This window comes from Mixophyes fleayi, chromosome 6 (genome assembly GCF_038048845.1).
Source record: "Mixophyes fleayi isolate aMixFle1 chromosome 6, aMixFle1.hap1, whole genome shotgun sequence".
Lineage (NCBI taxonomy): Eukaryota > Metazoa > Chordata > Amphibia > Anura > Limnodynastidae > Mixophyes > Mixophyes fleayi.
Genome location: NC_134407.1, coordinates 205,768,478 through 205,912,656, shown reverse-complemented (window position 1 = coordinate 205,912,656; position 144,179 = coordinate 205,768,478). Strand labels below are relative to the sequence as shown.

At 42.1% G+C, this 144,179-nt stretch overlaps 3 protein-coding genes and 1 long non-coding RNA gene across 9 annotated transcripts in view; 3 read left to right on the top strand and 1 right to left on the bottom strand.

Moving 5' to 3' along the window:
• Nucleotides 1-26,070, top strand: part of RAB40B (RAB40B, member RAS oncogene family) — an 80,242-nt gene extending 54,172 nt beyond the window's left edge. Inside the window, exons 4-7 of the mRNA XM_075178174.1 lie at nt 16,146-16,206; nt 21,235-21,312; nt 23,174-23,396; nt 24,846-26,070. Coding sequence (XP_075034275.1) covers nt 16,146-16,206; nt 21,235-21,312; nt 23,174-23,396; nt 24,846-25,117 — 634 coding nt within the window. The 3' untranslated portion in view covers nt 25,118-26,070. The remainder of the gene's footprint in view (nt 1-16,145; nt 16,207-21,234; nt 21,313-23,173; nt 23,397-24,845) is intronic.
• A 10,386-nt stretch (nt 26,071-36,456) lies between these two features.
• On the top strand, nt 36,457-64,759 carry WDR45B (WD repeat domain 45B). 2 transcript variants are annotated; one of them, XM_075178172.1, is made up of 11 exons: nt 36,457-36,661; nt 49,716-49,790; nt 56,610-56,675; nt 57,989-58,090; nt 58,892-58,979; nt 59,171-59,265; nt 60,290-60,480; nt 60,955-61,040; nt 61,283-61,384; nt 62,192-62,313; nt 63,575-64,759. In XM_075178172.1, exons 1-11 carry the CDS (start codon nt 36,595-36,597, stop codon nt 63,679-63,681), a joined length of 1,101 nt encoding a protein of 366 aa, XP_075034273.1. In that variant the 5' UTR covers nt 36,457-36,594; the 3' UTR covers nt 63,682-64,759. The 2 variants fall into 2 exon arrangements, with proteins under 2 accessions (XP_075034273.1, XP_075034274.1); XM_075178173.1 differs by lacking the exon at nt 56,610-56,675 and having other exon boundaries at nt 36,458-36,661.
• Nucleotides 64,760-73,151: 8,392 nt separating this feature from the next.
• Nucleotides 73,152-126,008, bottom strand: FOXK2 (forkhead box K2). 5 transcript variants are annotated; one of them, XM_075178167.1, is made up of 11 exons: nt 125,584-126,008; nt 85,920-86,114; nt 83,197-83,344; nt 82,970-83,116; nt 80,513-80,706; nt 79,187-79,362; nt 77,554-77,850; nt 77,210-77,419; nt 76,052-76,111; nt 74,990-75,118; nt 73,152-74,587 (listed from the first exon to the last, which is right to left on the bottom strand). In XM_075178167.1, exons 1-11 carry the CDS (start codon nt 125,877-125,879, stop codon nt 74,382-74,384), a joined length of 2,058 nt encoding a protein of 685 aa, XP_075034268.1. In that variant the 5' UTR covers nt 125,880-126,008; the 3' UTR covers nt 73,152-74,381. The 5 variants fall into 5 exon arrangements, with proteins under 5 accessions (XP_075034268.1, XP_075034269.1, XP_075034271.1 ...); XM_075178168.1 differs by having other exon boundaries at nt 74,990-75,115; XM_075178170.1 differs by lacking the exon at nt 74,990-75,118.
• LOC142160564 (uncharacterized) lies at nt 98,759-105,870 on the top strand. The gene is made up of 2 exons (XR_012693275.1): nt 98,759-98,996; nt 105,568-105,870. It is a non-coding gene; the product is annotated as an uncharacterized LOC142160564 (long non-coding RNA).
• Nucleotides 126,009-144,179: the final 18,171 nt, after the last annotated feature.

Genomic DNA, 144,179 nt, shown 5'->3' with positions numbered 1-144,179 from the left:
ATAAGAAAACCATCAACTTGTATGATTCGCACCAATAAATGTACCTGGACTGCGTAGAGGAGTGGGTCACCACAATATATATATTAAAAACCCCGAACTTGTATGATTCGCACCAATAAATGTACCTGGACTGCGTAGAGGAGTGGGTCACCACAATATATATTAAAAACCCTGAACTTTTATGATTCGCACCAATAAATGTATCTGGACTGCGTAGAGGAGTGGGTCACCACAATATATATAATAAGAAAACCATCAACTTGTATGATTCGCACCAATAAATGTACCTGGACTGCGTAGAGGAGTGGGTCACCACAATATATATAATAAGAAAACCATCAACTTGTATGATTCGCACCAATAAATGTACCTGGACTGCGTAGAGGAGTGGGTCACCACAATATATATAATAAGAAAACCCTGAACTTTTATGATTCGCACCAATAAATGTATCTGGACTGCGTAGAGGAGTGGGTCACCACAATATATATAATAAGAAAACCATCAACTTGTATGATTCGCACCAATAAATGTACCTGGACTGCGTAGAGGAGTGGGCACTGGGCACCACAATAAAATATATAAAAAACCTTCAACAGGTCTGCATTGCACTGCACATACGGCTGCTCCTCCATCCTCTCCATCATATACAGCACACAGCACCACTGGACTGATACTGCAGAACACAGCACAGAACTAAACAGCACAGCACAGAACTAAACAGCACAGCACGAGATCTACCAGGACAGAGGACCACCTAAAACACCCTCCCTCTACCCTGATCAATGCCCGAGTGAAGATGGCGGCGACTAGCGGGGAATTTATAGGATCCGAGTATCGCGAGATCCGACAACGGGATTATGAGTCAGAGCCTCAGTTTCAGATTTGAATTTGGCGCCAATACCCGGATCTGTCTCGGATCCGACTCGGATCGGCAACGTTCGGGTGGGCTCGGATTTCAGAAATCCGAGTGCGCTCATCTCTAATTAGAAGTGTTGATACTTAAATAAATCTGCCCAGCATAATTATTTGGCACATTGCATACTGTTGTTCTCTGTTGCAGTCAACTATGTAACTTAAATGCTCCCAATAAAGATCGGTAGATTCAAAAACAAGGGTATGACCAGTGATGTCACAGCAAGTTTAAAAGAGCTTTGTTGTTTTTTCTTTTTGACTCATTCAGCACCTTTTTAAGGGTCATTTAGAAAGCTCAAAATTGCGTGAACGCAGCACAAGTGACGTTTTGTCTAATAATGCACATATTTTTTTGCCTGAATGCATAATTATTATTTAATTGCACAGTGCAGGGATTGTGGCCCAAGACGGCAGCGTCCTTGGGGATGTAAAAATCTTGGTGGCGTATCAGACCTTTCATGGTGACTGTGGTCTGGGCACATGAATGCGGCTAGTTACTGACCCACATTTTTGTCCTTGCCAGAGGACTTCATTATTCCACATCCTAGGAGTTAAGAGTAGCCTGGCCTCTGTCTAGGTGCTATTTTTATATGGGAGAGTGTTTTGTCTAGGCCAGTGGATCCCAAACTTTTTCAGCTCAAGGCACCCTTAGGGTCTCCATCATTTTTTCAAGGCACCCCTAAGCCAAAATAATTACCAAGTATGGCAAATTGTGAATGATGAGTAAGCGACACTGTTTGAACTTCCAAGGAAAACAAATTGAAAGAGTCAATATTTTATCTCATTTATCTATAAAATAACCTAATACTACATGAGAAAAATCCCAAATGCATATTTATAGCAATTATATTGGAAGTCAGCCTGGCAGCAAAAGGGTTCAGGTCCTGAATTGTAACCAACAGCTGTTGCTTCAAAAAAAACCCAAACACCTGTATTGAATTAAAACTAGTGACTTTCAATGCAAAATGCTTTTTTTTTCCTGCCTGTAATTATACTGGTAAGCGTGTAATTACAGAGCCTTCAGCAGCGCTCCTGAATCTCATGCTCCGCACACACATATACAATTGCACACATTAGTGTATATTACCACAAAGAAAGTGAAATCAGATTGAGGTTCATAAAAAAACTTTGGTTGTTTATGTCTTTTAGGGCTGGAAAAAAAATAATTTAGTATAATTACCAACTCACTGAGGACTCTATTCCCTCTGTCTTCTACTGATTCCTTTACCAATACATAGGAAACCCATATAGGACTTGATTCATTAAGTAAAACGTAAAACGAATGTAAATTGCGTTTTTTGGGGGGAGGGTTTTGGGAGGGAGGGGGGGGGGGGGGGTTAATGCATGTAATTCAGGCTAGGTCCGCTCTGCTCTGATAGACACAATACACTGCAGGATACGTCCATTACATACAGTATGTGGAATATAAAGTGTCACGAACTAAGTAATTGGAAGGCCTTACCTGCTGGTATTAGCGCTGCTACGCAAGGAGGAGCGGAGTCTAACCACGCCCCAAGTCTTCACCAGGGAACCCCACAAGGAGTTTTGGGCTTAGCTGCTGAGACGTGTCGGTCGCGGTTCTCCCAGGTAGCCACCAGCGAGGTAACGTGAACAAACGTAGTGAACAGTCCGAGGTCAAATCCGTGCAGGCAACGAAGTACAGAAGGATGAGACCGAAGAAACCTCAGGAAGCCGAGGATCAGAACCAGGAGATCCAAACAGGAACCAGGGAGAATCCGAAGAGTAGTCAAACAGGCAAAGGTCAAATCCGGGGAATGCAGGCAGGAGAGATATGAAGAAACAAGGGAGCCTAGAGACAAGGTATGAGACTAGATACTCTGGCACCATAGTGATGCCAGAGTCTAGTTTAAATAGAAGCGCCAGTCTTGCCATTGGTAGAGTGGAGGTCGGCGGTCAGCTGATCTGACCGCCGACAGGAACTGCTGCTAAGCGTCTCCGTTGCCTAGCAACGGAACGCGATTTTTGGGCGTCTGTGCCCGAACTTCCTGTGGGGCCGGAAGTGACGTCCCGTAACGGGACGAGCGGGGATTGAGAAGGCGTCCGTCCTGGCACCAGGTAAGAGTGCGGGACGGCGCCTGACATAAAGTACCATCAGAAAGCACAGAATAAAGTATTCAATGACTGTCCTCTGTTAATAATGTGTAGTCACTATTATTATTATTTTTTTAAATATTTATTGTTACAATTATTTCCCCATGAAATACATTTATCATGTTGTCTACTGTACATGTGATGCACTTCTACAGTTGCTCCAAGCCCATGTTCTAGCATACATACGCCCCGTCTCTGTCCATGAAATCGTAGGCTGTAGTAAGGGTCCTTCGCACTCGTAAATGAATTGGACGTTGCTGCGTTTTCTGAGGTATATTCGTTTTCTCGCCATGCACAGATTTTTTTTTCGCAGAATACGGCTCGTATCTGCATTTACCTTCCTTAATGAATCGGGCCCATAATGTACAGGTCTCTATGTTCTAAGCAGGGTCTTCTGCCAGTGTTTGTATTATGTTGTGTATTGCTGACTGTACGGCGCTGTAGAGTCTGAGACACCTCATAAATCAAATTGTCCAAGTTTACAGTATATAAAGGTGTCCAGTTCACACGTTATTAATGTACTGGGCTCCCCACTTGATAGGGTACATTATGTGACTGCCCTGTCTGTCTGTGACCCGTATCTTGCGTGAAACAGCTCTTCGCATGCTCCGAAATGGACCTCCGTCAATGAACGCAGTTGTATGCAATTAAGGTCTTAATGCAGATGACAATTACTACACTCTATGGCTTGAATGGCGGTAAAGTTGAAGGAAGGGGCGGATAAACGTAGGTAATGTACAGTAAGGGTGTACAGCCAACACAGATGCAGCCAAGTCGGGTGTGTCTCTAAAGTACGGGTTGTTGTTAGCCGTATCAGGTGCACAGCTACAGGGCAGGTGTAAGTGCCGACTGATGGCAAAGGCTCTGCCATGTCAGTCACCACTATCTGTGGCGCGCATACGTGGAGCTTTTAATACAAAGGAAATGTGTATGCAAAGAAGATTGACTATATAAAAGCATTGTATGTACAGTACGCATTTAAAGCATCTTTATTTATGTAGTTAAGATAAAAGTAATATCCATATTCTTATTAAATTAATGATGTATACTGTAGTCTGTTCTGTCTACATACAGCGTGTGTAGCCCCATCCCCAGATTGAAATGGAAACGTATCATAAGATCCGCTTGGATTTGAATACGGTTGGACCTACATTCAAGTTCTGTGCTGCTCTTTTTTTCTTGTGTGCGTAGATGTCACTGGATTCAAGTAAATTGATTGGCTGCATTCTCATGAATATTGGTTGAGCAGTGAGTTTAGTCAGCCAATCAGTGATTAATGTTCCCTACACAAAGTAAAGAAGTGATTTATAGCGGTGAATCTTGTATCTGGTACGTGCACCATATAGCCTATCAAATGGATGATCTGCTAGTGTGCAATGTTCAAATTCTACATGATGCGGTACCTCGCTATGGAGAAATAAAGGCGTGTCTAACATGTTCGACCTCATGATCTGATATTTAATATATTTTTATAAGCATATAGCATTTGCAAAATACATGTAAATAGGTGTGACACTAGAAATCATTCTTTTGCCGTACCCATTAGTATTTTTATTATGTTTCTTGCTTGTTCTCCAGAAGGCTTCTTGTTCCATCTTTCCATCTCACAGAAGCACAGTATAGTGATGAAGAACTTTATTGGCCTTCCCAGAACCCTGACCTCGGCTCTATCGAACCCCTTTTGGGATGAATTGGAACGCAGACTGATCGCCGAATCTCGTTAATGCTCTTGTGGCTGAATGGATTTGACTCCTTGCAGCCATGTTCCAATATCTAGTGGGAAACCTTCCCATAAGAGTGAAGCTTGTTATAGCCGCAAAAATGCAACCCACTCCATATTAATGCCCATGGATTTGGAATGAGATGTTGAGCAATTATATGTGGTTGTGAGGTTCAGGTGTCCACATACTTTTGGCCATGTAGAATAGAACACTAGTGGGTATGTGGTCTTAGAGTTGTTTGTCTGCCTGTCTGCAAATGTGTATATCCTCCTTGTGTCTTAGTGACTATCTGTGCTGCCAATACACAATTGGCTATAGCAGTTTGTGTTTGGAATTCTGTACTGGACACATTTCTGCTTTCTTGATGTAGATGAATGGCTGAACTGTCTCCTTTTGTATCTCCTAGAGGAGCCCTTAATGGAGAATCTTGATCCACAAGTAAATATTTAGCTTTTGTTCAAGCAGAAAGAGTTTAAATGAAAGCGGAGTGCTTAATTGTCAGCGATACTTCATTTGTTAGATCTGCTGGCTTTCCAGTGTTTTTCTAGTAGAAATAAGCGGAGCAGTTGTCAATGCCCCTCCCTGGTGGACTTCACATTCAGTGGTTCTCGAGACACCTCGACAACCACTTGGCTTGTTTTAAACAGGCCAAATGGGAGGAGGAAACTGAAAAGCTGCCCAGGACTGTTAGACCCTTCAGACACATCAGTCCATCCAGTGAACAGATTGTAGCAAGTAACTAATCAGCTCTTGTTACCCTACCTAAAAGTAATAATTTTGGGTGCAGTTATCCTTTAAAGGAGTTGTCCACCCACAGTATATAGGGACTTGTGTACAGTTTGGAAGCATTTGCGCTCCGAATGTTAGTTTGAAAAGATGCACGCATGCAAAAGCGCATTTACATGCATGTGCTCATGATGCGTCCAACTCTACATCACTAACACATGTGCCAGGTTTGCGGCCGGAGTGTAGAGTAGAGAAAGCACAGAGCCGCTGCAAGAGGTTACGGCACCCTAGTAATAAGATTTAAGCATGTTTACAGGTTCACCAATTGCTGTTAAATGGGATCTCCGACCTTCTTTTTTTAATGTTCATCATATTAATAACTTTCAACATAATTTCATTGTCCTCGGCATATACTGAGCCCTCCTATAGATTATGGCATTAACGGGATGTAACTTGCACATAATTCATATTATTACTTGTATGAATAAAACACTCGTACATAAATGTGAAGATACCGGGTTTATCTGGCCCAGTGCTACCCAGTACCTTCTAGGATTCGTATGGTCACTCAGGCAAAATGCAGTTATAAAAATACAACAGTATATTTATTGTCATACAAATCACACTAGAATATTATGTACACACAGTAAATAAATGCCAGGCAGATTTACCACATCATCTGTCCCTTACCCCAATAACTTAAGGAGATATAGTCACCTGCTGTCCAGACTCCATGACCCATGGATCCCTCTCAGCTGCATATATAGACTCGAGTTAGAAAACGACAATTCAAAACTCCATCTTGCACCTTCCTGAATGAAATCCAAGCATGAACACCCCTCCCCCCTGGAGTTGTTCCTTATATATCACAGGTCTAATTTCCACAGTCTTTCCCCTCCCTGGGCAAACCCCTGCGTCTATTCTACTTAACCATTGGTCAGTGCTGGACTAAAGGGGGGGGGGGGGGGTTGGACAGGGGAGTGAAGATGAGCTGTCCTTTCAGAGAACCTCCCCTGTTAGATGGCCTGTCTTGACTAGCCTGGTGAGAACAATGGACACTAATTAGTTTTCCTACTCAGGCACATGGCAACCTGATCCCTACCCATAATCCCCCTGGCTTTACTTTAAATACAATGAATAGCAACCTTACTTCAAGTTATCAATATACAATAAACAATATACATATGTACACTGAACTACAATGTCCCCTTAGCCACATGTTATTGGACAATGCAGTTATAGTCTGGTGAGCTGGGGAAACAAAAGAAGGCTATAAAAAGTATTTGCTATAATTCACATATCACACTCGTTTTGTCACATTCCTCCCCTACTTTTTTTAGCCCTTGTTTCCCAGTGGCTCCCTAGCCCCAAGTAATCATTTCTTACAAGTCCAAAGTTTCTGGCCTGCTGTGGTTTCTCCTGGGTCTGATGGTAAGGTAGATAGCAGTACACAGTTCCTCTTTCTCCCACCAGGGTCCCATGGCTGCAGGCATATCTTCCCACCCAGCTGGAGTGGGGGTTTATGCTGTCCTGTGTCATAAGATGAGTCAACAATAAAACTGGGCCACTCCGGTGCACACATCCATGGTAGGAGAGTTGTAGTCCACCATCCCTTGGGTGCCTTGTCCACCCTTAATTGCCCAACTGAAAATAGTCCCTTGGCCTGTCCTTTGTTTCTGGAGGCCATGCTCCCCTCCCCCACATATCCGAGGGAAAACTGCCAAGTGGCAGGAAAACTTTCTGGCACCTTGTCCGTTTGTTTCTGGCAAAGATCCAATCCCCCCTCCCCCAAACACTCAAGAGACAACTGCCCAGTGGCAGGCAAGCGTGGGGGCTCCATTAATTCTTTGCTTATGGGGAATCCTCTGTCCCCCTCCCAAACCACATGTGGGTGCCCCTGTAAGTATGTTGGTGTGCATCTCCCCTCCCCTGCTACCACATCCAACTGTTGCACTACTTCCCTCTCCTCTGGCGCATCGGGGTAGTGTGAATCCTCATTGGACACAGACTTGTCCTCCTGGCAGCAAAACAAAGTGGATGGTCCAGTGCAGGCCTCTGGTATTGGGTCCTGGATTCCCAGATTTGGAGCTGGAGTGCGATGCATCAAAGCTGGTGGGGCTGGTGAATCTTGCTGTACTGGTGCCCTCTCAGACACCCACTCAGTCAACATCTCCTCATCTGCCAGTTCTGCATAGGGGAAGGCATAAGTGTAATTTTCCCAGGGCCCCATGGTAGTGGCCTCTGACATGACAATTCCTTTATCCTCTCCCATTAATTCTGTCCTACAGTCTGTAAACATGATTTCTGCTGAGATCATATGTTGTGCAAGTTTATGATTCTCTTCTGTCACAATTGGGTACAGCTGTACATCACTTGCCCCGGAGAGCACACATGCGGTATCCTGCGTTACTTCATTAAACAAATTCTTTTCAGGCACAACAGGGATGGATAACTGGTCTTTTCTGTAATTCTGTTCTAACTCAGACACAGTCTCAGGTTCCAATAACACTGGCAAATTATCAGAAGATGCTGCTACATGGTACTTACTTGGTAGCTCTTTTCGATCCAAGTCACCAAATGGGAGAATTTCTCCTAATCCTTTCTGAGTAGTCGGAGGTACAACATCCTCACCAAGCAGTTCTTCTCCAGTCTCCCCCAAGATAGTAGCTTGGGCAACTGTATTTAATCCACTGGGATGGACCTCCCCCTGATTAACAGACTGAGCAGCCATCTTTTTAGAGTGTGACAAAAGATATTCCAATTGGCATTTTTCAGTATTCACTCGATAACACTGATCCTGCCACATTTCAGTGTCTGTAAATCCTTGCCGCCATACCTCATCCTCTGCTTCTTCAAAACTCTGTTGCAGACATTGCATTTGTTCCCAGAGAGGTATGTGGGGACCTAAAGTGAGCATCCATTTTCTATAAACACTAAAGGCATTGATGGGATTCTCCTGATCTTTTAACAAACGTTTCAGGATATCCATGTGCGTGCAGTACAGGTAAGGTACACCCCGGATCTGGCATTCCACTATCAGCTCCTCCATACTCATTGTCTCTAGTGGATCTGTAGAATCTGCTAATGGGACAGATTCTATTAATACATTTGCAGGGGATTCATCAGGCATGTCCCTGTGCTGTAATAGTCCATTTACGTCTTGTTTGTACTGCTGATTATTGTTGTATCTGGATTCTCCCTTGGCCAGATTCTGCATAGTACAAATAACTTCATGTGTAAAATCATCCCATGCTGGTTCATCCCGAAAATTACAGGCACTTGCCTCCTCTTTCAACATTAGGAACACATCCAACAGGTTCTCCAATTTCTCCTGTAGACTGGCTCCTTCCCACATAATAATCTTTGGGCACTCCTCATCCCAATAATCCAAAATGTGCTTCATTGTGGTGGGGTGGTGCAACACATCCATATCCCCATCCTGCAGACACTCCCACAGTCCTTCATCCCAGTACGCCTTTCTCCTGGGTGTACTGGACTGCTTCATCCCTTCCTTTGGGAACTTTTGCAACACTGGGCTGTGATCTGCTCTCTTGTTCCTAGAGCTCACAGCCATTTTACTTCCAGGGATCACCTCACTGTGATTTCCTCTCTTTGAGACACGGTTCCATCTTCCGCTCTCCTCTGGCGGGGTGCGCTTCCCCTTATCAAATCGGCACTTAGACGGCATCTTCCCTCGCCTAAAGCCCACAACGCTTTTCGTGACACTTTCTACCTTAAAGCCTTTAGGAGTAAGTTCAGGATAATGTGGTAACTGGTTTCTAGTGCTAACTGCTTTGCAGAGCCCTGGAATGTATCACGATACAGTTCCCCTGCAGCTCTACCCCGAGAGAACCTGGGACTGAGTGACCCCACTGCTTGCCACCATAAATGTGAAGATACCGGGTTTATCTGGCCCAGTGCTACCCAGTACCTTCTAGGATTCGTATGGTCACTCAGGCAAAATGCAGTTATAAAAATACAACAGTATATTTATTGTCATACAAATCACACTAGAATATTATGTACACACAGTAAATAAATGCCAGGCAGATTTACCACATCATCTGTCCCTTACCCCAATAACTTAAGGAGATATAGTCACCTGCTGTCCAGACTCCATGACCCATGGATCCCTCTCAGCTGCATATATAGACTCGAGTTAGAAAACGACAATTCAAAACTCCATCTTGCACCTTCCTGAATGAAATCCAAGCATGAACACCCCTCCCCCCTGGAGTTGTTCCTTATATATCACAGGTCTAATTTCCACAGTCTTTCCCCTCCCTGGGCAAACCCCTGCGTCTATTCTACTTAACCATTGGTCAGTGCTGGACTAAAGGGGGGGGGGTTGGACAGGGGAGTGAAGATGAGCTGTCCTTTCAGAGAACCTCCCCTGTTAGATGGCCTGTCTTGACTAGCCTGGTGAGAACAATGGACACTAATTAGTTTTCCTACTCGGGCACATGGCAACCTGATCCCTACCCATAATCCCCCTGGCTTTACTTTAAATACAATGAATAGCAACCTTACTTCAAGTTATCAATATACAATAAACAATATACATATGTACACTGAACTACAATGTCCCCTTAGCCACATGTTATTGGACAATGCAGTTATAGTCTGGTGAGCTGGGGAAACAAAAGAAGGCTATAAAAAGTATTTGCTATAATTCACATATCACCCTCGTTTTGTCACAATGAAGTTCTAAAATAAGTTTGTTCATTATTTGAGATGAATTCCTGTGTTACAAGCCCATAAACTCTAAATAGTAGGTCGTTAAGCTGTGGCTGTGGATTCATAGCTTCCAGCATGCCTAGCTAGCCTCATGCTGAGCATTGTAGTTCCACAATCGCCAACGAGCCATTGTTTGCCAAAGCCTGCTTCTAAACCACGACCAGACGGTGTCTGTTCATTGATTATTTCATCCCGAGATCTCTTCCTGCACACATTGATTTAGCAGGAATATCACTTTACACACAGGGAAGCTGTACAGAGAGGAGAACAATCGTAATCCCGCTTTCTGGAGCTGGAGAGGGGCTGGTGGTCAGAGGTATTGGCAGAGAGTACAGCTCTCTCCATAACATGGATCTGTCTGGGGAGCTGGTCTGCGCCAACTGCACATCGGGAAATTACAATTCTGCTGATGTTTAAAACATGTGGCAAGGAACTTCTGCCTCTAAGAAGTCAGCGTAGAAAACTAAAGTCTTTACAAATTCCTGTCTAATAATTAGATGATTGAAAGTTAACGATGTACATTTGCTTATCTGCCTTAATTAGTTTTCTGTTATTCATGATTATCAAAATAAATCTGAAAAGAACTTTATGAAGTTTATACGCTGCATTGAGACACCCAGGGCGGTTGTTTAGGTCATCGGGTATTTTGTGGTCCCCCCCCATATTACCACCTGATTGGTTATTGAGTGCTGCCGGGCCTGTTTAGTAAACACACCCTAATTTGGTAGTGGTGCACTCTTCCTGTTCTTGCCCATCAATTTAACACCGCCTGTTCCATTATGTTGCAGGGGGAAAATAGGTGGCTGATAAAGATTGAGTACATAATTTTATTTATAGCTTTTTTTTTTTATTTTTTAAAACGAACATGAAATCCTTTCTACAAAGCCCCCAAAACAGCACATACACATATGAATGGTAATGTACATAAATTAGTCAAGGGAGCTGTATAAAATATTCATTTTATTATTTATATGGTGCCGCCATATTACGCAGCGCTGCACAGAGAATATTTGTTAAAAAGATCCTGCGATTAGCGCCTTAATTGCGCACGCGATCTGTCTTAGCCTGCATCTGGATACACTCATTACATCACCATACGCTTTCCCTTTATGACTCGCCTACTTCAGTCCTTTAAACCTAATTTACTGTATCACAGATTTCTATATATAATATCTCATGTTTTAAGATATTATAAATTCATAACCACAGTGCAGATATATATGTATGAAATAGAATTATTATTATTATCCTTTATTTGTTAGGTGCCAAAAGATTTCCGCAGTGCCGTACACAGTGCAAACAGTAGACTAAACAGGGTAAAACAGTACAAACCAATAAACAAAAATACCAATACTTCAGAAACTCCAGGCTGGCTGATGTAGTAAACAAGGAGCAGAAGAACAAGTAAGGAGACAGGAGGGAAGAGGGCCCTGCTCATGCGAGCTTACATCCTAAGGGATGGAAAACAGACTGGCACAGGGGGAGCCAGATATAAGGCAAGGGGAGAGCGAGTGGAGTATAGAGAAGGGGTTAAGTAGATGGTTGGTAGGCTTTGAGGAAAAGGTGGGTTTTCAGCGCACGTTTGAAGGAGCACAGAGTAGGAGAGAGGCGGATGGAACGAGGGAGGTCATTCCAGTGAAGGGGGGCAGCACGGGAAAAGTCTTGGATTCTGGAGTGGGAAGAGGTGATGAGAGTGGAGGAGAGGCGTCAGTCATTGGCTGAGCGCAGGGAGCGGGCAGGTGTGAATGGAAAGAAGGTTAGAGATGTAGGGGGCAGTAGAGTTGGAGAGAGCCTTGTAAGAATCTTGTAGAATCTTTACTTGTACAATAATGTAATATAATTTCAATAACATAATCTTACACATGGTACATATAATACGACATCTATCTGTTGGTACAATATCTTAATTATGTGTGTGTATGTATTTTGGGCCATTCCAAAGATAGCTGTATCTCTATCATAGTCAAAGTTGCACTATGTATCTCTCTCACTATTCCAGTACATATACTCTAGTACTCATAATGACAAATCTTGCCGGTACATCTTCGCTGCTTGCTGAGATTTCTCAGTCACTACTTAAAATGACCGATCTCCTACCATGCTTTGTTACAAGCACGTTAGCAGCATGTGGCTCAATGGTGGCTATTTTTCTAATAATGTAATCTTCATAGCCACTATAACAGATTTTAACTTATTAGACTGCACATCCTGTATTAGCAATATTATTTTAACCTCCGGTAATACAATATACCATACTTGTAAGACCACCACAAACCTTTCTTTATCTGGCATTGTCCACTAATTTCCCTTTGGTCTCCCAGGAGGAGGGGATGTCCACAAACATCCCAGCAACGTTCACTAATTTCAATCCACTGCAAACATAACAAGTTATATTTCCACTGTTACACAATGCAGTCTGTGTCTTTAACTATGAAATATTCACAAGCCACACTATAGGGGCAGTCAAATCCAACACTATTCATTCACTTACACCACGTGGCTTATGGCTCTGTCTGTCGGCCACGTTACACAATGCAGTCTGTTTCTTTAACTATCAGATATTCACAAAGCTTACAACACAGATATTCTCTTCCACAATAACCTCCTTGCTAACGTTGCTATTATCACTTAGCAATAATCACAAACAATATGAAGACATCTATTTCAAATCTCTACACACTACATGTATTCACTATAATGTATTTACAATGTTACAGTATCACAGCCATAGCACAACTAATATTTAAGTCTATTTCCTCACGTACCAGAGTCACATCAAAGGGCCATATATATACTTTACTGTTGTTCAGTGTAGGTAGAGAAAAATCTGTGTCTTTCTGTGTGCAGTCTTATCCAAAAAGAAAGCTTTTGTCTTCAGAAGTTAATTACAAAAACTTCTGTGGGGGTGGCTGATGTACCAGATTGGAAGCCAATTCTTTTCATATGTAAATGTACCTGGCCTCACAGCTCTGTATCTCGCCATACAAAGTGGGGGGAGGAGAGAAACCAACTCTCGTAAATTATTTTGTCTGAAATGGAAACTGTTGAATATTATATTCTTTCTCAATTTGTCATTCTATAGCTGGGTACACACTACACTGTTTTCGTCCAATGATCGGCTCAAACAGCCGACATACGACCGCTCGTTCAAAAGTCGGGTTAGTGTGCGCAGTGACACAATGGTCGAAAGTCTGCCCAAATGGACGATTGTCGCCTCATTTGGTTGGTCGTACCGTTTAATATTTTCGTTGCAATCTCGTTTCCGCTGTGTAGTGTGTATAAGTTTCTGACCGATCCACAACAGTGAGTACGAAATTACAGTCATTGCTCACGACAACACGGCTGTAAAAAGTCGTTAAAGGGATGTCCACTCTTCCCTTTATCGTCCTAAACAAGGCTAGTGTGTATGCAGTCCATGGACCGAGCGATCGGACCATTGGTCGCATGTAAAATCGCTTGGCATAAAAAGTTGGTCGAAATTTCTGTAGTGTGTACCCAGCTTTATCGGTCCCATTGGAGCTTACAGTCTACATTCCCTAACACACACACACACACACACACACACACACACACACACACACACACACACACACACACACACTAGGACCTGTTTTAGTCAACAGCCAATTAACCTACCTGGTATGATTTTTGGAGTATGGGAGGAAACCGGAGCACATGGAGAGAGCCCACGCAAACATGGGGAGAACATACAAATCTTGCCAGTACATCTTCGCTCCTTGCTGAGATTTCTCAGTCACTAATTAAAATGACCAATCTCATACCATGCTTTGTTACAAGCACGTTAGCAGCATGTGGCTCAATGGTGGCTATTTTCCTAATAATGTAATCTTCATAGCCACTGTAACAGATTTTAACTTATTAGACTGCACACCCTGTATTAGCAATATTATTTAAACCTCCGGTAATACAATATACCGTACTTGTAAGACCACCACAAACCTTTCTTTATCTGGCATTGTCCACTAATTTCCCTTTGGTCTCCCAGGAGGAGGGGATGTCCACAAACAACGTTCACTAATTTCAATCCACTGCAAACATAACAAGTTATATTTCCACTGTTACACTACCTACCTGGTATGATTTTTGGAGTGTGGGAGGAAACCAGAGCACATGGAGAAAGCCCACGCAAACATGGGGAGAACATACAAACTCCACACAGATAAGGCCATGGTTGGGAATGAAACTCATGTCCCCAGCACTGTGAGGCAGCAATAACCATCGTGCCACTGTGCTGCCTGATACAGAGTCTAATTGAGGTAAACCGGAAAAACTGTGACCAAAAATACCTCAGTGTTATACTCCATTGCACCAAAAAGGCATCACTTAAAATAAAAATATGTATTCCAATATGCCACCATTAAAAGAAAAAAATTTAAAAGAAATCATTAGAACTGCTCTTGTCTCAAGTAATCATCAGTAGATTCTGCCATATCCCTGACATTATCTGTTCCAAGTAACAGACTTGATTTGGATAAATAAGTCTATGTGAAATGGCTGTTTACTGCCTTCATTTCTGTAGACACTGTGACAGGATGGACCGCCTATGCCACCCTTTCTGTTGCTGCTGGGGACCGGCTGGGCTTACTTTGCCACCATTCCTTTTTGTTATCCCAATTGTGCCCTCTAACCGCAGTAGGAGGGGCTTACAAGGGCCTTACCGGCATCCAGAACCGTGTTCCTTCTGGGTAACTGTTGCTGCGAGTGTACCCCGTTACTGGTGTTCCTGGGCTGGTACCCCTGACCTCTTCCTATGGATCATGGTTGCTGTGGATGGATCCCCCCCTGGCCTATCACGCTGACCAGAGCTGCTGGGTAGCGGGCAGAGCGGTGTTACTGGATGTTGGGTCCAAACCTCAGAAACAGCTGGGAACAAATTAGACTTTGGGTCTTATCTGTAGATCACAGGATTTTCAGCATAAAATACATTTTCAAGCAGGTCTTTGAAGCAAGTGATGTTTATTTGCAGTCACACTGGTTGAAGTTACCAGTGATCAGGTCAGATACAACCAGAAAAACAACTTTCAATACAGGACAGTGCTTTTTATACAGATTTGAACACAGCCTCACAGTGTAAGCCAGCCCCCTTGAGGTCTGAGCTATTTATAGAATCTGGTTGCAATTTGTTTACCCAAACATGGATTTACATGCAATGCAAAGCTAACACTATTTACACTTATCTGTGATACTCTAAAACTTGCTGTGATTTTCTGCATCTTGTTTTTAGATGCAGGAAATCTAGTGGCAAGTCTTAAGGTGCTGGACCCTCATACATCAAAAGGTCTAATTAACATGGGTCCTTTCTTCAGAGAGCTGCAGAATACACATTCTCAAAGAAAGTTACAAAATCCCAAACAAGTAATTTCCCCACATCACGATACAAAAAAGGCTTCCTCCACAAAGGCTTATTGTATCGGATATATACCTCAGAAATCATGTATTTCCTCTAGCAAGGTTAAAACAAGACTTTCTTTCCTGGTCTCCGAAATAGCTTTCCCTTACCAAAATATACACAATATCAAAAATAAGTGCATTTGCAATTATATAAATAAGCTCCTTGCACTCTTTCCTTTAAATAAATTTATACTATAAGTTACTTATAAGTGATCCAGTCACAGACATGTTTTAAAATCTTCATTTGTTTAATCTGCCCCTAAAGTGTACCCATCGCCTATACACAGTAGAAGCACCATTTTGTTGGCTATATTCAGAAGATTCCATTAGAATCACTTAATTGGGAACTAGTGGAGCTTTGTTACATCAATACATCATGAATACATCATGAAGTGATGTCACAGATAATCTTTTTTTTTTAACAGTTGATTGGTTTGTTTCTGTTTACCCCTAGGCCCTGAATCATTAATATATTTACAGGGAAAGTTGTATCTTAATACTAATTGTATTTATCTCTTCTAGGGACACATCAGGACAAGGAAGATTTTGCACTATTTTTCGCTCATATTCCAGGGGAGCTCAGGTGAGTGGCTGACAGAATGATTCTGGCAGCAAATATACCATGTTGTGTAGACATGCACTTATTGTTCAGCGATGGGTCCTACGCATTAGGATGCCTACATTTACGGGAGTCTGTATTTCCACGTATTACGCCCCAAATACAAGAGAGATTTCATTTTGCAGGATGATCTATAAGGGGTGGAGGGTGCACTTATGTAGAGGGGAGCTTTTTCTTACCGTCAAAGAACCTTAAATTAATTTTTATTAATAGAATATATATATTTTTTTATTTTCCCTTTTAATCTCATCTGGACATATTTCCCCCATATAATAAAAATATTCAAACACACAAACCTGACACATGTCCCCTAACTCGTGAATAATTTTAGACATAAAGGAGTCTGGAGCAGCGTTTCAGGAGAAACATCGATGTCTAAATTAATGAATCAGGTGATGACAAAGTGGTACATTTTCATGTGCACTCACAATCCTGCAAAAAGCTGGCCCATTCCCCCATTCTCCCAGAGCACTTTCCAAAAGTGGCGCTCTCCTATCCATGTGCTAGGAGGACAATATGCGCTTATAGGCCCTGAGTCATTAAGGCAAGCAAAGGAGTAAATGTTCTCTGGGACAAACCATGTTACAATGTAAGGGGTGCAAATCAGTTTATTATTTTGTACATAAGTTAAATACTGGCTGTTTTTTAATCTAGCACACAAATACTTGCTAGCTTTATTATTACATTGAAATATAAAGTTGATCTACGACATGCCCTACCCAAACTATAAATCTGCCTCACATTTTAAATTTACCTCCCCCTCCAATACAACATGGTTTTGCCCAGGTGCAAATGTTACTCCTTTTTTTTATGCTTTACTCTCCTTAATGACTCAGGCCCATACTCATTAAGTAAGATGCAGTGTGCATCCATATCTTTGTACTCTTGTAACTGACTATTAATCAATTGTCTCAGAATGTGCAGCTCTCATTCCTGCTTCTCCAGCTGTATTATTGTGCCCCATCTCCAGTTTATTTAACATTGCAAAAAATAGCAATAATTGTGTGTACTTTTTTATTATTATTATTATTATTATGGATGCAATGAAAACATAAATGCATATTGTACCAAATGTCTATGTGCAGATTTTATAATGTATCAAAAGCTGGAAAAGAACTAATGTTTTGGTTCTTGTATGTACTTTGGTAACGTGAATGGCAAGAATAGACCATGGGCTAGATTTACTAAGCTGCGGGTTTGAAAAAGTGGGGATGTTGCCTATAGCAACCAATCAGATTCTAGCTGTCATTTATTTAGTACATTCTACAAAATGACAGCTAGAATCTGATTGGTTGCTATAGGCAACATCCCCATTTTTTCAAACCCACAGCTTAGTAAATCTAGCCCCAAATCTCTCTTCCAGAGTGATAAGTTAGACTGATATGGGAGGCAAGTCTAAAACCTGAGTTTTGTTAATCCTGGAAGTCTCATATGGAGTAGCACTAACCAATGGACTGGGGTCAAGTTCATTCTAAACAGTCGAGAACGTAGTGTGAAAATACTTTTCTCTTACCTAAAGAGCAGGCCAACAGCGTATGGATCGTTGTCCCATCTTCACAGTTAACTTGAAGTTTTATAGATGTCCTGGGCGTTCTTGTACAACCGGTACCAATATAATAGTGTTTTTTCAACCATTTTTGTTCTTGGTTCTACATATAGTACATTTGGCAATATTGTCCAAAGATTGGTGCCAATCGTCTTCAGAGAGTTCAGTTTGTAGCCAGGTTTCTCATTAAAGCATGTTTGGAATCCTTATGCCAAGCTTGAAGGGCAGTGTATATACCTGTTAATGACAGATATGTCCTCCCAAAGCGGGGTGTTTACAAAGAGTCTCTAGTATTGATGGTACTAGATTTGGTGAAACGCGTAGAGTCAAAATAAAGCAATTGGACAGAGTCTGAGAGATTGAACTTGGTTCTCTTTTCCTCAGAAGTGTATATTTTATTGAGGTTGTATAAATGATGAATTCTGTAGAATCCTTTTGAAGTTGACCAGTGAAATATAGTGGGAGGAAGCCTCTGTTGTAAAATAGAGGGGTATATTCATGTACCATTGTAGTAATTTTATGTTTTGTTGTAAAGTTCCAAATTTGAAGAGAGTTCAGTACTTTACCTACTGTGTTTTTAGTGCATGACACAGAATATACAAGACAGCCTGTTTAACCCTTGCTAGAGCTCCTAAGTACAGGACAGGGTTTTCTGCTCAGCACATGGAGTGATCTTGACACTGTACCACTGAAGTAATGAGGGGTTTCAGTGATACCTTTTGAAGTTCCTAGTCTAGAGGTAATATGTGAATAAGGCCTCCTATTCAGCAGAATAGACTTCTGAATAATGTCACTTACGGCAGCTCTTTCAGTCCACGTTTGCCCCTTGGGGGGGGGGGGGGGTTCGTGCACGACTAGGGCTTGTACTGGTACAGAATATCTACAGAATACTGACAGGCCTTTACCTAGCAATAGTATCTGAATGTCCTTTTAAAATCTGCATATCCCTGACATATTAGCAAGTGGGTGACCCCAGCTTAGCAGCCACATCCAATAACCGGTATTAACAGCGGGTATAGTGATTTGTTTAGTGCCCAGACTGTGTTTGGGGAGGTGACCGGACCCCATCCACGGCTGCCTGCACTGTGCTGATAAGCTCTGTACAGGAGACACAATGACTTACAGACCCTCTACAGGCAATTTCCTTTCTCCATTCCAACTAAATACAGGAATTTGGCATGGAAAATTAGCAAGACTGACTCACAAATATAATATATCCCTCTGCAGCACAAAGAAAACCCATAAATCCATATTAATGCGCATAGAGGACACCGTAAGAGCATTAGACTAAAAACTGCTATCTGGAAAACATTATGGGTCCTTTTGATCCTGACGTTTTGGGGACTCTTCTATAAAAACGTTGTAAAGAAAAAGTGCAAAAGGTGCAAGACCGTTTTTTTGTTTTTCACATTTATTCTAGAAAAGTAGTGTAAGTATAACGTTAAAATAGGTTAAGGTCATACATTAAAAAAAAAAAAAAAAAAAAAGTCTGGTTCTAATTTTACATAATTCCCTATATTTAAAAGCGGACCTTTTTGAAAGGCTTTTATACGAAGGAAGCTTAACATGTGGTAAAATCAGTCCACAGAAACCCATCGCCTCGATGTTGACTAATCTCGTTTTCCTTTGTGTCAGAGAAGAAAAATTAACAGAGATTCTTTGCCGTAATAGGCGGCAAAATGCTCATGTGAATATCAAGACCATGTCCGGCGACACCTCGCGCCCAATTGAATCTCGCCCTATGGTTTACAAAGTTAATGTTACAAAAAACATCCTTTCTCATGAGTTTATTTTTTTTGTTTGTATTTTATAACGTTTAAGGCACTTGTATGAAGTGGAATTATTTTACCGAAATTCCTTCCCCCACCCCCCATTATGTTAAGCAAAATAAGAGTACTCCTTTTTCTGGGATTCATTTTTTTTTTTAAGTTAATTTGCCCACTAGGTGGCACTGTTGTCCACTCGTAATAACATATCCACTAACTACAGATCAAGAAGGTCTATATTTATACTGGTGAAATGGTGCTAGGTCTTCACATGTGTGCAACACACCAGTGCTCTTTAGTTTGTAACATGTCCATCAATACACCCAATGACAGTTATGTAGTTGAGGTTAGTGTCCCTTTAAATAACGTTTACGAAGCCGTACTATCCACTGAAGATGACAGTTCCTGTTAAATGGCTTATTGAAATGTACCTGTGTGAAATATTCCTATTGTTTAATAATCTATTCAGCTATACCTCAAGCTGAGTGATTTCACAGAAACATGATATCCTGCCAAGAACATTGACGGTCTAAGAGAATCTCTCGCTGGCCGGTATAAGAGTCTGGGCTCCGTGTGCCAGAGAAAGTCTCTCTGCTGCGATGAAATGTTACACAATGCTGACGGTCTGTTATTGCAGAGATGTGTTTATGAGCTTTTGCTTATTGTATATGACCCAAGACTGGCCGGCCGTGCACTCTGCATACTTCTGTGGTTTGTGGATTGCAAAACTCTTGTATTTTAATTGTTAACATCTTTTAGTTGTTGTAGCAATGCTGAACTCTTGTGTGTTCAGTACGTGCCACAGAGCTGTGCTCCACTGGGACTCTCAGATGTAGATGGAAACAAACCCCAAACCATGACGGGAGTAAAAGGTGCGGACCATGCTGCGCCCTACCCAGTGTCGGATTAAGACCCCACGGGCCCCTAAGCAATATACTGATATGGGCCCCCATTTCCCCAAAAGCAGAACATAAAACACGTTAGGGTAATATGGGTCCATCAGTGCCTGCAAGGCCCTAGGCAGGAGCCCAGGTTGTCTGATTGATGATCTCGCCATGACCCCGTTCTCCAATGTCCATCCAGTCCTATTCAACGCTGCTAGATAGAAGTGAGTCATTCATCTCCATTGAACAAGACTGGGTGGATTGCTTTCTCCTGCGCGAAGGGCTAGTGCCTTGACGTGAGGGCGGGGTGGACAGTCATCTGTATATACATTTGTCAGTGTTACGAGGAACTCTTGGTTTTATATGTAAATGTTGAAGCCCTTACAAGTCTGTTCCTGCCATAGGGTAGCGTCAGACATGCGTTTTGTACTCCATCTCTTTCCCAGCTACAAAAGTGCTATCGTTTATATACTGGCACCAGGTATAGAGGTAGAGCAGTGTGGTGGCAGTGCATAGAGACAGAATATGCCTCACCGACAGTGCGGTAATAATACTGTGTGATAAGCTATAGCGAGTCTTTAGGAAACGTAGTACCAATGCCTTGACATTGATCTGCCATCTTGTACCCCAGAGATGTGGCGGCTCTTTATTGGTTTGTTATGCCCCAAGCAACAGGCATTTACCCCTCGGACACTAGAGGTTAAATGACCTATACAAAGTCTGTACAATAAGTATAAGGAATGTACAATATCTGGAGATATTTACTACAACTAACATATGTATCTTGTTCCCACAGGGCGTGATTCTCGTTTATGACATTGCAAACCGCTGGTCTTTTGACGGCATTGATCGGTGGATAAAGGAGATTGATGAAGTGAGATTTGTTTATTTTATATGCATCTCTTATTAAATTACTTGTATCTTTGTGGTCTCTGGCTACCGTAACTTTTACCAATCCCCAATAAATGGTCCTTTTATAGATGACCCTTTTACTCAGTTTAACATGAAAGTATACAGAGCAATATGGTTCTGGGCAGAATATATTTTATATTTTACTTAAAACTTTTATAGAAAAACTACAGTAAATAAACCATACTTGGAAATCTGTTACATTTTCACTTTACAATAAAGTATAACCAAAGCTACGGTAATTCATATTTGGCCCAATATTGTAATTCCCACACGTACATCCCTGTCACATTGATGAAGTGCTTATGTTGTACGTAGTAAGACGGGGTGTCATTGAATCCATTTACATAGAGGTTATCAAGGAACGTTCTATTCCCTAGAAAGCAGAAATTGCCTCAAACTTGCTCATTAATCCAGTTATACATTTATCACATCTGCTAATCTTTGCCTAAAACGTCGTCTAAACTGCTTCCAGCTTTGAAATTTCACCTATTTGTACATATGCTTTTTGTGTCCTTTCGAAGTACGCCTTTGGAGACATCAAGCTTTGTGAGCGGGACAAAATATTCGTGAAAATGCAGCCTATCAATGAAGTGCATTAAACATATCTCTGTTAAGCCACGGATTCCCAGGCTACAAAGAAAGATAATTTCCCTATAATTTTAAGCATTCAGTGTGTGAAGCTTACGTGTGCATTCTCAAGGGGACATTAATAGTGTGAACACTTATTTCAGATTTTCTGTGTTGAACTTTAATTTTTCCCCATTGCAGTGGAACCAGAACCAAAAAGCACTTATTTTTACCTGTACCTATGTACCCCTTCTTCCCTATAGCAGATAATTGAGCAGGTCCACAGACTGCCTTCAATGCTGCCTCTTCATTTGCATAGGGAGACATTTAAATGTGGTGTGGCTTGTTTGTGGGACAACAAGATTGGCTGTCGCATTTGTCCAATAGGACATGAGCATCTTATAGTATGGTCCCACCCCTAAACTTACGTTTTAGGAATCATTTTGTTTCAAAGGGAGGGATTGGATAAAGAGAGCACCTCCACCATATATATGATAGAATATACATTTTTACTTATCTTTCGTGCAGTGTGGTCCCACAATGCACTCCTCCCCCCCTCTCTCCTACTAAAGCAGGCCCCTTCCAAAAATGATGGTTGTGTGTTTCTACCCCCGTCTGTGAACTTACCATGAACATAAAATGGAAAGCTTACAGGGGAGATGCTTCACCACCATTGCTGCCGGTCTGAATCCCACCAGGCAGCAGGAGAGGGGGGAGTGCAGAAGGGGACATTTTGGACCCTTTAATTAAAGGATTGCCACACTAGAGGTAAAGAGAACTGTATTTTATCATGTTCTACTGAAATCCACCCGAAATTAAATTGTATGAGGAATTTATTTTATATATTGTAGATTTACATTTTGGAAATATAAATGGGTGATTCACAGGCAACCACACGAATCGTCTGTACAGGGTGACTCTGCAGCAGGAAGTGTTTTTATTAACTTTATCTAACCCTATAAATGAGTATATAGAGGTGTTTTCTCATTTAATGGTCTGCAAAACACATGCTCATTGTTCCATGACTTATCATAGACCAAGTTGGCAGTTCTACTTGTATGGCACTCTGCCACCCCCCAATGTGACTTCTTGTGATTACCATGGTTTAAGGGGATGTGTCTAGAATATGTTTAAAACATGTTTTTCTTTTACCTTCTCAAATCGGAAATTTAAAATTTTCTTGCATTCTGTGTTTTTCTGGTTTGCGCTTATTGAATTGGGAGATCATTCTTAATAATCCTATCGATCTTTCCCAGCATGCTCCAGGAGTGCCCAAGATTCTAGTGGGGAACCGGCTGCACTTAGCATTCAAGAGACAGGTGTCCACGGAACAAGCGCAGTGCTACGCCGAGCGCCTCGGAATGACCTTCTTTGAAGTCAGCCCTCTGTGCAACTTCAACATCACGGAGTCCTTCACCGAGCTGGCTAGGATAGTGTTAATGCGCCACGGAATGGACCGTCTCTGGAAGCCGAACAAAGGTGCGTTACGGGTCATCGGTGCTCATTTACAAACCATTCTCTCTGTGCCAGTCAATTTGAGCGAGTATTCTTGCCTGTATGAATCAGTTTTCACTTAACTAAGCAAAGAGAGTTCTAGTACAGTGGACACATTCATATTTGTTGATTTTAATGGTTAAGTTGATTCCGGAGGTGGGTACACAATTTTTAAGGCTTTATTTTATATATTGTTTTACTTTTACTTTTAATGTGTGCTCCCCTCATGTATTTTTCTATAATACAGCAGGGAATGATAAACTGCAGCTCTTGTCTGCCACCTCTTGGTCATATTCTGTAATAGCACTTCTCTGTAAATTCATAAATTATTCAATTAACCCAGTGAATAAAATACTCACATTTTGGGATCATTATCGGTTAATGCCTGGTACTCCTATTGATTGAGAATAACAACAGTGTTCCTGTAATTAAATATTGGCATTTTAAAGAATGGAGCTAATCCTTTTCACGATGCTTAGTTATAAGTGGGATGATTGCACCATTTCTAACACAAGGCCCATTAGTTAGATGTTTCATAAAATATCACTATATAGACTGGATGGAGTTGGTTATTTTGATTATGTATATATCCGTTAAACGACATTAGATGTTTTAGTCCATGTACCAACAATGCTTGCTGAAAAAAAACAAATGTCATTATGTAATTGGCTTAACCTGTAAGCATGACAGAAGGAGTGGTTTTAATAATTAGGAGTGCTTTCTTTTAGACTACTACACTGAAATCCAATGACAGCTCTTTTTTCACGGGTGATAAATATAATGTGCATATCGTGTGGTAAAAAAACGTAAAGGGGGAGGGGAATTCAGTTCTGAGGAACATCTCAGCTACGGTACATCTACAGAAATCATCACTGATTTTAAATGAGCCGAGATTTTACCGTAGTAGCGGTAAAAATGCGCAGCTGCGCTGTTCAGAGGAACCGCGCTGCTAATTGAATTCCCCTCAAAGAGTACATATACTTAAACCAATGAAAAGGTTTAGAGGCTAATGGCTTTGCTTGTGTATTCTTACTAAAGAACCCCCCCCCCCCCCCCAAATCCTCACCCCTATGTGTCACACTCCGTTTGTCTGCCTCCTTCTCTTTAGATTGTAAGCTCTTGCGAGCAGGGCCTTCTTATTTCCTATCCTTCTCCATGCCAGCTTTATTTTGCACCTCCTTCCTGCGCTCCTGACCTCGGTCTCCTCATCTTCTCACCTGAATCCCTGGCTCTGATCTTGTTAGTTGCGCCCACGCTTGCTCCGGTTCTGCCCCCCACCTCTCCTCCTTCCCTTGTCTAGTTTTATAGTGTTCTCTCATACCCTTGTACCTTATCTCCCTGTGTGAGCACCTAATCGCATACAAAAATGTGAAATAAGTTATTTTACAATAATACTGTTCTTTTAACATGATCTTTGTCTTGATCTCTTGACAGTACTGAGCCTGCAAGACCTCTGCTGCCGTGCTATTGTGTCCTGTACCCCTGTACACCTGGTGGACAAACTTCCCCTCCCAGTTGCCTTACGAAGCCATCTGAAGTCCTTCTCCATGGCCAACGGACTGAACGCCAGGATGATGCACGGACGATCTTACTCGCTCACTGCCAACAACTTAAACAAGAGGCACAGCCTCAAAAAAGCCAAGATTATCCGTCCGCCACAAAGCCCCCCCAAAAACTGTACCAGGAACAGCTGTAAGATCTCCTAGACCAGGCCGGGAACAATCCATCAGCGGAAGGTTGCCCACACTTTGCATCTCACCAGAGGTAGCTAAACATGCCATGGACAAGAAGACCTGACCTGTAAGATAACATTCCTGACATCCTGCTCGGTATAGGGAAATAAAAGGAAGATCCTGAGAATAATGCTGCTTTTGAAGTGTATTTAGGACTTTTTCCTACAGAGATCAGATTCAGACTTTGTAAGATATTGCTGTGCTGGCATTGCGATGTGAAAATGCATGGCCCTATTTTCTAAATCTCTTATCTTATTGTTTTTGTGTGCTTACACCGGGAATACTTTTTTTTCACCATCCTGAGCTTAGAATTATGTCAGTACTTGGCCATCCAGTTTACTGTGTGATTTGTGCTCTCTCTTTTTATTGAAGGTAATTGATCTGCAGAGTAGTTGTGTTACCTTCTGTAACGTGTTCAATGGGCTATGCACACCGATCAGCACCTAAAGGTATTAGGACTGCAGCTTGTACCCGCCGCTGCCTCAACAAAGGCTGTGGCGATGTACTTTGAAATGCACTCACTACGTGTCAGGTTGGTTTGTGTGTGAGGAAAAAAAAAGAATATTTGATAATTGTTTTTTTTTTTTATTGTTATTTAATACTTTTTTGGGATTAATCAGTGAATGAAATATATATATATATATATATATATATATATATATATATATATATATATATATATATATATATATATATATATATATATATATATATATATATATATATTCTCTTCTATTTCTGTAGACTAAATATTTTGTACCATAAGTGACAGATGCTGAGTTTTAAAGAGTCCCAAATGCCAAAGAAGTGTTTGGAGTGTGAAACTGTTTATTTGCGATGCATTTGTGACTAGAATGTGATTTGAAGAAATGTTTTATAAAGAGAGAACACTATTTAAGGAAAAAAAATAAATGTTTTAACAGCCACCTTTGTCTGCTTATTACGTCTCTGTGTAATATAATATAATTGCCCTTTTTTTTTTTTTTTTTTTCTTTGGCTTAGTATATACTACCCTGTATCTTAATCGTCTTTTTCTTCTGGATAAAATAAGGGTATTCTTACTGATAAAGGGAGGAGGTAGGCCATTTGTGAGCTGAATACCGGCTAGAAAGAGGCACGAGGCACAACGGACAATATGCCTCACTGATGTCCATGATTTTACCTCTGAGTATTGATCCGACCCACAAAATTGCTGCCTTCACTGTGTGTAGGTGACGGGTACAATGCAATGTAACCAGACCATGTTGGTTTTATTCGGTTAAACGGTTCAAACATCATGTAAATCCCATTTTAATACTTTGAAGCAAAACTTACTCCACAATAAAATATAGACTGCACACATGATAAATAAGGGAGGTCTGTCCTCTTCTGCCACATCCCAATCTGGCTGTTCAAGTTCACTTACAGAACATTGCTGCATTCTCAAGGGTAAAACAGGACCTCAGGTGGCAGCATATGGTATTACAGCAGTATAGGGTGGAACAAGACTTTAAACGGCAGTGTATGGTATAACAAGAGCGTATTGGATGGAAAAGTACCTCCCATGACTTTATATTGTATCCTAGTACAGTATGGGATGCAACTGGAAAACCAAAGGTTAGGAAGAGACAATGAAAGGGCTGCAAAGCTGCAGCTAAGTGTCACCATGATTGGCCAACTATAATGTGTAAAAATATGCCCCTTGAACGCCTCAATTAATATTTAAATCCGTGTGTGTGTGTATACTCTGTTTAATCAGCTGTCTGCTGAGTGACGTTTCCTTAGGCTTTTCTGCTGGATTTCCAGTAAATGTCATCACCTAATTGGCTGTTATTGAGCGGTGGGCTCATTTGGACTTAAGTGCAGTTGGGAAAAGGTCCATACAGCTAGCAAGTGGTATTCGTAAATACCAGTAGAGTAAAAGGGAAGCACAGTCCTGTTCAACCCTCATCTTGCATACAGTGCACATTTAAGATACATATAATAATAAGCAGTTCAATATAGATTATAGACTGGTAACATATTATTGTGTGATCTATCACTTCTCTGGTTTCGGTACCTAACACCAAAATGGGGAAGAAATGTGATCTAAGTGACTGACCGTGGAATGATTGTTGGTGTCAGATGGGGTGATTTGATATCCTGGGATTATCACGCACAATATCTCTAGAGCTTACAGAGAATGGTGCACAAAACCAGAAACATCCAGTGAGCTTCAGTTCTTTGGGTTAAAATGCCTTAATGAATGGCCAGGCTGGTTCAAGCTGATAGGAAGGTGACCATAATGTGAATAACCACGGGTGGTATGCAGACCCTTGAAGTAGATGGGCACCAGCAGCAGAAGACCGCACCGTGTTCCATTAGTGTCCGCTAAGAACAGGAGACTGAGGCTACAGTGGGCAGAAGCTCACGAAACCTGGACAGTGGTCTGATGAATTTTGATATCTACTGCTACATGCAGATGGTAGGGTCACAGTTTGTACTAAACATGGATCTTTCTGTCCTGTCAACATTGCATATTGGTGATTGTGTGGGGAATGTATTCCTGACACACATTAGGCCCCTTAATACCAATTGAGCATTGTGTAAATGCCACAGCCCACCTGAGTACTGTTGCTGACCATGGTCTTCCCTTTAAGGCCGCAGTCTACCTATCTAATGGCTACTTCCAGCAGGATAGGGCAAAATGTTACAAAGCACACATCTCAAGCTGGCTCCATGAACAGGACAATGAGTTTTGTGTACTCCAATGGCCTCCATAGTTAACAGATCTCAGCACCTTTTGCGATGTGGTAGAACAGGAGATCAAAGCATAAATGCGCAGCTGACAAATCTATAGCAATTACGTTATGCGATCATATCGTCGTGGAGCAGAATCTCTTCGGAATGTTCGTAACACCTTGTTGAATCCATAACATAAGTAATTCAGGCTGGATGGGGGGGGGTGGTCCTACCCAGTACTAGAGATGTGTACGTAAGACAGAAACTATTGATGGAACTAGGAGACAGGCTGGGGATAAAGTTGGAAACGAGCTAGGGTGGAGTTGAACTTTTGATGCAACTCATAAACTGGAGATAAAGTTGTGAAACCCAAGCGGAGGTTGGGGCTGAGAGACATGATCTTGCTGTGGACCTAGGAAACAGGGGCTATAGACAGAGACAGAATCTAGGAATAAAGATGGGGACAGGAGCTGTGAAAGTTACTGATTGACAAGAGCTGGGGCTGTAGCTAATATACAAGCCATGAAAGGAGTAGATGAACTAGGCAACAGGGACTGGAGATTAAGCTGTGGAATGAAGCCTGATGGTTGAGCAGGGTGACTTGGAGGTAGGTTTTGGAGATGAGACCAGAAACGTGGATAGAAATCTAAGCTGTGGAAAGAGCTGGAAGACGAGAGCTGTGGTTGGAGCAGGGATTCTAGAGTTAGGGGTAGAGATAGGAGCCTATCTTGAAACGAGGACACAATAGAGTTGCTCCCTCAATGAAAGCCCTAGAAGTGATTATTTATTGCAATGCACAAATAATGAACTGTTCAGTCAGTGGCAGAAGGATTGTATATCCTCAATGAAGTAACTAACTGTACATACTGTTTTGTTGTTCTTTTGCAAAAAGATTTTCTACAATAGACACAGCCTGTCCTAAATTTTCTCCTTTAAAGATTTTTCATCCATTTAATAACAAAATCAGTGTGCATAGATCCTCAATAGGATCACTCCACCTACTGGACTTTATATTCCTCAAATGGTACATAACATGTATCTCAAATGATTGATATTATTTTTCCGTTACATGATTATTTTTCCACCAGAATGTATCACTTGCTTCTAGCCTATCTACTTATGAGTTGGTCTTTTCAGCTAACAGTCACAGTTTCAAGAGATGCAGCTCAGGATCTCACATTACAGGAGGTGGTAAGGAAAAACTAACAGCTAAAACTCTTTTCGTTTACCAGGAATAATATAAATCAATTTGATTTTTCTCTACAGAATTTAGAAACCTCTTTAGGGGGTTTGCGGGTATAGAGTTCTCCTTGCACATGTCCTGCACATGTTCATTCACCCCCTGACCATATCAGAAGCGAACACCTCCCTGAGATGTGGAGTAGAAGGGCAACATGGTATTTACCTCCGGCTGCTCCGGTTTCCTCCCACACTCCAAAAGCATACTAGTAGGTTAATTGGCTGCTATTAAAATTGACCCTAGTATCCGTGGAGGGGTTGTGGGCAGCCTGCAGAGTATGTGACTTGTGTTTCACAATGGCATCTGAAACTGTGCATGCATAGTACAACACACAACACACAAATGCAGGGACATTTCTCTACCAGGGACAAGCCATGAAGAGCTCAGGAAGCGATAGCTTAGTACATAGTACTTGTAAGAAAGAATAGAGAAATCCCTGGATGATTACAGTTTGCCTAGCAACGAAAAAATAATTTGGAAATAAACACATATGATGAAACCAAAACGTCGCCTGTTGTCTGGACTCCTAAATTCTAACTCTTTTTAACAAAAAAAACCCAAAACATAACATTTTATTGAGTTTGCAAAAAAACAAAGTTCTGATAGGGAAGGCGGTACATAAGGAAAGGGTACATTGCAAGATTCATTCCAGGCTGCCCAAGTAGGTGTGAATTTATTAGGAGAATCTTGGATTATACTTGTGATTTGTTTCCAGTTACCTGCTCTTTGGCATTTGGACGTTTATAATATATGTCCTATAACCCTAAAGGAAAGTTTTGTGACCCCAAGTAATGTATGTGGTAGAATAGAATATAAGGAGCAAGAGGGTCATTGTACCTTCAGGATAGGTCTGTAGAATTTGGGTTAATTTAGTGTAAGTGTGACAGGGTAAGGTGTCATCTATAGAGAATTTTTCTTCACATAGTCAGATTGAGCTTTTATCAACGTTTTCGCTGACGGTCGACCACGATGGCTGGAAACGAGCCTATGGTAGTATAGAAGTGACGCAGTTTCAAGTATTGGAAGAAACAGGCATTGGGTTGACTGAATTTTGTTGAAAGTGTGAAAGCTTTGAAGCAGGACTATGTTTGATATTACATTAGGTCCAATTGGCAAAAGCTTTGGGGTTGAAACTTGGAGCAAATGCAGTATTATGTTAAAGCAGCGTCATATTGGTTGGATTGGACATCAAGTTGTTAGTGTGCAAGTAATAGTCCCAAATAAAATAATAAGAGTGTCCAGGGGGTTCAAGCAAAGGCTTTAATTCACATAAATGTATAAGTAGAAGACAGGTCCAGCCAAGTCCTTGCGGTGCTCGCAGTGCATGTCGGGCGTGACGTCATCACACCCGCCCGACATCCATTGCGGAGTGCAGCACGGAGGAGGAGACCAGGGAGGGAGCCGGATCGCCAGCTGAGAGCAAGGTAAGTATTTTCTTCTTCTTTTTTTCAGGAACTTTTTTTTTTTAGCTGCCTCTGACGGGCCCCCTGGGCTGCAGGGCCCATATATATAATCTTTTTTTTATTTTTTTTTTTATATATATATATAGGGGCCCCGGTGCACTGCTTTGCCCGGGGGCCCCAAATGTTAAGAGGGCCATGAGTTGCAGCAGGATACAGGTGAAGACTCTGACAGACTGTAGTTGAAGCAGGATACAGGTGGAGACTCTGACAGACTGTAGTTGAAGCAGGATACAGGTGGAGACTTTGGCAGACTGTAGTTGAGGTAGGATACAGGTGAAGACTCTGACAGACTGTAGTTGAAGCAGGATACAGGTGGAGACTCTGACAGACTGTAGTTGAAGCAGGATACAGGTGGAGACTTTGGCAGACTGTAGTTGCCACAGGATACTTGTGGAGACTTTGGCAGACTGTAGTTGCCACAGGATACAAGTGGAGACTCTGACAGACTGTAGTTGCCGTAGGATACAGGTGGAGTCTCTGACAGACTGTAGTTGCCGCAGGATACTGGTGGAAACTCTAACAGACTATAAGACATACTTGCCAACTCTCCTTGAATGTCCAGCAGGCTCCCGAAGGTCTCCCGGACTCCTGCGACAGTAGGACATTCTCCTGCATCTGCCCACTTCTTAGTAAAGTAGGCGGGATTTGGTGCCTCCCCTGAGAATCGCATCATTTTGGGCCACCTCCACGGTAAAATTACATGTATGTGTCATTGCGTTGTGGGGGGCGGGTCCAAAATGACGAGGTTACCAAGCCCCACCCACATACACCAACCACCCCCAGGATCTCCTGAAGGCCAACATTGAAAAGTTGGCAAGTATGCTGTAAAAATTGGTGAGATGTGCAGCCTAATAAATAGTGGAATCCTCCCATCACAGCGGGCATCATTGGTCACCAACTCCAGTACATTTTTAATCTGGAAATTGTTCCTCCTGAAATGATTTTCTAAGTCTTCGATGTGCTTGAGAGATTCTAGTTCCACTCTGAGATCAGTGAGCTCTCCTTCTGCGGCGTACTGATATATACAAATGGCATCTGGTTTTAGCTCAAGGGCATCTGTCTGATTGGCCAGTGCTGAAATTTTGGATCCAAAGTTGCCTATTTCTGAATGTGTTGTTTTTACGAGACGCATTATTTCTGAAGCAGAGCAAAAACATTCAGTAGCAGATTATCCTTCTTTTTTAGAATCAGGTGTGGGGGGATAATTTGGAAGACTGAGGTTTCTGGATACACAGTGCTGTGAGTTACGATAATCATCATCATCATTTATTTATATAGTGGCACTAATTCCGCAGCACTGTACAGAGAACTCACTGACATCAGTCCCTGCCCCATTGGGGCTTACAGTCTAAATTCCAAAACACACACACAGGTCAATTTGTTAGCAGCCAATTAACCTACCAGTATGGTTTTTTTTTTTGTTTTTTTTTGGAGTGTGGGAGGAAACTGGAGCCCCGGAGGAAACCCACACAAACATGGGGAGAATATACAAACTCCTCCCAGATAAGGCCATGGTCGGGAATTGAACTCATGACCCCAGCGCTGTGAGGCAGAAGTGCTAACCACTAAGCCACCATGCTGCCCTTAGCTGATCATCCTAAGCTCCTGTATAGGAGAATGCCTTGGATGATGCCACAGGGTTGATTTCCAGATAAAAGAGGCTCATAGTTAGAGAGATGTTCAGATCACATAGTAAGATGGTTTAGAGAGAGAGTGCCATAGAGTGGGTGTACGAGTATGATGGGTCCACTGTCATGATTAATATATAAACCTTTGGAAGTGCAAGTCTCTATGGAGCGCTGCGATAACGAGTGACTGATCTAAATTCTGTAAATACAGTGAGTAGGAGATAGCTGTGTATTTTTAGCATATATATTATAGCTCTGATCTGTATGCAGTGAGATCTAATAATGGGGGGGAATGGATCAGTGATGGTGCGAGAGGCGGGTAAGTAGGACTGGCAGCAGGATGGAACACAGTATTGGGCCCACAAGTTTAGCATGAGAGATGTGTCATAGGGTACTCGCTCTGCAGGATCCCATCATCCAGTCTGGTGTACTGTGCTGCTGCACGCCTTCCGCAATAAAGGAGGAGTCTGTATAACTCAAGTGTCACCAGAGCTCGTACTGGTATCAAGTTAAATAATCAGTGAGTGCCTATATAATCTGGGAGCGCACACTGATCCCACCGATGTGTAAAATAACCCTTATGATTATAACAGCAGGTCTACATTTATTATCATATATATATATATATATATATATATATATATATATATATATATATATATATTGTATCAAACAGAGGTATTTAGCTGACAATCTGCAGAGAAAGGCTGCAGAAATCCACATTTGTGCAGCAGTGCACCTAGTATTATTATTATTATCATTTATTTGTTGGGCGCCACAGGGTTTTCGCAGCGCCTTACATAAAACGAACAGTAGACCATACAGGGTAAACATCACAGAACAATAGACACTAAGTACCAATGCTACGGAAACTCCGGGCAGACATATGGAGTGAGGGCGGAGCAGAAGAGTCGGTATGAAGACAGGAGGGGAGAGGGGCCCTGCTCATACGAGCTTACATCCTAAGGGCGGGTGGACAAAACAGGCACGAAGGGAGGCAGTGATGCAATGGAGAAAAAGAGACCAGGGGAGAGGAGGGAGAACAAGCAGAGTGGATGAGGGGTTAAGTGGATGGTTGGTAGGCTTTCAGGAACAGGTGAGTTTTGAGTGCCCGTTTGAAGGAGCACAGATTGGGAGCGAGACGGATTGAGCAAGGGAGGTCATTCCAGTGCAGGGGGGCAGCTCGGGAAAAGTCTTGGACTCGGGAGTGGGAAGAGGTAGTATAAAGATAAACAGGTGAAGGACATATGTGTGACAAAATAATAGTATAGAGCCTGATTTAACTTACATGCTTTGAAAGGTTATTTTTCCCACAGGAGCAGCAAATCATATTATGCCATGCTTTTTGTAGAATACGTAATAATTCACATCTGCAATCCCCGTCCCATTGAAGCTCACATTCTGAATTCCCTAACACACGCAAAGATTAGGGTCCATTTAACTAATTCACCTATCAGTTTTTTTTTTCGGATTTGTGACGAAAAACGGAGCACCCATGGGAGAAACCCACGCAAATAGGTGAACATACAAACTCCACACAGATAGGGCCCTGGTCAAAATGGAACCCATGACCCCAGCATTGTGAGACAGCAATGTTAACCACTGTGTGCTACATATAATAATGACACGTCTCCTTCTACGCGGGGTAGGCCGTGCTGTTCAGAGTTCCTATCCCAGTGTGTGTGTGTTAGGGAATATAGACTGTAAGCCCCACTGGGGCAGGGACTGATGTGGCTGAGCTCTCTGTACAGCGCTGCGGAATTAGTGGCGCTATATAAATAAATGGCAATGATGATGAGATGGTGATGATTTATCAGGTATATAGATTTACTCTACAATTACAACCTTGACTTTGTAACCGTAATCTGTTAATGTCTCTGTTGGCACATCATAACTCAAGGGTGTTGGGGTGCTGAGTGACCTCACCATAGGGAGGGGTACCGACCAGCGTATAAAGCTATACAGTCTACTCTAAAATTCTCTCTGGTCCAATCCATCATATTGTTCTACATGCTGAGCTGAATTCTCAGAATCTGTTCTAATTCTATGTGTATGCACAGTGGTGGAAGTGGGGGTGTACACAGGGGTGCGCCCTACCACCACTTCTCCTACTGCATTCATTGAAAAATCAACAACTTCCATTCACTTTTCCATACTGCCACTTCTAAATTTCCACTGTGTAGGCAGAACTGTACAATGACCAGGTCTTTTGTTCTGTGCATGTTGATTTGAATGATGAGAATCTGTTTGAATTTTGTATGCATGATCAACTGCTCAGTATCAGTTCTCTTGAACGATGGGCGAAATTACCATTACCTACTATTCATCATCATCATCATCATCATCGTTTATTTATATAGCGCCAACATATTCCATAGCGCTTTACAATTGGGGACAAACATAGTAAACTAATAAACAAACAGGGTAAAACAGACAAAGAGGTAAGAAGGCCCTGCTTGCAAGCTTACAATCTATTGGACAATGGGAGTTTGACACATGAGGTTAAGTCTACAATTGCAGTCGGCCCAGCCAGACTGCAAAGGTAAAAGTGACTCATAAGCTAAATGATCCTGTCACACAACAGTGGTGATCAAGGGGTAGTTGTATAACAGTTGGTAATAGGGTAATGTACTGAGGTTAAGAGGGTGGTTGAGGAATATTATAAGCTTGTCTGAAGAGGTGAGTTTTCAGAGAACGCTTGAAAGCTTGTAGACTAGAGGAGAGTCTTATTGTGCAAGGGAGAGAATTCCATAGAGTAGGTGCAGCCCGGAAAAAGTCCTGTAATCGGGAATGGGAGGATGAAATGAGTGTGGATGAGAGATGCAGATCTTGTGCAGAACGGAGTTGTCGAGTTGGGAGATATTTTGAGACAAGAGAGGAGATGTATGTTGGTGCAGCCTTGTTGGTGACCTTGTAGGTTAGTAAGAGTATTTTATATTGGATTCGGTAGAAAACAGGCAACCAGTGTAGAGACATACAGAGTGATTCAACAGAGGAATAACAATTTGCAAGGAAAATCAATCTTGCCGAAGTGTGCAAAATAGATTGTAGGGGTTTGAGTCTGTTTTTGGGAAGACCAGTAAGGAGGGAATTGCAATAGTCAATGCGGGAGATGATAAGTGCATGAATTAAGGTTTTTGCAGTGTCTTGTGTGAGATATGTGCGCATTCTAGAAATGTTTTTTAGATGTATGTAACATGATTTAGATTTAGAGTCAATGTGGGGAACAAAGGATAGGTGTGAGTCAAGGATTACACCTAGGCAGCGAGCTTGTGGGGTGGGATTTATGGTCATGTTATCAACAGAGATAGAAATGTCAGGTATGTTCTTGTTGGTGGTTGGGAATATTATGAACTCTGTTTTAGAAAGATTAAGTTTGAGTTGGTGAGAGGACATCCAAGATGAAATAGCAGAAGACAGTCAGTTACACGGGACAACACAGATGTCGAGAGATCAGGAGAGGATAGATACTATTATTCTGTATCTATTGGCACCTGCCTGACATGTCTTTTTTTTTTCGTAGTCTACTTTTAATTCTTGGTTTGTTCTTATAAGGTATGCAGATACAGCTGCTAAGGCAATCTACTGGAATGTAAAGTGACTTCCAAGGTCACGAGAAGTAAATAATTCACTTAAAAAGGCACATGATGTAAAAACAAAATGCTTTATAGCTTAGACAAGATTGTGATGTCTATCTGATCATTGAATTCCTTGTGCACATATAGACTGTAAAATATCCCCTATATCCTACTATAACTTAGATGTGTTTCCAATGGTTTTTTTTTTAGTATAAGTTCAGTAAAATATGCATATATTATTCTGTCTGTATATTTGCACCTACTGGAAAATAACAAATCATATCAATAACCTTTTGCACATCCATACATCATCAAATCTGTATTTTATTTCTAATTAAAAGTCGCAAATGCAATTAAAGTTGATGGTACACACAATATAATTATGAATATTGTTACAGCATATATAAATTAACACAAGTGATAAAATAGATGTGGGTCTGGATAGCACAGTGCATAAGACATAGGTACAGCTGTATTAGGCTCTGGCTGCAGGGCATGCTGGGACTTGTAGTTCAGCAGCAGTGACACTAGGACCTGTATGTATATGACAGGACAGGGGATGGAGGGTGCTATATGTCCCTATGTTACTGTGATCTGCATAGGTCCCTGCTCCTGCTCGGCGCTCGGCTGCTCGGCCTGGCGGAGACCAGTAATTGGCTGCTTCTCCTGCTCGGCCTGGCGGAGACCAGTAATTGGCTGCGTCAGCTGCTCGGCGCTCGGGTGCTCGGCCTGCGGATGCCGGAAGTAGCTGGGGATCGGGAGAAGCGTCACGGGATCCCGGTGATGATGTAACCGGAGCAGCCGGGGCTCTGACACCGAGACCGGCACCGGGACCGCAACCATGAACCTGCTGCCCTCCAACCCGCACGGCAACGGCCTGCTGTACGCCGGCTTCAACCAGGACCATGGTGGGTGCGGGGGTCCTGTACACTGGGCTCCAGTGCCAGGGTGGGGGCTGGTCATGTACTGGGGGTATAATACAGGGTGTGTGTGGGGCTGGGGGCTTGTCATGTACTGGGGGTATAATACAGGGTGTGTGGGGGGCTGGGGGCTTGTCATGTACTGGGGGTATAATAGAGGGTATGTGTGGGGCTGGGGGCTGGTCATGTACTGGGGGTATAATACAGGGTGTGTGGGGGGCTGGTCATGTACTGGGGTATAATACAGGGTGTGTGGGGCTGGGGGCTTGTCATGTACTGGGGGTATAATACAGGGTGTGTGTGGGGCTGGGGGCTTGTCATGTACTGGGGGTATAATACAGGGTGTGTGTGTGGGGCTGGGGGCTTGTCATGTACTGGGGGTATAATACAGGGTGTGTGTGTGGGGCTGGGGGCTTGTCATGTACTGGGGGTATAATACAGGGTGTGTGTGTGGGGCTGGGGGCTTGTCATGTACTGGGGGTATAATACAGGGTGTGTGTGGGGCTGGGGGCTTGTCATGTACTGGGGGTATAATTGAGGGTGTGTGTGTGGGGGGCTGGGGGCTGGTCATGTACTGGGGGTATAATACAGGGTGTGTGTGGGGCTGGGGGCTTGTCATGTACTGGGGTATAATACAGGGTGTGTGTGGGGCTGGGGGCTGGTCATGTACTGGAGGTATAATACAGGGTGTGTGTGGGGCTGGGGGCTTGTCATGTACTGGGGGTATAATACAGGGTGTGTGTGGGGCTGGGGGCTTGTCATGTACTGGGGTATAATACAGGGTGTGTGTGGGGCTGGGGGCTGGTCATGTACTGGAGGTATAATACAGGGTGTGTGTGGGGCTGGGGGCTTGTCATGTACTGGGGGTATAATACAAGGTGTGTGTGGGGGTATAATACAGGGTGTGTGTGGGGCTGGGGGCTTGTCATGTACTGGGGGTATAATACAAGGTGTGTGTGAGGCTGGGGGCTTGTCGTGTACTGGGGGTATAATACAGGGTGTGTGTGGGGCTGGGGGCTTGTCATGTACTGGGGGTATAATACAGGGTGTGTGTGGGGGGCTGGGGGCTTGTCATGTACTGGGGGTATAATACAGGGTGTGTGTGGCTGGGGGTATAATACAGGGTGTGTGTGGGGCTTGGCATGCACTGGGGGTATTTTGTGTGTGTGGGGCTGGGGGCTTGGCACGTACTAAGGGTATAATAGTAGGGGGTGTGTGGGGCTTAGTATGCACTGCTGGGATATTGAAGAGTAATTCCGGTATGTAATTGTCTACAAATGATTAATACATTTTTTTATGAGACCAACCTACTTGTTGCTCTCAGTGTAGGTATTCTTTGTGTGATACCATTGTAGGGGAAAGATGCACATGAGTCTTGGAAGAACAACTAGTAATATGAAGAGATGAGTGACATTTCAAAACTGTCCTGCAAAATGTTCACCTCGTTCAGCGTTTGACTGTGAAACTTTGTGTGTTTTGCTGCCTGAATTTGGCCGTAGGTGTTCCCCGTACTGTCTCAAACGCACAAGACAGCAAAATAAATTGAACGGGACCGTCCCAGCTCTATTCTTAGGCTATAAATTCCACAACATTCAAATGTACAAATGCTGTGCAGATTGCTGAACCAAAAACAGAACTCGATGGGAGAAGTCAATTGGCCGTGAGGTGCCGCCAAACATCGCCTTGATGTCTATCTGCGCACATAGCTAGCCAATATGTTCAGAATATCCGCTTATTTTCTCTAGCATCTCTACTGGCCGTGGGTGAAAATGAGTGGAGATTTTAGCCAAAACTCAAGACACTATGTGTCTTCGCAGATTGTTACTGAGACACATCGCAGCCAATTGGATTCCCTCCAATCATTGTGTTTTTGGAACTTCGCACCTATGTGAAATGGGCTGTTCTGCTGGGAAATTTGATTTGCGTGAAATTTTGTAGTAGTAACATTTATAGGAGCCTGCGGGAACCACTAGGCAGTGAAGGTGAGGAAGACTGTTATGTTATAGGTATGTGAAGTAGAGGAGACGTCGGGGGCAGGTACATAGTCTTTTCTTGCAAGCAGAAGATGGTGGTGATGAATTTGTCAAGGGCACTGAATGTATTTTTGATTGTGGCATGGTTAGGGAGCTGTTGCTATTGGAACCCTTGTGCTATAAGTCTGTACTTAAATGCAATTGAGGTTTGCGTTTTACTTCTTCCTTAAAAAAAAGACATGCATTAACTACAAGTCCCAGCATACCTTGCCAGTTATCAGCTAGCTATCTGCTGGCAAAGCATGCTGGGGCTTGTAGTTTTGCAACACCTGTAGAGCCACAGCCAGGCCTGTTCAAATTTATATAATGGTTTTTATTGTACTATCGTAATGTATTTCAAATGGTGAGCACATTGGGCACTTCAAATATGAATTTTGTGACATCCTTTCCATCTTACTCGAAGAAGCAAACTAAACTTAGTGATTAGATGCTGTGCTTTAAAGTATATTTGAAAACTCCCTTGTGACACCATCCTTAGTCTATCTTCAATGGCTCAGCAAGACCTTTAATTGTTTTCTCTTAGAAAGTAAATAGAATTTGTTTCATTGTACTCGGGATAGATCAAAATGACACAGGAACATATATTTCCATTATCCATTTACAAGGTCATGATGACATCATTATTTTTTGTTCATAGTTAGTAGCTGACATGTACACCTAAGAGAAAATTAAATTTATATTAGCAGTATGAAGGGAAATATGGAATTGGCTAATGTTAACATGGTCAGAGAATAGTTTTTTTAATGACCGATAAAATGCAAGGGTCTGTTCTATTTTTATACCATGTTTAAAGTGGTTAAACTCAGTGTTTCTGCATCATTATAAACCCATCCGTCGTATATTTAAAAGTAAAAATATTCGCATTTATGTAAAGTTTCAATGTGAGGTCATATTTATTTCTTTTTTTAGCTCACAATGAAAGCATGTCTTCCATGGTTTTTGTTTTTTTTCTTTCTCCCCCCACCCACAATGTTAAGCTGGTTCTAAGCTAAATTTCTTTTTTAAATGATTGTCAACATCTTTTTGTTCCTGTAGACTTGCCCATTTTGGGTGCTTATGAACTCCATAGCAGATCAAGACCTCATTTGAATTCTTTAGCTAGCGATACCTTAACATTGATCTCCGCCTCAAATGTGGTGTCAAAATCGGCATAAAATTCATTTTGTAATGTATTTTATTTGATGCTATCCCTGACCGTCTGGATAATTAGCTGCTTTGCGAGTGGAATTATTTGTTTATTGTATTGTCCTTTAATATCATGTACTGTTTTGTGGTTTGCCCACTGTATGGCACTGCAGACTATTTGTGTCGCCCTATAAATAAAGAATAGTAATGATAATAGTTAGGTTCCACGTGCAGGATTTGGTTTACGCCAGTAATATTGGTTGGGTTCCGCTTATAGGTGGTAATTTACACTAGTAATAGTGGTTTTGTTCTGTATACTGGAGCTGGTTTGTACTAGTAGTTTTGGTTGGGTTTTACATACAGGATGTGGTTTGTGATCTTCTAAGTTCCGTATGCTTACACTAGTGTATAGTGGTGGAGTTTAACGTACAGAGCATGTGTGGAAAAAGACCCATGAACCCATATTTTGCTACAGTACAATAAATTCATATTTTTTCTATTTTGAGACCATTTATATTTGAGACAGATCCAATAGGCATGTAAGAGATCAATATGATCAATAAACAGTTTTTTTTTTTTATTCTTTATTCTCTGTTATTTGATTCAAGCAGTGTCTATTTTCCAGCCATGAAATATGTGCTAAAATTCCTTTTAAAGCTGAATCCAGCTGTAACTGTGACTCGTAGGAAGTAGAGCGCTGACCTGTCCTGCTCACGGCGTGTCCTAGAGCGCTGCCCTGTCCTGCTCACGGCGTGTCCTAGAGCGCTGCCCTGTCCTGCTCACGGCGTGTCCTAGAGCGCTGCCCTGTCCTGCTCACGGCGTGTCCTAGAGCGCTGCCCTGTCCTGCTCACGGCGTGTCCTAGAGCGCTGCCCTGTCCTGCTCACGGCGTGTCCTAGAGCGCTGCCCTGTCCTGCTCACGGCGTGTCCTAGAGCGCTGCCCTGTCCTGCTCACGGCGTGTCCTAGAGCGCTGCCCTGTCCTGCTCACGGCGTGTCCTAGAGCGCGCAGAATGCAGGCAAAGATTCTGCAAAATGACCAGCATATTGCCCGGCACTTGTATAGATCAGTACTCGCAGTCCCTATCAGGCATCTTACACTAGAGTGTTCATACCTATTATACTCATTTTCAGGTCAGTGTATTCTGTATATCCCCACTTTACAGCATTGAGATGAGTGGAATTCTGAAACGTGCATCAAAACTGCATATCCGCATTTTGGAGTAGTTTTAAACCATTCAGCAGGGCTCACTCAAAATGAATGGAGTCTTTAAACATTTCAAAACTGTACCTCCAATTTACTACTCCATTTACATTGAAGCTCCAAGCTTATGGGTATTCAGACGTGAGCTATAGATAGATTAATGTAACATGCAACTAATGTCGTACATCATCACCATTATTTATATATCGCCACTGATTCTGCAGCGCTGTACAGAGAACTCGCTCCCATCAGTCCCTGCCCGATTGGAGCTTACAGTCTAAATTCCCACACACACACACGGGTCAATTTTGATAGCAGCCAATTAACCTACTAGTTTGTTTTTGGAGTGTGGGAGCAAACCCAGGGAGAACATACAAACTCCTCACAGATAAAGCCATAGTTGGGAATTGAACTCATGACCCCAGCGCTGTGACTTGTCAAGTGTGATATTGACAACAAGGACATCTTTATTGGTTTAAGTGAGCGAAGGGCACGCTCCTGGGTCTGCATTCCATTTAGTGGTGGGGTGGGTGCATTCTTGCCGATACCATGTCAGGAAGGGCTATGAAATGTCTTCATGGCGCATTAATTCAAAACAATTGCTCCTTATTTTCTCTGACTTAGCTTTTCTCCATGCTCCCTCGTTTTAATCTCTCCCCTACTCTGAACCTCTGTTTCTGTAACGAGCAGGACGTTGCATCCAGCTTTAGCCATCCCTCCCTCCATTAATAGGGGACTTAAATTTATGATTATTAATATATTTTAAAATCAAAGTATCTTTCCCCCCCCTCAGTCCTTAAAGAGAACTTTTATCCTGCTTATTTTGTGTTCACTTTTGCTGCCTTTGTCGAGCACCACAGGAAATGTTTAAAATATATAACCAGAGCCCTAGTGACCAAATCATTGTGTCAGCAAAACCTAACGTGGAAACTTTTTAACAAAGGGGATTTGGTGTCCCGTACACTGAGTGTAATGTACTTTGTTGTATTTCAGTTAGCCATTACAGGGTTCCACACAAAGGAAGATACTTTTCTCTCAGAGAGGGCGGCACTCTATATGCTTGTGTGGACAAGATCAACGTTACCTTCTTTCTTGTTGTATGCAGCTTGTAACCTTAATGTACAGTGCTGCGTAAAATATCAGTCTTTCCTAAATAAAGGATAATATTAGTTCTACTCAACAGGAAGCTTTAAAACTTCAAAACATCTTTAAAATGCCTGTTTATAAATATTATGCTTATACATTTTATGTGATACATCCTACGCTGACATCTCGCTGTGGGAAGTTTTCAATAGATGATCCTGATTGTTCGTATGAAATCAGTGTGGCAGGATCTCCAGGCCTTGCAAAAAACTATTGCCCAAGGCATCATTAAAAGTATTATTATTAGAAGATAGAGGGGCAGTTTTAGAACTTATTTTCTGAAGAATGGTATGCGGGTTAATAACTGTTTTATAGCAAATAGGTTTTTACTCCTTTTGTACTATTGATGTTAGTTGTTTTTTTTGTAAAATTGCATAAAGGGTGTATATTGTAGGACCTGCTTGTTTATTGTTAATTATATGATACTTAGGCAGTCTATAGGAGTAATTATTTGCCACAAAATGTGGACGGGAAGCACATTTCATCTTGAGCAAGTGCGCCGAATAGTCTGTCTCATGCGTAAGTGCACTTCTTACAGGTCCAACGAGTCTGTGCAATCGGTTGTGAGACTGGGCGGAAACATTTTAAAATGTTACTTGCCATTGCTACCTACTTTAGGAACACTGTGACCATCATTTCTATAAACCTCGTTCAGGTCTTATATTATTGATGAGAGTGATGTGACATTGGGACTGTTGTTGTTACTATTGTACTTTATGATATGTTTATATCTATGCACATAAAATACACTTCCCCATATAAAAATGCCTGGTTAGTGGTAAAGGAGTCCCATTGAAAATATAGGCTGAAGCTTCCATTTTGTTTCTCTGGGGGATGGTTTTATTTGACCTGTCCCTAGCTAGAATATATCAGCCGGCTCCTCCTCTTCCTCACCGTCTTTAGCTGAACAGGTCAGTGAGGAGTTTGTTACTTTTCTATGTGCTGGGGCTTTCCTGGTTTCTAATTCCAGCCATGCACTCCTTCTGTGGTAAGCTGAAGTCCGACGGGCGGCCTGGGGTTTGCCGTCCTGCTACCTCCTAGAGCAACCTCTGTATTGCTGGCAGAGCCGTAACTTAGAATTCTAGTGCCTGGGGCAACAAAGACAAATGCCGCCCCCCCCCCCCTAGCCCTCAATTTTAACCAAATAAACCTAAAATATTCCTAAATTGCACTCCCCTTTCAGCGTGGCGCCCTGGGCGGTCGCCCCAGTCACACAGCCCTAGTTACGGCCCTGATTGCTGGAGCAAAGGTCTGTGCATGCAGAGCATCATCACTGAGTACCAGGAAAGGAATCTTGCTATAAAGAGCATTCACTGTCCAAATGGAAAATTCTGTTATCGCTTCTAACAGATCAATCAGCCTCATGCCGGATCCTAAGCTTTATTCCTAATGCCAGAAGAGCACCATCTCTGTGTAAGCCCCTAATTTAGGGGTGTTTCCTATATTCATATACAAGGCATTTTAGTTAGTTAATAGCTATTAGTATTACTGTATCCATTCTCAGTACTCTTGTAGAGCTTTGACAAAGCAAGAAGAACAAAACACACCGGATTTGTGCATCTTGTGGTAAAACATTTATGGCAGAATCAGGAGGAGTGTTTTGTTGTTTGTGCAATTCCCGAAACCAAGGGAAAGTTCAGCCTCCTGAGCAATTTAAGAAGCATATTGCACAGATGAAAGATTCATTTGTAACTATATATTTGTATACATTACAGGGAGTTAAAAGATCCGGACCTCTTACAAATATAGGTATGGAAGATGGATATTATCAAAGTGGTATTCTCATGGACTATTGGAACATTCTTCTAGTGATGAATCGGGAGAAATTAAAGAAATGTCTAGATTGTTTAATGTGGATAATGTGTTCAAATATATCTATGGGTATGAGTGAAATGGCAATTTCTACTACAACTCGGAGTTCTCTCTTTGGGGAATGTGTTAGAAAAAATTGTTTTCCTGTACATCAAGTGGTGAAAGAGTTAATCTTGGATGGACCTCATGTGGAGAAATGTTAGTCTAATTTTAAAAGATTGAAGCAGATGTATCCATTCGGGCCTACGGTGGCTCAGGAACGGAGCTTAATTCCTCTTAAGGGATTCTATGAACCGGAAAGCAGATTGTTCTTTGAAAGTTATTCTTCATTTTGAACCACATTAAAATCTGGAGTGTCTTTGGCCTCAGTAGTCAGTGCTTTAAGGTTATGTGGCTAAAATCTCAACACAGACATCCCGGGAAATGTAAACTGACAAAATGCTGCAAAAAGTGTGGAATTAATACATAAAGGTAAATAATTCCTCTGTCAAGCATCTCTGAATACTATTGTTTTCTCTGCAAGAGCTATGGTATCAGCTCTATAATTGCGTTCTTGGGCAGCCAGTAAAAGAATAGTCTGGCTAACCTTTCATTTGAAGGAGTTCTTCTTTTTGGAACAAAATGAGATGCTACGATACAGAAAACTTCCACACTGCCTAGACAGTGCTTTTGGCCCTTCACACCCAAGGATGGAAAAAACAAATCAAAGTTCACAACAATGACTATTGTCAGAAGCAGCCCCCAATAGCAGCAATAGGGGGCATAATTACACATTTTTTCCCGAAGTGTGGGCCCATTCCATTGTTCAGATCAGTGGGTATTGAACATTCTAAAAAGGAGATACAGTATAGACCCATTCATTTCCCAAAAGGAAATATTTTTGTGTGGTCAGAAACTCCCAAGTAAAGTAGAGGTGGAAGTGTTATATTAACGTCTGCAAGGTCTTTTGAGAATCACAGCAATTTCTTAGCTTTCCCAGAGCTCTTAAGAAGGCGAAAGTTTTTATTGCAGACTGTTCTTTGTCCAGAAAACTTCAGGAGCCTTTTGCACAGTTTTGGATTTGTGTCAACAATTTTGTACATGTCAAACATTTTCAGATGGAATCGGTGAATTCTGTTGCAAGAGTTGTTGGCAAAGAGTACTTTTAGGTCCTTAGGTCTTCAGGATGCTTACTTTCATGTTCCTGTAGCAATATATCACAGAAAATGTCTCTGGTTCTGGATAATGTGGCGTCATTTCCAGTTTATATGCCTACCTTTCTCGCTGGCAACATCCCAGAGAACTTTCACCAAGATGTTGTTTATTTTGAATTAAGAAAACAAGGAGTAAAGATATATGGCCATATCTGGTGACAAATAAAGAAGTGGAAGTTGCTCAATCAATTTATAGGCTATAGCAGGTGGTTGAAAGGGTGGGGTTATCCTGAAAGAAACACACAGAGAGATCCCCCAACACACTGCTATAGCCAACAACAGATCTGCCATTTCTACTGTAGATAAAAATGCAAAAGTCTTAGTTACACACATTTGCAAATGTATGTTAAAGCCAACCGCCACTCCACGGCGCTTTTGCTAATAGGGTGGTCCTAACTCTAAACAATGAGAGTCCCATATATTTGGGCCATACATATGTACATGTATCTGGTGACATCCTTGTAGTGGACGATTCAGAATAGTCAGCTTCAGGACTTCCCTTAACCTGTCCAGTTTCAAACGGGCTTTAAAAACCCACCTTTTTCTTAAAGCCTTCCAGTCTCCCACTTAACTACCTACCTTATCCTCTGCCTCTCCCCCTTCTTTCCCCGTCCCTCTACTCTCCCTCTCTCCCCTACGTTTCTCCGTCTGTCCACCCCTCCCTTTAGATTGTACGCTCCTCTGAGCAGGGCCATCTCTCCTCCTGTTTCCACCACTTCTAACTCTGCTCTCCAGCTACTTTGCCCTCCTCCTCGAGGGCCCTCCTCCCCCCTCTGGGGGTCTCCCTGTCTTCCGCGCCCTCCTTTTGGGCCCCGTCATTTGCGGATACTCCCCCCGCCCTCACTAGCTGTGCATTGAGCTTATTGAGTTACTGTGCTTTATGTTTACTGTACTGTGCTGTCTCACCTTGTATTGTAATTTGTTTTTGTCCCTGTACGGCGCCACGGACACCTTGTGGCGCCCTATAAATAAAAATTAATAAAAAAAAACAAAAAAACAGCCCAGATAATGTTTTTTACAACAACATGGATGGGTAATGAACAAGAAATAGTTGTCTTGTACCAACACAGCGGATGCAATTGAAGTCCAAATAGACACCATACAAAACAGAATATCATCGTTGAAAGAAAGATTTGCCAAAATTCTGTCTGGCTGGGCAAGTGGCACATGAGAGATCTCTAAAGCTTTGAAGAAGCAGGATCGCAAAAAGTTCTCATGGGAACAAATCATAAAATTGTCAGACGCCACCAAGAAGTCGCTCAACTGATGGAGAAGTTCTGAAATTCCTGACAAGAGGAATGTCCCTTTCAGAGCTGGAGTAGTTAATACTCGCCACAGACTCCAGTGGGACAGGATGGGGAGCCCATCTTTAAAAAAATATAGCGCAAAGTGCATGGTCACAGAAAAGAAAGGAATCCAACATTTCCATTATCAAATACAGAGAAAACATTTATAAATATGCTTAGACAACAGGAATCTGGTGGCCTTTAATATTGGGGAGGAGCCAGGAGAAGTGCAATGGTGGCAGAGATAACAAGAATTATGTTTACACCCGTGTTACATGTAGTAGACAAGCAAAACATACTAGCTGACGATCTCGGTCGCACACAAATCCATTCAGGGCAGTAGACTCTAAATCAAGAAGTGTACCAGCTACTAATACTTACGTTTGGGCTTTCGCCAGTAGACATAATGGCAACACGCTTTAATGCCAAGGTTTCCAGATTCCTGTTGGAGTACCTGGAACAGAAGGAATAGATGCTCTAGAACTCCCATGGAGGTTCCAACTGGGATACATCTTCCCTCCATTTCCTACAAGGTGGACTTGCAAAGTGTCTTGCCTTGGCCAGACTAAAGTACAAGTGACGGCTCTGGATACCAAATTGGCCTCGTAATATCTAATTGTAAGGACTTCAGCTTGCTCATGACCCTTTGATACCAATAGAAGTACTGGTGTAGATGATAAATAATTGAAACCGCATTCATTAGATCTGGTCTGTCACTTCTCTTATTGTCTAGATCACAGGAGGTCAGAAAAGTGGCACAACTGTTTGTGATGCCTGCAGGTCATCAGACAGGATATGCTCTTTCTGAACAGGCTGCCCTGATGGATCTGAGAAGGGATCATATAGGCATACAAGAAGAGTGGACAGCAAGTACCTGAAGTACTTATAGCCTGCTCAACATGAGCGGTAGCTGCGTCTTGGAGAAAGAAGGCTCTGGCTTCTGTGACACGGCAGCAGGGTGGACATCCTTCCACACCTTATCTAGTCATTATCGCCTTGATGTTTTATCAGTGGGAGAATCTCCATTTGGCAGACATGTTCTTCAGCCAGCCACTCAAATTCTTTTTGCAGCACATACAGACTTGTTGCCCACTCGGTGTATTGCTTTGGTACAAAAGGGAAGGGAAGATGCTAATTATCTTGTTGTTTAATTCCCTTTCCTCAAAGTACTTCATGGCGGCCAACTATATTCCCACCCAGTTTTCAGAAGACCGCTTGGGAAGTACTCCACAGATGAGGAGGATCTGACTTATATTCTCTGAGGGGGTGTTTTTGTTTGACATGACTCTAGGTAAATAAAACGAAAGCTATCCCATAGTAAAGGCTGCCATGGAGTGCTTTGAGGAAAAGGAATTAATGGCAACATAATTTGCATTTACTTTGAGGGAAAAGGTTGTGTGCCCACCCTAAACCACAGACACACCACGTTCTTTATCCATTGAAGCTCACTTTTATATACTGCATCCCACAACATACAATCTTGTGTTTGCCTTTTTGTACTCTCGTAAATGACCCTTCGAGGAGGCTATCTAGCGTTGTTGGAATGACAGGGCTTTGCATGCAGGTATGTGTGGCCTTAGTTCCACAACAGTTTGGAAGTTACTATTTTGCCTTTCTCTGATACACCATTGGACTGTCTTCTAACTCTTCCTTTTACCAGTTTATTTTCCTCCAGTGTTTTAGGGATGTCGCTGGAAGCCAAATGGAGAAGTTGATCAATGTAAAAATAACTCCCTTTGTGCCATTTCCCTCTACAATAGAGCACATTGTGGATTACTCATATTCCAACAAGATTGGACAAATCCCAGGTGCCAGGTTGCCATGGTAATTAAATAAATGCACCACGACAACAAGAGCGTTCTCCTTTCTGTGTTCTCCCTCCTTGTCCTTTCCACAATAATAGGTTCAAGTGCTGGGAACTATTAAAATCAGCGTTTGGCATTTTTAGCTTTCCCATGCACAATGGTCAGCGTTCTAGAAAGTGGCACTGTTACTGCAGCCAGAACCACACTGTTATATTACATGGAGCCCTCTAGGGGGAGTGAGCTCTAGCTGCAGTAACAATGCCATATTTTGGAACACTGTGTAGAAAAGCTAAAGCTGGCAACCAATTCTAATGGGGAAGATTAGGGGAGGGCATGCTGGTAAATTCTTATAATGTGCTGGATACTCGTTGGGTATAAAATGCTGGTCATGTTGTGTAGATAGTATTTCAAGCAATTACATGTTGGCATTTGGCCAGTATGGACAGCCCCACCAAAAAACAAAAAGATTGCTAATGACGATATTTCTGCTCCATGAAAGTGTTCACAAGCTAAAAGTTGGTCATATATTGTCTAACCCCTATCTAGGCAGGTGCCATTTTTTTATTTTTGTGAAGGAAAGTGCTTCTCTACCTTGTATGACGACATGCTCATTGTGTTCTGTAGTGGTGCTTTGCATTGATTGGTGTCTAATACATGGGGCAGCACCAATAATATCACTATAATTGACATTGTGACCCTATAATTGGCATGGTGTGAGGAGCAGTTTGAACTTTTTAATTTATATCAAATCCATTTATGACAAAAGGAGCTTCTCCCAATTACCTGAGATGTGGATTTTACTTTCTGCAATCTATTTTATCTTTATGCTCTACATTTATATATGGATGTTTTGGGTTTAATTGTTTTAAATTGGAAATATAAAGTGTATATGATAAGTAAAGCTGCTTCTGTGCATTATTCAAAAGTAATTTTTTAACCTCCTTTTTACATTATTTTTGCCAACTTTGTTTCCATCCCCTTTGGGGATATCCCAGAGGGTAGTTCCAAGTGGCAAGTGCCGAGGTTGATTTGATTCGTGTTTGTGGTGACGCGTTTCGCAGCAATTAATGTCATCATTGCCCTCTCCACCTTCACTAGAGATGTGGGAGGGAGGCCTTTTCTCCTACAAAATTCAGGAGTCTCTCGGATGGTCAGGGAGAGTAGGTAGGTATTGAGACAGAGCCATCTCATAGCCTGTTGCTGTTTGTGGAAACCTTTTTTTTTTGTCACCTTTTGCATAATCTGTACTAGGAAATGTGAAAGAGTGACACCTGCAGGCAGCTATCCTGGATTACACCCAGGAATCTTGCATCATAATCGTATTTTAAAGGAAAGGCCTTCGCCATTACAATGCTACTGGCATAGAAAAACATTGTATCCCAGTAAAAATTCCCATGTTATGTCATTGTTCTAACATTGATGTCCTGTTTGTGTTTACCCCACAGGGTGCTTTGCGTGTGGCATGGAGAACGGGTTCCGGGTGTATAACACAGATCCGCTGAAGGAAAAGGAGAAACAAGGTGAATATTTTGTTATTTGGCAAGTTACTAAATGAATGCTGTGTTGATGCACAGCTGGTGAACAATGTCTCTGGATAATGATGCATCTGACCAAACTAAGTGTTTCTGTTTTTATTGTTTTTTTTTTTGTCTATATCTATCTATGTATGTATGTATGTATGTATGTGTGTGTATACAGTTAATTGAATAGACGGTGGTGTATATTACAAATGGGAACTGCTGTATTTATTAAATTGCAAAATTGATTTATTACGGAACTAGTTTTGTTTTTCTTTTGTAATGTGGTCACTGTTAACATCTCATAATAAAATATTAATAATATGTATAGTCATAGCACAACTGGCTCAGTAGGCAGCTCCTGGTCCCTGAATTCTGTCCGATGTAAAGTGTGAATTTTTCTGGCTAGAAATCTGACTCCAGCAGCTGCCTGCTCAGGAGTACAGAGACTGTTATGCTATGACTGTATATGTTTTTACCAACCTCTGATCAATATTTTCTTTCCTTGTGCGATATTAAACAATGACTGCATTGGAAATGTATTTTATGTAATAATGCCATACTTGCCAACTCTCCCGGAATGTCCGGGAGACTCCCGCACTTCGCGTGAGTCTCACGGACTCCCGGGAGAGTGTGGCAATCTCCCGGATCTGCCCACTTCACTAGGAATAATTGGGTCCAAAACGCTGAGATTCACCGGGAATCGTGGCGTTTGGCCCCGCCCCCTACTGTAAAATGATGCGTTTGCGTCATTACGTCACGGGGGCGGGTCCAAAATGACACACATTTTGGAGCCCCGCCCCCATCACGCCCACCTTCCCCGGCAGGCTCCCGGGACTCAACTTTAGAAAGTTGGCAAGTATGAATAATGCTGGTATGTAGTATTTCAATTTTATAACATTTGTCATTTTGTATTGTAGTGTAATATTACATACATTTAGAATATTTACTACATTGTACAAAACTGTATATTAAGAAGATTGTGTTAACGTGAAACATGTTTACAAAAGTTTTTGGTTTTTTTTGTAACTTCTGTGTGTTTTTATTTCTTTCTTTTGCAACTCTAATACACAGAAGATAAAGGCCCAGCTGCCTCTGTAGTATACAGAAAGTCGTCCCCCCCCCCCCCACCCCCCTCTTCTTCCAGTAAGTGACTCATACAGAGTTCAATAATTCAATGTCGGCATCTGGCTCTCATTAACTTAGTCTATAACTGCCTCTTACTCTGGAGGGGAAAACCTTGTAGATCATTACTATTCTGTATGTGGAGAAAGGAATCCAGTTCAGCAGTGACACACATTGGCTCTTAGCTTTAGAAACCACAGGAAATGGGCCCTTCATCATGTCAGATTCAGGCAATACACCCACTGAATTAATGCAGTGGTAGCTGGTTACTCAATCTTTCAGAGAACATTGTCACATACAGCACTCACCTGAGCTGGTGTGACATGGACTAATCACAACAAACCACCTGGTTTCACTAAAAATGGTTAATATCCCCAAAATAATAGCTGGCTATCTTTATTCAAAACTGCCACCACCTAGCTTTGACTTCAGAGCTGCCACTTTGCGGAAGTTCTTCGGTCCTCCTTGTCTTATATTCCACTACGATTGAATTTAAATTAACCAGAGTTCATTAACCAAACAATCCTCTGTATTCCAGTTAAGTAGTGTTATAATAACCAAGCTTAACTAACACATGAATTTGTTAAAGAATACAAATACAGTTTCTAAATGGAGTCTAAACTTAAAAAAAAAAGTCACCATGCATAAGGTATATAAATAGAGATAATAAAGCTACATTCAGTAAAATATAATTATGCAAGCATGTTTCTTAAAATGGCAGAAACTGAAAAAGTCAAGTATTTTCTATTTCTGCTCGTCCTAGCACAGAAATCTTGAGCAAATCCTCAATAGCACATTGATCCCTGCGATATGAACAATGACGAACCATTTTTCATGGTTTTTAAACTTCTCTTTCTACCCATTGCCTCATTCACATGAGGTCTCTAGAAAGGGACTGTATAGATACTAATGGGATTTTTAAGACCGCTTTTTATGTCACACACATACTTGGGGAATTCGTAAAAATTGAATATCTTTAAACCTGTACATACTTACACATATGTGTAACAAACACGCTCCCAGCGCCGTGACTTTGGGGTGTTTGCTGTATGAGGTTACACACGATTCCAGCCCGCAGTCTCTCTCTAACTATAACACAGGTTATAGGCCTACTGAATCTCCCCCCACATAGCGCTCTCATATCCCCACACACTTCAGGTTTGCCACCACCTATTGAATACGGGCAATAGGACCCCAATATACTGTCCCACACCCTACAAACAAGGCTTCTGGCTACCCACAGGCTAGCAAAGCCCACAACAGAAAACAAAGAGTTACCTCTTAACCTTCAGACTGTTGCACAAATGTAAATGCAAGCACACACTAGGCTTGTTAATCAAATGTATTAACAAATCGCACACCGGCGTTCAATGGGTTAACTTGGCCGAGCTATATTCTTAACATGCTGATGGATTCGTTAGAGTATCAAGGATGCCACTTATTAATTTTATAGATTTAAAATACAGGTACAGGGCATTAAGATATAAAAAAAAAAAAACAATTGACATAACATACACAAGCAAAGCAGTTTTTAAAATAAAAGGGGTTACATTCACAGTATAACTTACATGAGTTGTATAATCTGCACCATGGGAAATTGGCTAGGAAGATGGACAGCTTATCAATGTGGATTGATTTTCCCAAAAGACTGACAACTTGCCCCTTCCCAACACAGGTTTTTTAAACAACCTTAAATGGGAAGGTCTTCACAGGGGCAGTGTTAATGCTAATAGGGGGGCAGGGATGTCCCCTGGGTGTCACTAAAGATTGCTCACAAATATTCCCAAAGTTTTGACCTTTGGTAATTCTTCACAGATATATCCCAGATACATAATTTCCCCTTCAATAAACCAGTCATAATCTCCCGCACATTTAAATACCAAACATGGTGAAATTATGACAGTGACATACTTTTCCCAAATATATATGATTATAGCTGTTCCTGGATACCGCCAGTACCTGTCATTCACAACCCTGGTGTGATATCTGCTCCTCAGTATGGAGTCTCACCCAGATTTCCCAAAATATGAACCAAGACATTTTCTTTTGAAGCCCATATTTCTATATACCTGTATGGGCCTTCAAATGAGCCTTTTGGCTGCAAGGATGTCCAGCTGTGAATGGCCCCACAAAGTCTATTCAGGTGCCTAAAAACTAACTTATGTCAGGATTTAGCTCACAGCAGGGGCCTTTGAAGCTGCCACAGATAACACTGCTATCTTCTAACACTGGGATCTGCAGAGTCACCAAATACACATACAACAGACTTTCTGACTTCACATTTTACACTTTAGTAGTTCAACTTATCAATGGATTCATTTGATATAAAATATTTACACTGCGGTTATGATTTAGGCTTTATTCCTCACAATTATGTCATGGTTAACCCTTATAAATAACTGTTTTCTCTGTTGACGACACTATGCTTACACATAGAAGTATCATTTTAGATTCAATCAACCAGTCACAAATTTACACACAGATGCATATGAAATATGACATTATTTGTGAAAATTTGTTACTATATCCTGTCTAAGGGGTTAGCATTTAAGCGCGACATATATCATGGTCCTTTCTTCACTGTTTATAAAAACATGCAGTAATAAATGCCACTAGGAATTATGAACAGGTTTTTCTTTCAAAGAAGTAATAATTATAGGTCTTGAGGTCCTAGTAGGTGGTATTAGGGGTATTTATTGTATATTAAGCTAGGAACAAATTATATATACTGGGCCTTACAGCTAGTATCCCTTTGTGACTTCAGTGGGATTTAATGGCCCCTGTGGAGATGTGTCCCAGACATGTAGAACAGTCATCCAATAAACTAAGTGCAGAAAATCCCTCTTCTAACACAACACAAAAGGGTGTCTGAATAGGGCAGATGGACATGTGAGGCTGGCAACATAGTTACATGAACCCCTTTGTTACTTTATACATCTTATATTTGCGTTCAATCACTTCTGAATGTCCTAATTAATGAGATGCTTATGTAGTAACAATAACAAGCTAACATTCTACTGTATTCATGATAAATCCCCTTTAAGAGGGCCACCTATATATTTTTCATTCTGCCATGGCAAAGTAACAAATCTCGCTAATACTAATGCAAAATAACAACTGACATTAACTCACATGTGGGGGCATAACACGTACTTTAAAAGAATGGTAACATTTCCCCACACCATAAAGACTCTGCTTCACCTTCCATGGACATTGTTGTGAAATATTAAGCATTAGCTTTTGGAAGTATGGATTTTCTTTTTTCATGCTCTCATTCCCATGTAATAGAAGGCTGCTTTCCACCAGCCTTAAAGGGAATGTTCACCTTCGTTATTTTTTTGTTGTTGTTGAATATGACTGCAGATCTCAAGGGTGTGCATTTGATACAATTGTGGATAGAAGTCTACAAGGCAGGTCTGTTGTATCTAAGGGTAAAGAGACTAAGGCGCTCTGCTTGGAAGTACAAGTTGTGCTAAGGTAGATTTTCCCTTTAAAGTAGAACTCCATGAAAACAATCTCCATGTAAAATCAAGAGGGTTTGGTGCCTTGGACGTTTGCAGTTTGTCGCTAGTCCTTACTCCTGGCATTCGTTTGACCGTACGTAGCTTTACTTTATCAATGCTGCTGATAGTACACAGAATAATATGCAGCCAATTAGACAAGTTGTGGCAGCTGTTCTTTCAACCTTTTCCAGGCTCTCATGCCTGGACAAACAACTTCTATTGGAAGATTTAAAAGCTCCCGAGGTAGAGTTATACCCCATTCATACTGCACCAAAAACCCGGGTTTTTGCAGAGGCACGCTGAAAAACCCGGGTCTTGGTGCAGTATGAATAGTCCAACCACAAAATCCCGGGTCTAAAATCCCGGGACTTAGACCCGGGATTTTGCGAGGGGTAATTCCCGGCTTGGACCCCGCTAGCCTGCAGTATGAATGGTGCAACCCGTGTAATTCCCGGGTCTCACCATTCATACTGTAAAAAAAAAAAAAAATTGCAAAGTAAAAAAAAAATGATTTTAATTAATAAAAAATACATAACAAATGTTTACTTAACTTATTTTCAGCCAGCGGTGTCTCCGGTGCGTTGTCGGCTGTCAGGGGGACCTCTGGGTACTAAAATGACATCATTTCTAGTCCATTAGAAATGACGTCATTTTAGTACCCAGAGGTCCCCCTGACAGCCGACAACGCACCGGAGACACACACCGCTGGCTGAAAATAAGTTAAGTAAACATTTGTTATGTATTTTGTTTTAATTAAAACATTTTTTTACACTTTTTTTTTTTTTTTTTTTTAAATTGGACGGCCACATCTCATTTCCGAAGGATCTCATAAGCCCGCATGTTGTATTGCAGGTTATATAAGTGTATGCATGCAGCATTTATGCACACACACACAAAAAAAGTATGTATATCTATATAGTTATATTTAGATGTCTATTGAAAAGGAAAATAGAGCTTGAAATCATGATTAAATTAGAAGAAACAAAAAAATTCTCTTACATTGGGGGCACTCATCTATTCTTCTAGTTGGCAGTAGAGTTTGACATCTTTAAATCTCTAATTGTATTCTTCAATGAGTGAATCAAAGTTGCCTACGTATTCGTTTACATCCCTACTTTGCATACTAGATATATTCTGTTCTGTTAAACCTTTTGCCAACTCGGGATAATGTTTGGGAGAAACAACTGATATTTCCTTGGTTTTTAAAGCAGACCCCTTGCCTTTTAATCGTGAGCCATCCGGTCCTCCTGCACTGCTGTTTCCATCGGCTCTGCTCCTTGGCTGCTTAGACGGGAAATTCAATTTTTTTTTTTTTTATCTTTATCAGAACTGCAGTAAAATGTCAGGATGACACTGAATAAGTGACATTTAAGAGAACCAGTGCACAGGAAAAAAATCCTCCCATGTATTTCACCTCTGAATGATGTATGCATAACGTTTAATGGTCCTTTTTAAAAGATGCACATTATACAAAAAATGCTCAATGCATTTTGGGATGATAAACTGCTTCATCAAGATGTATCAAATCATGCAACATTAAAAGGGTTTGTTCCCCTCCCACCCCCCCCCCCCCCCCCCCCCACCTCCCTGCCAGATTTTGAGTTGATTTTATAATTGGAAAGATTTCAAAGTGAGAGTAAGTCACATAGAGGGTTAGGGAGGGAAATATGTGGATTAGTAATAGACCTCCATTTGTCATCCATATACAGAGAAATTCTATGCTCCAAGGGGCCAACTCTGATACCAGACATGTCAGAGCCCTTAATTGTGAAACGTTGTCAAAACACTTTCATCTGCCCCCCTTAATCTTTGCTCTGATTAGACAGCCTTGTTTAGTGCCGTTACGTTTCTGAACAGTAGGTTTGAAACAGTTGGTAAGAACTGACTGTGGGGTTGGAATAAGGGGCAACTATGCTGCTAAGAAAAGGGCCCCAGAGCCAGCATCAAGGTCAGAAGTATTTCCTTATTAGCGATACATATAAGGACTATGGCACGTCTGGTATTTTCAGAGGTCTGTCTACCAGGTATAAATCCCACTTGGTCAGGATGAACAGGTGTTGTGATTACATTAAGTGTGTTGGCTATAATGTTTGTGCACAGATTAAGACCTTTAATAAAGAGGTGGATCTATATATGCTGCAACAATTTGAGTCCAGACCCAGTTTAGGAATGACTACAGTTTCCGCTCTTGTAGCTGGATCAAATTTTCGGACTTTGGAGACCGAATTGAATAATCCCAACAACATGGATATGAGAGAGGGTAAGAATGTTTTTAATCTATAGCCGTGAATCTGTCTGGAGCTGGGGCTTAAGCATTTTTAAGTTCTTTAATAGTTTTATTTTCGTTAACAGTAATCTCTTTGTTTTAGAAATTATTCTGTGTGGAAGGCATTTTGGGGATTGAGATTGAATGTAAGAATTTCTTGATTTGTAGACTTAAGGAGGAAGGGTCTGTTGTAGATGACTCAGCCAGATATAGTGATGCGTAATAGTCTCTAAAAGAGTCGGCAATTTTTTTAATTAAGATCTAATATCAGGTCACCTTTTACTGGTCTTAATAGGAGTGATGTGATGTCTAGTTAATTTCACTCTTAAGTTTTGAGCTAAAAGTCTGTCTGCCCCGTCTCCAGTTTCATAAAACTATGCAGTGGCTCCAGCAAAACTTTTGGCAGCTTTTGTAGGTAGAATTTGGTTAAGTTGGTCCCTGAGAGCAACAAGTCTGAGATATCTTTGATGTCGTGAGGGAAGCAATTTGTGATTCTAATGCAGCCATACGTGTCTTAAGCTTTTTTCTAGCAGAAGATTATGAGCGTGCCACAAATATTGTCCACGTGAGCTTCCCATAGGACTGTGGGGTGTTATTGAGAAAAACAAATAGTGTTTGAGATTGTAGTGTGATGATCCTGTTTAAGGAGTAAGGTTTCATTAAGTCTCCATTTTGAAGGCAGGGGTGGGGGAGCAGAACTAAATGATCAGGCCATGCAATGGGAGTTCTCAACGTGGACTCATTTTTGGGTAGTCAGATGGTCGATTAAAATTAAATCTATACAGGTGTGGAGGTTGTGTGGGATCGAGAAATGACTGGGTGATCGAGTACAAGATGTGCTAGCAGTTGTACAAGTCACGGAACTTTAAAAAACAATAACTCTTTGCTATTTAAGAGCCCAGGTGGAGGAGATGAATATTTTGGGACCAAAGTAGGATTAAAGTTGACTCCGAAGACAATTTTACCCTTAGCCAAGCTAGATAACTAGTTAAAATAAGAAGAATTAAATCCATTAACATTAAGACAGAACATTTTATGAGTCATGGAGGATGGAAAAAACAAGGAGAATTTATGGATGGCTGCGACTCTATAGGGAAAATGAGGGACGGCGATCCACCCAGTGAGGGGGCGAGTACAGAGTAAACGTTGTACTTGAATGCGGTGGGTACTCTGTGGTAATAAGTATGAGGAGGTAACAGGAGGTAAGTGAATACAAGGAGGGCATTAACTATTTGTGTCTCATTATGGACTAAGGTTAAAGCGATTTCTAGTAAATCCATTATTCGACTGTTCCTGTTTCTCCGCAGAGTTTCTAGAAGGTGGAGTTGGCTACGTAGAAATGTTATTCAGATGTAATTATCTCGCTCTGGTGGGGGGAGGAAAGAAGCCGAAATACCCGCCCAATAAAGGTGAGAGCATTTTGTCCTGTCCATAGTCCTGTTTGTTCTCCTTGTATTGCAGTGGCTCCACCTAGTGGTCATACTAATAATATATTAATCAATCAATACATTTAGCAAGAGCTACCATGTTCTGTAAATTGCCTTGTAATGTATGTCATCTGTACCGTGCTTTGCCGCTGCTAGGGCTCATTGACATTGAGGCAGTGTATTAGCGAGTAGGAAGCCTTTCTCTTTTCTTATATTGGAATCACTTGAAAAGTTGGACACTAATTATCTATGTAGTAGTATACATTAAGATATTTTGAAACGTGAGCATTGGGAGAAGACTGCAGTATGGAGCCTTTTCAGCCCTGGTTTTTATATTGACCATACAGACTAGACCAGTGTTGGCTAACCTGTGACACTCCAGGTGTTGTGAAACTACAAGCCCCAGCATGCTTTGCCAGTAGATAACCAGCTGATAGCTGGCAAAGCATGCTGGGACTTGTAGTTTCAAAAACACCTGGAGTGTCACTGGTTAGCCCACCAATGGACTAGATTCAGTATTCTCTATAAAGCAATGTGTAATGTAGGCGCTATGGGAATTAACAAATGTTATTTTTGGTTCTAACACAAAAAAAGAGCTTTTTTTTTTTTTTTTTTTTTTACGTTTCAAGGGGGTCTTTTTTTTTTTTTTTAGTTTGACATTTTAGGTCTTTCTCCACAAAACGACCTCTTGAATTTTTCAGTGGTCTCTAGGGGCATCTGTCCTGCAGTGTCCTCTGTGTGCTTCCTGCTTTATATGTGTATTTATTTACTTCTCTGTTCCAGTGATGATTTGGGACGACCTGAAAAAGAAAACCGTGATTGAAATAGAATTTTCCACCGAGGTTAAAGCTGTGAAATTGCGCCGAGACAGGTACCGATCCGCTAGCGAGACATCGGGAATATTTATTACCTAGTGGAAATGGCCACAATAAATGACTAATGGTCGACAAAGTGAAGTAAATTTGGGCTTAAAGATGTCTGTTCCCCAACCCCTTCCCCGGTTCTCGGTGTAACCTGGTTGCTCGGCTTGTATGACTTTCTTCCTCGGTGTCTGTGTTGCAGGATCGTCGTCGTGTTGGACTCTATGATAAAGGTTTTCACCTTCACGCACAACCCTCATCAGCTGCACGTCTTTGAAACCTGCTACAACCCAAAAGGTGACAAGTGATAGAGATTTGTAAGACTATTATAGAGCAGTCGGGTTACTGTTTTCTTACTGGCCTAAATAATATACCCAATATACCTGCTTATCCCCTTCCCCTCGCGTATGGGGCCCCCATGGAAGCATAGGAGTGGATTGGAAGAAACTGCCTCCATCTGTTGCCCTCTGATGCCCCAGGGCTCACAGACCGGTGCAGTTGGAGAGTGTGATGATTGGACAAGCTGTGTTGACAATTTTGTATCTGCAGTAGACTATTATTTCTGGCAGATCACGTTAGTGGAACCAGTTCAGATACCGTCCCACGCATTCCCTCTGTGGTGGTTCTGGTCGGAAGGATTAGAGTCCATTCCCCAAATCATATTAATTTATTTTGTTAGTGGAATTCCTATTTATCCAAATCTGTCTAGTTTGCGGCCTACCCTAATCTTTTCAGAGGTCCCTCCAAATCACCTCTGAGTCATCAGGATCTTCACTGGCCTGATAAAGTGTGTAAATATAATCTATGCCCTTGTTTCTGGGTCTTTTTTAAGAAGTTATTCTGCAAAATCGGAGTAGGCTGAAAGTGAAGTAAAATATGGACAGTTATGAAACATATTTTATATAGCTGGCAGAGCCGTAACTTAGAATTCTAGTGCCCTGGGCGAGAAAGACAAATGCCGCCCCACTACCCATCAATTTTGACCAAATTAACCTAAAATATTCCTAAATTGCGCCCTGGGCGGTCGCCCTTGTCGCACAGCCCTAGTTACAGCCCTGATAGCTGGCTCCTTGGTTAAAGAAATCTGTCATTTATGAAAATCTGTTTATTGGTGTTTCCCCTAAATGGACCAAAAAAAGTACTGTTGTGTTGGAAATCGTTGTTCATGCTGGTAGTCTACATTTACATTACATTTTAGAGTTTCGTTTTTTGTTTGCGCTCAATGGGAAGAGTTGCCTCCAGCTGTACACGTTGTGGGCTGATCTTAGGCTGATGAATACTGGGAAAATATCCATCTAATCCCAGATGATCTCCTCCCCAGGTCTGTGCGTTTTGTGTCCAAACAGCAACAACTCCTACCTGGCCTTCCCGGGGGCTCACACAGGCCATGTGCAGATCGTAGACCTGGCCAGCACTGAGAAGCCCCCCGTTGACATCCCAGCACATGAGGGGGTGCTGAGCTGCATCGCTCTGAACCTACAAGGGACCAGAATCGCTACCGCATCGGAGAAGGTGGGTGTGGCTTCTGTCTTCCAGGACTCTGCCCCTTGTGCAGACTGATAAGGAAGCCCGGTGAGGTCATTATAACATCACCTGCAACCCGCTTAAAAGGGGCGGGACTGTTAGCGCAAGGGAAATAAAATCTGGGCCTCTAATAAGTTATCACTTGTTAGCTGGGCAGCTAATATTTCGCCACTATTACAATTGATAATACACTGCTGAGGTGCAGGAAAGCCTTGGATTAGCCCCCTCTTAAAGACTACAACCTGTCCTCTGCAGGAATGTCAGACAGTGAATGTCGCTCACACTCCTTAGGATAGCGCCATCCAACCAAGTTTTGTCATTTTAGGCTGCACCTAATCGGTGATATATTTATTACCATTATACTTATTCTTAAATTGCATGTTTTATAGTGATTTTATCATAATCATACCTGCGAGTGAGATTCCGCTCATATCGCCTGACTCAGCTGATCTGTCGTTACAGGGAACTCTAGTTCGAATATTTGACACAACATCCGGACATTTAATTCAGGAACTGCGTAGAGGATCGCAGGCTGCAAATATTTACTGGTGAGAATGACCTGGAGTAAATGTTTTACAATATGGTTTTCTGAATGTAGCATTTAACACGTAGGTGAAGGTATAAATAAAGGCATCTATTAAACACATGTTAATTTGTGATGTATGTTAACACGACAGTGGCAAATAACTGTTCAGACATAAAGCGGCTTGTAGTCTTGGCAATAGGTGAGAAATCAGAACTGTTACAGTATAGTCTGCTGATTCCTTCTTCCTTGTGTCTATTATTGTAGCATCAGCTTCAATGAAGACGCATCCCTTATCTGTGTCTCCAGTGATCACGGGACCGTACACATCTTTGCAGCAGAGGATCCAAAGAGAAACAAACAATCCAGGTAAATATGGCTGGAATCCTAAATGGTCCTCTGTGTATAGAGCTGGGGTGTGTAATCTGTGGATTACAAGATCGCTGTGATGGTGGCACTGTAGTAGGAACATATGGATTGTTTCCTTTTACTGAATGTCAGTGACTGTCTCTGGCAGATTCATCTCCTCTGACCAATCAGCTGCTGATTATTTACATTGGGGAGTGCGAGCACCCCTGAGGCCGGGGAGCACCCCTGAGGCCGGGGAGCACCCCTGAGGCCGGGGAGCACCCCTGAGGCCGGGGAGCACCCCTGAGGCCGGGGAGCACCCCTGAGGCCGGGGAGCACCCCTGAGGCCGGGGAGCACCCTGATCAATTTAATGCAGCCTCATACAGGGGACCAGACCATATACATAGCAAGTACATAGGCAGAATTCTAGGTATATCCATTTAGCCCGAGCCAAAACAACCTGGGTCTGGTAGCTCCTCGCATTCCAGCTGCTGTTAGATCTAGAGAAGTCCTAGGTTTAAGTGTTCCACACATCTACACTCTTCTTTCTCCTAGAAGAACGTGACGTACATCATCAGAGAAGTGGGGGGAATGTTACAGGATCCTATCGCAGCCTTAGACATTGAGTAAAACCCCATTATTCTCTGCAAAACTAGCCAATTATTTATTTTTATGAGGTTTCACTGAAAAGAAACAAAATGCCCATGTGGAGATCATGAAAGTGTATTTTTGTGTTTTATTCAGGTTTTGTTTAGATAATATCCATCAAAATATATATTCTGGCAAATATGCTAAAAATTACAATGTCCTTGTACATTTCATTTCAGTTTGGCCTCCGCCAGCTTCCTTCCCAAGTACTTCAGCTCCAAGTGGAGTTTCTCCAAGTTTCAGGTTCCCTCTGGGTCACCTTGTGTTTGTGCCTTTGGAACAGAACCGAACTCTGTCATAGGTGAGTGACGTCAGGTGACCTCGAGCACTACAAGTCTGATATATATTGTTCCAGCCTCTGACCATGTGTAAAATAAAGTGATATTCTGATTATAATCCTAGATGGATATAAGCAGGATTCTGGTGGACATAACACTCATGTAACATGGATGGGAATGTATATGTGGGATATAGTTTTGTGTCTGCACCTCTCTGCTCTCTGCCATATTCTCTGATCTTTCTGCACTTGGCCATGCCCCAATAACGTTACACCTTACCATTAAGCCACACCCTCAAGCTCTTCTATTGAAAGAGGATTTTCACACATCAGTTATCTCCTCACAGCCCTCTCCTTTCAATATAGATTGTGGAAGAGGGGGGGCAAACAGTGGATCTGTGCTTTGTGGTGAGATGTAGTTTCTATGATGGTGCTAATAAAAGTCCTATATCAAAATATATTAGAAAGTGGAAATTTAGAAGCGGTGGTATGGAGAATGTAAGTGAATGGAATTTGATAGTTTTACAATCAAAGCAGGAGAAGTGGCGGTATGGTGTACCACCCAATAGGAAGCCACAAAATACAGCATTACAGACGTCTTTAAAGTGATCTGATCGCTTAATTTCAATCCATTCACCAACACAATATACATACATACATACATACATACATACATACATACATGTGTCACTAGCCATTTCACCTTGCAGTGTCCTTCCATAGTCTTACTGATGGGAACAGATATCCTTCATTAAATATATCATTTTCTAATATAACTGTATTACATATGTATTGGTGATGGTTGCACTGTTCATTTTATAAATACATGTTTCTAATATGGCCTTATTACAAGGACCCTTGCACATCAAGAAGTGTTTCCAAACATGAATTTTTCTTCTCACCTTGGTCGTCGTCTTTCCAGTCACACAGGACGATGTCTCTCACAATGGGAGCTGCATTTTGTTCATTCTAAAATGCCATTTCCTTTTAGATGAGAACAATGTACGGTCAATGGAATTAGTGGGGGGCAAAGTCTGACCTATGGCTACATTCAGGGGGATGGGTTCTGAAGCTTAGAGGTGGTGGAAATGAGAATGGTCTGTTTCTAACTGGCGTTTTCTAAATAAATAAAGGGCTCATTGGTGTTTTTGTTAAGAATTGTCTTCAAGTGAATGAAGGGGCATGTTAGGACGGGAAATTTTCTTTTGCGTATTGGAAGCGTCCTTTCAGTTCTGTGGGTGATTTATAAATTGAACTTGACCCTGATAAACCCTACTTCTTGCAGCTATCTGTGCCGACGGCAGCTACTACAAATTCCAGTTCAACCAAAAGGGGGAGTGTACAAGAGACGTCTACGCCCAGTTTTTAGAAATGACAGACGACAAGCTCTGAGACTGTGTTTGAGAAGGAGTTGGATGATTCCCTCTGAAAGACTCCATTCAGGATCGCGGCAGTAATTCAAGGATTTCACACAAACCAAGACTTGATTGAAGACTCCAGTATATTTCATTTTGTTTCGTTTTTTTTTTTTAAATCCAGTTTCATTGAGTTTTAACATTGGAATAATTCAATTACTGTGCTTTATCTTAACCATCATAACCAAGTTCTGTTTTTTCCTCAGATTAGACATATATATATATAAAAAAAAAAAAAATATTTTAAACTTAACACAAAAAGTGACTTGTTGTTAATTGTTTTCCTGCCACAGACTGCATTGATTTTAAGGAATTTAACACACTATTATTGCAGTAACATCTGCTTTCTATTTTTTTGTACGACCCTTTGGTTCTTACTGAGATATACACCACAGTATTGGTGGCAGTTGGTACTTATTATACCTACATGCTAAAATAGAAGTGTAACCCGGATTTGTTTTGTACTCGAGATGTTCGCTTGAGACTTCTACTGATTTCCTGAAGATTTGCTTCCGTTTGTCAGTGTTACAGTAACCTGGCACTTCTCGGCCCTGACAAACCAACCACTATGGCGTTCTGCCTGCGTGAAGCAGTAAATCTTATACACTAGAGGACACTGGGAAGTACGTTCAACCGGGAAAAGATCAAAATAGTTGATGCGTCTTACATCCAGATCTGGGGTGTGGGATCATTTGCATCTTCATTGACCGGCACGCTGAAAAATAAAATTAAAAGAATAGACTATTGTAATCCACAAGGAGGTGAGAGGTGTAAGTACCTCGCCGAAGCTTTCTGTATTTAATGTTCCTGTCCCCCCCCCTATACAATGGATCTCTGCTTTATACAACCCATTTAATATTAATTCAGGGCCGAGGAAAGGCTTTTTGTCTTTTTAAAGACTCCTGACGTTAGAGTACTACATTTTTAGGTAGTTGTTGGGAGTGTAGATTTTTGCATGTGGCTTAGTGCAATTAATCATGAATTTTTGGTTTTGTTTTGCACACCCGTTTGTAAGATATGTTAATGCTTTTTAATAAAATGACCAAATGATGTGGCATCTGTTTCTTGAAGATGTCCTGAGTGGCTATTGATCGGTGTTGTACTTGGAATGAGGTATGGAAAGGCTTGTACCTAGCGGGCTAACAGGATACTTACATATCATTTTATCAGGTCCAATGGCCTTTTAATGGAATAGAACAGTGTGTTGTGAAACTACAAGTCCCAGCATGCTTTGCCAACATATTGCTGGAAGGGTATGCTGGGACTTGTAGTTTCACAACACCTGGAGTGTCACAGGTTAGCCAACACTGGAATAGAAATTAGCTAGCCATAAGGTTGCTAACAGAGAAGGTTGATATCGCTGTCAGTAACGGCAAACTAGTTTACATGGAAAATATTCTTTACACTGCGCTCAACCAGAACAGGCCACACAGGCTAAAGAACAGCAGCAATAGGAGCAAGGTATCCATCCTAATCAAATATACGGAACAAAAATGTCTCTTTGCCCTTGTATTAGCCTTCAGCTAGTGATGGGGTATATGTACAGACATACCAATGATGTTACAATAATGTGAGAAACAAATATACAAATGACTTTGTAGTACTGATGACAACGCCAACGGCACTTGTAGGAACAATATTGGTAGTTCTATTGATTAATGTTCAATTAAATCTGTTGAATCGAAATGGAAGATGATCATATCATAGTGAATCAATATTGCTAGTTGTAATGTCCCAACTGTAGATGCTGTTACTAAATCTCAAGGTCTGTATAGACTTGAGGAGATGTTTAATTGATCTACAATGTCACATAGATTGTATATGGACCTGGAGCAAATGTCTCATGAAGATCATGTAATGCTTTAGGGCATGGAGGGCTCGGTTGAGAATGAACAAACTTTGTAAGATTTTGTAACAGCACCTACAGCTGGGACATATTACCCCATCACTAACTGAATGCTGATACAAGAGCAAGAATACATTTTTTTGTTCTGTATATTAGTTTACATGGAACGCTAGAATAGTTCTACTGACATTGATAATGATGCAGAAGTTGCACACTGCCCTATTTAGGTAAAAGTCCACTTCATGTCCCAACGCAGGATACTCTGAAGCTGGTGTCACATCAACAGTGTTTTCCCAGCACAACACATAGTGACACAGCTCTTAATGATGGCGTTTCTCTTCCGCAGATGAGCACAGAGCTTTGTGACCGGTCCTCAAACCCCCCCCCCAGTATGTAATTTAATGAGGAGCAATATCAGAAGTATAAAAGGAAAGATGGCTGCCATAGTGAGGTATAGAAAGTTGATTATAAATAGGGGTGCATCATAGGGATTGGGGGAGGTAATGAGTTTGTGACAGGGGCCCTCTGTGGCGTTTGTATGTGCTCTGCCTGTTTTTTGGTCTAGTGGCTTCAGTAGCACCTGACAAAAATTGGTACTGGTCTGTGTAGCTGGGAATTTAGACTGTAAGCTCCCAGGGACAGGAGTGATGTCAATGATTCTATATACCCTGTACATTGCTGTGCAATATAAATAAAATATACTAGTATCCTGTGTGCAATCATATAAAACAGGGTTTTGTCCAGCTGGGAAGCATGGTTTACAATGAGAGAATTGTTTTGTCCAGTCTTTTGCATGGCGGATGGGGTGGTTATCGTCACACTGGAGCGATAAGAAGTGTTACTCATGACTATAGTATTTGTGGAGGGAAGGAGTAGGAAGAGAATCCTTCAGTTTATGGCACAAAATGTGAGAATACTCGGAAAACAAACAGCTGGTATTGTGTGTTAGTGCATTAGACAATGTTTGGATGTTGAATACAAACTGGGGTAAATTGCTGCAAGAGTGCTGGGTGTTTATGCTCTAGCACAGGCTCTCCAGGTGTTGTGACACAACAAGTCCCAGCATTCTCTGCCTGCTATCACCCGACGACAACATGCTTGGGAGCACCATATTATCCAGGTCTGTGCCACAGGACTCTGCATTTATCCTGCATGGAGAGGCTTGATCTTATCGTGCATATAACTAGTCTGAGAACTTTTGTTAGCCTTTGAAATGGAGGATCTCTGGAGAAACAAGAACTGCAGTGGATGGGGTTAAAATAACCTCTAACTAATCAGGTAATCAGAATGGGAGGAGGGGTGTGTGAGGTACAGATATATCCCCTGTCAGTGAGGAGAGGGCTACTGGAATTGAGACAATCAGGAATCCAGTTAGTGGAAAATGCAGAGGAATGAGCAGCACTGTAATAAATAAGAGTTCATACATTTATATTCCAGTAAAGTAAATTAAGTGTCATAGTTTAGGTGGGTGGGGGTCATCACAATAACAAATCATTTGAATAATTCTCACTGAATGGTGTTACAGCCAACCATCCACAAGCTGTAGACATTATACACTAATCGCTCAAGTAGTTAAACATGTCTCATGTTCTCTCCTCTCATTCCATTCTCGACTCTGCATCAGGCTTCCTCCCCCAACATTCCACTGAAACTGCTCTCACAAAAGTGACCAATGATCTACTTACTGCAAAATCTAATGGTAATTTCTCCATTCTCATTCTCCTAGACCTCTCTTCTCCTACACACACTCCACTCCATTGGCCTTCATGACACAGTCCTTTCCTGGTTCACTTCCTACCTACTGAACCGCTCCTTTAGTGTTTCTACCTCTGGCACATCCTCCCCTCCACTCCCACTATCTGTTGGGGTCCCACAAGGCTTTGTTATTAGCCCTTTACCACCTCTACACTGATGACACAATCTATAACGCTTCCCCAGACCTCTCTCCTTCTGTACTATCTCTTGTAACCAACTGTCTTTCTGCTAATTCCACATGAATATCACAACGCTACCTAAACAGAACTTATCTTCCCTCTGACAGTCACCACCAGCCCCCAAATCTCCCTCACTGTCAATAACACCCCAATTTCCTCAGTCTCCCAAGCCCGCTGCCTTGGTGTCACACTTCACTCCTCCCACTGCTTTATTTCTCACATCCAGACTCTCCCAGTCCTGTCGACTCCACCTTAAAACCATTGCCAGAATACACCCTTTTCTTACTCAACATGCTACCAAAACTCTTATTCATTTTCTCATCATCTCCTGTCTTGCCTATTGCAACCTCCTGCTATCTGGCATTACTGACACCCATATATCCTCACTTCAATCCATCCTAGATGCTGCAGCAAGACTGATCTTCCTCTCTCACCGCTCCACATCTGTTGCACCACTGTGCAAATCCCTACACTGGCTCTCTGTGTCCTCCAGTATCCAATTCAAATTACTCACCCTTACCTACGAAACCCTCAAGACCACCACCCCTTCATACGTCTCAAATTTCATATAAAAATACTTTCCCTCCCGCCCTCTTAGATCTACCTCTGACCTGCGCCTTGTCTCGTCTCTGGTAACCACCTCTCACTCCGCCTACAAGACTTCTCCCGTGCTGCTCCCCACTTATGGAATTCCCTACCACACTCAGACTTCCCCACAGCCTTCAAATCTTTAGATGCTCTTTGAAAACCCATCTATTTTTTAGAGGTGACCTTATCCCCGATAACACTATTCACACTAATCACCCTCACAACTGTCCCAATCTCTTCTCCGTGTCAAACTTGCTCCTCTTGTTAAAGCTGTGCCCTCTTCCCTTTAAGCTCTCTAATGAGCAGGGTCCTCCATACCCTTTGTTTTCATGTCTTTCATTTTTGCCTTGTGTTTTTGTTTGACGTAAGTCCTGTTTTCCCTACTGTACAGCGCTGCAGAGCACAGTGGTGCCTTACAAATCTACGATAATAATTAACTGTGTGCACTACAAACTAGCATTTTTTTTTTTTTTTTTTTTTTTTTTTTTTTAAGTTTAAGCCACAACCTGGATACTGCCCAGGCTGTATGTGTATTGGTATCCACTGCTTTAAATCATAGACGCACCGACTCAGTACTGAATGGGGGTTTGTGTTATTCTTGTGGCTCCAGAGTCCCCACTTCAATCTAGGTATACAGACTACAGACTTGACCTCAATGGTAGAAGGGCCAGCGGAGCACCTGCTTCTCAGACCAGACTTACTAAGTTAAGGGCCATTCTGCTCCAAGCGTTATAGTACCAAAAAAAATTGTTACATCAGAATTACTTTTAAATAGCGGTGTTCATTCTAAAAGCTACATAAATACCTAAAACACCTTAAGAACCGCACTCTATTAATGTCTCTCAATTTATCCTGACTTATAGGTATATCAAATTACTCGTTTCTTTGATCAGACTTGGTTTATAACTCATAATTCTACAATAAGTTCTCAGTATCGCACATTGGAACTTAGTAATCATCATATTGATATCATCCACCTGCATAAAACATTTCCTCTATTGGAAATATCACATTCAACATGTAGAGGGAAAATGCTTTTGAATAATAATCTTCCACAACACACCAGTGAGTATCAGACTTGATGTGCGTCGTATTGGATTCAATGGACCGTGTATAGTCACTCTGCTCTGTGCTGTAGGACTCTAAGCCTCCCAGTGTTGTTAAGAGTATGAGAAGAGATCAAGAAACCGGTTCTTCCTTACTGCTGTTGTGATCCTATTCTCCATCTTTATCTGATAGAGCACTTGGTTAAAAGACAAATAATATGAGTACAAGTATTCCTAACCCACTGCAAAAGCAGGCTAAGTGGACAAGGAGATGGTGATCGATAAAAAAATATATAAAAAAAATAGGTAGACTATTTTATTAGACTCAGTTAGGACAAAGTTCTATGAAATTTGGCAAATTGAGGGCAACAGGAAACCCAGCAGCCCCCCGAGCCTTAACCTGCAGCTATTCTGAATCAGAGGGGGAGAAGCAGCAGACATCCAGGTCACATGACCACCTCCGCACAGTGCAGGGAGATCATTGGGAGTGCACAGTGCAGGGAGATCATTGGGAGTGCACAGTGCAGGGAGATCATTGGGAGGAGGTGGGTGTGCACTGTGCAGGGAGTTCATTGGAAGGAGGTGGGAGTGCACAGTGCAGGGAGATCATTGGGAGGAGGTGGGAGTGCACAGTGCAGGGAGATCATTGGGAGGAGGTGGGAGTGCACAGTGCAGGGAGATCATTGGAAGGAGGTGGGAGTGCACAGTGCAGGGAGATCATTGGGGGGAGATCATTGGGAGTGCACAGTGCAGGGAGATCATTGGGGGGAGATCATTGGGAGTGCACAGTGCAGGGAGATCATTGGGGGGAGATCATTGGGAGTGCACAGTGCAGGGAGATCATTGGGGGGAGATCATTGGGAGTGCACAGTGCAGGGAGATCATTGGGGGGAGATCATTGGGAGTGCACAGTGCAGGGAGATCATTGGGGGGAGATCATTGGGAGTGCACAGTGCAGGGAGATCATTGGGGGGAGATCATTGGGAGTGCACAGTGCAGGGAGATCATTGGGAGTGCACAGTACAGGGAGATCATTGGGGGGAGATCATTGGGAGTGCACAGTGCAGGGAGATCATTGGGGGGAGATCATTGGGAGTGCACAGTGCAGGGAGATCATTGGGAGTGCACAGTGCAGGGAGATCATTGGGAGGAGGTGGGAGTGCACAGTGCAGGAAGATCATTGGGAGGAGGTGGGAGTGCACAGTGCAGGGAGATCATTGGGAGGAGGTGGGAGTGCACAGTGCAGGGAGATCATTGGAAGGAGGTGGGAGTGCACAGTGCAGGGAGATCATTGGGAGGAGGTGGGAGTGCACAGTGCAGGGAGATCATTGGGAGGAGGTGGGAGTGCACAGTGCAGGGAGATCATTGGGAGGAGGCGGGAGTGCACAGTGCAGGGAGATCATTGGGAGGAGGCGGGAGTGCACAGTGCAGGGAGATCATTGGGAGGAGGCGGGAGTGCACAGTGCAGGGAGATCATTGGGAGGAGGCGGGAGTGCACAGTGCAGGGAGATCATTGGGAGGAGGCGGGAGTGCACAGTGCAGGGAGATCATTGGGAGGAGGCGGGAGTGCACAGTGCAGGGAGATCATTGGGAGGAGGCGGGAGTGCACAGTGCAGGGAGATCATTGGGAGGAGGCGGGAGTGCACAGTGCAGGGAGATCATTGGGAGGAGGTGGGAGTGCACAGTGCAGGGAGATCATTGGGAGGAGGTGGGAGTGCACAGTGCAGGGAGATCATTGGGAGGAGGTGGGAGTGCACAGTGCAGGGAGATCATTGGGAGGAGGTGGGAGTGCACAGTGCAGGGAGATCATTGGAAGGAGGTGGGAGTGCACAGTGCAGGGAGATCATTGGGAGGAGGTGGGAGTGCACAGTGCAGGGAGATCATTGGGAGGAGGTGGGAGTGCACAGTGCAGGGAGATCATTGGGAGGAGGCGGGAGTGCACAGTGCAGGGAGATCATTGGGAGGAGGTGGGAGTGCACAGTGCAGGGAGATCATTGGGGGGAGGCAGCAGTGCAGTGCTCTCCCCTCCATTCTGTGCAGCCCCTTTGGAGGATCATGCATGCAGTTCTGCAACTATCACATTCCCCTACACTCTTCTCACACTAGCCACTGACTACCATCTACCTTGTCAACAACAGTTTTTACCCACACCCCTCTGTGATCCACATTTTCTTTTGTTTTATCTATCTGCATTTTAAGCACCTGTACTGTGCAATTAAACATATGGAATATAGAGTAGTTACATTCTTCTTATAGCAGGACCATGTAAGATACTCTATAGACCATGCATAGATATCTATATCTAAACATGGCATCACACATTGCCCAGGGCAGAGGGCATGTCTTTTATATTATATATGAACAGAAGTTTAAACTAAAATGATCCAGCTATAAATTAAGACGATACAAATCTCTGCTGGAGCAGCGGCTGGGAAGGTGCAATCAGACAACTGTCCGTCACTGGTGTAGTTTAGCCCTCCAGGACAACACCAGTGTATGAGAAAAATATATATATGTGGTACAATTGTAACAATCTAAACATGCCACCAACCCTATAAGACACAGACATGGACAGTACAGGCCACAGCCAAGTAAAAAACAAATAATGTCCTACATTAATATCCTTGGCTGTACCCTTTGCCGTGTAGAGGTGCTTTATCCTCTACATAAACACTAAGCGTAAATCTGACTAAATATTTTAGTTTCTAAAAGAATTACCAGGTAGGTTTCATTACACATCCACAGGCACTTTCCCATTCATTATTGGAAGACTAAGGATATTGGGGGTCAATAACATGCTTGACATGTATAATTCAAGGACTCCAGGGACACATGTTGTACAGAAGGACAAACCAAAAAACCACCTGAGTAACACAACCACACAAAAATCACTAAAAAATATTTATATTCTTTGGACAAAGTCAGCAAAGGAGTATGAAATTTTCCATGAAGAACAAGGTGTCCTAATTAACCTGTTGGTGTTGTGTTATCCAAGACATGGCTTAGTGTAGTAAGACAGGTACTGATACAGAAGGTGGCAAATGTACGAGATAAAATATTTCACATGCCACATCTGCTTTAATCCGGTTGGCAGAATCCAAAGTAACCGAACACTCCACAGAAGTCAGCGGAGCCATTGGTGTACACCCATCTGTACAGCTTACTAGTTATTGGATACGTTACTTCAGACCTTTCAAAATAAGAGTGCATGGTTTTGTGGCAGCACCAAGGCGGATCAACACCTGTGTGCTCTCATTCCTCCTGTAAAGTAATCAAGGGGACGTACAACAATCCATTGGCATCAGACATTTATCCAGAGCGCCCAGCTCAGGCAAGTGGCAGTAGAGAAGCTTCTTCTCTCTCATTCCGGCAAGTCTTTCAGGTTTGGAGCCAGTAATAATCAGGCCCCACTGCCTACGAAGCGGCCAATCTGCCATTGACGTTCATGTCAGACTTCAGAAAATCTTAACAAACCACACCCAAAATAAGTAGGACAATATTCTGTAAAAAATCAGTTTCATGTAAAATATCATACTCCTAGGTTTATTAAATGTCAAGATTATAAATATTTTAATGGTGCCATTAACAAAAACAAAAAACCTATTATATAAATAAAATCCTCCTTATCCATCATCCAATCTCCGTTCTCATAGGCGGTCAGGCATTGTTAGGAGGGAAACAAAAGCATGAAGCCGTGAGACAGTAACTGCAGCTTGGGGCAGGTACGGGGGGCACCTCTGGGAAAGAAACGTATCAGCCACGTGATAATTTCAGCACATCCAATTGTTTATGTATTTTTTATGTTAAGCAGCACGTTTGAGACGACCAATCCCTGTGTAAGAGGCAAGTTACCAGCTGGCGCACACAGTGCGGGGATGGGGGGAGGCGGAATGATAACGGAAACCAACCGCTGCAGGAAGTTACCGCTCCGATACACACTCTACTTTATGGAAAACTTACCCTTGACACGATTTCTTTACTATTTTTTTTTTATTATTATTATTTTTGTTTCCTTTTTGATGTTTGGAATTGCTTTCTTTTCTAAGGGGGACTTTAACAGCAGCCTTTGCCATTTAAACATACACAATATTAAGCAAGATTTTTTTTTCTTTTCTTTTTTTTTTTTTTTAACCTTTGAAGTAAAAGGGAAGAGGGAGGAGGGGGGGGGGGCAAATGGGTAAATTAGGCCGGGGAACAGAGAAAAGAAGGGGACGAGGAGTTAAGTGCAGCTCTGATCAAAATGGAGAACAGTTTCTTTACAATTTGTTAAATGTCTCTTAATTATTTTTTTTTCTTCTTTTTCTTTTCTTCTTCCCAAAAGTCTGTTACATGCAATGCTCAAAAGAAGCATTTGACCACCACACAATGGTAGGAAAGAGGGAAAAAAATAAAATAAAAATGATGAATCTTCATTCAAACTAGTAACGTGGCTTTTACCTGGACAGATAACATGGCAAACATAGGGATAGGTAAAAGACAAAACGGGAAAGAAAAAAAATAATCTACATTCAGGTCGTAAAACAAAAACAAAAAAAAAAAACAACAAAACAACAATAACCAACCAAACAAACCCCAAATAACAAACAAAAAAAACCTTTTTTGTAAAGAAAGATGAGTATTGAAGTAACTGGAAATTGTGAAATGTATGACCCATTTGCATTCCAACTGGGAATCTTGAGTTCTACATCCGGGGGGAGTACAGCAAAACAAATTCACTAGGTAGGTAGGACGACCCTTTCACAGCCAAGACACCGAGTCTTTTGAGACTCTGAAGGGGTAGAGGTGGAGCTAGCTGCCAATAGTTACCCTTTAAAGGAAAATACAATCTATTACTTCTAATCCAGTCCACACCAAGCACTCACCATGCTTGCCGCAATAATGTGCTCAGTACGTAAAAAAGGACCAAAAATTTAGTGTCCACTGATTTAAAAGTCATCGACTTCTGCACAAGTCCGTACATCTCGGCATGTACTATAGCAGCAGGAGGGGGGGGAAGGAGAACTTTACGATGACCAGGTAAAAAGAAAGAAAAATTGCTTTATTTGTATAACTGATTTGTTAAATGTCATTTTCTAAGGCCACCTGTGTTAATTCAGTGCTGTTCTAGAAAGTCATTTGTCTTTGTCACAGGGCCCCCCCCCCTTTTGTAAGATGAGACAAGCGTTTGCTTTTGGCACCTTTGAAGCTGTGTTTCCTAAAAAGGTATGTAACTTCCAGAAACCGGGAGAGAACGAAGAAAAGAAAAAGAAACAATGTGTGGTTCCTATTTTTGGTTGTCTTGTTCATTTGACGCCGCGGATCCCTCTGTTTGGGCGTTTTCCTTTACAGCTATAACTAGACCATCGCGTTCTTCTGTTTTGCCTCTCTTGAGGTCCGGCTGGTCGCTCTGATCTCCGTTCTGCCTCTTGGTGGGAAGGGAGGCGGACGCGGAGGCGTGGGTAGCCAGCATGTGTAGGGGGCTGGCTGCAGCTGCAGGGAGGAGAGGGGTAGTTAGTATCGTTTAACGTAAATGTAGACTAAATACGCTCTCATCACAATGCTAAATGATTTTTGCAATCCAACATGATTAAAGTAAAACAGATGTTCAGGTATTGTGTACTATTTAACTTGTTTCCCTATCACTAGTATAGATGAGCATCTATATCCTGCCTGTGTAACAGGACTTCCATATGCCTGGCAATTGCTTTTATTTAAACCATTGAGTGGGTCCTTCTAAAAGATTATTAAATGTGTTTAAATATTTGGAATCCAGAATTAACAAAAAAAACAAAATAAGAGGAAAACCCATAACATATTCAACAATAAACCACCCTTCCACCCCAATAGATACAGGGGTCCGATGACCAGGACCTAGCTTTGGGAGATACTTGCCTCTGCTGTGGGTGGCAGGAGCGTTTTGAACGACACTTGTGTTGAGCTTGGCAGGTGAATAAACCATTAGAGACACCTGGAGGTCTCCCGACCGGCTTGGGTCCCGCACATCGAACCCCCGGCGTTCTGCTAGTTAGGGGGAGGGGGGGTTACTGGAAAATACCTTTATTATGGGTAGAGTTCTTCACTCTAGTGCATATCACATAATTAGGGTACAATAATTTTAAAAAAAAAATTGGGGGAATTCTTTTCACTAGCTTAAAAATAAAATATAATATGGTTTTCGTCTTCTTACCAAAACTAGCAGCGAGCGGGACAATGTGCTATCCAAACACGCTGTTCCTAAAAAGAATCACCTACCAAAACTTCAATGTCGTCTGGACAGCCAAAAAATGAACAAGAATATACTTCCTATGTGAACGTGACCAGAAAACGGTCAGCACTTAAGGAACGATAATTTTGTAGACTTCTTCCTCCACTATCCCTAATATGATTTTCAGGTTTATATGGAGAATATAAATATGCTGCAGGTACATATACACATGGGTGTTGGGCTTCCTATTGGTGGGCTTAAGGGAGGAGGGTTCAGACTTTGGTGTCTACATGTCCCCCTGCGACAAGTAAATACATTGCTTCATCTTTCTATCTCCCCTCTGCGTTTCTTCAGCCATTTATCAGTCATTGACTCTTGGATATTACACAACCTGATCCCTGGACACAACTGCAAATAAATCAGGGAGTGGATTGGGGTCTATCACAAGGTAAAACACACAAAAACAACTGCCCAAGAGATAAAAAAAAAAAAAAAAAAAAAAAAAAAGAGTGGCAGAAACAGAAGGAAAAAGCAATGTACTTTAGAGAACGTTAAGTAGGGATATACAAGTCGATACATTCAGGAAACACACTAAACAGGGGGCATTATTCACATTTATCAATAAGTAAATCACACACTACAGAATGATCGTGTTGAGAATTATTAAAAGCTGTTGGATAAAGTCAACATTGACCATGCCATGGAGACAAAACACAACACTGGAACAAAAAACAGACAATGGATCCTACCTCTGGTTCCATTTCCTCTCCACTGCCAGGGGCTCTCAATCAGGGAGTAGCTGGAGTTTGCTGAAAAAAATATCCAGCTAAAGATTTGGATCTGAAGAACGGGACTAATCATCCGTCCCGGGATACTTATCAAATTTTGGAGGGGAAAAGGGGAGTGGGAGGGATTGGACATTGATATGATATTGACAGACATGCATTGCAGACATAAATACAAACCAAGGCTCAACAATCATTTACATATATGTTAAATGCAGGCATGTGCCAGTCACGCATCACGTGCAACATACATGATGCTAAATCTGGAAGATGCTGCTCACACCTGTTCGTAAATTCTCACTATTCCCTGCCTAAATCCTGTTCTCAAGCTGTTGAGACACATGTGCTAAAAGAGGCAAGCTACTGTTGGACATCACAGAACTACAAGTAGGATGAAATGGTGCAGATAGAAAGTCCAACAATGACAAATAAAACAAACAGGCGGGCCCAGAGGATCGCCAGACAGAGACAGGGAGGGAAGCGGCGGGCCCAGAGGATCGCCAGACAGAGACAGGGAGGGAAGCGGCGGGCCCAGAGGATCGCCAGACAGAGACAGGGAGGGAAGAGGCGGGCCCAGAGGATCGCCAGACAGAGACAGGGAGGGAAGAGGCGGGCCCAGAGGATCGCCAGACAGAGACAGGGAGGGAAGCGGCGGGCCCAGAGGATCGCCAGACAGAGACAGGGAGGGAAGCGGCGGGCCCAGAGGATCGCTAGACAGGGAGGGAGGGAAGCGGCGGGCCCAGAGGATCGCTAGACAGGGAGGGAGGCGGCAGGGCAAAGAACAGAAAGCTCACAGTAAGGCTAAGACAAAACAAACAAAGATGAGCAATATGTAATAGAGCACAGAGAGAGAATTAGCACTAGCAGAACAGAAAGGGAATGTGTGGATAGACTGTACCATGCAGGGGTTGAACAGGAGCATAGGAGGTAAAGGTACATGGATGGGCTGAGAACCAAAAGCTAACAGCAGACTACCTGACTAAGCGAAGCTGCTTTGCCATTTATAGCAGCAAGGCAGTACCATTCACACACCAATTTTAGAATTTTTTTCCGATTCAGACGCTACAGAAGTCTTCTAATTTTGACATAAATAAGGATTTGCAGTCATGAACAAGCTCTTACCTGTGGCAACCTGTCCTTGAAGGGCCGCAGTGATGGGCATGACGTGTGTTCCGTTCTGTGTTACTGCCTTAATGGGGAGCTGGTGTTGACCTAAAGGAGCCTGCTGCACTATTGTAACTGTCTGAAGGGGAGCAGATGATGAGGTCTGGATAATGCGACTTGCTGTCGTGAGTGCTGGGTGACTTATTGCAGGAATTGCTTCTACTTTCACTGCAGCAAGACACAAATAAGCAACAGCTGCTGACATGACTTTGGATATAAAAAAATTCAGGCTTTTCCTGTTTCACCTTTACAAGAGTGAGAAGTAGAATTTCTCCCTGTAAACCCATGTGATGATTACCTACCTTTCATCTCCTTGTGGTCTCCATTCTCTTGAGGCTCTAGCTTAGGTTGGGCTACCATTGCAGCTTGTGCAACCACTGCCTGCCCAGCCACTGTGTAGGTATTGACAGGAGTCAGGCCCGATACGTTTGTGACGGATACTGCTGGGATCTGATGGACCACGTGCACGGTCTGCATGACCGTCTGCTGTGATGTGGAGGTGGTGACGGGGGTGGCCACTGTGTATGTAACCGGTTTTATAGTCTGCGGGAGCTGCCGTTGCACAGTGATGAGGACCGGTTGGCTGGAGAGGGGAGATCCTGCCCAAACAAAATGAGGGGGAGGGAGAAATAGTTAAGAAAACCACCCTTCTGACCTAAAAAAACATCTTCTGTATTGACCTTAATTACAGTAAGTAGACATAAGTCTTGGAATTGCTGGTGCAACTCTATCCACCTACAACACAAGCCTGTCCTCTCAGAGTAAGGTGTCCTCATTCAGTTTCTAGGCGTTACCCACCATATCCCAGAGCTGCCGAATACTTTCCTTGCCAGGCCAGTTAGTAGGTCACAGATAATGGTAAAGCCGGAACATCAAGAAGTTACATGGCTGTAGGGGAGTATATGTATTGTGCTGTGGGACCAGGGTGTGAGTTGTGTATTGTAAAGTATGATATACCCCTCGAGTAAACCGTATACAAGAATGGAAATCCAAAGAATTCAAAGACTTCTGGAATTTGTCCAGTGTGTAAATGTTATAGATACCAGGCTGTCATAGTAACTGGGGGGTAAGCCCCCATATTACCCTGCACCAGGGACCAGGGGTGAACAACAAGATCAGTTCCCGGCATTCAGCCCTTAAAGACAAACATTCAGCTCTGAATGAAAGTACCCAGGGTATTAGCGATGCACAGTGCTGAACGTTACGTCTGTTAGCGCCCATTCTGGTCATTACCAGCAGTGACCAAGGGGATGGGGACACAGACTGGCAGGTCATCCTGTTCTGTGTGCACTGAGGAAAGGGAACGGGCCCTGAAACGTCTGTCACCATCTCCTCTCTGCTGTAATGTAAACGCATATCCTTTTTCTCAATACCATACAGTTATATGAATTCCAATTTCTTTGTGTGCTGCCTTTTCTCGCATTTTTTTTGTACGCAGGCGTTTGAAACGTCCTTAAACCCATCCGGTTCAGCACCAATTTTGTTAGAATCGCTAGTGTGACCCTATGGTGTGCATTACAGCCACAACATTTTTTTTGGATACAACCCTGTGGATTACAAACTGGTCAATTAGTCTGTTCATCAAATCACTGTTCAATAATTTGTTGGCCATTGTAATGAATGATACTGCTACCAACCAATGTGCATACACCTCAATTGTGCAAGTTGCTATTTGGGTGGCCTTTTGGGGAATTTACCATAAGTGAAAGAAATTTAAATATCTAAAAGATTGGAGGATTTTCACCCTTTTAATCTTTAATACCTGCAGCTTTCACTGCTCCACCTCTCTACCATCTTATATTTCATTAGTCTGGCTCACCCCCTCCATCTTCCCCCGATTTCTGTTTATCATAAATCTAAGCCCCGGGACCACTGCTGAGAGTCTAGACCTTGTAACCTCTCGTACTCCACCCCAACATACCAGCAGTGGCTTACCTGGAGCGCTCTGTGCAAACCGTGCTTCCTGGATGACTGCAAGCTTTGGCTGGATGGTGCTAGGTTCGGGATCCATAGGGACAGGGGAGCCCTCCCGGGACAGGCTCTCTGGGGTCTGGACACCACTCGAGTGTGCGGACAATACACCAGAGTGGTTTGGAGATGCTGGTGCACTCCTGAAAAACAGACGTGAATCACACATGGACATCTTCCAGTCTGCGATTATAACTTCATATTGCACTGTCTTAATGTATTTATATTTTATTATAGTGTAGACAGAGCCTAGGTAGTAGCAGACATTGCTCGTAACTACTATTATTTATATATGTAACATTTTATTCAATGCAAAACCTGATTGGTCTTTCCACATAACCTCTAGTGTGTTCACTGTATGGAGTAGTAATCAGGTGAGCGCAGCAGACATCAGTGCAAATCTATTTTACCAAAAACGAGCAACAGGTCTGTTTCCAAATACACTTTTGTTGGCAATGGACTTTGGTGAACGCTTATAGTACTCACATCTCCTACTCACTAACGGCAAGATTTTGGGAGCAGCTTATCTATTGGAAAGGCATTGGTGTAAAGTCATTGAGTGTAGGGTATGCACCAAGTCCAGGGAGTTGAGAGTAAAGAGGACAGACATCCCTCTGTGCAGACCATGCGCACACTTAGGGGTTAACAAAATTATGCATAGTAGATAGATTGCCTGCACTAGGGCCAATCAGAAAAATAATGCAATATTGGTGCGTTGGGGGCGCACATGGTCAGAATGTCAGATGAATTGCAGATTATAGCTTTCTTTGAAACTGTCCTCCTAATCATTTATTAGCAGGAAAACATGATTCTTTATGGAGTATCTGACACTGTCTATCTAGTAACTCCAATACTACCAGCAATCGCTACTAGGGGGTAGAAGGACTGGCTGAGCTGCTGTGAGAACTGAAACCAAGCGTCATAAGTGTGACGAGAGATCTCTGCTACCAGTTGTATTTCCATTTCCAGGGTTCTACTATCAAAACAGTTGTGTTTCCTCTCAGTATGAGGTGTAAAATAAAAAAACACAAATATTCCCCCTAAAGTGTAGCTGGGTGATAAATATTGGCCAATAACTGCCTCCACTGTGTGTAGGGGACTGATCACCTCTAAAGAGATGGTAAGCAGTCCATATACAGGCTGGCAGACTGCATGGCACAGGCAATTAGCCAGTACTGTTCTTAGTGGTGACGGCCTGATACACAGTACTGGAGGGTTTGAAGGAAGCAGCACTTGTCTGTCACTGGCTGGCAAACTAGAAGCATACGTAGTGATTGAATAATCTCTCCTTACCTTGAAGAAAGGGGTCCTAAAGGGGTCCTGAAACATGGCACTCCTCGGGGCCTTCGTTTCCTAAAAGCTTGCTCTATTAGTTTGCTCTCCGAGGCGGGGTCTATCCTCCAAAAAGAACCCTTTCCAGGCTCTTCTTGAGAGCGCGGGACTTTAATGAAGTACCTGTTGAGTGACAGGTTGTGCCGAATAGAATTCTGCAGAAGAAGTAAGCGTTGCACACATCAGGAAATCACACAGATAATATTACGTGTTAATATGTAAAGTATCACTATAAGCATTGCTGTATTTCTCAGTATCAGTCCAGGCTCTGGTCCATCTTGTCAGGTAAAACTTAAGACTGAACGTTCAACTCTTAAAAACATCTTGTTGGCCTTAAATAAGACAGACGAGCACACGTGCATTGGATAGAATGGCACCAGCACAAGTGGAATCTAAAGACAATGGAAACAAACAGATTTGCCTAGTGTGCAATGGTGTCTGGAACTGGATCTCCCCTTTAATTATGACAGAGATGGCAACACAAGTAGGAGGATTTACTCCCATCGCAGGGCATGTCAAGAAAACCCACCGCGACACACTATGGTACACCGAGATGAGAAGTCAACGCAACATCTTCGTCTCCTTATGCCGGCCATGTTGAAATGGTTAAAACAATGAGCTGAAATCTCATCTCGCCTTCTGACATTACATCTGGGCATGTGCTAGCCGACATGGCATGTCACCGACACCTCACGCAGCTTTACATTTACAGAACCAGGTGCGGTTGGGGGGGATGGAGGCTGAGAAGTGATGACAGAGGACACAAGCCTCTACTGGGAGGCTCAGATAGCCAGCTGGGATTTCTACAAAGGCAGAAGCTTTACATAGGAAGTTTCTACTGTGTTGCCGGTATGTGTGCCGGCCTCTTCCACATGTGGCCATACCCAGATGAAACAAAATCCTTTAAAGTGGCAGAGGCTCCCTATACCTGTAAATTGACATGTGTGAGGCCAAACTGTGGCATATAGATGTAGAATGCCAGGAAGAATACGATAGATGTATAGAGATGTGGATGGGGGGCAGGGGGGCATTGTGAGGCAGAGCAGTCCTGTCTGTATGTAAACTACATTACTGGGAGGCTGTAAATCACACTAACATGGATCCACAGAAAAGGTCACACTTCCTGATGGAGAGAATGGGAACGGTGGGGAAACTACAAAATATTATAAGTTTTATATAGAACATTTTTAAATGGTCAACAAATGAGGTTTTCTTTGTCTGGACTTTATCGAAGAACATATTTTATTGGATGAGTCGCACTACAAAAAAATCATGTTCATGAGCCAGGATAACAAATTAGCAGACCATGGAAATTCTCAGAAAGCCTGTAGATGCAGGCAGCCATTGTGTTGGAGAGTGCCTGTAGTTCCAAATTCAAAGTTTCAATTACACCATAAAACAAAGTAGAAATACTTCTGAATTCAAATACCTTAAATGTGTACTGAGATGGGAGATGAACAATTCCCACTCTATTCCCTGACTGCCAAGTCATGGAGCGGGCCTTGCTGAGGAAGTGACATCACTTCCTGAGCTCTGTCACTCCGGCTGGCAGTGGATGGTTTGTTTACGTGTGTGTGTGCGTGTGTGCGAGCAAACATGACTTCCAGGGGACACGGATGTGAAAATGATCCTCCCTGCAACGGGAAGGTCACATAATGCTTCTATACTACAATCGCTTACAAATATAAAAGGTATTTGTGGCCTTTGAAGCAATATATAAAACATCTAAAATCAGAAAACTACATTACAGCAGTAAAAGTGGACCTAGTTGTCTAACTTTGCATGGTACTTTAGAGAATATGCTACCGAGCCAGGATCTAAGCTTAATTGGGGTGGGAAGGCCTCAGACATGGCTACTCAGCAGAGAGGTTTGTACAGGAAAAAGAAATGAATCAATCACTTTTTTTGCCATTTCTTTTGAATTGGACTCAACTTGTGTTCGCTCCTCTGATTGGCTACAGGTTTGTGTAGTCTTGCGTGTGTGTGTGTGTGTGTGTGTGTGTGTTGGAATGCTCCCATTGGCTACATTTTTATCCACTGTATGTTCCAATGCACTGATTGGCTACAGGTTGGAAGAGCTCTAAGGATGTTCCCATGAGCCAATTGGCTTCAAGTTTGTCGAGCCTTGTGACCAATGCAGCACAAAGAGTTTAATTTAATTTAATCGTTACGGAATCTAGTTGATGGTAGCACATTAATCTTAAGGTCTCCAAGAGTAAAGAAGTACAATGCAGTCATACTAGAAGCAACTCCACCTAACTGCCAGTAAACACACCCCACATACTGAACATGTCCCCGACACTCACCTACGCGAGGATGGAACAGTGGACTCACTGCTTAATATCAAACTTTACCCAAGCATCAGTGAAAGGAAACAAAGCCACAAGATGAACATTTGAAAACGTGCCAGACACATACCTGCCAGCCTTTGTCTGCTGTCCTGTAGTAAGGGTAGTTTTTCGTTATGTGCGTATAGATTCCATTTAATGTAAGCTGCTTGTCAGGGGCCATTGTGATTGCTTGGACTATAAGCTGTGCATAAGAGTAGGGGGGCTTGGAGTCGTCCTAGAATAAGACACAGATTAGCTGCTATACAGGGGTACAAACATATGGACAGGAGACAGAGGTAAGAGGAGAACACTTACCTTGGGGCTGTCTCCACCAGAAGCCTCTTTGTCATTCTCCAGCTGGGAATTATCGGCCATTAAGTGTAGGTCTGCGGCAATGACACGACCCATCTTATACACCGATGAGCCGGCACCGCGTGGACTAGAAGGGCAGGAGTTTGCAGCACTGGTAATAGAAGAGACATTGTGCTTCATTTATATAACCACTGCCACTAAACCGCTTCATGCTGCTGACCGTACTTGGGATTATACATCTCTACATTTATCTCAATATCGCTGTATATTTTATATCTATACATATGTGGATGTAATTAATAGTATCTGTTCTTACTTTGTATTTATGGACCACTGCTTGTTTGGTCTACAACTGGTCCTAAAATTACGCACATAAGCACCAGGTCATACACTGGCAAGAAAACAAGCCATTGTAATTAGAGAAAGTTGCAAATAAACACACAGTAAGTTGCAGTCAGCTGCATATGGAAAAAGTTACACTGAAGAGCTGCTTTTGAGAAACTGCTGTTCAAAAAAACCCTGAATACCAGCTCTCTCCTTTATAGTGAAGGTGGAAAAAATACAAAAAGCCCCCAAACCATTTCCAGAGAGCACAATCACTACCACACTCTATGCAATCACCCAACACAATACTGACTATGCTACAATCCTACACTACACTGCCACCCAGCAATACAGACACCGTGCTACAATCCTACACTACACTGCCACCAAGCAATACAGACACTATGCTACCAGCCTACACTGCCACCCAGCAATACAGACACCATGCTACGATCCTACACTACATTGCCACCCAGCAATACAGACACCATGCTACCACCCTACACTACGCTGCCATCCAGCAATACAGACACCGTGCTACAATCCTACACTACACTGCCACCAAGCAATACAGACACCATGCTACCACCCTACACTACACTGCCACCAAGCAATACAGACACGATGCTACAATCCTACACTACACTGCCACCGAGCAATACGGACACCATGCTACCACCCTATACTACACTGCCACCCAGCAATACCGACACTATGCTACCACCCTACGCTACACTGCCACCCAGCAATACCGACACTATGATACCACCCTACACTACACTGCCACCCAGCAATACCGACACTATGCTACCACCCTACGCTACACTGCCACCCAGCAATACCGACACTATGATACCACCCTACACTACACTGCCACCCAGCAATACCGACACTATGATACCACCCTACACTACACTGCCACCCAGCAATACCGACACTATGATACCACCCTACACTACACTGCCACCCAGCAATACCGACACTATGATACCACCCTACGCTACACTGCCAGCCAGCAATATCGACACTATGCTACCACCCTACGCTACACTGCCACCCAGCAATACCGACACTATGATACCACCCTACGCTACACTGCCAGCCAGCAATACCGACACGATGCTACCACCCTACACTACACTGCCACCCAGCAATACCGACACTATGATACCACCCTACGCTACACTGCCAGCCAGCAATATCGACACTATGCTACCACCCTACGCTACACTGCCACCCAGCAATACCGACACTATGATACCACCCTACGCTACACTGCCAGCCAGCAATACCGACACGATGCTACCACCCTACACTACGCTGCCAGCCAGCAATAACGACACGATGATACCACCCTACGCTACACTGCCACCCAGCAATAACGACACCATGCTACAATCCTACACTACACTGCCAGCCAGCAATACCGACACGATGCTACCACCCTACACTACGCTGCCACCTAGCAATACCGACACGATGCTACCACCCTACACTACACTGCCACCCAGCAATACCGACACTATGATACCACCCTACACTACACTGCCACCCAGCAATACAGACACCATGCTACCACCCTACACTACACTGCCACCCAGCAATACAGACACCATGCTACCACCCTACACTACACTGCCAGCCAGCAATAACGACACCATGCTACCAGCCTACACTACACTGCCACCAAGCAATACAGACACCATGCTACCAGCCTACACTACACTGCCACCAGACACACTCCACTGTCAATGAATACACAATATATTCCTTCTCGCTCACGGCACAGGGTAATCAGTTATATTGTGAGCAGGTGTTGAGGACCAGTCTAACTATCTTCATATTATATCCTTCACATACCAAGCTAGTCCATTATCAGTGTTACAAACACATTATTCTTTAATAAATGTGCAAGTTTCATATCTAACTTTAACCAGGCAAAGGCCAAAATATATATATATATATATATATATATATAGCGTCTAGAATGATTAGTAAAAGAAAATCCTGTCTAAACAAACGTGGACCGAAAATACAAAATGATTCTTGTTAAACGGGTGCAAACTAAGTGGTTATAAAGTTATGTTTTACATGAAAGGAGTTGGGAACATTCTCAGACACATGTAAACGTTCCACTGCTGAAGATATTTCAGCCAAAGTTGTGATTTTGGAGGGAGATTTCTTTCCTATAGGAGGGTAGACTTCCTGTCTAACTAACATCAATACAGCTGCTGACACTCATCACCGCACCTATAGCCATCTCAAGATCTGTGAGAGCACAGAAACTAAGACGATGTCCCTCAACTCGCAAACCTGCGGGGTTCTCATGCCACCAGTTTGTGACTACGTTACACAACTTCTACAACTGATTTGTACTGGCTTTAGGCAGACTGGTGACCTACCTGATGGTTCCGGTGGGGGAGGGCAGGGGGCTGATCAGATGGGCCATGTTCTCTGGAATGTTTATGGTCAGGGGGGAGATCTGAGGCTGCACAGGTTTGATGGGGGACTCCGAGGCCTCCTGCTTTTCCTTCTTGTCACATGAAAGAGCAGTAAATGTGATCTTGATGTTTGTGCTGGGAAACCTGAAGGTGCATCTGTGGAAAGAGGAACACAAAAAGGTATAATTTTACAAGGGGAGAGTAAGCTGGGTTACTGGTCAATACAAAGCGTCACACACTTATAACAGAGCTGGTCTACACAGATGGTGGATGAAATCATGCAGAATACCGCAGACTCTGGATACCAGGATTCATTATAGAACCAGAGATGTTCAGCCATTAGAAACAATAGATCCAACGCCACAAAGTTATACATTGGATATTTCCTATCCCTGCCTTAAGGCACAAGTGCATTGCATGAAATCATTATTATTAGTCATTTAATGATAGAGGCAGACACAGCAATACAGTAGCTGGATCTATATAGAATAGCTCCGGTATCCTGGAAGCTTAAGACTCTATAGTCACATCACAATCTACACCGCATAGATAACACAATTCTCCTGTCGACTCAACAAGATGATACACTAATGAGAGGGGCTGTTAAACAAAATACTGTAAAAAAAATAAAATAGGTTGTCTTGGAGAATAAAGGAATTGTTCCAAAAGCTATTGAATGTAAGGAATATGCAACATATACAGGAAAAAACCTAGATAAATGGTGCAGGGACTGATGTGAGCGAGTTCTCTGTACAGCGCTGCGGAATTAGTGGCGCTATATAAATAGATGATGATGATACATGGCAGGACCATAAGAAAGCTGCTACCTCATTTCACACCTCCCAGTGTTGTTATGTACCATCTATGGTCCAAGTGTTACTGCGGACACACAGTTTAGGCATACAAAACACCAGAGTGAAACAGTGACATGTGCTCTGATCTGTGTATATACACTGCATGTTCCCGCCAGCTGGCAGCCAGCCAATGACAGGAGAGAAAATAGCTTGGGGCACTGAACCAAAGGAGCAGGTTCTGCACAGTATGAAGAAAGCTGCCCAGTGACACCTCATCTGTCAGCTAAAATAAAACCGCAGCCTTATTGGGACAGGAGAAACCTGACGTGTGTACAGCAATCACAACCTGCGAAGACTGCTTTGTCTGGACCCAATCCTAGAGAGTGACGGGAAGTAACAGGACGGATTCTGTGAAGCACTAGATGCCAAGAACACATTTGTGTTTCCAAGCATATAACAGATCTTCAAGAACGGGATAGCAAATAATACATTTATAGGTAATTAGCATTTACAGCATTTGACAATCTACATGCCTGAAGTTTACCTAGAAATGAGCGTTTTAGAGGTTTGTCACCCACCTCCCCAATTACCTGACGGCTGCCGTCCTGTTACTGAGCAGAGTGATATCTGCCATTAGTTCACCTCTCTTATAACTCAGGGAGACAGGATTGTAGTCGAACAGCCATTTGCTTAAGCTATAGAGTGTTCTCCCTCTCTAAAAATATTATATTTCTTTTTAAACAATGGAAGCTCCAAGACGTCCGTAGGAATCAGTCACGTCACCACAGATGCTGATTTGTTCAGAATAGACAATATCTCCCATGAAAACTTTTGAACAGGTAAAGGTGCTGTAACCCATAGTAACAAGATACGTCCTCACACCCCTTTCTACTAGATACAGATTGGCTGCTCTGGGTTTCAGCTTTCTTCTATGTCCCCATAATGTTCTGTTACTAGCATCTTTGTATACTACAATACACATTTTCTGTGACCATGCCTTGCATTCTGGATAAGAATATATTCTGACAATTCACAGACTTCAGGGAAAAAAAAAAAATAAAGAGAAAGGAATGTGCCAAGAAAGTGGGTGTTGAATTTGGTTCAGAGTAGGTGCAGGCAAAATCGTGTACAACACCAGAGCTGGTCAGTAAAATCTAGCAGTCAGCAAGGAAAGGAGAGCAGTCACATCAATACAGAGTTAGGAAACGTTACATAGACACAGCAATTCCCAGTGCATTGTCCCCTGGATTTGTCCGACATGGAATTAGAGAAAAGAGGGACACACGGGTGTAGAGCGTATGCTCACGAGCTATAAATAGAAGTGTTAACAAATACTGACATGTAACGCCTGGATTCACCCCCCTCTGCTGGTCTGACAGCTCATGCGCTGTGCTGTCTGCTTTACATGCTAAGCACCTGCTCAGTGACTATTGGCTGGGGGCAAACAGATGAAACATTACGGCCACCGACATCATCCTGCAGGGAATCAGGAGAGATTTAGTCTCTGTCATAATGTTTTCTTGTGCAGCACAGACAGCTTAATCCGGGAATGGACAATCCAGAGTGAGGCCTGTAGGAATGCTATATACATCTCTAGGCTACTGCTCCACATAACTATGCCCAATATACCCACAGATGCTCACGGTGCATGATGGGCACCAGAATCCAAGGCTAAACCTACAGGAAAGGTTATTAATGACAAATACAGGGCGATACCAAGCAGCTGAAAAGATTGCAAGGGTAAAGTATACGCACTACAGGAAGAAGATAACCTACTAGGTGAGACTGTATAAACCAAGCACGCTGTAAGGATCAATGATTCCTCTTAACAACTGGTCCAGTTCCAAAAAGCACAGCTCAGGTGAAACATACATCAGGAGCATTTCATGTGTCTGTATACACAGCGGTAACTTTGGAAATGAATGCATTTTATGACAGTAATGGAAATATGTCATAGTAAAATCAGCAATGGGTGTCTGGGAGAAAAAAAAAAAAAGGGGGGGGGGGGGGGGGGGGAAGACCAATGGACCTTTTTTTTTATTTTATTTATAGATTTACTTGGACTATTCTTCTAATGTTCAAATTTGCCGGAAATATTTTATTACAGATTCTTAAAAAGGGATTTCCCCCAACCCCAGAATCCACTTGACAATCCTCAAACATTTCTCCATGATAAGTAGCACAATGGGCTGTATTGTGTCTATAGCACAATCCAAATAAGTCCATAAAAAAACAATACAAGATTGGAGGCAACACATTATAAATGCCACAAGGTGGCTCTAGTGATTAGAGAACCTTTGTCATTGATAAACATAAAAAGTTATAAAAAAAAATAAAAAGAGGGACACATTCACAGCAACTGCTTAAATACAATGGGGGAATTCAGTTGGCCGCTGTACTGTAAAAAAGTAACGCAGCCTGTGCACCATTACCATTATTACGGTAATAGTGCGCTTAAATACAGTTATTATGGTAGTTTTAATGCCGGCTTTTTGCTCACAGCCCCCATAATGGTAATAGGTTTAGTGTGGTGATACCATGGGGGGAAATTCCCCCCATTGTGTGGGATATTTCTAAAAAGTGCAAAATTTGGATTAAAAAGTGAATATCAGCACAGTCCAAGAAAAGAGCCTTCTCAGCAAACATTTCTGCCAAGTCGCATCCACTTGTGACAATTTAATATGATGCCAAATTTTTCATAACAGTTTAAAATTAACCCCTAATGTTTTTGCATTTGTTTTACCAGTTTGTACACACATTTGTTAGTCAATGAATTTCTCTGAACACATTTTTACGCTGTTCCATATACATCACATCATGAATACAGGCCGATATGAATTGCCGGACAAACTGTATTACATGTGCGGAGAGCAGAGCAGGAAGATGAAGCACTACCTGAACCATGAAACACTTCTAACAGTATGATACTAAACTAAATCACCAATATAAATAAATACAATTTAGCATAAACAGGTGTGCAATGAAAATAAACACGTAAAAGCAAAAATCAATGGCTATCTGGACAATGGAAGTGACTGCACTGGATGCATCACAATATTAAATAAAAATACTGAGGTCTTAATTAGAAGATCCAAGTATAATGGAAACAAGTCTGCAGACAAATGAATCCTGCTAGGGCTCAAAGTAGCAGAGAGGTCACCTTACTACAACTTACTAGTAGTCCCATGTCAGATTATAACATGTGAAGCCCAACATGTATTGACCGCAATTTTACCAATATAGGGGGTGACATTATAACACTTGTCTATCAATATCTTATTTTACTTCCACAATTACACAGCTCCCACTCGTTTTAATAAAAGCGTCTTGCAACGACATAAAATATCTGCACGTGAAGCATTTACAGAACAAAGTAAATACAAATGGATTATACATGAATCGGCCACATATACAGTTCATGAGAATGCAGCCCATTCATTCACTAGGAACTATGAACATCACCGAGTCACGAGGCACAGAATGCCTCAATGAAGGTCAGCGTAAATTCATAAACTAAACTAAAAAAGGATGTCAGTGGTGCAGTAAGTATGAGGCCTAAATCTGACCCAGTATGAAAAGACTAGGGATAAAAAACAAAGGGCTAGTTTTACTAAGCTGCGGGTTTGAAAAAGTGGGGATGTTGCCTATAGCAACCAATCAGATTCTAGCTGTCATTTTGTAGAAGGTACTAAATAAATGAAAGCTAGAATCTGATTGGTTGCTATAGGCAACATCCCCACTTTTTCAAACCCGCAGCTTAGTAATTCTAGCCCAAAGTGTCATTTGTATAGAACCTCGTACAAGATGTCAGCCATTGTGAGATCTCTGTCACTGAAGGCTACTGGACTCTATGCAAGTTACTTCTGAACCTAAACAATTGCTGTGCACTTCCTTACAGACAATCCTGCTGCACACATTACAAAAAAAAAATGTGTCCCTCTTCTTCAGACCCTTCCCATAAATATCTTCAGTTCTGCTCAGCTCCGGAAACACGTTTATAAATGTCCCCAGCAGTGGTCTCATGTATCCTGGGTTCAGTGGCCCGTTAAGCTCACGGTACATTCTGTCTCCTCCATGAAGCTCGGATGGGAGCAGCCAATCGGAGGACAGGACGAGCATGTGGAAACAAGCTCTTAATCACTTCCTCTGAAGATGCTGGATTAAAGCACAATTTACTCAGACTAATCCCGGGCTGCTCATTATACACTGTTGCCTGTAGACAACGCTCTCCAGTCTTCAAGCCCAAAAAAAAAAATCTGCATTCGGCAGGAAATATGGATTTAAAGGTGCAGAATGCAAAGACATTAAAGGGTAGTATTAAACACCATAAACGGCCCAAGCGTCTGTGTGCTCACATTATATTCAAATAAATGTTTTACGTTCATTTCAGTGTTCTAGGAGTCTGAACAGATTTATTTATGAAGGATCAGTTGCAGTGCGGCTATCTACTGTGCACCCCTAGCGCCCCATATCCAGTACACTGCACCCCTAGCGCCCCATATCCAGTACACTGCACCCCTAGCGCCCCATATCCAGTACACTGCACCCCTAGCGCCCCATATCCAGTACACTGCACCCCTAGCGCCCCATATCCAGTACACTGCACCCCTAGCGCCCCATATCCAGTACACTGCACCCCTAGCGCCCCATATCCAGTACACTGCACCCCTAGCGCCCCATATCCAGTACACTGCACCCCTAGCGCCCCATATCCAGTACACTGCACCCCTAGCGCCCCATATCCAGTACACTGCACCCCTAGCGCCCCATATCCAGTACACTGCACCCCTAGCGCCCCATATCCAGTACACTGCACCCCTAGCGCCCCATATCCAGTACACTGCACCCCTAGCGCCCCATATCCAGTACACTGCACCCCTAGCGCCCCATATCCAGTACACTGCACCCCTAGCGCCCCATATCCAGTACACTGCACCCCTAGCGCCCCATATCCAGTACACTGCACCCCTAGCGCCCCATATCCAGTACACTGCACCCCTAGCGCAACAGGTTCTATTTACAAAGAAATAATGTGTACAATACAAGGGAAGCGCCGCACTGAGAAGTACATACTAACAAAATATAGCACCACCGTAGGGTATTGCCTGAAAGAGGTTAAAATGCGTCTGACACAGAGCAGCACTAGATCACACAGCCGGGCAGCTGGAAGCAATAACACCAGGCTAAAGCAATATTTTGCAATGAATTCTCAGACCCGGATATGTTTACTTCCTTCTTAACCACACAATGAATAGGATTTTGCCGTGTTGAAGTGCTTTAGTGGTCACAGAACAGCTCACACAGTGCTCGTATTAATCCACAACATAACAGTAATGGGCACACAATGGCCTTGGGCACAGTCATCCGAGAACCACCATATACAAGAGGCAGCATTCAATCTCCATGAGGGTTACTGTATACCCAGATGGACGCTGTCTGGAGCGCATGTGAAGAGCGTGAATGCTTTAGATATAGTCCTAATATGCTCCTTGAACGGGAATTAAATAAAATGTTCTTCAATGGCAATTTTATTTTACTTTATTTTTCTTAAATGCCTGGCACAGGATTGGTTAATGTTTTATATTCTTTAATACCGGAAGCGGCACAATATGGATGTACATATATACATACACACACACACACACACACACACACACACACACACAGGTTCCTTATGCAGGGACAGGCTACACTCACACATTCCTTTATTCCCAGACAACCCTGGGCACCTCTGCACCCACGCTATTAAAGACCCCATTAGGACTCAATACAAAGAATGCAAAAGTAACAGCATTGTAAACACTAAAAGCAGCAAAGTGACATTCACAGAGGTTTGCAACAAACCCATTTTGAGCCATCAAGCTGACAAAACAATGCAATTAATGTAGATAAATTTGAGGTTATACATCTGGACTACGGCAATAAGAATTTTACATAGAATAAAATTGGGGAACACCGAGATGTGCCAGACCATGGCTGTAATGGAAAAACAAGTCAAGGGATGTATAACAAGGAAGATAAAAGCATTAAAACATAGTATTACCATTGCTGAAGGACATGTTAGAAAGATCTTTGGAAAGAACTGCTAGTATAACTGCGAATACAATTACTGCATACCAATAATGTTAAATATGTATTATTTTTCTCTTCTAACACAGACAACAATACTACTTTCAGAAAGTTAGTCTGACCACCGACTGTCACCACCTCCTGAAAGGTGAAATGAGTTTTATCAAAATCACGTTTTCATCATTTTTAACATCTGATACATGTCATGGAACTGAACTTCTTTTGAAAGTGAATCTCAATTCACAGAACTTTAATAATTTCTTTTGCCGTTAGTATTACTATTTAATACACGTTAGACTGACTACAAAAACAATGATGTTCAACAAGGTTAATAACACAAAATAGATAAGTTATTGGACATCATACGGTGCATCCTGATGTGACACATTGGTTCATTCTTTCCTTTTCTAAAAATTTCCAAAGTTACGGAAACAGACATCCAAATGTTAGCCTGTGACTGTGGAATTGCCCAAAAGTAGTGCTGATATATGTATACACCCCTGTAGATAACCTATATAAACTGACTTCTGATATCAAGTGTTCATTAGGACTTTAACTTAAGACATAACTCAACCCCTACTGTAATTAAATATTACGGCACCTTAAATTGTTAGTCACTAAGAAGTTCTGTGACTATATAACAGGGAAGGGGTACATTACCCCATAGTATATATAGTATAGGTAAATTACAAGTTCTATAGTAATGTTTTCATTTAAAAAAAAAAGTGGTTTACAAATGATACCATGAGAATAATTCCCAACGATGTATATTAACTGGAGAAACTGTGAAAATGATCTAACTTGGTCACCTTATAACCCCATGACAGCATCCCAGGCACACCATGATAATTTACATATATACCTGTTCATAGCAAGGTTAGACTTTGCAGTAGAACAATTTCTATCTGGGTACACTTAGACGCCTGTGTGGATTTTGCAATATAAAAGCACTTTGTGCACTCGCTCTCTCTCTCAATCAGGATGAAAGCATTCAATACGAGCACTGATTTTCCAGGGAAGTTCAAGGCTGTTTAACTGTGAATAGAAGATGACAGCGTAGACATTTACGTGATCCATCACAAGCCGCAGGGAAGGGACACAGTTGTAGACGTGCAGACACTGGCGAGCTAGAACTGCAATTCACAGGGACATAGGGGGCTGTTTTACTAGGAGAGTATTAACCAAACAAAAACATTCCCCACGCAAATATGTTTTATTCTGATGAATCTACCTTAGGGGGTCCCATTTGTTTAGCAAGCCATCCAAGTGAATTATTAATACAAAAGTACTTTAAAGAGATCACATTCCAGTAGTAGGCCAACGTAGCTGGAAAGTAGAGGTGCCCCGACAAAGGCATTGCCACCAGTACCCTACAGAACGTATCATCCCCTAGGCCAGCTGATGAACGCAACACCTGTCCAATAAGCAAGATGGGGGTAAAGGACTCTGAAGCAAGCAAGGAAGTTGTACTAAGGTGGACATCTCCCTTTAAGATGCATGTTACTTTTTGGTTATGTATCCTAAACACATACATAAGGGTGAAGTGCGGCAGTTTTGGAGAAGTTAAACTATATTCAGAGAAGGACACCTAGGACTAGATTTACTAAGCTGCGGGTTTGAAAAAGTGGGGATGTTGCCTATAACAACCAATCAGATACTAGCTTTCATTTATTTAGTACCTTCTACAAAATGACAGCTAGAATCTGATTGGTTGCTATAGGCAACATCCCCACTTTTTCAAACCCGCAGCTTAGTAAATCTAGCCCTTAGATTTGTTTATAGCTTGTAACCCTTGTTTAAGTCTGACAGTACAATGGGACTTCTTAGCGACCAGATTTTCCACCAGCTTTTGAAAGTTACTTGTAAGTTTGGAACAGGCACAGAGCTGTTCCCAGGGGTGTTCCCATCCATCAACCTGTTACACTTCTTACTTTAATGTGCCCATGAGAGAGAATGTCTGAACGCATGTGTAAGGGGGAACCACAAATAAACAACTTTGCAGAACACTGGTGCAGAATAGGCCTCACCTTCGTTTAATGGCATAAGCAGGAATCAGGCAGCTCTCTCTCATGAAGCAGACTGTACTCCTCTGATCTCTGCATGACCTCCCTGCGCTGAGCAGAGGGCGACTGATGGGGAAGTCAGCTGCTGCAGGCATCAAAGAAGATCACATTCGCCTTCACCGCCATATGACCCAACAAGCACTTACGCAACAAGACCTGGGGCAGCGGGTGAAGCTCAATGGGGCATAAAGCAGAGGATAAAACCTGGGACCGATGGGACACACAAATCATTGAAAGGGACTAATGCGGCATAAATCAGGAAGTGGGTCACATCTGGCCCTAGGGCCACCTGTTGCCCAGCACCTGACTTAGACACTAGTCCCTTAATAGAGATTTCATGAAGGACTTCAAAACCTGATATTCTGAGTGATACAGCTATGGCTGACTAAATAAGTGAGGAATTAGGCAAGTAATCTGAAAAGAAAAAAAAAAAAAAACAGACATGAACACTGCAGACCAGTAACAGCTTTGCTGTGCTGATAAAGTGTAGCTAAATCTCACTATTACACCTTAAGACAAGTCAAAGCCCAAAGCCTTGCCCCCCCCCCACCCCAAAGAAAGAAAACATTTGTTAAAAATGGCCTTGAAATATTACACAGCCTATGAGATGTGACCGGACGGTTTGCAGGCTCTCAAAACCACAACATCCCAACTGCTCCGGTTCCAGTGCGACAAATCACGTCATTTTAGACCCGCACGGCGCAATGACGCAAATGTGTCAGTTTACCACGGATGGCATTTGTGTCATGGAGGCTCCAATGCAGGAGAATGGAGGGAGTCCAGGGGACAGGCACTGAATTTGGAATCTCTAGGACATACCAGGAGAGTGGGCAAGTATGGGTAACTGTGGATGCTTTGGGATAAAATGGTCAAGACGCCCACCAAACTGTGCAAGACACCCCCCCCCCTCCAAAGCGTGGCGGCTTTGCTGTGGCAGTTTGTCCCTCTTTCCAATATTCACATGTTGAGAGGTATGCAATAAACAGAAATATGACACCTCTCTTTGTTGACCCCTAGGCTGCAGATAACTGCAACCTTAAAATAAAAAAGGTCTCCGTTTTGCCGGTTTTATCACGGCAGTTATTTCAACATGGTCCACTTCATTAAACAAAAACATTTTCAAATGTATTCAGTGTCCTTTAACACAGAACAAGAATCCAGGAAAAGAAGTTCCAAACGAACTTGTCTGAACATCAAGGTAACTACACGGGAGCTCTCAAACAGTGATAGTTTGCACAACTTAAGTTTAAAACAAAGGTTTTCATTTAAATATTCAGATATGGCACACACTGTTTTTTTTAAATTTAAAATCTGATTTTTGAAAGATATTCCAAGAATCACACACACACACACACACACACACCCCATATTATGTTTTCCCAAAATATATCTCAGCTTCCTTTTATCAGTCAAAACAGTGTACAACAAAAAAAAATGGGGAAATAAAACATTGAATTTCACAGCAAACCCCTATGAGCACTGGTGTTACAGTATTAGTGAAAGGAGCCACAGCTCAGCCAGCATGAGAGGATGCACAGAGAGAATGAAGTCACAAAGACAGCAGCAATACAAAGAGCCCAGAATAAGGAATAACTCAGCCCCCACCAGATTGTGGGCAGTTGCGTAGAAACCAGCATCCTAGCGACTCCTCAGATTACTGATGTACCCCCCCCCCCCCCCCCGGCCTCTTGGGTTCATCTTGTGAGAAGCCAGAAGAGGGAACACACAAAGGAATGGGGGAAACCGGGTGCAAATGCCCACAGAAAGCTGTGTCATATCTGCGGCCTGAGGCTAACTCAAAGCCCATTGTGTAATGCCTGAGGAATTTCAATCTCAAAATTGTACGTGCTTACTTCCTTTCCTATGGTGAGGGGGGGGGAGACCTGGGTATTCTGTCATAGCCGATTACTCATATGACGTTTATAAAGTTGCAGTCCCCAGCGCCCTGCATCCTTATTTTCAAACAAACCATTTTAAATTGCCTAATTGTGTGTTAAAACAGTTCTCATTGCATTAGAACTGCATATTACACACATACTGCAATAAGTTTTACACCACCACCAGCCCTTCAGCCAATGCAGGACTCTATAAACAAGACCTGATAAGTGGTAATTTACCTCAGAACACACTGTTTGGTGACAAGGGTCACACATCTGCCCCATTTACAATGTAAGCTTTAAGCAATTTGCAGATCTTTTCTTGCTTCATAAAAGAGGGGCGAGGGGTGGCTGATGTAAGAGGTACTTCATACAAATTGTTTCTTCGGGTCTAGCAACTTCAACTTTCAATGACAGTTTGGCCACTGGGGGCAGTGTAAACATTAAGTAGAGCAGGCTTGTTTATGTCCTGTAATTGTCATTATCCCAGTCTGTAAAAGAGTTGCCACCCACATGATCAATGCACTGGTCCTCTGCAGTGTGCAGCAGGGAACATTCAGGTGATCGGTCTGTCTACAGGTCCTTCTAGCCATGACCACCTTAAGCCTCACAACATCCCGGATAATAAGGAGATAAAGACTATAATAGGACGTGCAGACTCTAGCCTTAAAAAGCACAGTGGGATATTGATAATAATAAGGGGGTCCTTGGAGAACATTTACAGATAAATTTTAAGAATACGACCTGCAATAAAAACAGCATCCCGCACATATAACAATCCATGCTGAAATGTGCAACAGGGCATTTATTACATTTTTTTACAAAACCTTAAAAAAAAAACCCCCATACAACTGGCAGTACTGTTTAAATAAACATTGCATCGCTATTAGGGGGGTGGAGACCAAATAATGATTGTGATGGATGGAGCCATCATAGTTTGCCTGTACATAGCTTACATTTTGTGAACAGATTCGCATTACACATGTGAAACACCATATTCTGACAGTACAGTCACCCCCAGGCGCAGTACAGCGGCCGCGGGAGGGACTTGTAGTGGTGCGGGAGGGACTTGTAGTGGTGCGGGAGGGACTTGTAGTGGTGCGGGAGGGACTTGTAGTGGTGCGGGAGGGACTTGTAGTGGTGCGGGAGGGACTTGTAGTGGTGCGGGAGGGACTTGTAGTGGTGCGGGAGGGACTTGTAGTGGTGCGGGAGGGACTTGTGTGAGGCCTAGCAGGCAGAGAGACCGATTGGATCCTGGGTTAAGGTACAGTGGATTCACTAGTAAACCTATATTTGATGTATTAATATTGGTGGCACACCTACATTTGCATACAACACCCCTTGAAATATTACATTTTCCCTTTTATACGTCTAGAAGATTATTTGCATATAGGATTAGGGGTTGTGCTATTTTTCCTCCTAACTGGCTGCTTAATTTAACCAATTCAATTTTTACGAAGAATGCAATAATATATGTCTTTGGAATAAAAACAACAACATTATTATTAATATAAAAAAGAGGCACTTATTTAAAACCAGTATCCACGATTTACCATCCATAACGTATGAGGTAAAATGTCAATTGCTCTATTTATTCTATTAATTTTCTTTATACGAAAGACTTCACCACTGATTTTCACACAGGTTGCAATACCCCACAAATATACTCCTCAAATGAACGCTTATAAACGGTGTCAAACATATGTGCTCATTACAGTCTCTGTAACCACGGGCGCATGTTATTTACAGGGCGGCAGAAAAGCAGCACTCGGGAAGCAATGCTTAGCAATGTTACGGCGCACTTGACAAATGCACCGTGCTTAAACAAACCAGGCTATACACGCACTAGGGACTGATGACATCACTAGGACTCAAGGCCCTGTGAATTCATCAGCTCGTGAACATTTAGCTCACAAAATGGCTGCTTCCACCCTGTGCAGCCGCCAGGTACATTTAAAATACTCTGCATTTTCCTGCAGCACATGAGCCTGCTATCCCTCCCCCCTGAGCTACCAACTGCAGTGCAGAGAAAAGGGAGTCTTTTTATAAAATCGGCTTCCACTAGCTTAGGAACAAGCTTGGCTGTTGCTATAGAGACTTCCTTCTCCTAGAAAAACGTTCTTCCACACAACAGAAAATACCAGCGTCCACCCCGGTCTATCTGTGGCAGCATTGTTAGCAACTCAACAGCCTCGCTGGATGAAAAGAAAGTGCAAACGGAAGCTTACGCTCAAGGTAACGGGACACAAATAAATCGGATAACAAAGCCCAGTGTGCATATATGCTGGGAAGTGGTGAATGTAATTTATATACTCGCTATTAGAGAGTACAGGATTGCAGGAAACGGTCACAGAGCAATGCACAGCTACAGATTTGGACTGCGTGGAGCGATCACATTGAGCCATTCCCATCAGCCTCCTCTATGTGTGGCCCTGTTCGTCTTGTGTGACATCTACTCTGCCGTCCTCTGGGACGTGCTCTGATTTTATTCTGGTTGAGGCCACTGAGTGAATTCAGCTTCTAATAAAACCAACAAATTGGGTCAAACATGATTTAATTGGGAGCTGTTAAATTAGGCCGAGAGCAGAGTATCACACTACAAGGCGTTAGACTACAGCTGAGAAGTTGGCAGTGTGTGCAGCCTATAGGTCCCAGGATTAAATCATTAATGTACAATACATTGCTTAATTGTGCCTAGCACAGGCAAATGTCTATTCTAGATAAATTTACATTACCCCTCTGTGCAAACTGAGGAAACTATTAGGTGAAAAGTGGAACTATACTAGCACTGCAGCAAACCTACCAGAACCATCATAGAAACTAGGTAATGTACTATAACCAAAACACAAGAGTACACCAATCAAAATACAATTTAGTTAGATACCACTTAAAAACACGTTTATGCGCGTGCAACGTAAGGTAGTGGACCTGTACACGCACAACATGTGTCACTGTCATCACTCAGAGGCGATAAAGCTTTGTAAGATCCAATACAGTTCTACGGGAACACGGATTTAGTAAACAGCACATTACGCTGTAGTAAGCAAAACATAAAATTGCACACACTGATCAATTCTATAAGAAAATGCTGGACCTCTGCTGTGACAGAGCATGATGCGAAACCATCACTTCACAAGTTGGATACATGACCTCCGTTTAATATAGGACCTCTGTTTTTTAAATAAAAAAAAAAAAAAAGTACATCCTTGCCTCCTTGTCTCCTGCAGCACCTTCATATAAAACTCACCTGTGGCATGTTCTGGCATCCTATTAGCACTGGCTGTACAAGTCTAATGCTTAAACATGCCACAGATGAGCTTTACTATGGCGGAGATCCTGTACAGTCGTCACGTCATAACAGGTTCTGCGCTGTGCCCGACATCCCTCATCCTAGCACCCACAGACTTTGGGGCACCCTCGTTTGAAAGAGAAAAGTCCCCTCTTTCAAACAATATGGCCCCTGAGATATTGCCTAATGAGCATTTGTGATTACAATAACCACCACACTAGAAATCATTAAGTTGTCCAAAGAGGGGCGGCCCATATTATTCTTACACATTCTATGTACTTCATTCAAGACAGTGACAACTAGCAAAAAACAAAAACAAAAAAAAAAACCCTGCATTTTTTTTTTCTTTTCACTTTTCTAGGCCACAAATAAACTTGTTTGGGTACTGCATAAACAATATACTATGGTTGATATTGGAATGGGACCAGCCCAAAAAGTGCCCAGACAGGCTCAGCACTAGTGTGAGAAACACCTCAGCTGCAAAAGGGTTAAGGTAATAAAATTGTAGTGTTTATTGTTGCCCTGGGATACGACAGCTGCTCTCTGGGCACATTTGTATTTAAATCAGAGCTCAAACAACTTGGATGATATAAAAATATGTGACTGAAAAGCACCTACGGCAGGTAAAAAAAAACTCCCCTGCAATTTAGTAAAAGCAGCAGAAGGGGATATACTAGCCAATAAGTCAAGGTGCTTTATTTGTAATGCCTATATAGCAGGTAACATATCCAGAGGAACAATATTTTGTAGACTTTTCTAACAACTAATAGTGGCCTGATAACTATAACCATTTACTTAATGGTTGGTTAACAGTAGAATATATTTGTTACAGTGACTATAAAAAGTAATCACCCTTGTATTTTTCACACTTTATTATCTTCCATCCTATAATCAAAATGGATTAATTTGTGAATTGTTACCACTGGTAAACACAAAATACAAAGTGTCTAAACACACACACACACCTAAAGCTATTCCTTTGTTACAAACAACAACAAAACACACAAGACACGGATTACATAACTATTCCCGCTCACTGAATAAACTAACCCACAGGGCTTTATTTGGCCCTCGCTCCTAACAGACTACTTACAGGCTATCAGTTCACTAGACCATTGTGCCATCACCAAAGCAGGAAGCACTGCCTAATGCCAGGGACAATCTAGCGTTTAGCCATAGAGCCATGAAAAGAAACAATTATTTAAACCAATGGTAGCTAGCAATTCACCTGCCGGTACACTTTTGAGACAGAGTTCAAGGAAAGCAGTTCCACCCATATATGAAGAACCTAGTCTCAGATCCTATGTTAAATATGACTGGAAAGATATAAGCAATGATATTAGCAATCTGAGATAGGATCGAGACCTCTATTTTGCGGAAGACCTGTCCATTCTCTTTACCTCTAAGCGGGTTTTATTATAAGGTGTCAATTATACTTGCTAAATAAACCTGAGAAATGGTGATGATTCATAATACATAAGAGACGGTTTAGCTACACTACCAAATGTGAATTTGATTTCCATAAATATATAACTACACTGATATTATTGAATGTAAACGGAGGAACTTATACGATATAAGATCGAATACAAACGGGGGACTTTACACGATAGAGGAACTATTGCCATTTCCGCAATCCTCAGATGATATAGGTTATATGCTATGGTTGCATATTAGCATAAGTATATACTGGATACGGACCTACATGTGAAAGATCTGCAATTAATAATCATCTGACCCAATAGTTAACAGTTATTTACCTAACTCTACACTATCGGTATATTACTTAATGGAATCAGTTCCCTCTGTATGTATATACATAATCCAGTCTCCTACCTCACATTAAATGTAATTAACTATATATAAGAAATGATATTTGTTATCTGATAAAAGACTGAGGTCTTTACTTAGTGGAAGATCCGTTTTATTTCCTTTGCCTATCAGGCGGCAATCATTATAAGGTGATAGTTAGTGTAAAACGAGGATGTTTTAAAATATGTAAGAGACGGATCAGCTATATTACCAAATGCAGATAGGATTCTCTATAACATAACTACACTGACATTATTGAATGCAAGATGGGGACTTTATACGGCATAAGAAAGCTAACCTAGGCTCCGCGATTCTCAGATGATTGAGATCATATGCGGTTTGATACAATTGTTACAGCGTTTATAGCCAATACAATTATACCAGCTAACATATTAGATGCGGAGCCATAAGTCAAGGATCTGCATTTAATTCTATATCTGCCTTGAGATACTACACACACGCTGCAACTGTAGAATAAAAGGGGACTTGCATATGAGAGGAAATTTCCCTCAGAGATAGTCAGTACGAGATTTTGATCCCCAGTAATATACAATTAAGAGACATACAAGGCATAGCCAGTTTATATACAAGACATCATTACTTCAATTTTAATCAGTTTACATATTTCGCTGTCAATTTTAAACATAACCAATAAAGGTTAAATTTTATACTATTTAGAGAACTTAGAATTTCTTTAGACAAGCAATATGCGTATGTGGAGTGATTAGTGCATCATATTTAAAACCACTTTCTTTTTGTCCAAAAACAATCTAGCAGATGTTAGGATGCCATGCTCTGTGTTTCTAGAACAGAGGTTTTTAAAGGCACAGGACTGGTCGCCGTCATTATATTACAGAAGAAGCCATTGCTCCTAAATAACTCTGACCCTCAGCACCATATAAGGGTTGGAAAGGATAGGAAGCTGGCCACACACAGGCCGATCCAGCCACTTTGTGCGACTGGGCTGAATATTTTTAAGTGTGGTTTTCGTGACTTGTGCGTCATATAGAGGAGTTATAGCAGCATGTGTGACATGCATTACTGTACTTTAGAGAGATACGTCAGATGACCAATTTAATAGGTAAATAGTAACTGCTCAAGAAGTGTGAAGATTCTGAAAAACACACTCAAAAGATCCAAAAAGACTTATCTTCGTAACCAAGCTGCTTACCCTTCCCAGTGTCGTCACTTGAACTTTACTGAACTTACAAGGCACACAAAGCCGGGACTGTATGCCTGAGCTGCAAGAACAGCATAAAGGGTTGTGTCCGACACATGGCTGAAATACAGCCCAGCTACTCCCAGAACTAGCGGCTTCTAATGGATGACAGAGGCAGCCTTAATAGGAAAGTACTTTTACAAGTTTGTTCTGCCTTCACATTATCCTCTTAAGTTCAGTATGACATGCTCCACGGATTAATATTACCAATTCAGTTGTCTATGGCTGACATTTCTTCTCTGCTGAACAGGAAAACACAGCTGAATAAAAGGAAATGTCAAGCGTACCCAACAAGTACAACATTGCAGGTATTTGTCTTAAAATAAACAAATGAGAGAAGAAAACAAGGTAATGATTAGCATTATTAAGTAGATGGAACAAAGCAGAATGACAGAGTTCTAGAATGGACTGAAAATATTAACTAGCCGTAAACTTCTGCTTTTTGAGCACGCTAATGACACTTGTACCTTTATATAGCTATGATTAGTGGAAGAGTTTCCCCAGGCACCCAAACAAGGAGTAGCTTGAGACAACACCCACATGTATACGATGCAGTAATAAACTAACAATGTTATGTAATGGGGCCCCAGGCATGTGTCTTGCATCTTTTGTTTAGAGAGATGAGGCAACAAGAGTGTGCATGTGGAGTATTACTAAGCTCTGTAGCGAGGCATGTAAGCAAACACAAGCTGTGCTGCGGATAGGGCAGGGCTCCTTATCTCCGTTTGCAGAAAAGCCACAGGAGTAACCAGACATCGGCATAGGACTTAAATGACATATTCAAGTAACTGCTCTTCAAATCATACTAAATATGAACTTAGTGAATGAAACTTGGCAGGGATGGTGGTGGTGGGGATGCAATTCAGCGCGAGCTGCCAAGCAGGTCAATTATCCTCTTAGGGTTCAAGCAGAAGTGAGCAAAATAAAGACTTATTTTCAGTAGCAATTAGCACTGCAGGTTCCATAATTGAATAGCTCTCCCGGCATTAGACACGACATGTGAAGCAAGTCACACTCAACTGAAACCAGGTTTAAATCAGTGCACAAGTGACAGCCTAAACAAGCCACCATGTATGATCATACGCTGGACAACATCAGAGTCACAGGATCATAGTACAAGATGGGCGCTCGAGCACGGCAGACTGGTCTGTTTGTGCATGTGATTTTCTGACCATATTAATCAACGTGTCCGATAATAATCTTATCAGTCATTTCGGGATCGCATACACACTGCAATAACAAGACAATCGACAGACAGAGCAGTATGTCGCCAATACTACTGTGGACCAGTTTTCCCAAAAGGTCTAAGTGGTTGTTTCTTACTAACCAGCAAAGCACCCAAATGTCACTACTACTCAGTGGTAAGGAGATAATTCATCCAAAAAGCACACAGTGGTGACCAAAAGGCAGGGTGTGTGGGTGGCGTGTGACACTGTCGTGTCTAATACTGGACATGCATGCTGCCATATCGCAGGTACAACTGGCCAGAAATCACAGTGCATATGGCCTGAAAACTACTTAAATGTACAACATTCTGATAGAGATCATCATCGTCAGGCACGTTGGTAAATGCAGTTGGAAATAAACAGATTGATGATTTTCGCAGGTCCCCAGTGCCGCTGGAAGGGATCCGCCCACAGAGTAGGGTGTTCTATTCACAAACATCCTACAGGTCCTCTACATAAATAAAATAACTACGTGTCATGTCCACAAAGGTTGTATAGGGAACTGCTGATGTCCACCATAACATCCTGACCTACAAGACTCAGGTTCTCAAAATAGGAATTGCTGTAGTCACCAACACACAACAACCGCAGCATAAAGTCTCCCAAATGTAACATCCGCACTATCACTATTTATACATAGGAGTACGCTCCATCTATTCCCTGCACACCCTACCCCCCACCAGCAGTGAGTGTCAGGGACAGCTGTGTAAGCAAGGGACTTAATCAGGGTCCTGGGGATTTAAATAGTGTACTGCAGGCTGTGTGTGTAGATGACTTTACTACACTGTTACAAGAAGCCAGTGCTAGGATTACTGGAGGGGATAATGCAGTTGCTGAATTAGAGGAATGGGCCATTAGATCCCCCAAACTTCTCACACACTAAATCCCAAATCACAGGCAGATGAAGATAGGCAGCAGTCTCCACAAGAGGTCACGGCTTAGACAGTATCAGTGGATACTTCCCATTCCTTCACCACAGCTCTAACCCTGGTAAACAGCCACTGACAGCCATCTAAAAGGTCATAGTGTCAAGAAAGCTGGAATGCGGGGCCAGTGGAGTACGTGACTGAATGAGCAGTGCACTCTGGGTGCAGTCACAGAAAACCTTCCTCAAACATAGATCTGACAAACAAAGGGCTCATTTACTCCACTGTTTTCTTTTGTCTTTTTAACCATTTGAATGTCTTTGTGTAATAGAAATACCCATAAATCTGCAGCATTCTTTGACTAGAACAATCTCTGTCTATTTCTTGTAAACAGTGTCTATTTTTGGTCCTGTTCCTGCGGTGCAGGCCTTCTGTGTGCTTGTATTTAGCACCAGTACCCAGAAACCGACCATGTGCAAACAACGTGGTGGAAGAATCAGAAATGAAGCCGCAGCAGGAAGGAAAGAGTGACTTACAGCCCTGCAGAGGAGCCCACACAGTAGAATCATGCTTTCCAATAATCTTCTTCGAAGTAGAAGAGACCTGAGCACAGCCTCTCCCCGTTACTGCTGTAGAACACTTTGTTGTTGCTGGTTTGTAAGCTTTGAAATGTTGACATTAAAGACGGAATATCTTGTTTCTGTAGTCTTTACGGTAAAGCATTACCAACAGCCTATGTAGACAGCAAATCGCCCTATTCATTTATAAGAATGAAGAATTTTAGCCCCAAGAATTTTAATCAATGATGATCTTTTCATTTAAAAATATATTTATGCGCAACAAACACAAAACACTCAGCTTTACTGGTGAGCTTCATGTACAGTATCTTCCAGACACAAATACCTATCTGTAAGAAAAGCACAGCAGGCTGACAGATGAATATTACCAGTTTGAAAACAATTTTACTCATCAAACGTTACAATGAAACCCATAAAATGGTGAGAATTCAGTCACCTGCTATACCATAAAACCGTATCGCACACAAAATGATGCTGCTTAAGGTTATTAGTTTCCAAGAAACAAAAGCCTGGATCCAGCAATGTACATATTTATGTATTCCCGTTTTGAGAATAAATCAGAGGAACTTGTGACATCACCCACACTCCTCAGTAATGTCAATGGCATATAGTGAACATAATTATTAGGCTATAACATATGCGAAGAGTGATTGATGTCACTGGTTCCTAGGGAGGTGATATGAGAATGCAGCTTATCACCTCTCTAGGAACCAGAGACATCACTCACACTTCATACTTATGAGAATGTAGCCCAAGTATGAAGTGTGAGTGATGTCACTAGTTCCTAGAGAGGTGATAGGCTGCATTCTCAGGTAAGAAGTGCCTCAGTGTGGTCACATGTTCCTAGTAACATGATGAATTCTCAATACAGGCTAAGCTTTCACTGGATGTAGGAGTTAGGTGGACTTTAAACCATGTTTCTCTGCACTTCACAGCCAACAAAAACACAACATGGAGGGAGGGGGTGCCTAGCCATTCAGCAACTGAAAGGGCATTCTCCTCCTCCAAATTAGCATATTTGTAAATGAACTGTGTGTCCAATAAGACAAATTATTGCCACTTTCCTTGTTAGATATGCAACAGTGTAAATATCACTAATTTAGACTTTTGCATCCAGCAAGTTTACATTTATTTTAAATTAAAAAGTATTAATTTTGCTGTTCCCCCATAACATCGCTGTTTGATAAAATATCCAGTCCTCTGAAATGAGGAAGCATTACGTGGAGCTACAAAAGGCAACCGCACAGCATGTTTAGCTTGACGTTATTAGAATAAATGCTGGCATAATTCCACAGATTATGCAAGATTTACAGTCTACTGTACAGACATGCTCTGCAAATATTTATAAACAAAGGCCCATTCTCCTGAACATCTTAACCTGTGCTGAGCCTTCTCAGAAGCACATTCACTGTGTTGAATTCATATTAATGGAAAATTATTTTATATATATATATATATATATATCATCAGTGGCACTATAATAGACATTAGCATTTATATAAAAGGATTGTGCCATGTTCCCTTTAAATTCTGGCCATGAGAACACCATGTAAGTCTTATGCTGTGTGCACTGCTTGAGGGAAATTTGTATATTCATCAAATAGGTGTATCATAGAATGTGACCGCCCTGTGTTCTGCAGCCAGAAGTTAATTGGAAATGTAGCTGGATGGGTGAAGCTCGTTCTTTTCTATTGAGGAGGGACTGAGCATTTATGAATGTAGATTGCAAATGAAAACATTGACAGGTATAGTGCTCAGAAGTCAACCAGGACAATAAATCCAGGTGTATGGAAAATTTAGGAACTGCAACTAAATATAACAGCGCTTGTCCAAAGCCATGTCAGGCCTTGTGAGAAAATGACATGAAGGGTAGGTCCAGACAGTCTCAGATCTGAAGACGAGCGCTAGCGGTTAGGAACAGGCTTTCCACCTATAGCAAATCTGTTACCTGAACCTAAAGCCAATTAACATCTTGGGGAAGGGGGATTCAATTGGCCGCTGTTTTTTGTTTGCAGCGTTAAAAAATTAATATCCGAGCAGGTGTTGACCCGCGGGCACGACCTTTTTAGGTAAGGCAGCATTAAAAAAATCACGCTATTCAATTTAAAAAAAACAGGTAAAGTCGCACACGCACATTACTCGTTGGTGCTTGCGAATTTTTAGGGGAGTCGAGGGTTTAATGCATCATCTATAATAAAAAATAAAATAAATGTATTGGCATTACAGTTGTATTGCAGTACACAACCTTCTATTTTATAATATCTACATACAGTACCTGTTTTACTATACAATCTATACCATGACAATGGTATAGTGAATCACTATTTCCATGTTATACATTGGCGATAAACTTTTTTTTTTTACATACACATATTACATGATTTCAATAGTCTTCTTATGAGATCAAACTGGCGATTTGACAGTTTGCGCGCCTCGTTAAAGAATTTCGCTTTTAACGCTTCTCCCTCCCTATACTTTCAATGGATCACCTACTTGTCCGCGATGGTACCGGTTTCACTAACAAAACGGTGCGTTAAAAATGGATTTGAATAATGGGTAAAGTTTACGCGCTCTAGAACGAGTGAAAACCACGTTAAAGTCACTTACTGCGGTGTAATAAAAAAAAAAAAATACTGCTGAGAATTGAATTCCCCCCTTTAAGTTTGAAAAAAATATATTTTATCACAGATCAACCAAAACTGCCCATCTCAGATAAGCCCACTAAAGGATTAAATTCAAAGTTTTCGTAATGAAAGGATAGGAATAGTAACGGGTACCATCTTTAAAGAGCCCAAATTATTATCTGTAATGCCTCCATATTATTATAATGCCTCCATACTACAGACAATCTATCCAGCGAGCGCCCGCAGGCTGCTGGGGTGACCTGCCCCTGATCAGGTGGTCTATTTGCTGTATGTGTGACATGTTTTCTTCAATACTACCAGAGAACAGCGGTCTTGCACACAGATCCATGTTGAGCAGGGCCCAACACATGAATCAGATTTAAGTTTAAAGTCACAATCACTAAACCAAAACTGGTAATAGATGTAACAGAGCTACTAAGAATCACTAATACACATGCACAAGTTTTGAGACTATGGCAGAGATACTCAAGACAGGACAGGGTTACAGATGGGGAACACCAGACTCCTTGTTTGTAAACTTGCCACCTATGGCCAATCCCTAATATTTAGGGATATGTACAGTCACCAAACTATAGCCGAACATCAGCATTGACAGTCAATGCGGCTTCTGAACAGAGGTAGAGGCCAAGTTTGTGACCAGGATCCACGCTTGGTATCCACTCCACCTGGCTCTTCTCACTGTGTTGTAGGGCTCTATTCAGACCATAATACACAGGCCAAGCATGTAAATAGAAAAAAAGTTGAAACACAGTAATACTATGCTTTTTATTTGAGATCTGTTCAGTAAAGATTATTAGATTAATAAAAGGAAAGATTTGACATAATAAAAAGTATGCAGCCACTGCCTTAGGATCGCTGGAGTCTGCATTAAAGTAACAACACAACCCCCTCACCCCCCTAAAAATCCCATAATTCCAAGAACATGATGCAAGTGTTTCGCAGTTTTCCGAGAAAAAGAGAAAGTTTGAAGGCTGAGCCTGATGTGTCCACAGAGAGCACTTTGTGAGCAGCTCGCCAGTGTACACTAATCCACAGTGTGTTACAGAGAACCCAAGCAGCATGCACGGTTCAGACAGGAAGAAATAATTCACTGGAACCACAGTTATGCAGAATATTTCACATCTTATGTCACTTGTAACTAGGCTGTCATCACCATACAGCAAGGAGACTTCTGGGAAAGCAGAGACCAGGGCTGTTCCATTCAGGAAAAAATAAATAAAACAGAATTTCCCTGAACAAATGAACCATAGCCCCTATTAACAAACACAGATCACCCTGGATTTGTTTTTACAACACAAGTGAAGCTCTGTGGTGACTCTTGGGTGTTTTTATCTAAAGAATAGAATTACCACAATGCTTAAAAGAGAATTTAAAACAGAGGTTAGGAACATGTGGCTCTCCAGGTGCTATGGAACTACAAGTCCCAGCACGCCCTCTCGCCTGGGACATTAGAGTTGCACAACAGCTAGAGAGTCACTGTTTTGCCTAAGCCCAATTTGAAGTAGAAACCACACAGTATAATTCAGTGTACGAGTACACACACGCCTCTCCTGAGCATCACTTTCAATTTTTGGCACGGAGGGTATTAATGCACAACAAGCTGGCTCTGTCTGCACCGCCAGCACTCCCTTGCTTTGACTGGATGAAACAAAGATCGCTCAAGCCAAAGGAACGGATATGGTGCCAAAAAAAACGCAGGCCAAGACCAGTACACTCATAGCTTGTAAACACAAGTTCTGCTGCTGCTTCTAGCAGACGTAACACAGGGAAGAACACAGACGAGAGGCACGAGTATACTGATTATATTATGCTTCATACTTACAGTCCCTACTTTTTCCCCAATCAGGCAATAATATGAGACGCAAGCATGAGGGACAACAACTAGCTGCAGAGGTAAATAGAGAACAGACCTTGCAGAACCGTTTAGCCTAGGGGCAACAAAAATGTTATTACAGAAACTTATAATTTCTCTCAGAATCCTCTATGCTACAGCACAATATTGGTTTGAAGGGACTATGATCCGATTTTTCCCCTTTCAGCCCGGTTATAACCCGCTGTCCTACAAATCAATTTCTCTGCTTTCCCAATAATCAATTGCAATTTTGTGCAGCTACATATTGAACAGCATATATCTATGTACATCCACTTAGTGCTGCAATACTGCTTGTTTGGCGGAGATTAAATTATGCAGTCTCCCGTGGTCCGCTGCCCCTAGTGGCTAAATGATCATGATAATATCCAAGATATCTATCTCGGTTTGAGTCAAGCGTCTCTCGGGCATAGATAGTCCCTGGTTGTAGCTCACAAGCAGAGATCAAGAACAGAAAACTGCACCAAAGACAACATATTACAGGGTTACTAAAATTGAAGTGTAAAGAGGTATGATAACAGAACAGAGGCACGAGGGTAAGTATTGCTGCGTTACATTGTTGCCAGGGCACTATCTGTGTGCAGTTTGTATTGTCTCTCTGTGCTTTAATGGCGTTCCAATGGGTGCACCAGTTCCCTCCCACAGACCAAACACATATTGATAGGTTAAGAGTTACATGCACGCAAAAAAAATTCAATACATAAAACACACAACAAAAACAAAAAACAGGCACATTATAATTGTAAGTTAAAAAAACAGCTTTGGTGATAAACCCATGACAAAATGAACAACAAGCTGCTAATCAGATGAATGTTGCTATCTGCATGGAAGAGAACAACAAGTGATCAGGTGCTATACACGACAGTGTTTACATAGCGTAACAGAAGGCATTTCCTGGATTGTATTGCTCATTGAGTAATACAGTCTCTCTACGGTTACAAGTAGTGAGCAATGTCCAATCAATTTTCTGAATGGGAAAAACACACAAGGCAGAATGTACACACATCATTGGGTAAACTTTAGATAACCACAGCCTTACATACTTATAGGAAGCACATGCCGTTTACAATGAATGAGAACTCTATATCATCCCAGAAAAAACACTGACTATAACTTCCTGTAATACAGACGTCTAAACACCAAAACAGTGAAACAAATTAAAGAAAAGCTCTGAAGTGTTTCTCTAATAGCATCATGCTGGCAATTAGTACGGCTTATTCCTTGATTTCTATCCCAGTAAGTGCACTGCAGACCCCCCCCCCCCCCCTCCCTTCAATCCCTGAAATAGGAGCCAAGACAGATATATCAGCTTTTCTTGAAGTTTAAAAAGCCAAAAATAGCCACTACTAAGTATGTAACAAAACACAGGGCATTTAAAAGATTACAAAAGGTACAATATTGTTCTAATATTCAGCCATGCAGGAGGGGAGGCAGAGTGAGTGGATGAAGAAGGAGCGGGGGGGGGGGGGGGGAAATATAAATGAAAATATATAAAAGTATTCTTTTCCCTTGGATTTATATGTATTATTGCAAACAACTTACTAAGTCTTTCTGTCCTGGCCTAAATACTTATTACATTCTTTTGACCCAACTACTTATAAAATGGGACTGCTCTGCAAATATTTTGGAGGGCTGCCTTGAAAAAATTATGGATACTCTAAGGGTGCCGCAAACTGAAAAAGTTTGGGAACCACTGCTGTAAACTATTTTTTTTTTATACAGTCAATCACACAGAGCTGTACAGAGAATAATTCCCACTCACTCTGTCCTATTGGGTAATTTTGTCAGCCGCCAATTAACCTACCAGTATATTTTTGAAGTGTAGGAGAAAACCTACACATACACGGGGAGAACATACAAACTGCACACGGATAAGGCCATGGTCAGGAACAGAACCCACGACCCCAGAGCAGGGAGGCAGAAATGCTGCCCCTTACAGATGTTCCCTTGAGTTTTTCGCGATTTGTGCAACACCACTCTGGTGTATACGGTCCTTCGGTGATTTCTAATATCCCTATAACTTACTGTGCTGGGACTAGGTTGTGTCAAGTTTGTATGGGACATAGATCTACATATATCTAACCATAAACACAGGGGGTCACCAGCTAGCGATTGTAAGTCTCCTGGATAGCAGATTCCATCCTATTGTATTTTAAATGACTAAAAATATGGTCTGTACAACAGTCTCCAGTTTCAAAAAGGCTCTGAAATACCAGAAAGCGACATAACTCTGTCCCATCTCACACTGTTCTTCCGACTTCATTACATTAAGAGCCCATGTGTGGAAACATTACATTACTGTTCTTCCTAGTAACGAGTCATGAGCATACCCCTGAGTATTTCTGTCTAGCTCATTCAGCAAGTCAGGCTATAGGGGCAATCTGAAGTCTTTGCGAGGAGGTGTAGGATTCAAAAAGCAGGAGTCTGCTTCATAGATTAGAGGCAACATCTGAGGTACCAATGGCAGGAGCTAGCCTTCAGTCTGGAGGAGTTTTGTCATCATTTATATAAGCATTTTATCCCAGGACACTTAAAATTAGTGATGTCTGTGCCAAGTGAAAAGCAGCAATTTCAATCTCTAAAACTCTCATTTAAAAAAAACTGCCTATTTTCACGTGATAATGATCAAGTTCTATCAGTGTAACCGTCTGTTTTTGCTGCCCTCTCAAACTGGCCAGCAAAATGTTGCATAGTCTATTCTTTTTAGACATGTGCGATATGTAAAGAGGTAAACCAAGTATTTATTGACCCAAGTCCAATCCATCAATATATTTTCCGATGTGAAATGTTGAAGAGCTCGGAGGATAACGCTGATGATCCACAGTACTGCGTACAGCTAGAATTTTCCACTCCTCCAGAACGAGTAAAAACATCACTGTTACAAATATAGAGTTCTCTCTGCTGGTTGGCGAGCATCAGATGTCATTTTCCAGCACAGTCACACAACAGACACACATGGTGCACCGATCCCCAGGGCTCTGATAAGCATTGTATATAAACAGTCCCATTGTTCCCAGAACAACTGCTTTATTTCAGGGACTGGTGTAAACACTATTCAGAGCATCCACAAAGTGAGAGACAAGCTGTACATGTATCTTACCACAGAGACTGCAGAACAATCTTCAAGTCAGACCTATGACCTTATTCACAGGTTGGTACTTGTACCCCTCCCCCAATGAAAGGGCATTCCTGGAGCACACCAAGCTGCATTTAGAAAGGTTCACTGCAATGTGACTAGGCTGTAAATGTGGCCCCCTGACAGTCAAGGGACAGGCTCAACCTTTGATTTAGCCACCCATGCTGTAGGCCAAATTGTAAAGCACTACGTAATTTGCTGGCGCTATATAAATTGTTGATGATGAGGAGACCTGGACATTCAGACTGACCACCCAGATTACTGCTGGCTTAAAGAGAGTCAGAAAGCGACGCACAGGTCGACACCAACTTCCATCACGCAGTCAGCTCATCATTCTGGGGCAATAATATTGGCTGCAATCACAATCTTAAACAGTCATAGCTGTCAAATGCAATGTTGACCACACATCATCCTATCTGGCCGCTGAGTGCAAGCACCAGGAACACAGTCTTATTTGGTGAGATGGTTTACCAAATTGGACAAGATCCATCCATTCAGTACCTGGGCATTGTGGCTGAATCACTAACACCCAACACTGTGGCCACTATTAGCATTTGTGCAGGGTTGTTTTCCAACTGCATTTACCATTATGACCGATAATGACTTAATGAATTCACCCAAATCATTATCCAGGATTGGTCTCGCTATGGGATACACACAATAAGCAACTAGCCAATAACGCTGCTGCTATCACAGTGGGTGTGGCCAGACTAGGGAACGAAAGGATCCCTATGGGAAGACCGCTGTGAGGTCTGGGCAGGTTGTCTACAGCATAATTGTTATGAAGACTAAAATGAGAGTATTACTTTCAACAGGACAGAACATTTCCAGTTGCCCAATTATAAGTTACCTGGATGACAGTATTTACCACCTAGCCCGTTAATGTCCACTTTAAACAGAACGGCATAACACACAGACTAAATATATACCCACACAGGTGTGCATGTTTTATCAATATCTTACTCTAAAAAGGAGATCATCATCATCACCATTTATTTGTATAGCGCCACTAATTCCGCAGCGCTGTACAGAGATCTCACTCACTTCAGTCCCTGCCCCATTGGGGCTTACAGTCTAAATTCCCTAACACACACAGACTAGGGTCAATTTCTTAGCAGCCAATTAACCTATCAGTATGTTTTTGGACTGTGGGGGGAAACCAGAGCACCAGGAGGAAACCCACGCAAACACTGGGAGAACATACAAACTCCACACAGATAAGACCATGGTCGGGAATTGAACTCATGACCCCAGTGCTGTGAGGCAGAAGTGCTAACCACCTAGCCACCGTGCTGCCCACAGAGATACCGTGCTGTTTGAGCCACTTAAGTAAAATTACACATAACCCACAAACTCAACTGTGTTACCGATTATCAATAAGCCACCTCTTAATCTTGTGACTCCAAACTGCCCTTTGGCATAAATGACAACAAGGATGGGGGCTGTGGAATAAAAGACTACAGGGTTCTTAATTACTAAATGGAAGTCGTGTATCCGTGATTATGCCAAAAGATGATTTGGAAATCTATGCATTTTGTACTCAAAAATATTTAAGATGCTTTATCCAATCTCTATTGCTCAAGCAGTTTTATTGTACAATTCATGGCAGCTCACACTTTCAGTGAACAGAAATATGCAGACATTATAGGCTGTATTCACAGAACGTGAAAACGAACGACCGATAGATGAACGAGATCTTTCACGAAACGCTAGGTCTGAATATGCTGAAGGGACGTCCAACTGCTAACGGCAGACCGGCTGGCTTGTGGGAGGGGGTGGAAGGAGACCTTTGCAGCACAAAAACCACAAGCTTGCATAAAAGGCATGTAAACAGAACCTGACCCAGGGCTCTGCCGCCTACCTTATGGGAATAGAAAGCTACATACTAAAGTATGCTGCTTTACCCTGGTTAATGATCTCAGCAGAGAGGTCGTGGCTCTGGTTTCTCTGCAAACTTTATACCTTGTCAACCATTTCCAAAGAGATGTTTTCAGAGCTTTGAGGATACATCTGATTAAAAGGAAAGCGTCACGATTCAATGCAGCATGTTGTCATCTTTTCATAGAAACAGCTTAAATAGAACTTTCTGTAGCATTCATGCGAGTAAAATTATTTTAGGGATAACCTATAACCATATATTTTTAAAATATATTACAACTTTCTGTATTCTTCGTCTCAGAAGTCTGTTTAGCTTATATCGCCACAGAAATATAGAATCTATACCCAGGTAAGCTTTCATTTTATCTATTTAATAGTAATAAACCAATCTGCACAGAGACCACTGTTTTCTCTGAATATTCAAAAATGATCACTACGGGTATAAAGTGCTATGGTGTAATAAAACATATCCACTATAGTTATGGTACAGTTCCACTTCTGTTTACCATGGAGGACATACTGGAGACAGAATCACCCAAGCATTATGGGTACTACTGTTGGGTTTTACAAATAAGCTTTCATTATAATGGATCTCTCAAAAAACAGCAAACAAAACAGACAAAAAAAAAAACCCAACTATCAATAGGCCTGACTGGGTATGTATAACATTTTAAATAGGTAGGAAGTGCGAATATAAGGATTTTCCTTACTACTTTATATCATGTTACTTGCTCGTTTCTTTCCAGGAAACGCTTCTGTTTATTAATGTATATTATTGGACACTGGAGCTGCAGACAATTAGTGGAACATCTACAAGTATTTCTCTAAATACTTACAAATAAGCAGTGGTCCAAGTGTTATGATACACCCTACAGTATGACACACCGGCACTACTTATCACCATCGTCTGAAGCTGCACACATCTTCTGGAAGCAGGCAATAAGCTTGCAGAGCGGGTGAGCATGCGATTAGACGTAAAGGATCCTGTGGCCGAGTGTGTGTTACCGTGTTAAGCGTGATCAAGCATACAGGTAATGAGTTAGTCTGGAGGACACCTGGAATCTCGGGTATGTATGAAAGTTGCCGTGCAGGGTGTGACTTGTTGGTACAATCATAGGAGTGACAGGCACTAATTTTGAATTCTTTCTCCTAAACACTGGAAACACAATATCTGACCCAACTTGTGGGTCAGTTAAAAACTGTTCATTTCCCTGTATAGACAGACCGAAGCAGGGGGCAAGAGTGGAGGAGGGAGAGGCACGGGGGCAAGTACGGCAGAGAGAAGAAAGCAACTGGCACAAAGAAGAACAGGTGGGGAGTGAGAGGAGAGTTACCTGGGATAAAGAAGGGGGCACATGGAAGATGCAAACAAAAACAGGGGACACAACAGATTTAGGAATACAGGAGACATTAAGGAAAGGCGACATACACAGGAGAGGTGTATGGACACAGGAGAGGTGACATTATTTGGGTTTACCTATATACTTCAGTATGAACGTGTAATTTAGTACTTTATCCACTCTTACACCACAAACACCAAGAAACATGTTGCACTTATTGTGCAATCCATAGAAGGCTGCTGGTTTAGAAAAAGATTTATAGATTATAAAAAATGAAATACAAAAATACAATTGTAAGACTTATTACAAATCATAGACCTTGTGTAAAATAAATCAATAAGCCTGTACGGCTCCATCTGTTCCCTAGGAGACCTCAACGCTTCTGCTGTGCTGCAAAGTGATGCAAGAGACCTTCAATTTTCTTTTAAAAAAAACTGGAATTACCAGCAAAGTGATTGGTCAGAAAACATGCTATGTCATGCATATTATACGGCTCATTAATACACAGGGTTTAATATATAAACTTGTTTAATCAGACAGCGAACATGTGCTTCCTGAACGCTGTAATACAGACCCTCATCTTGTATGCTGTGTGTTTTAGGTGTAAACATCAGCTTCCATATAAGCACATGTAAGCTGCCTGCATCTTTATCTAAGAGGGAGCACAGAGGAGATTGCTTCTTTACAGCTCTGCACACTACTCACAGCTTCCTGTTGGCACTGATATGAATCACAGTGACTGACAAATAAGCTGTTATGTACAGGCCAGCTAAAAACAGCCTCAAACACAGACAAGGGTGATAAACGAAGCCTCTGATGTAAACAGGGCTCTTCACCCAAAATACATACATATATGTTTTCTGGACAACAAAGAAAGAGAAAAGCCTCCTAACGCTAGGAAACTGGATATGCTATAGGGCAGGGGTAGGCAACCTGCGGCTCTCCAGGTGTTGTGAAACTACAAGTCCCAGCATGCTTTGCCAGTAGATAACCAGCAGATAGGTGGCAAGGCATGCTGGGATTTGTAGTTTCACAACACCTGGAGAGCCGCAGGTTGCCTACCCCTGCTATAGGGTGAGCTTTATCACTTTAGCTTTTCCTCGAAGGCCTGAGCAGCTCTTTGCTCAGAGAATGATGCAGAAGTTCATCACTGCACATAGCCATATTTATACGAGACTCAATGCCTAGTCACAGATGTGTTATCAGTATTCCTTTCCTTTACCTGTATACTTATCAATTAATACAACAATTAGAAGAAGAAAAAAAAACATTTCTGCCATCATTGATTTTTTTTTTCTATTATTTACTCACAGTAAAAACATAATGGCAGCCTCAGGTCAACAAAAATAAATATTGTGGAACAGTGGAAAATATGCACATATTACTAGTAAATATAGGAATGGATGTATCTTAAATTATTTGTATAGTGTTTTCTGTCTTGAGCCTCATGTAACATCAGATAGTGCCCTTTTGCTGCGATAGGATCATTGGATCAAAGTTGTCTTAAAAATTCACAAGGTAACATACAGACCAAATCTCCCATCAGTGTTCAGATTAAATGAAATTTGTGTGGCCACCTGAATAATTGCTAGCTCTGGGATAATACAGCTATACGGTCCCTCAGGAACTGAGAAGATCTTGAAGAATTTGCATGCTTTTTATAAAACATGGCCAACCTGGACTCAATGTAACATGCCACCTGTAGACTTCTAGCTTTAGCTCACAGTTCTCAAGGTCAGAGGTAACACCCTCCCCACTTCCACCCCCTTTTATTCTCCCTTGTTTAAAATAGGGGGGGGGGGGGGGAAACAGCATTGAAATGGTTCCTACAATTTCCTTTTTTACTTATTACAGATCAGCATTTACTAGTGTTCTGGTTTTATAAACATATTGCACTTTCTTTGCATTCATCCTCTGTGTAGGATGTTCATATGTTTCCTGTTTGTAATGGTTCGATGCTGTTAATAGAAAGTTGATTAAAGATACAGTTACCACATTATCAGATGTTTAGCAATGTATTTACATACACAATACAGTGGAGTTCACCATCACTCACTTTGACTATTGGTGGCTGAAAGAGGCCGGCAACAATATCTTTAAAAGGACCCATACATGTAAACAGGAGGATGGCCAAAAATCACATGTTTAGCGATGCATGTCCTATGCGTTATACTAGCACAAGCTATAGTACTTGTGTGTTAACATATCAGAACTAGGGCACGCTGTGTTCCAGAATGATACATGCAATGATGGGAACGGACCATTGACTCTTATTCGTCCTATTTTCAATGCATTTGTGTGTGAAAAGTACAATAAGAACAGATAAGAGCGAATAAGCCTTAATAGTTTAAGTGGTAAATATATCTTCCCTTGCAATCCCACCTTCAATAAGCTCATTTCTGATAAGCTCCTGAAAATTTAACACACTATATAGATCATGTGAAGGTCATTATCAGCTTTTTTTTGCAAGCCAATTTGTATTGTAGGTTCATTATGCCGCATACTGCTTTGTACTGTCTGATTACAGGAAGGTCGAAGAGCAAATAAGATGGGGCATTCATTGTTTAATCTCTATATACTGGTTAAATCAGTGCGTGTCTGCAGCGTGCTTTCACACAACAGCAAAACATGATCTTATAAATCATTATACAAATCAGCAGAGAAAGAAATAGGTCACATGTACTGCAAACACATACAGCCTCTAGGAACAGTATGCATAGATTTCACCAAAAAAAACAGAAAGTTATACTTCAACGGGTAGGACGGCCTGCAAACATTACATTTTTTAATGCTGTCTTATGCTGGACAAAACATATAAAAGCACAACTAGCTTTTCTTCAGCCGTAAAGGGTGCCGCGGTTTTGCAAAGAGCTCTAAAGTTAAACAAAGATTCCACACAACACAACCAGAGGTTGAAGCCAACTGCCAACTTGTATGGTAATAAATAAGGGAGGTTAAATTTAAGAGCCCAGACTACCATCATCTTTACAAACTCATGCTATATTCAGGTAATAATGGAACAGAGAACATTTGAACAATTATTGGTAAGTCAGTCTAATGTGTACGAAAAGTTTTACCACTAAACCACAGAAAGTAAGACAAAACTGCAAGGAAATAACGTACCTTACGTTATGACTCATGTGTAACGTGAGTTTGTTTTCATAGCACAAATAAATGATGGCCAGCAAGCACTCTATGAAACCTGCAGAGCAGCCAAGGCAAGCTAAAGAAAGGGACACATACCTTCTACACAGAAGAGAGTGAGAATCAAACAGCGACTCGGCGGGCACCTTCCCAAGCGCGTCTTGACACAGTATTAGCAATTAAAATGATGTTCTCTCAGAACACATGAAAACTCTCTTATTAAATAAACCATTACTTACGTAGCATCTCACACACTAACATTAATCAGGGCACAGTAACAAGTGTTAAAATGATGCATTTATAAAAGAAGTGCATGTGGAAAGTAGGAGTAATTTGTCAACAAATTGGATGTATTGAATTTAAGTTTTACAGGGAGGTGCATTTAACACAAAAATCTTTCATTACCAGTATGAGAGCAGCATCAGATCAATGCTCTTAAAATGTGGATACTCAGACTGGCTGCGTGTTTCTTAGTACAAACTTGCCCATACACAGAAAATAAGAGGAGTTGGTTGAGCAGCAAAACTCTATGCTGCCATTAACGGTCTAACAACTTGATTGGCTAAAGGTTGTTGTTCTAACACCAACCACTTCATCCGTGAGTCAGTGTCTCCATAGTTTTGAAGAATGAACACAATGAGTGTTCTGAGCCTAGTTAAATGCGCCTAAAGTGTGTGTGTGTGTGTGTGTATGTATGTATGTATGTATGTATGTATGTATGTATGTATGTATGTATGTATGTATATTTGATTTTATCCATCATTGCAGGTGGTAACGTGATGTGTACAATCACAGCCAGGGCAATCCCATAAAAATGGCAATGACCTTTTTTTTTTTAAGCTAAATGTAATAAAATTCAAAAGAAAGAGGATCAAACAAACAAAATAAGCCTATGCTGAAGGCGATAACACTGCTAACGGAACAATTTATATAAAGATCCAAGTCAGTGACCTAGCATGAGGGGAATATACAGAAATAAGAAAGAGTGCTGTCATTTGTAATTTTTTATTTTATGAGAAGCAAAAATACAAAACAAAAAAAACTCAGCTGAATTCAGTTCACTCTTCTCTTCAGCAAGTTTTGTTCATGCAGTATTGGCACATACCTGTGGTATTTCAGATGCCTTTACCCTTGCAACTAAAAATGCAAATGGAAACAGACTCACCTTACCTAGTGTGAAAAATACATGCAAAAACAAAAAAAACGACGAACCCCCAACAGTGAGTAGTTTGGAAATAGAAAACTAGTTAAAAATACACATTATACCAATTACTAAAGCAACAAGCACCCAATATAAAGTGCTTTCGTGTAGAAAAAGGACACATGCAAATCAATATATAAATTGCAGGGAACAATTTACTTAAATATAGCCATGTGACATTCTAGCGCAGAGGTCGGCAGCCCCCGTCCACTTCTGTCTGGCGCGCCGGCGCTGAAGCAGATTTAGTGAAGCAGCCAATTGCGGCCGAAACGGAGCTTCTGCACATGGGCTGATTTGCTGAAGCAGCTCCCGGGTTTCTGAACGAAGACGTCTCTCCAAAAGGTAAGTAAGAGCAGCAAGTTGAGCACATCTAATTGGTACAATATGATTTGTGGGCACAGCTACGTGCCATGATATGAATTTGGGGCTCAACCATGTGGCATAATACAAAGTGGGGGCACTACTGTGTGGGATAACATGAACGTTTTTGCCATTACTATTAATATAATATTCGCAACTGGCACACCTATGCCTGACTAGATTTTAGCCGGCACACTGATAGAAAAAAGGTTGACAAACCCTGTTCTAGAGGATAATATACACAATCTTGAGGCCCTGAAGTCACTATATTAATTGTACCATTACAGTACTTTTTAGAATGCAATATTTGTGTTGCTGCCCATACTAATCTAGGAGAATCCACACAAATTTCACATAATTCATAAAATATTTATATGTATACTTTTGGTCGCAACAAAGGATGCCAAAAAAAGAAAAGAAAAACCTTCAAGCAAGCATCCAATAAATAACACTTCTAACTACACCACTGAGAAACTAGAACATGTGTTACAACATAAGCTGGGCTGCAGACCGGCCTGTGGGAGAGAAATGAGTTATGTGCAGGAAATGTGGGGTTTGTTAGCAGAGTTTACATTACAGAATGTAAACATTCAGCTCTAAAGAGAACGTGTGCAGCTTCGCTAACTGAACTGACTTATTAGCCCTCACGTCAGCCAGCTTTAGAAACAGTGTATACAATTACATTTTCCAGCTTAATCTGTGACGAAAATTGCATTGTGTCAGCACCTTCCCAAAATTGCAGCCAGCTCCATCCAGCATCCACCTGCTGGTTTAAGTCATGGGCACTAAAAGTGATCATTATATGGAGTTACTAAAGGATGTACACATATTCCTGTACTGATGGGCCAACGTGAGTGGCCAGATAGGACAGTGATCCTTGGGTCGAGCGCCAGAATAGGCCTCCGTGGCACATGCTACTTTTAGGCAACAGAACCACCACAAAAAAAATGGCTAAACATAAACAAAAACAACAAAAAACATACTACTAAAATTTTGATTTTCCTAAGCGTCTGCTCACTTCAAATTTTTACCTCAAAGTTAAAGCAGATTTTTCTTCAACGTCTAATCATTTCAGACAAATATTTAACAAAAAAGTTTCATTCTTTGTATTAAAATACTGAACAAATGTACATTTGAAAGAATTTAATATCTTTCATTAAACAAATTTAATAAAAAAAAAAAAACACATCTTTTTTGGTACAACATATGTATCAATAGTCTATTTCAGCACACACGGTATAATGCACACCAATGTCCTCAAATGCAATAATCCCTATAGCGCAATACAGCAGGTGACATTCGTAAAACATTCATGTATGCTGTCAGAAACCTAAACACAAGGCAAGAACAAACATGACACAATGATGTGTGAACTTCTAGATATACATAATAATATAACAGAGGCAGAACACAAAGCATCATGGGAGAGGAAATTGTAAACATTGACTACTATCCATCACCATGTGATGCAGTCAATGAATGCTTATGTTTTGGCGACGTGTGAACTTGTAGAGATCCGAAAAAATGCTTCACCAAGCTCAACCCCTAAGGATAAGCCCAAAAACAGCAATGCAGACATGATAAAACCAGAAACTTTTCCTCAAATTGTCAAGGACTTATGAAACAGACATGACAGGGCTTGTGTTAATGGCATAATACCCTCTATCTGCACAACTGCAAGGCCATAGATGTCTGACAGTTGAATGTTTACAGAAGATAGGGACATACAGATTAACAAGGAACACTAAACATCACAACAGAAGCAAAACAAATCCCATTTTGTATGGTTTGCTTCCTTCCTTCTATAGCGTCAGGTTACTCGATTTCTACACATATGAATAACTAGAAGCCACGTGTTTCTGAACTGGATAGACTCCTGAATGCCATTTACCTAGCACCAACACCAGCAGGAGTACCCCTACAGTGTAATCATTCCAGCAAAGCCCTTAATGGAAAGAACTGCCAATAAAACATTAACCTCTTGCTATGTCTAGTAAAAAATAATTAAACAATCCACCTCTCAAACACTGAAGACACTATCGATTCCATATACAATCAAATACATGCTAAGCAGTAGATTTTAAAAATTACCACCATACATTAAACTGAAAATTAATATTTATTAAGTACACGTTTTCAAATACATAATACATTTTCTTCTAGTCCCTGTTACCTATCAGACCCCTTCTCTATCTAGTTGTCTATACCGTTTCCTCACAACATCAACTCTTTCATTTTCCTCTACAGCCCCCTCCCCATTATAGCAACTTTGCATCAGCGGTTTCATTCTACAACCCAAGACAACAGTGTACACACTCCTCCATATTTATATACACTCCCAGACTAAACATTGTCTCCTATTCTATATCACCAGCTACCCCACAATCCTCACATTTACTATATAATCCCATTACAGTACACTCCTTCCCTCTCCTATTACATATAGACACTGATTCCCCCCCAGCCTACAGTATACTGCCACTGATTCCCCCCAGCCTACAGTATACTGCCACTGATTCCCCCAGCCTACAGTATACTGCCACTGATTCCCCCAGCCTACAGTATACTGCCACTGATTCCCCCCCAGCCTACAGTATACTGCCACTGATTCCCCCCCAGCCTACAGTATACTGCCACTGATTCCCCCCCAGCCTACAGTATACTGCCACTGATTCCCCCCAGCCTACAGTATACTGCCACTGATTCCCCCCAGCCTACAGTATACTGCCACTGATTCCCCCCAGCCTACAGTATACTGCCACTGATTGCCCCCAGCCTACAGTATACTGCCACTGATTGCCCCCAGCCTACAGTATACTGCCACTGATTGCCCCCAGCCTACAGTATACTGCCACTGATTGCCCCCAGCCTACAGTATACTGCCACTGATTGCCCCCAGCCTACAGTATACTGCCACTGATTGCCCCCAGCCTACAGTATACTGCCACTGATTACCCCCTCCTACAGTATACTGCCACTGATTACCCCCTCCTACAGTATACTGTCACTGATTACCCCCTCCTACAGTATACTGCCACTGATTCCCCCCATCCTACAGTATACTGCCACTGATTCCCCCCTCCTACAGTATACTGCCACTGATTCCCCCCCTCCTACAGTATAATGCCACTGATGTCCCCCCCTCCTACAGTATACTGCCACTGATGTCCCCCCCCTACAGTATACTGCCACTGATGTCCCGTCCCCCCCAACAGTATACTGCCACTGATGTCCCGTCCCCCCCTACAGTATACTGCCACTGATGTCCCGTCCCCCCTACAGTATACTGCCACTGATGTCCCGTCCCCCCCCCTACAGTATACTGCCACTGATGTCCCGTCCCCCCCCTACAGTATACTGCCACTGATGTCCCGTCCCCCCCCTACAGTATACTGCCACTGATGTCCCGTCCCCTCCTACAGTATACTGCCACTGATGTCCCGTCCCCTCCTACAGTATACTGCCACTGATCCCCCCTCCTACAGTATACTGTCACTGATCCCCCTCCTACAGTATACTGTCATTGATCCCCCCTCCTACAGTATACTGTCACTGATCCCCCCTCCTACAGTATACTGTCACTGATCCCCCCTCCTACAGTATACTGTCACTGATCCCCCCTCCTACAGTATACTGTCACTGATCCCCCCTCCTACAGTATACAGCCACTGATCCCCCCCCCATGTGCTCTCTCCTACAGTATACAGCCACTGATCCCCCCCATGTGCTCTCTCCTACAGTATACAGCCACTGATCTCCCCCCTCCTACAGTATACTGCAACTGATCTCCCCCCTCCTACAGTATACTGCCACTGATCTCCCCCCTCCTACAGTATACTGCCACTGATCCCCCATGTGCCCCCTCCCACAGTATACTGTCACTGACTGATTCCTCCTATGCTGTCTATATGACCCTGTACAGTACACCCCTTCCCCCCCTACATCATACTGTCAATCCCCCATGTGCCCCGTCCTACAGTATACTGACAACCCCCCCATGTGCCCCCTCTTACAGTATACTGACAACCCCCCCCCATGTGCCCCCTCTTACAGTATACTGACAACCCCCCCCCCATGTGCCCCCTCTTACAGTATACTGACAACCCCCCCCCCATGTGCCCCCTCTTACAGTATACTGACAATTCCCCCCCCCCTCCCATGTGCCCCCTCCCTCAGCTGTCCGCCCTCCTGTCATCGGCTCCCCTCCCCCTCTGCTTACATACAGCACGAGTGTCACGTCCCCCTCCCCTGTACTCACACTCGGGGGAGCTGTAGCGGGGGAGCCCCCCTCCTCTGAAACACGCCGTCCACGAAGACCCCGTTCTTGCCCAGACAGCGGAGGTAGAACTCTCCCCCGCCCTCCTCATCCCCGGCGGTGAAGATCTCCAGGTGGCGGCGGGAGATGAAGCTGGAGTGACCCATGCTCACGTCCACCGAGCCCTGCGACGAGTTGCGGCCTATGGTCACCGATCGCTTCTTCATCAGGTACTCAAACTCGCGGCCCTCCAGCCGGGCCACCACCGACACCCCGCCGCTCATCACCACCGCCGCCATCTTATCTGCACACGGGGAGGTGGAAGGACGGACGCAACGCCCGGGGCGGGTGACGGGAGCTCCGGGGACCGGCGGCGGCGGCCAGCGAGAGAAAAGGAAAGGGGGAGGCGCAGCCTACCCTGAAGCGCACGCAGCCGACGGGCGGCAGCCAATAGGAGGAGCCGTCTGGGGGGGGAGACGTCACTGATAGCGGCTGAGGGCGTGGCGGTTCGGTTGAGACCTGTGGAGACTGGGAAGAGGTCATTGCAGGGCGGGACTTAGCGTTAGGTTGAGGCGTGCTGAGCAGCCGTTAATGACAGCGGTGGGTGGAGCTAAGGCGGTTAGGTTGTAGCGGGGACAGGAGGTTTGGTTGTAGAGGAGAGCGGCCTGGGCCTGCAATGTGGATAGGAGGGGTTTGTTCTGTGCAGAGCGTGGCCGGCCCGCGCTCACAGCACCAACGGTCACAACAACAACAACAAACTGCTCACCGTGTGACAGTGACACAGCCTGTCCCCTATACACGGTGATACCGGGACACACAGCCTGTCCCCCCCCCCACACAGTGATACTGGGACACACAGCCTCAGAAATATAGTTTGACCATAGATATCCATCCGAAATACAATGAGACCATATGTATCCCTCAGAAATACAATGAAGCCATATGTATCCCTCACAAATACAGTTATACAATATATATATATACCTCAGAAATACAGTGAGACCATATGTATCCCTCAGAAATACAATAAGACCATATGTATCCCTCATAAATACAGTTATACAATATATATACCTCAGAAATACAGCTAAATAAGGATGTTTTCATAGAAATACAGTGAGACCATATGTATCCCTCATAAATACAGTTATACCATATATATACCTCAGAAATACAGTGAGACCATATGTATCCCTCATAAATACAGTTAGACCATATATACCTCAGAAATACAGCTAAATAAGGATGTTTTCATAGAAATACAGTGAGACCATATGTATCCCTCAGAAATACAGTTAGACCATATATACCTCAGAAATACAATAAGACCATATGTATCCCTCATAAATACAGTTATACAATATATATACATCAGAAATACAGCTAAATAAGGATGTTTTCATAGAAATACAATAAGACCATATGTATCCCTCATAAATACAGTTATACCATATATATACCTCAGAAATACAGTGAGACCATATGTATCCCTCATAAATACAGTCAGACCATATATATCTCTCAGAAATACAATGAGACCATATGTATCTCTTAGAATTACAGCTAAATAAGAATATTTTCCATAGAAATATAGTGAAACAATAGATATCCATCACAAGTATAGTGAGACCATATATATCCCTCATAGATACAGCTAAATAAGAACATTTTACATGTAAATACAATGAAATAATGAATTTTTTACTCAGAAATACTGGTAAAAAAGAAAATTTCCCCAAGAAATAAAATGCCAAAATATCGTCTGATAAATACAGTGAAATTGTAAAAATATAACCAAGACCTCCAGAACCCCCCCTCAAAATGTAGTTAAATAATAAAATATTCCTATTATTTGGGATATTTCACACAGCCTATAGTAGGAAAATGTCCTTTAATATGTCACAGTGAAATATGTCTGTAATGACTATTTATTATTAACATTTATTTATATAATGCCAACATACTCTGCATGGTTTATAATTTGGAACAAACACATTAACGGAACAAAACTGGGTGTTAACAGACAGTCGGCCTTGCTCGCAGCGCTTACAAACTATTAATGTCTGTATCTATCAGCTTAGGACATAATATGTACTGTAAAACCTTGCAAAACTTATGATAAAGACTTCCCCTACATATGTATGTATATAAAAAAAAATATAATTGCAATGGTTATTGAATCACAAACCACCTTAATTACAATGTATCACCAAGTCATCATCAGATTGCTGGTTATGTGGCTGGATCGGTTATGCCAGAACTACTAGCAATACAATTGGAGCGTGATAGATCCAATTTAATGTAGTAAGAATAATGTCGCACAAGAGCCAGTCTAAGGCTCGGTACACACTACAGGTTTTTCGGCCAAGTATTGGGCCAATCACCCGATAAACGACTGTTCGGACAGATATTGCATTAGTGTGTACTTACTCGATGAATAAGAGGCGTTCCAAAGTAACGATCGTCGTTTCATTAGATTGCTCGTCCTGTTGAAAAGTCTCGTTCCAACCGCCTTCCTATCATGCAGTGTGTGTGCACTCACAATCACAATCTCCGTAGAGTTTACAGAGTTACAATCTTTTTTAGCCGATGCCGGCAGTGAACCTTTACTGCTGTCCCGGTGAATAAATGTAGAGAGTGCTGTAGGTGGAATATTTGGTCTGTTCCTTCTGAGACTGAATATTTTGTTTCAGAGTTACAGAAGGTAACAAAATTTATAATGACATTGTGGAAAAGTCAAAGTTTATTTAATTGGTTAATAAGTGGGACAGGAATGAGTGAATATTTTTCTGTTATTCTCTAAACGATTACAAGGCCAAAGGAAGAGCACAGATGTGAAGATAAATTGTGTATGGTGTGTACACATGAATAGGCAGACTGATTGGAACTTCAGTCGATAGTCGTTAGTGATAAAAAATTGGTCGAAAGTTTTTGTAGTGTGTACCTAGCCGAACACTGCCCTATTGCAAAATACATCCAGTACCCAAGCCACATTATTGCTGTCCTAACAGTGAATTGTAGAAAATAGGCTATCCAGTGCTAATTAATATTATACAAAATGGTCTACATATGAAAGTCCTTCATAGTCGATGAAGTCTATAACAAGCTAAAAGTCTAGGTAACCAAAGTCAAAACACCTTTGTACAAGTTTAATGAACAATATTGGTGTCATGCCTGCATCATAAGTAAAGTGTGAATATTCATTTAGGTTACTGTAAAATACACAATGGGGGGGGGGGGGGGTCGTTTACATAAGTGTGTAAATGTGGTCCCACAGAACAAATGCCATTTTGCACATGTTGTTGCGCTTTAAAATGTGAAGCACATAGATAATTTGGAATATAACAAAAGCATCCCACAAAATGACTTGTTTTTTTTATAGGTGCTCTTCAGGTGGCAGTCATTGCACTTTCAACTGGTTTCCTCTTGCCTCAAGAAAGCATAATTGTTGCAAGAACGCACATTTCTATGCGAACAAATGCACAAGTAATAAATTTACAATAATGACACATAATAAAGCCATACTTGCAAACTCTCCCGGAATGTCCGGGAGACTCCCACATTTCGCGAGAGTCTCCCGGACTCCCGGGAGAGTGTGGCAATCTCCCTGATCTGCCCACTTCCTAGTGAAGTGGGCAGAATTCGGTTCAAACGCTGCGAATAACCGGGAATAGTGGCGTTGGGCCAAAAATGGTGCGATTTCCGGAGCGCCGCCCCCCGCACGCCCACCTCCTCCCGGCAGCTCCCGCAAGCCAAATGTTGGCAAGTATGAATAAAGCCAATGTCTCCTCACTCACAGAATTCATTTAATACATAAATTAGCCTCAATTGACCAGTATTTTAGGAGAAAAATGTCAACATAATTACTGAAACCGATGTAGATAAAATGGCTTTAATATGGATTTTGAAGTCCCATTATTACACTTTCCATTGTGCACATTTTATTTGGTTCCATAATCCTGCAAATAAAGATGCAGAGTAATTACATAGGTTCAGTTTCCAAAACAAGTTATGTATGCAGTGGACAAAGTTGAAATTTAGAAGTGAAGGTATGAAAAATGTAATGGGAATGTAAGTGATTGGAATGTGATAGTGTTACAATGAATGCAGTAGGAGAATATGGCATACCACCGTATATACCCCCACTTCCACCACTGTGTATGCATAAGATCATTTGTAAGTTTATTACCTCTGCTGTTTTCAAATGTCTAGTAATATTACAGCTTTAAGGGCTGGTGGGTTCAGTCGTGACAATATTTGGCACAAAAAGAGGTGTGGTTTTATGATTTAGAGGCAGAGCATTGTCATTTGTAAGCAAGGTATAGATGGATGTAATTGAATTCCAGTCAGTTTGTATGATATAGACTGCACTTGTGGTTATAGTGATACAGTTGCAGGTACAGCAGGCTGCACATTATTATAGTGTTTTACCAAAACTGTTTCTTACAATTCTAACAGAGCTTTGTACTTTAACATCTTATTTTTAATGATAATGTCAGATCATTTTCTTTCTTTAATACATGATGAAAGCTGGGGTGTGAATCTCTGTGTTGTTAAGGGTCAGCCGGTAGTGCAAACAGTGTCCAAGCACCATAACATAAATGATTGTTTAAATTAATTTCTGTGACTGGACAAGTGAAACATGTAGATAGATAGATAGCTGTAGCTAAGCTAATTACATAGTCAGCGATATTGGGCAATTGGTAATGTTGGTTAATTTGTCCAGACAATGACACATATCATACTGTGTGTGGGGGTAATCTTCCGACTGTACCTCTAAGCCCGGAATGTATTGTGAAATAGATCTGGCAGCTTGGCCTATGCACCTACGTGTGGTGCCAAACTGAAAAATGGTCCCGTTGGTTGACTCTTGGGTCTGAAGTCAAGATCATGCCATATGTATCCAACTATAGATAGATAGTGGTGGATCAGAAGAGACATACATGTTGTGCATGCTCTGAAACTAGTGATAGTCTGTTGCTGCCTGCTAGCATTGAACACTTCCCCAGCTAGACTCCGCTATCCAGATGTTTGGAGGGCTGGTAGTTTATTTACAGGAGAGGTGAGAGAGGGGACTCTCTGAATCTGGTTCTGCTAACGATGTGCTAAAAAGTAAAGTAAAAGTAGGAGAGGCTGACTAGCAGGAATGACCTCTGATCTATACACGTCATCCTTTCTTTAAAGCTGTTAGTACGGAAGACCTGCAGGCTTTGAAACATCTTGTATATTAAACTCTTGTCATCCCTTGGGTAGGTCAAATATCCAGCATCACATTTTATGTAAACAGTGATGTTTGTGTCCTCAGGGCCGGATTAAGATGCAGGGGTTCCTATGTCAAATAACTGAGGGTCCCAGCCACTAAAACTTCATTGTCGAAATTATACGAGATGTTACGAGTTTTTTTAAAGTAGAACTAAATTAATGGCTCTTTACAAAGTATAATGTAATATCATAGGCACACCGAGGGGTGGGGGGGGGGGGGGTGGCCTAATGCCTGGAAACCCCCCTCCAAGTCTGGGGCACTGTATAATTGAGATTGCTGAACCCTGTTCACAAGGCTCTGCTTGAAAAGGGAGAGCTGTGTGCACCTAACAGTAATACACACAGTATTGCCCATGTATATTATGGGGATAGGAAGAGTTGGAGAGCAGCCAAGAACTGTCTAAAATTATAGCCACGCCCCCATGCATGCTGGTCACGCCCACTGGTGGCGTGGTATGGAAACCCCCCTTTTACAAATCCTGCGTTTGCCCCTGAATATATCAAGTACCTTGTATAGTTCACACAACAACACAACACGTACATCTAAACTTTTAAGACCCCATGGGGTCCTAGGCAAAATACTGGCTTGGGCTCTATTGTTCCACCCTGGTTTGTTAAGAAACCCAAAACACATAAAAACAGATTAGAGTAATCTTAGCTCCTCAGTAATAAAACAACCCAGAACATAAAAATTGATTAGGGTGATCCAGGCCTCTGTGCCCACTGATCCGGCTATAATTAGAAACTAAAGTGTGCTTTTGAACTTTCCAGGGGCAAGTATTTCACTGACATCCTTAAAATTTAGTTCATGCAATATATCATGTTGAATAGTCATTAACGTGCATCATGATCATCTGCCTCTTTGAAAAAGACCGATCTCCACCATAGCTGGACATCATGTACATTCTTCAAAGAATTTAAATAGAGGTCTGTCCCCTGTTATAGAACTAAATTGTTAGTGTAGGTGCCCATCGCACGAGGACACCTTGTTGTGGTAGATAGGCATCCACAATTTGATCAAAATTAAGAACTTTATGTTACAGCTCCTATCACACAAATGTTTCTTATTGTGATAAGCATGTCTAAGGCATGTTGCTACAATCTTGTCCTGCATTTTGTAAATTCAGTAACAATTTTTTGTGCGTGAACTAAATCCCCCCCCTATTTACTATTTGGAAATGTTGCTTTTAAATTTTTTTCAAGAAGTATTCTTTGGAAGAACTGTATTGTCATGTGCTTTCAAAGGGTTACATATTGACACTGACATTGATAAATAGCAGGAAAGTGAAGTTGACCAAAAGAATAAGTCTAATTATAGCTATGTATTGTAATCAATTGCTATACCTATTCTATTGACAATGCATCATAATTGTAGGCATCTATATTAAAATAAAATGTAGCTTAGAAATTTGTACACCTCGCCATCTAGTGGTAGACAGATCAAAATGCAGCTCCAATGTGCACCATTATTTACACTAATTAGACGTTTTGGGACTCACTTAGATTTATTATTATTATTATTACCATTTATTTATATAGCGCCACTAATTCCGCAGCACTGTACAGAGAACTCACTCACATCAATCCCTGCCCCATTGGGGCTTACAGTCTAACTTCCCTAACATACACACACACACACACACAGACAGACAGACTAGGGCCAATTTTGTTAGCAGCTAATTAACCTACCAGTATGTTTTTGGAGTGTGGGAGGAAACCGGAGCACCCGGAGGAAACCCACGCAAACACGGGAAGAACATACAAACTCCACACAGATAAGGCCATGGTTGGGAATTGAACTCATGACCCCAGTGCTGTAAGGCAGAAGTGCTAACCACTTAGCCACCTTGCAAACTGAACATACAGAAGAAAGGATGCAAGCAAAAATAAAGCATACTTAAGTGTATATGTTAAGCTGGACAATCTCAAGATGCATCCAGCTCAAAAACATATCTGCCAGACACAGTGCACGTGTATGTATACTTACGTTCCGTGATAGCATAGAGATGTGGCCTAGCAGTGTTAGTAGCAAATGCTAACTTTGCATTACCCAATTTGTACACAATATAATAATGTGAGGCTGTCCTCAAATTCTGCTGTCAGCAAGCGCTCAATGGACAACACGCTGCTCCGTAGCAGTAGATATGGCTTTGAACACATAGGGTCCGCTGGATCGCTGTAACGTAAATAATATATTACATTTATCTATACAAAACTACGTTTTATGTAATTAGTTTTTAGGCATGTAAAACATGGTATAGTCTAAACGTAGCACAAGAGGCATCAAATTCAAACAAAATGACTGCCTTCAATTATTATTTTTTTTAATAACTGCGCACAAGACTGTAAGCAGGGAGTTCTGTTTGTCCTCACGCTGTGTGTTTTCAGTTTGCGTGATACTGAAATGCAAGAAAGTGTTTATATGTTTAGGCGTCTGAGGCATGTTTACACTCATAGCACCTGCTTTGTACATTGTAAAGTCAACAAGGAATTTTAAAAGCAATTTCCCTAGCCCTACCCATTTAAAGTTACAGGAAGTGTAAATTAAGAAAGGGGAGAAGTCATGTGACAGGGGGTAGAAGGGGGCGTGGTGACGTTGTCCCAGTAGCCCCGCCCCCACTATAAAGTGCCGAAATTCGCAGCATTGAATAGCGGGGGAGGGGCTTGATGATGCTATTAAGCCCCGCCTGACATTCAATGCCGTGAATTTCAGCGAATCCGGGAGGGTTGCTTACTCTTCCTGGAGTCCCCCGAAATTCGGTAGCCTCCCGGGAATTCCAGGAGAGTAGGTAAGTCTGTAGTAGACCAGTCATGCGTGTATTTAAAGGTTACTTGAGGCAGATTTGTTTTTGTCTGCAATAAAGATTGATATTACAGAAAGGTGGCTACCTATTACAGTTAGGGACATTTATAGAAAGAAAGCATTGGCAATGAAAAAAGTTGACAAATGTCAAAATGTGCAATGACAATACTCTGTGACTTTTCCAGCACATTTTAGATCCTGGTAGAACATGTTTCTGTTTTAGTCACAGCATAGTTAAACAGCAAGTAAAACCACTATTTCACATTAAAGCTGCAGCCCCCCCGTGAAATGTTTTTATTTTGTAGATATCAGGGTACCCTCACTTTGGAAGCAGTAGAAACCAATGTGTGACAGACATATAATTGGTCCAAACAGAGATATTTTGCAGAGTGAGCACATGAAGCTGAAGCTAATATTCATTTTCCCGGTTATAGGCGAATGGAAAAATGAATATTATCTTCAGTTTCATGTATAATGTAATAACACCGTTAATATTTATTAACCTTATTTAACGTTGCGATGAGGCTTACTGTGACACTTTTTTGGCTGATCTCATTCTAACATCATTACAAATTATACATCTTTCCAAGAAGACTTTGCATTTTCAGAAAATACCATTAGTTTGCTTATACCCCCTGACATGGCAAAGTGAATGTACCCAAAATGAGCAACAAAAAAAAAAAGCAATAACTAAAAAAACTAAAAGTGTATGTATTTTTTTCTAAACACCTCTAATAAATACTTAGTGGTTCTTGCTTTGACATCAAGTCACTTGTCCAAAACAGCAAAATGCAAGCGTCTACACTTAAGTTTTCACATTATGGGGTATATTTAATAAACTGCGGGTTTGAAAAAGTGAAGATGTTGCCTATAGCAACCAATCAGATACTAGCTATCATTTGTTGAGTACATTCAACAAAATGACAGCTAGAATCTGATTGGTTGCTATAGGCAACATCTCCACTTTTTCAAACCTGCAGTTTAGTAAATCTAGCCCTAAAGCACTTGATGAAGCATTTTGTTCTCTCTTACTAATTTGCACAGTCATGATTCAAATGCATAATATGTGTAAGAATAATATGGGTAGCCCAACAAGATAGTAGTATTTTGAAAACTAGACAACCTGCATCATGAAATGAGGGCACCCCTCAGTTTATTAAAGCCAGGATGGGCGAGATATGGGCATTATACCCCACCATCTCTAGACTTATTATTACTTTCTGTAGCGTACAGTGTTATTGTCTGGTGATCACCAGACAATAGCTATTAAGGGGCATGTCATTTGAAAGAGGAGACTATGTTCTTTCAAATGAGGTGTCCCAATAGTTTCACGGTGCAAAGATAGGGAAGTTCTGGGCATTACAACACCCCACCCTCAGCCTGGCCACCTTAATGTTTTCTGTATCGTTGGGTGCTTGCCTGGTGATCATCAAACAATAACTACTAAGGGTCCTTATAATATTTCAATCAAGGGCATCCCTGAGTCTGTAGGTGCCAGGATGGGGGATAGCGGGCACTTTTAGTGCCCTCCCACATCCCCTGACTCTTCAGATTGTTTTGAAGTGTTGCGGCCGAGCGCCTCACGGTCTGTGGTGGCAGCACAATGACACGAACATACCCCCTGCCCCCACCAGGAAGACACAAGTTCCCTCATTTCTTAGCACTGAAGGGGTTAGTACCACCATACCTGCCAACATTTGAATTTTATTATTTTTTACATGACTCAGAAACCGAGGGCGTGGTTGCACCACACATCACTCTGTAGGCGTGTCACAAGCCTGGGGAGGAGGGGTGAGACTAGCACTTTTGAAGCACTAGATTTCCCGCAACTACCCTACGTTCCCCTATAAACACCATTGCATTGCCACGCGCACCAGTGAGCGGGACACATCTTCCAACAATCCGGGCAGCTGGGATAAAAGTCCTGTATGGATCTGGGGCTGTCCCACCTACATTGTGATAGTTGGGTATTATGTATTACTGAGCTAAATAATATAGATGAAAAAACTCTAGGGTTTATAATTAATAAATTTATACACCATTCTACATAGTAACATAGTTGATGAGGTTGAAAAAAGACACCAGTCCATTAAGTGCAACCTATTTTGGATTTCCCGCGATCCTGCACTTATATTTGAAATTGATCCAGAGTAAACAACCGCCAATCTGTTTCAATTATGAAAATCCCCCAGACTCAATATTGCAGTCCTATTTTTACCCTATATCCACTACTATCCTTCATTTTAATTAACAGTTGTATCCCTGGATACACTTTTCCGGTAAAAATTTGTCTAACCCTTTCTTAAACATATCTATTGAATCTGCCATCACAACCTTCCCTGACAATGAATTCCATATCTTGACTGCCCTTACTGTAAAGAACCCCTTCCTTTGCTGGTTGTGAAACTTCCTCTCTAACCTTAGGGGGTGACCGTGTGTCCTGTGTATGTCCTTGGGGTAAAAAGTTCCCATGAAAGTTCTCTGTATTGACCCTTAATGTATTTGTACATAGTAATCATATCTTTCCTTAGACGCCTCTTTTCTAAAGTAAAAATGACTAAACCGGCTAATCTTTCCTCATAACTTAATGACTCCATATCCTTTATCAATTTTGTCGCCCTTCTCTGAAACCTTTCTAGTTCCAAATTATCTTTTTTTATAGAGTGGTGCCCAGAACTGTACTGCATATTCAAGATGAGGTCTTACCAACCATTTATACTTCCCTTGCATCTATGCCCCTATTCTCTCAAGCCTCTGTGAGTGACAGCTTAGCAGACTTGTTTTTCAGGAATGCACTATGTGGATTGTTTCATACACTGGGGACCAGTGATGTCACAGTAATTGGAATGACTGCGGTCTCAGCTTTTAGACCTGCATCTGAACAATGTGTTTTTGCCTCTTGGTTCATAAATAAAATTTTCAATTTGGGATTTACCGGTCCTTCACATCAAACATGCATACTTGCAACCATTTTTACAGTTTTTAGTGAGTTTTTTATTTATAGTGCTGCAAATTAATGTTGGTGGTCCAAATTTAAAAAAATAACAAATAGCATAGAACAGGACCTTATGCGTAGAGTAGATTAAAGGAGAGATATGCAGTAATAATCCGTAAATGTTCTATTTTTGGACCTCTCCTCCGTGGGGATGGGGTGTGATTACTAGATTTGCGCTATCATGGCACAGCCCCACTGCTGCACAGCAACATGATTCATTATCAGCCAATGTCAGGGATTGAGATCCGGCAATCAGCCACATACGTCAAAGGTTTTAAAATTCGTCCTTCCTAGTCCTATATTAATTGAAATTATTACTATTTAGTTCCCAACTCATGTATGAAGAGTATTTAACATCAGTTAATCAATCGGGTTATTTAAGCCAGAACTAAGTGAGAAGTAATGAGGCAGAACAATGTTTGTTTTTTTAACAGGTGAAATAGATCTTGTTGGAATCTGTGGTTGTGAGCCCACTGTCAGTAACATTGTCACAAGTAGTCGCATTTCACCATATCTAACTCATACATTCAACTCATTTAAATTGTGATGACTACAAGGGTGATTCAAAGGTCACCATGTTACCATAAAGAAATGTCTGAAGGACGAGGGCTCCCTCTTGTGGATATTTGGAGCATGTTTGAATATTTTCTAGGACAGTGGTCAGGGAACAGGGGTAAATTACCCCAAATGGGGTAAAAATTAAATTCCTAGGGGTAATGCTGCCGATTCACATGCTGTCAGTTGGATTGTAGACCCCTTTAAATGTGAAATTGGTGTTGTACCAGAAGAGCCTCAAGGGTTGGCAGAAGCACTTCTTGAGCTTCGATGCAATAATGAAGCACCTATTGCATTTGAAAACAAAGCAGATCTGTCATATTTTTGGATGTCAAGAGCTGCAAAGGCATTCAAAATTGCACACGAGGAGGCAGTCAAAAATGTGCTGCCTTTTGCAAAAACCTACCTTTGCGAACAAGGATTTTCCACTCTAACGGACATAAAAACAAAGCAGAGAAATCGATTGGACGCTGAAGACTGTATCCAAATTGCTCTGACACCAAAATGCCCCAATATTGATGCTCCTGTATCAAAAATGAAGCAACATCATTTCTCCAAAACCTGTAGTGTTAAAGCTGAAGCTTTCAAAGAAATTTTGAATAGATTCAATAAAATTTTGAATTCCAATAATTAATAATATATGATTTCCTTCCTTTCAAATCAAGGTGGTAACGTCGGCGTATCTAAATATATTTTGAGGTAAAAGGTAAAAAAAAGTTCCCTGACCCCTGTTCTATGAGGACCTTAGAGCACTACAATTCCAATAGAATACAGTATGAGGAGAAGTGACTGAAAAAAAGCACATGAATATGACAGTAAAATAGGAGAAAACATTTACAGAAAAATAAATGTTTTGGTTTTTTTTTAAACAAGGGTAGTTGAAAGTATATTGTACTTTGTGTGGTTAGTTATGTATTGGTCCAGGGGTCTTTTTGTTTGGCCCCCATCAACTAAACTTACTCTTTTTCTCATGTGTTATTGCACGCTACGAGTGTAATAGATTATGTTGGTGCTATATTAATACAAGGTTAATAATAATAATAATAATAACATCGGTAAATGTGAAGCGCATGGAAAGCACATTTTAGTATCATTATTATGTTTTATTTATAAGGCACCACAAATGGTCCGCAGTGCCGTACATAACATATGCAAAAAGCAGTGATCCATAACACGTAACGTGATACATGAAGAACAAAATACAAAGACCAGACATACTGAATGAATAAAAGTACAGGTAACATGGTAATGCAGATCAAATTATTTGCGGGACAGTGAGTGAAAGTGATTGTAGTAACCAGCGAGAAGTAGGCCTAAGCTTAAGAAAACAGGACTAGGGAAGCAGATCAAGAGGTACAGAGGGTGATGGAATATTAGAAGGAGAACACAAGGAAAGAGAGCCCTGCTCCTAAGAGCTTACATCCTAAAGTAACGGGGGAGACACAAATAGGGTGGTACCAACTGGGGGTGAAAGCTGGGACAAGAGAGTTAAGAGGAGGACTGATAGGCTTGAATAAAGATATGATCCTTAAGGGCACGCTTGAAGCCTTTAAGAATAGACGCTAACCTGATGGAGCGTGGGAGATCGTTCCACAGCTGGGGAGCAGCCCGGGTAAAGTCCCAGAGGCGGAAGAGGGCAAAAGTGATCATTGAAGTAGTTAAGCAGCAGTGATTGGCAGAGTGGAGGGGACTGCGAGGAGTGTAGGTCGAGATGAGGTTGGAGATGTAAGGGGGTGGGAGGATTGATTGAGAGCTTTGAAGGTGAGGGTAAATTCTGTAGGCCATAGGGAACGAATGTAGGGACTGGTGGAGGGGGGACAGCAGGGTAAGAGCAGCGGGAGAAAAAAATGAGGCAGGCAGCAGCATTGAGGATAGACCTAAGAGGGGTAAGATGAGAGTCAGGTAGGCCAGAGAGAAGGAAATTACAGTAGTCAAGGCGAGAGATTACAAGTGAGTGAATTAGAGTTTTGGTGACTTCCATAGTGAGAAAGAGACTGTCACTCACCAGACTGTGAGTGCTTCTTCCCGTGTGTTTAGGAACCGTGGCCGTCCACCATCCTGAGGGTCTGCGCATGTGCAGCCCTTTCAAACCTTCTGTTCATGTTCCTTTTAGTTAATTGGCTGATCAGGCAACACTCCCTATTTAAAGCACCTGAGTTCCATGCCTCGTTGCCTGATCTTGGAGTCTCATTCCCCATGAGCCTCTGAAGGTGTTCCTGTGTTTCCTCGTGTATTCAGCTCAGCTGATTCCTGTGGTTTCCAGACCACTTCAACTTCCTGTGGTTTCCAGACCACTTCAACTCTCCTGTGGTTTCCAGACCACTTCAACTCTCCTGTGTTTCATCGTGACTGTATTAGCTGATTCCTATCCGCTGCCTCCGTGCACTACAGTTATCAACTCACTTCAACTCTCCTGTGTTTCATCGTGACTGTATTAGCTGATTCCTATCCGCTGCCTCCGTGCACTACAGTTATCAACTCACTTCAACTCTCCTGTGTTTCATCGTGACTTTATTAGCTGATTCCTATCCGCTGCCTCCGTGCACTACAGTTATCAGCTCACTTCAACTCTCCTGTGTTTCATCGAGACTGCACCAGCTGATTCCTATCCGCTGCCTCCGTGCTCAACAGTTCCAGCTCATCTCAACTCTCCCGTGTTTCATCGTGACTGCACCTGCTGATTCCTATCCGCTACCTCCGTGTACCTGCAGTGTCCTGCTTGCCGCTACCCTTCAGTTCTACTCGTGTCTGCAGCCAGCTGATCCACTCTCCGTGCTTCCACAGTGTTCCTGCCTGTGTCAACTCACCAGTCTGCATCGGATCAACGCCTCGCTGCTTTCATCTCGTCTAGACCATCTCTACTCTTCAGTGTTCTCCAGGTGTCCAGTTCTATATACTACTGCTTCCTGAGTATTTGTTTCTATTCCTGCTGGTCTACCTACCTGTGCGCTGCACCTACTTGATTACCGCTTCTACCCTCCTGGGACTTCGCATCCTGCCGGCCTCCAGCCGTTCAGGTATCTCTGCACTCCTGTCTGACAGCCTGCTCCTGAACCACGGTATGCATACTTCTCATTGACTGTGCTGGTGTATTGCATATCTTGCTGGACTGAGTTGTTCTCCTCTGGAGTTTACTATCCGCTGAGACTATTGCCATCATTTGACTGTGTTACCTTTTGCCCGGATAGTTCCTGTGACTTTGTATTATTGTGCAGTGCTGTTCAGTCATTACTATATTGTGCATATCATCGTGGGATCAAGTTCAGTGTGCCCGTGTATACTCTGTATTGCACTTCTCTCCCCGTGCTCCTCCTCACATATATATTCAGTGGTACAACTTGCTAGAGGCAGACCACTGTTCCCTGTTTCCTGAGTCACCTGTTTCCAGTATCCTTTCACATAGCAGTGGTACAACTTGCTAACGCAGACCACTGACTTCCCGGATACCTCCACCTGGATTCCATTCCTTCACATAGACAGCGGTACAACTTGCTAAATGCAGACCGCTGACTCTCATCACCTCCTCGTTGCTTCTGGACATTCCTCCTCACTATAGCAGTGGTACAACTTGCTACCGCAGACCACTGACTACCCTCACGTTTCCTTTGTCCATTCAGTTCCTCGTGTACTACTACCTATATATTACCAGTGCTGCTAGTCATAGACTTTCCACGAGCATTCTCTACCATCTGCTGTCTCCTGTTCCGTGATCACCCCGCTACCAGAGTACCATATTACCATCTATACTGCTCTGGTAAGTCCATCACCTGGTGATCCCTGGGTAAAGACTCCTAGTGCCCGTGACAGGGACAAATCTTGGATATATTCCAGAGGTGGAAGTAGCAGGATTTTGAGAGGAACAGAATGTGATGTTTGACGTAGAGAGAGGTGTCGAGGATGACCCCAAGGCATCGGACTTGAGGGACAGAAAGGAGGGTAGTATTGTTAACAGAAATAGAGAGGGGTCAGGTGGAAGAGCCTTGGAAGGGGTGAAGATGATTAGTTCAGTCTTGTAAATATTGAGGTTAGGAAAGCACTTGGATATCCAAGATGAGATGGCCGAGAGACAGCAGGAGACACAAGACATAAGGGAAGGGGAAAGATATATTTGGGTGTCATCAGCACCGTAGTGATACTGGAGGCCAAAGGAGCGGATCAGGACACCAAGGGAGGAGGTGTAGAAGGAGAAGAACAGGGGGCCAAGAACGGAACCTTGAGGAACTCCGACAGATAAGGGAAGAGGGGCGGATGTATCTAATGTTCACATTAGTTTGCATGCTTTTTTTTCTACCAGTTTACTCAGTACATATGTGTAAACGAGCCTCTAAATTTAATTAATCACTTTCACACAGTTTCAATTGTTTTGATTTACTTTGTATTTGTTTTTAACATCCCGTCTATTAAAAGCAGTATGGGCCTGATTCATTAAGGAAAGTTAAGCAATGAATTGAGTTTGAAGTTTTCTTACTCAAGTTTTCAGGACAAAACTATGTTACAATGCAAGGGGTGCAAATTAGTTTATTATTTTGCACATAAGGAAAATACTGTCTGTTTTTTCATGTAGCACACAAATACTTGATAGCTTATTTGTACATTGAAATGTAACGTTGTTCTAGGACATGCCCTACCCCAAATATAAATCTGCCATCACATTTTAAATTTACCTCCTCCTCCAATGCAATATGGTTTTGCCTTACTTACTTTTGCTTTCCTTATAGTTTCTGTAGGTAGAGGTAGAGGGCTGCAATCATTGGCTGTAGTGATGGATGCTCTGTGATGTGGTAGCAATAGGAGACTATAAGCTGCTGCCCGGCATGCCTGTGGCATGTCTACTACTACTGCAACTAGTAGAATGGTATGGTAAGAAGAGGAGTAGAGGCAATTCATTAAATATGAATTAGTCATGCTAGAAAACTTAACAAAGCTGTCAACTATGACTGTCCTTCATCATTTATCTTAAACTAGTGAAGGCTGCCGGATTTGTTTGCAATTATCTGCCAGCCTGAAATAGTTGTGTGTAGCCCAATGTTTTCTTTTGCACAAAGGAGACCAGTTGGGGAGAGAGACAGGAAGATTATGTGAATAAATGTGAATAGATCCTAACAGCACTCAAAACAATTGCAGCCCGGATCTCTAAACAAAATCACACAACAATTTAAAAAAAAACATTAAAACAATAAAGATATCCAGGTACTTTTGGTTTTCACAAAGAGCAACGTAAAAACAAAAAAACTTAATTTTTACAATTATAATCGTTTTTCCCTCCCTTCTTTCTTCCCTTTTTGATTCTTCTTAACTCAAATCCAGATTCAAATGTGAAACTAATAATATTCACGCATAGTGTAATACTATAAAATAAAAACCTCCACAAATCGAGAAGTGTTAAAATCAGTGAAAGAAATAAAACATAAAGTGATTCAAATAATGTTTGACATCCAAAGATTTATAAAAGTTCCACAATTCCACGTGTCAAAAAGGTGGTTTATCCAAAAGGGGTGTTGTCCCTTATCAGGATACACTTACTAGAAGTGTTCTTTTAGATGAGCCTTAAGCAGGGTCTTTTAGGAGTAAAACAAATTGTCCTGTCCAAAAGTGTCCTCCCTTTACTAATACATTTCTTCACATAGCAGATAAATGCGGAAGTACAAAAAAGAGCACATCTAGTGCAATATTGTTTAAAATATATATATATTTTCCTTTTTAATTATATAAATATATGCACGGGTACAGAGGTGATATAAAGCCATCACTAACTATGTTCACTCTGTGTTTGCATGGGGTACCTCCAGGTGCTCTGATTTCCTACCACAATCTCCAAAACATGCCAGCAAGTTCATTGGCTGCTGAAAAAATGAGCCCTAGTGTGTGTGTTTGGACTGATGTAAATGAATACATGCTCAGTATACAGCGCTGCATATACCGTATCGCTATATAAACTATGATAAAAATAATCACACTTTTTATGAAATTGGTCACTTTGGAAACTATTGTATCTGAATCTCTGATTTAAGAAAAATTGTAAACTGGGTCTAACCCACATTGTGAGAAATAACCTGTTTTGTAGTAGAGTTCAAAGAGTATTTTGCTGCAGTTATACTTCTCATGAACATAAGCAATTTTAGTTTGTACTAGCTGATGTAAGGGAAATATACAGCGCTGGAACTGACAAACACTCAGAATATAAATTTGTGAAAAAATGTATAAAATACTTTATTAGTACACATATATAACAAACCCATATAAATACCTGGGCAACAAATGCAGTGATACAATCACATGTAGGTGTTAGGAACCCCTCCAGCCGGCACAACACAACCCGGAGTCTACTCTGCCAGTCAGATGTTCACTGGAGCCCCTGATGGTGGGGACAGACTGGGCTGCAGACTGACAGAGGGTCGTGAAGTGTGTACCGGCTGGGGAGAACCCAGGCAAGAAGAGTCAGGTCCACGCAGAGGTCAAAGGCCGGCAGCAGGTAACAGTAACAATGAACAAGCTGAGGTCAGAGGTCACAGGCAAAGTAGCAGAACGGGTAAACGAGCCAAGGATCAGGGTCACAGGAAACACAAGCGAAGTCCAATACGAAGCCAAGGGTCATACATGGGAAGTCAAAACGTAGATACAGGATACAGGAACTGGAACAAGCAGGTCAGCAGACTGGAGCACAGAAGCTATAACCGACAATGAGGCAGCAGACCTCATTGCCTTAAATACAGACATAGACCAATCAGGACTTGTACACACACCTGCAGAGTAATTACAGGTACAGAGCAGTACCAATCAGGGCTTGTCCCTGAACACACACAGTTGCAGGCTAACGCCTGATAATCAGCCCTAACGACTGACACTTAATGCGCATGCGCCCGGCTACCAGCACCGCCGGGACGCAGTGCTAATGAAGTAGCGTCCGGCCGTTGCCCTGGTGACGGCCGGACAGGAGGAGGAAATGACGTCCCGGTCGTCAAGGTGATGGCCGGGGCGCATGGG

Bases quoted from the DNA above. Each gene is read 5' to 3' on its own strand.
- WDR45B (XM_075178172.1), top strand. From the start codon at position 36,595: ATGAACCTGCTGCCCTCCAACCCGCACGGCAACGGCCTGCTGTACGCC. The intron at 56,676-57,988 runs GTAAGAATGTTT...GTTTCTCCGCAG, and splicing joins CAACATGGATATGAGAGAGG to AGTTTCTAGAAGGTGGAGTT. The intron at 58,091-58,891 runs GTGAGAGCATTT...TCTCTGTTCCAG, and splicing joins GAAATACCCGCCCAATAAAG to TGATGATTTGGGACGACCTG.
- FOXK2 (XM_075178167.1), bottom strand. From the start codon at position 125,879: ATGGCGGCGGTGGTGATGAGCGGCGGGGTGTCGGTGGTGGCCCGGCTG. The intron at 86,115-125,583 runs GTGAGTACAGGG...CTCTTTCCACAG, and splicing joins CCGCTACAGCTCCCCCGAGT to ATGCACCTTCAGGTTTCCCA. The intron at 79,363-80,512 runs GTAAGGAGAGAT...TCTGTTTTTCAG, and splicing joins TTAGGACCCCTTTCTTCAAG to GAGTGCACCAGCATCTCCAA.